Source organism: Camelus bactrianus, chromosome 26, assembly GCF_048773025.1.
Source record: "Camelus bactrianus isolate YW-2024 breed Bactrian camel chromosome 26, ASM4877302v1, whole genome shotgun sequence".
Lineage (NCBI taxonomy): Eukaryota > Metazoa > Chordata > Mammalia > Artiodactyla > Camelidae > Camelus > Camelus bactrianus.
This window is the reverse complement of record NC_133564.1, coordinates 29,492,900-29,632,014: the sequence shown is the minus strand read 5'-3', so window position 1 is coordinate 29,632,014 and position 139,115 is coordinate 29,492,900. Positions and strand designations below refer to the sequence as shown.

The 139,115-nt window shown below is 50.7% G+C and overlaps 7 protein-coding genes across 14 annotated transcripts in view; 4 read left to right on the top strand and 3 right to left on the bottom strand.

The window, feature by feature from the left end:
* Positions 1-8,644: 8,644 nt before the first annotated feature.
* Positions 8,645-12,680, top strand: ADRB3 (adrenoceptor beta 3). The gene is made up of 2 exons (XM_045510005.2): positions 8,645-11,272; positions 11,956-12,680. The coding sequence occupies exons 1-2, from the start codon at positions 10,077-10,079 to the stop codon at positions 11,975-11,977; spliced, it is 1,218 nt and encodes a 405-aa protein (XP_045365961.2). The 5' UTR covers positions 8,645-10,076; the 3' UTR covers positions 11,978-12,680.
* Positions 12,681-21,413: 8,733 nt separating this feature from the next.
* On the top strand, positions 21,414-26,966 carry GOT1L1 (glutamic-oxaloacetic transaminase 1 like 1). The gene is made up of 9 exons (XM_010946374.2): positions 21,414-21,528; positions 23,302-23,483; positions 24,248-24,359; positions 24,585-24,694; positions 24,912-25,004; positions 25,096-25,246; positions 25,749-25,914; positions 26,412-26,554; positions 26,815-26,966. The coding sequence occupies exons 1-9, from the start codon at positions 21,414-21,416 to the stop codon at positions 26,964-26,966; spliced, it is 1,224 nt and encodes a 407-aa protein (XP_010944676.2).
* Positions 26,967-41,703: 14,737 nt separating this feature from the next.
* RAB11FIP1 (RAB11 family interacting protein 1) lies at positions 41,704-69,190 on the top strand. Of its 4 annotated transcripts, none has more exons than XM_074353267.1 (6): positions 41,704-42,160; positions 55,588-56,027; positions 56,957-57,743; positions 58,732-60,543; positions 61,526-61,634; positions 65,972-69,190. In XM_074353267.1, the coding sequence occupies exons 1-6, from the start codon at positions 41,784-41,786 to the stop codon at positions 66,188-66,190; spliced, it is 3,744 nt and encodes a 1,247-aa protein (XP_074209368.1). In that variant the 5' UTR covers positions 41,704-41,783; the 3' UTR covers positions 66,191-69,190. The 4 variants fall into 4 exon arrangements, with proteins under 4 accessions (XP_074209368.1, XP_074209369.1, XP_045366776.2 ...); XM_074353268.1 differs by having other exon boundaries at positions 65,917-66,165; XM_045510820.2 differs by lacking the exon at positions 58,732-60,543 and having other exon boundaries at positions 41,705-42,160; positions 65,917-66,165.
* Positions 69,191-75,154: 5,964 nt separating this feature from the next.
* Positions 75,155-79,670, top strand: BRF2 (BRF2 general transcription factor IIIB subunit). The gene is made up of 4 exons (XM_010946990.3): positions 75,155-75,414; positions 76,110-76,169; positions 77,102-77,423; positions 78,351-79,670. Exons 1-4 carry the CDS (start codon positions 75,261-75,263, stop codon positions 79,078-79,080), a joined length of 1,266 nt encoding a protein of 421 aa, XP_010945292.2. The 5' UTR covers positions 75,155-75,260; the 3' UTR covers positions 79,081-79,670.
* ADGRA2 (adhesion G protein-coupled receptor A2) lies at positions 79,569-113,404 on the bottom strand. The gene is made up of 19 exons (XM_074353265.1): positions 112,716-113,404; positions 101,155-101,226; positions 91,185-91,256; positions 90,839-90,910; positions 90,626-90,697; positions 90,131-90,294; positions 89,494-89,707; positions 88,854-89,018; positions 88,069-88,267; positions 87,419-87,568; positions 87,146-87,307; positions 86,210-86,434; positions 85,806-86,022; positions 85,039-85,247; positions 84,273-84,400; positions 83,883-84,006; positions 83,286-83,431; positions 82,673-82,762; positions 79,569-82,486 (listed from the first exon to the last, which is right to left on the bottom strand). Exons 1-19 carry the CDS (start codon positions 112,976-112,978, stop codon positions 81,217-81,219), a joined length of 4,014 nt encoding a protein of 1,337 aa, XP_074209366.1. The 5' UTR covers positions 112,979-113,404; the 3' UTR covers positions 79,569-81,216.
* An 11,072-nt stretch (positions 113,405-124,476) lies between these two features.
* On the bottom strand, positions 124,477-133,303 carry PLPBP (pyridoxal phosphate binding protein). Its single transcript, XM_010948036.3, has 8 exons — positions 133,136-133,303; positions 131,075-131,182; positions 130,961-130,996; positions 130,391-130,466; positions 127,901-128,035; positions 127,296-127,438; positions 126,796-126,894; positions 124,477-125,873 (listed from the first exon to the last, which is right to left on the bottom strand). The coding sequence occupies exons 1-8, from the start codon at positions 133,232-133,234 to the stop codon at positions 125,751-125,753; spliced, it is 819 nt and encodes a 272-aa protein (XP_010946338.2). The 5' UTR covers positions 133,235-133,303; the 3' UTR covers positions 124,477-125,750.
* A 5,612-nt stretch (positions 133,304-138,915) lies between these two features.
* Positions 138,916-139,115, bottom strand: part of ERLIN2 (ER lipid raft associated 2) — a 16,313-nt gene continuing 16,113 nt past the window's right edge. For all 5 annotated transcript variants that reach the window (XM_010949146.3, XM_045512617.2, XM_045513339.2 and 2 more), the window contains exon 12: positions 138,916-139,115. This exon is cut by the window's right edge and continues 2,409 nt beyond it. The gene's annotated coding sequence lies outside the window, so the exon portion shown is untranslated.

The window sequence follows — 139,115 nt, the reverse complement described above, 5'->3', positions numbered from 1 at the left end:
CTTTCCACCCCCAGGCCGCCTCCTTCTCCCTCGGGGCAGCTGAGGGAACAGAGAGGAGGGATGGCCCCTGGGGAAGACCTCCCCAGTGATGCAGAGGTTGGACACAGTTGTCTGCCAGTGTGAAATTTGGGAAGTGAAGTGGGGACAGGCAGTGGGGCTGTCTGGGATGGGGAGGGGGATAGTTTCTGTTTCTTGATCTCTTTTTACAAAATGTACTTAGGACACTGGAAACAAAGAGGGAAGGGTGCAGACAGGAAGGAGGCAGGATTTGGAGGCAAGCTAGAAAACAGAATTAGCCATTTGACTTGCTGCATTCCTAAGGCTGGACTCATTCTAGTCTGCTCCCTGTATGACAGATGTAGGGCAGTGCTGGCTGCCTCAGAGACTCCAGATAGAGTCTTCAGAAGTGGGCCCCTGAGTCCCAGTTGTCCTGGTCCTAAGGAACCTGGGACAACTTGACTCATGACACAGAACCCAGACACTCCCCAACAGGTCCCCAGTTGCCCTGAATTTCCCTGGAGGGCTGGTCAACCCCAAACAGGTCTCCCGCTGGCCTGTGATGAGTTTGTCATATAAACACCTAAGCAGCTGTAAGAGGTTTAATATTCTGTAAAGAACCCTGGTTGAATTAGTCAATCTCCAAGCCTCACCAGGCTGTTTGGTGGTAAGCTCCTTTTTTGTCTCCACCACTGTTTTATTTTTTAATTATTTATCATATTTTAGAATTGAAGTATAGTTGATTTACAAAATTGTGCTATATTGTTTTAATTTAAACAGGGGCAGGGTTAGCTCAGTGGGAGAGTGTGTGCTTAGCATGTGTGAGATCTTGGGTTCAGTCCTTTGTACCTGCATTAAAATTAAAAAAAAAAAACAAAACCTAATTACCCTCTTCCCTCAAAAAAAACCCACCAAAACATGTAATCACCTTTGCGACTGGTCAGCCTGGATTTCAGGTTACCCAGCCCTTAGTTCCTTCTCCTTATTTTGCCAAAATGTTCCTTGTTTCAAAGTTTCACGGAAGAATCGTGATCCAATCCATTGCACTTTACTGGTTATGCTTTGAGCATGAGGTATCACCCCGCATAAGCTGTTCAAAGGGCCCATCCCTCCCCTTCATCAAAGGGCTCAGTCCCCCAAACCCTGCCCATGCTTGGGCTTGGACTGTCTGTCCAGAAAGAAATTTCCCCCTTCCTCCCCAAGAGCATCCAAGGTCCTCACACACTCTACCCCTTGGGCAAACTCTTCTCAGCAATGGAGCTTGTAAAGTCATTCACCCTTAGGTATAACTGCCCAAGAGATGTTCTTTCAGAGGTATTTCCATTTTAATAAGAAATAAAACCTTCAGTAAAGCGCATGCATTTGTAATGATGGAATTCTCAGGAGAATATGTTTTCCTTGGAGGAAGCCATCTTTCTGTCTTCAAGTCACATTCTGTGTCACCCTGAAAACTTGTTAACGCTTGTTAGCACTCATCTACAACTCCCATCTTCATCAGATTGTTTTCTGAACCCCCTCATCTGGAAGGGATTTCGTCTTCCTTGGAATCTGGTGATCACCGACGCTCACTGCCCTTCTGTTATTTTCTTGTGTTTAAGTCCTGCCTTCCGGGACTCTGAAGTTGGCCACCATGTCAGATACTCTCAGGGTCTCCCAGCACCTAGCTTGGTGCCCAGCTCCGGGTTGTATATGGTAAGTGTTGACTGATGAGTGAGTAATCAACACAAGAGGACAGGCATTCTTTCTCAGCCATCCTCTTCCAAAAAAAGGACTGGCCTGAGCAGTTTCCCTGGGATGAATGACAACGCACTGGGGAGAGCTGGGGAGCCAGTGACTTGTCCCCTCTGAGCAGGCAGGGCTGATGCTGGGTTTAATTTAGGCTGCTCTGCCTTTCATGCTTTAAAAGGACTTTCCCACGGCAGACTCGGGACCTGCAGTTCTGCGCCATTAGCACCACTACTGAGAGATGAGTGGTGAGAGATGCAGCCAAGTGTGCCGGCCTCTGACCTGGTTCCGCTGCTGCGCGGGGCTGAGCTTTCTGCGGCCTTGAGGTTTGCTGTTTCGTTCCCAGTGCAACAGCTGGAGCGTGCCCACGTGGAGCACAGGCTCGGGGCTTCGGTGCAGGGCTGGGGGCTTGCATCTAGGGCCAAGTGGGCCTGGGCTGGGTGTGCACGACTTTGCACATGCATGTGATGACTCTCTGGGCGGGGGTGGGTGTACGTCTGAGTCTCTGGTCGTGTGTATGCATCTCTGAGTTTGTGTGACTCTGATGATGAAATATCTGATCTGCATGTGTATGGGGTGTGAGGGGGACACTTGCGCCCGTCTGTGTGTGCGCCCCTAGGAGAGAGCTCTCCCTTCTGAGCTTCTGCCTTGCTGGGTGTGTATTTCGGCTCTGAAGATGGATGGCCAGTCAAAGAATGTGGGCAGTTCTCTAACTGGTTCCCCAAAACGATGGATCCTTCTTGTCCCCAGGCCCCTGGCACCTCCTGAAACTGATTCCAATTGCTTTACTGGCTCCTCCTTCTTCCTGAGAGGGAGTGAGGGAGTGGGAGGCCCACACTGCCCTTAACAAGGACTCTTTCCCTTCCTAATGCCATTTCTTTAGGATTCTGTGGTCCTGAAGGGGTCTTGGAATCCACAGGCACCCTGGGCCTTGAATGTCAAGGGCCTCATCTGGAATATTTTAATGGGGTCCAGATGCCAAAAAGGGAAAGATGTGTTTTAGAAATCTAGGGCTGTCTTCCACTGCCCCAACCTCCCAGGAGAGAGCCGGCATTCCCAGCACTGTTTATATCCTTCTCCTCCTTGTCTCCCTGTTCCCCACCCCTTCCAGGCCCTCCTCACTTTGGGCTTGCAGATAAACTGTGCCCCTCCAAACAAAGCCACCTTCCTGCTCTGGGGGAGCCCAGCCCCACCCTGACTTGCCCCAGCTCAGAACTCCGCCCTTCCTTCACCCATTCTTCTTCTGCACCCCCTGTTGTCACTGGCTTAAACTTTTTGTCTCTTTCAAGGAACCAGGGGACAATCCAAATTCCAGGAAGCAGAGGGGGTCACTGATAAAGACCTGCTTCCAGGCTCCAGCCCCCGCTGTACCTCCACCTCCCTGCCTGACACTTGCCCAAACCCCTGTCCAGCAGAGAAGGTAGAACAAGCTTCCAGCTGAGGCCAGAGGAGGACGTCTCAAGGCTGAGTGAAAGGTACAGCAGGCTGTCCTCGAAGGTGTCATCTTGGGGTCCCCAAGGGGTGCCCTTCCATGCTTTCCTTCTCTTCTCCACCACGGGACAAAGCTGTCCCGCCCGATGTCTGCACCCAAGGCTGCTGATTCAAGACTGGCAGCACTGCTCCCGCAGAACAGAGTGAACCCCAACTCCTTCTATGCGTTGGGAGCCCCCTGCCTGGGGGCAGGAGCTGGTCCTAGTCACCTCTGTATCAGGAGGCCTGATGTAGGGACTGGCACAGAGAGAAGTGCCCAGCAAGCCTGGGGCTGCCACGCCCCCACCAGCAAGGTCCTCCCGTGATGACTGCTGCATGACAGGCTCAAGGATGTCCCCTCCTCCTCCTCCTCCCCCTCCTGTTGAAGCAAAATCCCTTCCCTCCCCTTGGGATTAAAAGAAAATGGCATTTTCCCATCCATGACATCTTCAAAAACAGGAAACACTTTCCCCCGGGCACAGCCTCTCCGCTGCCATCTGCACTTTGACCACCCCCAGGCTGGATTCCTTCCTGATGGGCTTTGGCCATCCAAAAGGGTTTGCAGGGCTCAGCTTCCTTCCTCTTCCCAGACAGGAAAGCTCTCTGCTCCATCTTAACTGGAGAGGCTCATCATGCGAGGCCTAGGTGTCCCCGTCGGAGGAGAAACCATCTCATTGTTCTGCTGCTTCTCCTTCCAAGCACTGGGCCCCCTTTTCTCAGCACCTGTTTCTTGGGCGAAAGTTGGGCTGATGGGGCAGAAAGGCCAGAGAATGTGCAGCTTGAGTGCCAGTCTCCTTCTGAGCCTGAAAGGCTCTAGCTTGTTTGAGTTTCTCTCCCAGGGAGATGGCAGATCCAAGCAGCTCAGTGGATCCGCCCTCTCCCACGTTGCTCCTTCTCCAATCAAGGAAATGGGATATAAGGAAATGAGCCAAAAAAGCATCCAGGGTGACTCGGAAGGCACGATCTGGGGGCTGGTGGGCACCCTCTCCTGCTTGTCTCCCTCCCCAACTCTCCAGATCCCTCCCCCACCTCCCTTCCAGAACCCCAAGAAATTCCTGTCTGGTCTGCAGGGGGGCTGTGTGATCCTTCCCCGTCCTGGGGGAGCAGCCTCTCTACTGGTCAAGGATTTTAGTGATTATTCAGAGATTAGAACAAAGATTTCTCTTCCTACTATAGGAGAAAAAGAAATATTTCCTAGTCCTTTCTTCCATAATGACCAAGGACAAGAGAAAAGTCTCTGCTAGAAAATTCTAGATGCCCACCCATTTCTCTGCCCATTTAAGCCTCTTGTCCTAAGCCTTAGGCACCAGGGGACCTTGTTTCCTAAGAATGGAGGCCCCTTCTCTGCCTCCCTTTCAAGCTCCTTTCCTTGGGGAGCATCAGATGTAGGTTGAGTTGGCCATGCCATGTTGTAGAAGAAAAGGAAAGTCTTAGGCTGGGGGCTCCTTTTCAGTTCTAGGGGCTGGGCAAGGTCCTTTCTGAGTCCTAGAGGACAGGCTGGGAAATGGCACCGGCCACAGACTGGCAGGGAGCCAGGGGAGGTGCTAGTTCCTAGGATGCCCGAGCACCTGTCAGGGATGAACCTTTACTGTGTGGTTGTGGCCCCACCTCAGTTTCCTCTCCAGGCCTCAGCTTTTCTATTTTTTAATTTTTTAAAATTGAAGTATAGTTGACTTACAATGCTGTGTTAGTTTCTGGTATACAGCAAAGTGATTCAGTTATATATATACATAGATATATACACATATATATATATATATATATTCTTTTTCATTGTAGGTTATTACAAGATATGATATCCTGTGCTATACAGTAGAAATTTGTTGTCTATTTTATATAGTTTGTATCTGCTAATTCCAAACTCCTAATTTATCCCTCCCTTCCTCCCTTCCCCCTTTGGTAACCATAATGTTTGCTATGTCTATGAGTCTGTTTCTGTTTCATAAATAAGTCCATTTGTGTCATTGTTTTAGATTCCACATATAAATGATATCATATGATATTTGTCTTTCTCTGTCTGACTTCACTTAGTAGGATAATTTCTAGGCCCAACCATGTTGCTGCAAATGGCATTAGTTCATTCTTTTTTATGGCTGAGTAGTATTCCATTATATACATACCACATCTTTATGCAGTCATTTGTTGATGGACATTTAGGTTGCTTCCATGTCTTGGCTACTGTAAACAGTGCTGCTATGAACATTGGGTGCATGTATCTTTTCAAGTTAGGGTTTTCTCCAGATATATGCCTGGGAGTGGGATTGCTGGATCATATGGTAGGTCTATTCTTAGTCTTTTAATGAATCTCCATACTGTTCTCCATAGTGGCTGCACCAAACTACATTCCCACCAGCTTTTTAATTCGGTAAAATCTTGGTGTTGAATTTGATCTTTAAGACCCCTTTTAGCCCTTACTCTGTGTCATCACCATCTTATCCCCCAGACTAATTGTGACAAAAGGAGAAACAGCAGACACCAAACCATCAGTTTGGAAGTCCACATCTACACACAGCATTTCAAAAACTGAATGGATGGTTACAGTAGAAGAGAGACAGGAAACCGAGGGGAAAATTGGAACACATATAGTCTTGGATGAAGTCCAAGGCTCAGTCACCTGAAGTCCCCTAGGCTTCCTCCTACCCTGTCACATAAACACGCACATAGACACAGGCACACACAGTACCCGGCCACGATACTTACAGGATGGACCACAAGATACAACCAACAAGGGAAGGAGAGAACACCTGCCATTAGAACTTCTGTGCATCAGGCAGCTGCTGCCTCTTCTGGTTCTGCCGAAGCACGGACCATCACACAACTGGGCACCTGACACCACAGGATGACCTGCATCCTTGGAGCCCCTTACACATGAACAGCAGCAGCCTGGGGGCCTGACCTCAGTAGATTCAGAGGCCCACACTCACAGTCTGCTTCCAAGGGCGCAGAACAAAGGTTATCTGGGGACCCAGGGCCAGAGTAAAGCTCTCTCTGGGCAATGTTTGCTTCTATCCACAGTTGGCTGACCTCTACACACTGGGCAGCACCAGCTCCCCTGGAGCCAGTCATTAGGATGACTTCCCAGAGCAGGAGGCCACTTGCCTCCAGCCCTCGGCTGACCAGCAAAAATGATGGCAAGAGGGTATATGAGTACATTGCCTGGAAAAGGAAGTGGGGCAGTATCTCGTGAATTTGCAAACTATATACCTCACAAAAGAGCAATTCTTTTTATGGGGATTTATTCTCCAAATATACTCACACACGTGTAAAATCACACGATTACAATGTCATCTATTCGGAAAGATTGGAAGTAGATCAGATGCCTCTGAATAGCCGACTGGTTTCACAGATTATGGTACATCCGAACAGTGGAATACTAAAATGTCAGCTTTTGTGTTTTGGCATGGAGGGGTCAGAGATATATATTGTTAAAGTAAAATATGCAAGGTTCAGGACGGTGGTACATTTTATTGCTACTTGGGTAGAAAAGAAAGGACAAAGGCAAATGCATCTGGAATTGACTTGTTCATATATAAAATATTACTGGAAAGAGAAACAAGAGACTAATGGTGGTGACCTGCTAGGGAGTTGAAAACCAGGATGAAGGAAATTTTCTATCCCATGCATTTTTTTTTTTTTTAATGGAGGGACTGGGGATTGAACCCAGGACCTCGTGCATGCTAAGCTCGCACTCTACCACTGAGCTATAACCTCCCATACATTTTGTATGTTTTGATCGCTGAATAATGTGAATGCATTACCTATTCAAAAGATAAAATTAGGAAACACAAAAGCACACACAAAAAAAGAATAATCCCACAGACCAAGGCAGGGGTTGGGGACTGGGGGACTATGGGAGGGAGGAGGTCAGCCTGAGAATGGCTGTGGCAGCCGGGGTTGGAGGTAGGGGGGTGAGGGGGGACGGCGTGGCTGGAGCAGTGGGGCCCCTCGCCAGGTGCTGAAGCACTGCTCTCTGCAGGCTCATAAAAGCCTCCTCCAACAGGGGCCGGAATTCCTCTCCACATAATCTCCTTTGGTTATCAGCCTAATCATTCCCCAAATGCAGGCACACTCACATAGTTTGGGAAATCTTGTCTTTTTTGAAACATAAACATTTTTACACACTTCCTCAGAATAACAAGGTCACCCCTAAAGCAACGGCAGGCTTTGAACTCTGAAGTTGCTGGACTTCCTGGCACCCCTCTCCCTGCCTTGTCCCCTCCCCACACTCTGGTGTCCTGGGGGTGAGGGGAGTGGGGACTGCTGGATGACATGGATTTGTTTTAGAGATGACTGGTTGAGAATCTTATGACACCCCTTTGAGATAACTGGCAACACTCTGGGGTGTTGCAAAACCTGGCTTGGGAGTGACTGCCCTGATGGTCAACAGGAGGCCACAGTCAAGACTCCAGCCGAGTGGGGCCGTCACCACCAGGGCATGACTGGGGGTGGGGGGCAGAGGCTAGGCCCCTCCACTTCCACCCGCTAGGCCTGCTTGGGGTACTGCATGTAAAGACTAGGCATTTGCTTGGGAGCCACTGAACAGCCCTCTCGTGGGTGAGCTACTGGGTCCCCAGGAGACGAATTGGTTCTTTTTCCTTGGGGATAATTTTAGGTCCTCACTTCCCCTCCAGTCTAACTCCCAGCCCCTGGCCTCCCAGAGGGATTGGTTAGACCAGTGACTATACCGAGTTCTTTTGAAATACAGGGCTGTTCAAAAGAGACTCACTAAGGCATGGCCCTGGAGGCATTTTCCATTACAATTTTTTTTCCCTTTTGCCCCATTGTTTCAGAGGAGAAAGCAAGACAGCTCAAGGATCAGGTTCTGATAGGACTTAATAAAGGTATTATATCTTCCTGCCTGTCCTACAACTTGAACCCAGGGGCTTATTTTGCAGCCTCACCTCCCCACAACTAGTTTGAGAGGACCCGGCTTAGAGACTGGGAGAGCTTGGCTCAGGAACCAGCCTTCTGTCTGGGTGAGGGGAGCGAGTGAGGAAGGGGAGGAGGCTCTGGGCTTCTTCAGGCGAGGGGAACCTCCAACTGGACTGTAGGGGAGACTTCAAGAGGTGTTAAAATACCAGGCCTATGACTATGGAGGACAGTATGGAGTTTCCTTAAAAAACTAAAAATAAACTTACCATACAATCCAGCAATCCCACTCCTGGGCCTATACCTGGAGAAAACTATATTTGAAAAGACACATGCACCCCAATGTTCGCAGCAGCACTATGTACAATAGCCAAGAAGCAACCTAAATGTCCATCAACAGAAGACTGGATGAAGAAGTTGTGGTATATGTATACAATGGAATACTACTCAGCCATAAAAAAGAATAAAATAATGCCATTTGCAGCAACATGGATGGACCTGGAGATCATCATTCTAAGTGAAGTCAGAAAGAGAAGGAAAAATACCATATGATATCACTTATATGTGGAATATAAAAAAGAGACACAAATGAATTTATTTATGAAACAGAAACAGATTCACAGACATAGAAAACCAACTTGAGACTTGCAGAAACTAAGTACTATACATAAAATAGATAAACAACAAAGTCCTACTGTATAGCACAGGGAACTATATTCAATATCTTGCAGTAACCTATAATGAAAAAGAACATGAAAATGAATATATGCATGTATATGTATGACTGAAACAGGATGCTGTACACCAGAAATGACACAAAATTGTAAGCTGACTATACTGCAATAAAAAAGAATGCCCAAAAAAAAAAAAAAAAAGATAACAGAAGAAAAAACAGGTCCATGGTTTCACACACAAGGACACAACATGGGGATTCCTCAACTCAGTGTCTTCTAATTTTTAAAAGTTTATGAATAAAATCTTCCAGGAAGTAGAGGGAACACTTTGCCATCGTGATGGATGTGGAGAGCTGGGGGTGATGGTTGGATGAGCCTCAACCTGGGACCCATGTGGTCCTGTTTAGCACGTCTTGACAAAAGGAGCATTTTAAGAGAAGGGGACCAGCTAGAAGTTTTCTAGGTGGAAAAGTGTGCAGAGGGGGCACTGTGGAGTGGGGAAGATGGATAAAGGGAAACTCTCAGCCTCTCAGGCTACATGAGGCCAAATCCATATTAAAATGAGCAGACAATGATAAAGACTGCTGACAAATGGAAGATTTTTCTATCAGCTGAAAAGGAAACAAAACAAAACAAAACAAAACAGAAAACTAGAGTGACAGGGAAGGTAAATGAATAGAAGGGAAGGGGCCAGATCTCATTGGAAGGAGGTCTCAGGAGAAGAGGGAAGACGCTGGCTGCCCTATGTAAACTTAACTTACAATATCTTAAGGGAGGGCACCCCAGTAGATGGCGGGCTACTGTGGGGGCTTCCGCTTGCCTTGGGAGGGTTACCTTTTCCCCTGACAAAACGGTAAAGGAGCGGGGGTTCTTCATTCCCCTTTCCCTAGCGTTGCTGCTGGACCTTCCGGGGAAATTGGTGCAGAGTTCCAGAAAAACCAGTGCCGCGGGAGTACTGTGCTGAGCGCGTGGAGCTGGTCACCGCAGGAGCGTGCACGTCGTGGCAGGGAAGTCACAGCGGCCGTACTCCAGATTTGGCTAATAGAGACGTCGGGTATCCATTTCTCTTCCCTCCCCATCCCCCAATTCCCCTCCTGACGCCGAGCGTCGAGACTATTGGTCGCTGCTCCTTTAAGGGCCGCCACTCCTCCCCCACTCCCCAGCGGTGGCACCCAAGAGTGGGGGTGGGGGGTGGTGAGGCTGAGCATTCTCTCCTGGTCAACTGGGGAAGATGGCCCAGGCCGGGGGAATCGCTTCCACGCCCCGCTGCCCCCACCCCTGAGCCGGTTAAGCTGGGATATCCCTTCCCTCTTTCTCTCCCGCCCCACGCGCGACGCGGGAATGGCTCCGTGGCCTCATGGGAATAGCTCTCTGGCTCCGTGGCCAGATGTCCCCACCCTGGGGCCCAATACTGCCAACGCGAGTGGGCTGCCAGGGGTGCCGTGGGCGGTGGCACTGGCGGGGGCGCTGTTGGCGCTGGCGGTGCTGGCCACCGTAGGAGGCAACCTGCTGGTAATAGTGGCCATCGCCCGGACGCCAAGACTCCAGACCATGACCAACGTGTTCGTGACTTCGCTGGCCGCAGCCGATCTGGTGGTGGGACTACTGGTAGTGCCGCCGGGGGCCACGTTGGCACTGACCGGCCACTGGCCCTTGGGCGCCACTGGTTGCGAACTGTGGACCTCGGTAGACGTGCTGTGTGTGACCGCCAGCATTGAAACCCTGTGCGCCCTGGCTGTGGACCGCTACCTGGCGGTGACCAACCCGCTGCGCTACGGGGCGCTGGTCACCAAACGCCGCGCCCGGGCGGCCGTGGTCCTGGTGTGGATCGTGTCCGCCGCGGTGTCGTTTGCGCCCATCATGAGCAAATGGTGGCGCATGGGGGCCGACGCCGAGGCGCAGCGTTGCCACTCCAATCCGCGCTGCTGCGCCTTCGCCTCCAACATGCCCTACGCGCTGCTCTCCTCCTCGGTCTCCTTCTACTTTCCGCTCCTGGTGATGCTCTTCGTCTACGCGCGAGTTTTCGTCGTGGCTAGGCGCCAACTGAGCTTGCTGCGCCGGGAGCGGGGCCGCTTCCCGCCAGAAGAGTCTCCGCCGGCTCCGTCTCGCTCCGGGTCCCCCGGCCCCGCCCGGCCGTGCGCCTCGCCCGCGGGTGTCCCCTCCTGCGGCCGGCGGCCGGCTCGCCTTCTGCCCCTACGGGAGCACCGCGCCTTGCGCACCTTGGGTCTCATCATGGGAACCTTCACTCTCTGCTGGTTGCCCTTTTTTGTGGCCAACGTGGTGCGCGCCCTCGGCGGCCCCTCTCTGGTGCCCGGCCCGGCTTTCCTCGCCCTTAACTCTCTAGGCTATGCCAACTCTGCCTTTAACCCTCTCATCTACTGCCGCAGCCCTGACTTTCGCAGAGCCTTCCGCCGCCTGCTGTGCCGCTGCCGGAGGGGGGAGCACCAGGCCGCCGCCTCCCCACACGGTGCCCTCTCTGGCGTCCCCGTGGCCCTGACTACCCCGGAGGAGTCCAGGCAGCGCCCATCGCTCGACCGGTAGGTAGCCGAGGCAAAGGGGTTTGCGGCTCGGGATCAAAAAGCATTCGGTGTCTCCTTTGGTCAATTATTTGAGTTTGGTTTTTGGTATTAGACGATGGGGCTGGAGAGGGCCTCCGCACTGAGAGAAGGAAGGCACGGAGTAGGGAGCCAAAATGTAACCCAGGGCCCTTTCCTTTCCCGTATCCGACCCCCTCCGCCCTGGGGTTGAAGCAAAGGAGGGAGGGCAGGTTATTCTTCAGCCCGGGAGAACTGTGCCCGAGGGCTCTGAGCCGTCTGTCCGGCTCTACTTTGGGTTTTCTAGCTCAGTTCTCTCTCTGCCCAGATTTCTTGCCACCTCTTGGGCTGACTATGACTTGCAGAGAAGACTAGAGCCCCCACCCCCACCCCCCTTCCCAGTCCTGGGGCTCAGCTCTGGTTTCTTTGAAAGGTTTGATAGCTCTGAAGGTGAGAACCCACCTGAGGGCCAATGGAAGCGAGAAACCCGTGAGCACGAATTCTTCCTGGTGGGAACAGGGCAGGGTTGGAGTTCGGGGTGGCCCTTTGTGGTTGGGTGGAACCTGGAAGCTTTTGTGTAATTCCAGGTGCTTTCCCAGGTCCCTGACCTCCACTCCCTGCCCCCAGTGCCCTCCTCCCCATCCTCTGCCCTCTCATCCCAAGACATCTCCATTTTTTTTTTCCAGGGCTTCCTGGGGACTTTCTTAGGCCTTGAAGAAATAACTCCGTTGATCCAGAACCTTTGGAAAGCCTCTGGCCTCTGTTCAGAATGAGCCCTGTGGAGTTTCCCAGCTGGAAAACTCTGCCCTCCTGAACCTGATGACTGGGCCATGGGAGGGGGAGGGGGGCCTGGCTGGGGAGGGGGATTTCTTACCAAGTGGGTTTTCACCATCCTCTCTCTTTCTTGCTGAGAGAACGTTTCTAAAGCCCAGCCCTGAACTTCACCACTACCTCAGTAGCTGGAGTGTCCGGCTGCCTGTGCCCTGCTGCCCCTGCGGCAGGTGGGGTAGCTTTGGCCGGGCACACATCACCTTACTGACTTGTGTGCTGTGTGCTTAGGGCTAAGAGAGCCCCCCTCCCCCCCAGTTCCATTCCTCCTGCCACCTGGACCTCCGGAACCATTCAGTGTCCTGGAGGCCTGGAGACCCACGCTGAGAAGAGGATGCTAGGAAAAGTCAAATTTGGGGTTTTGTCCCTGGTTCTCTCATGCTGGCTGTCTAAGCACCAGCCTGGGTCACTTTAAGACACAGGATGGCTCTGATCTACCTCACAGCGGTGTCAGAAGGACTTCTCTAGGGTTGGGGTAGGGGAGGTTTCCTGGGTTCATAAGGAGGTGAACCATTAGGACGGATCTCTTCTTTTCCTTTTAAAATCAAATTAATAAATATTACTGAATGCAGTTTACCCGTTACCCTCTTTTTTCTCCACTTGTTTTCTTTTCATAATCCACTTACTCCCTTCTTGGAGCTAGCTTTTGACAGAGGCAATAAATTAGGACTAATCCTTGCTCCTTTCTTCCTAATCCTCATGAAACAAAAAGATGAATAGTCTGTTTGGGTGACGGGAACAGAGTTTGAGCCTTTGACACTTCTGCCTCCCCACCCTTTCCTATCTCCTGGAAGCCATCGTACTCCCAGGACTGAGCGGAGGGCCCACAGGAGGAAGTGTCACTCCTGTTCTGTAAGCCTATGGTGGATTCATGAGCTCCCGTTGCCATCAGGAGCCAGTTTTGCTCGGTGCTGGATGTGTATGGGTGTGTCTGGAGGCACAGAGCATTGTTTGTGTTGGGCAGACGTCTTGGGTTATAAATATATTCTGACATTTCCCATCCTTTCCCAAACTTCCACCTTCCCACTTCCTTTCCTGGGCTGCGGAAGTCTATATCATCCCTTTGAAGTCAAACTGAAGTTACTCGTTGATCATTCCCCCTCCCCCTTTATTCCAATTTTTAGCAACCTTATCAGGCAGTTTCCTATGGAAAGAAAATTTCTGTGGAAACCCCTGGGTCATTTTTGTGAGTTCTTATTTCAACTCCATGGGCAGAGTGCCAGTAAATCATCAGAAGTTTAACGTGTTGTATGACAGCAACTACAATGCCTCGGCTAAGTTCAGGGGCTCCGGAGTTATAAAACTTTGATCTGCCCTGAGGATAAGCTCAGTGGATTTCCACATATGGGTGTTCCCTGGAAACTGGACCTGGACTCGGCGGCTCTTTTGTCCAGGAGTCCAGGTTTTATTTCTTAGGATGTTTGCATACCACAGATGACTTTCTCCTTTTCCACCCAGAGCGGTGCGCGATCTCTGGTGTCTGAGGTGTGGAAGGTTTCTTGGCAAGGACTCAACTTCTGAACCCTTAGTGGAGAGGGAAGTCTTGCTTTAGCCTAGGAATAAGTAAGAGGGCCTCTCTCCACATCTCGGGATATTTTCCCAACATCTCTGAGCGAAGTTGCCAGGTCAGACCTAGGCAGGGGAGAAGAATGATTTGGGGGTGGCAGGAAGGGGGCTCTGGATTGTAGAATTGTCCTTGAACGCGATCCAGGAGCTCATACGGCTCGAGTCTTGCTCGACACGCACCCGTGTGCCAGCTGTCAGGCTCCTTGGGAGTGTTTAGACTTGCACCGGAGCTGCGGACTCCGTCTGTGAATTGTCATCAGTGCCTCTGACAGATGGAGAGGCAGCCAGCAACTCTGGTCATTTCTCCAGCAACTTGTGGCCAGGTGTCAGGCTGAGGGAGATTTACGTCCTTGGATGCCTGGCGGACTGCTCTTGCTAGCACAGGGCCCGAGCACTCAGCTGTGGAAGACAAACACCCATCCTCTGAGCCTAGAGATGTGAAGACTCACAGACCAATGAGGACAAAAGGGCCCTGGGAACCCCTGGCCCTGCCTGGGTGTGGGTAGAAGTGACTGGGAGAAGAGGGCTAAGCTGGAGGACTCAGAGCTGACATGCCTTCTGCATTGGGGAGGGTTGTGGGGAACTGCTAAGGAGAAGGCAGAATTAGGGTCAGCGGAGGGTGATGACAGACTTCTCTAGGACTCTCCCCCTGGAAGTTTCTGGGGAATGGTGGTAAATGCATGTTGGGGTCCCCATGGGCAGTCACAGGGCTATTATCCTACACCAGCGCATCCCCCAACCCTTACAGAGTGGAGAAGCTTCTCTTTCTTGTCCTCGGGGCCCAGGTGAAGACCGTGGAAAAGGTGCTTCTTTATGGTTCCGTCCCCAAAGCCAGAGATCCAGGCTCCCTCTCAGACCCCGTGGTGGAGGGAGTATGTCTGTGTTTGTGTGTCTGTCCGGGGGAGAAGTGGAGCCGGCAATGAGGGTCCAGTTCTGCTAACCCTCCCCCACCCTAGGGCCCAAAAGCCCTGGCCAAGTCTGCCTTAGGCTAATTAGGTATACCGCCCAACTCAGTTTAATTAGCACAAACTCCAGAAGGCCACTGAACATTTCGTAGCTCATCCTATCATGAGATTGAGGAAAATCAAAATGCTGTCCTCAGTTTCCTCATCTACAGAATAAACGGCGAATAAACCTTCCTCTCCTCTCTTGCCTTTAGAAGGGAAATGAGGGTGACAGGGATGGCTGGCTCTCATCTACCTCCGCGAGTCTCTAGGCAGAGATTTGCAGCTTCAGCGTTTATGCAGAGTAGGGGCGCTCCATCAAAGGGCTCACCGGTGCGAGGCGCGCCCCCTGATGGCGATGTGAGGTACAACATGTGTGGACTTCCCAAGTTGGCTGGAAGAGACCCTAGAAAAGGTTTAGCCCCATCCTTTGATAAAATGGGTGTAGAAACTGACTTCTAGAGAGGTGAATTGTGAGTAGCCATGATTACTCGTCAATGAAAGGCAACACTGTGGTTGGTAGTCTACACTGCATGGGATTTGGAGTTGGAAAAACAAGTAAGAAAAGAAGGAAGGAAATGAACCTTTAGTGAACACCAATAAATACGCCAACTCGGAAAGAGGTGCTCTTCAAGTTTTTTGCTGAAGTGACAAAAGAGTAAAAATACAGCACACAGAAGTCAGAGTTTGCTACCCCTGGCTACCAGACTCCGAAGTTCACTTTCTTTTCCCCACACACACTGCTCACAATCAGTCACACTGGGCATGTTACTGTAGCATCTCTGTTTGCCTGCGAGTCAAATGGAGATTATATTACTGCTCTCCTTAGTTCCTGCAGGCTGCTTTTGAAGTGGAAGTCGTGTCATCAGAGCACGGAGCTATGACTAGTCCCAGGTCTCCTGGTTTTGGTCCTTGTTTAGTTCTGCTTCCATAAACAGCCTGGTTCTTGGACCCACCTGTCTTTGGTCACCGTGGGTGTGTCCTCCTGGTCTTTCTTCTGCAGGTTCATCCCCACCTCGGACTGACTCCGCTGGTTTCACATTCGTGTCACTGAACACCTCCTCCTCCTGCTCTTGTTTCCCATTCAGACCCTGATCTGGCCTGTGCCTGACATTTCGGTCCTGGTTTGGCTCACCATATCATTGGGTTGCAACACGTACAATGAGCTAATTTTAAGGATGCACAGAAGGTTTAAGATTGAGGGCACTTCTGGACATCAGTGCTTTATGGTATCTTCATGAGAATGGAGCCCTAAGGAACCAGAAGAGGGAGATGATGTCGTAGTTTGCCAAGCCTTCCATAACACAGGACTGCAAAAAGAAAATTATTCTCTCACAGTTCTAGGGGCTAGAAGTCTAAAATCAAGGTGTTGACTGCAGGAGCATGCTCGCTCTGAAGGCTCCTGGGCAAGAGTCCTTTTTTGTCTCTGGCCATTCCTGGTGGTTGTCGGCCGACATTGGCGTTGCCTGGCTTGCAGCTGCATCACTGCAAGTTCTGCTTCCACCCTTGCATGCCTTCTTCTCCCTCAGTGTGTCTGTGTCCACATTTCCCTCCTTTTATCAGGACACCAGCCATTTGGATCAGCCCCCAGCTTACTTCAGAATGACTTCATTTTAACTTGATTACACATGCAAAGACTGCGGCAACGAATTACCACAAACTTCATGGCTTAAAACAACAGAAATGTGTCCTCTCACAGTTCTGGAGGCTGGGAGACCAAAATTGAGGCTTGGACAGGGCTGGTTCCCTCCAGAGGCTCTGGAGGAGAATCTGTTCCACGTCTCTTTCCCAGCTTTTGGTGGCTGTGGGAATTTTTGGCTTTCTTTGACTTAGAGACACATCAGTCCCATCTCTACCTCTGTCTTCACTTTCCCACTGTGTCCCTGAGGGTCATCTCCTTTTCTGCCCCTTATAAAGACACGTGTTTTTCTTTATAAGAGACATCAGATTTGGATTTGGGGCCTAATCCTAATCCAGGATGATCTCATCTCAAGATCCTGACCTTAATTATGTCTGCCATGACCCTTCTTCCAAGTGAGGTCACATTCTGAAGTTCCAGGTTGACATATCTTTGGGGCGTGGCTACTGTTCAACCCACTACACTTTCACTAAGAGTCCTGGTCTTGTAAGATTATCATCCACTCCAGTCCCTCCTCAGGGAAGTGCTGTTCTTGCCAGAAGCTCTTGGACTCTGTGGTAGGCAAAATTCTGAGATGACCTCCAAGGACGCTCTGCTTGAACGTGGGTGGGGCTTGTAATTTGCCTCTCACAAATAGAAATGGCAAAGGTGGTGGGATGTTACTCCTGTGGTCATGTTACATTATATGGCAGAGGTGAAGGGATATCGAAGATGTAATTAAGGTCCCTAATCTGTTGACTTAAGTAAAAAGGGAGGTTATCCTGGGTGGGCCTGACCTAATCAGGTGATCCCTTTAAAAGAAGGTCAGCGACAGAAGACAGATGCTGCCGCTAGCCTTGAAGGAGCTAACCACCATGCATTCTACAGCTGCAAGAGTCCATGTGAGCCTGGGAGAGGCTCCTGAGCCCCAGGTGAGACTGTGGTTCCAGCCAACAACATCATCATTGCAGCCAGGTGAGACCCTGAGCAGAAGACCCAGCTAACCGGTACCCGGACTCCTGACCCATGAAAACTGTGAGTAAGTGTTTGTGGCTCTGAGCTGCTTTGTGGTGATTTGTGACACAATAGAAAACGAATATAGACTTCCCTCATGATCCTGCCTCAGGCTCTGCTCTTTCTAACAGTCTTGCTCTGGTGCTGTTTTTAAAAAGTTCCTATCAGAAACCAAAATACAATGGGACCGGAGCTCAGGAAGTCCCCATGATCTGTCATGCTCTACTCTCCTCCAAAGGACTGTGGGAGACTCTTGCCTGCCTGTTCCAGGAATAGCATCTCAGCCTCTGTCCTTCACTAGTGAGGGAATGACCAGACATTCTGCAACTCCTTGCCCCTGCCCCCAACACCTTTTAAGAAAATTAGGAGCCAAAGGTCCAGAGCCCATTTAACTACAGTTTTCCTTTCTGTGTTGCTAGTGAGGAGTCTCACTGGATAACATAAAGGCACAGCAAACACAGTTCCGAAGTCTCTTTAGCAAGAAACGAGATGATGTTTTATTGCTTCCACTGTTCGTATTCTCAGAAGGGAGAGGGGATGGGTCACTTCTCCCCAGAGAAGGCAGAGCGGGGAATGGGAGAGCTTTGCATCAGCTCAGTGCCACCCACGGCTTCTCTGTCTCCTCTCCCAGTCACTGGATCATGTGATCGGGCCCCTCTGAGCGCTCCCCTTGGGTCCAAGTCTGAATCTAGTTGACATTGGGACATTCGTCCAGAGCCACAGGCAGTGGCTTTTCCGATGGGGAAATTCTTCTCATCTTGGGGAAAGGACAGCAACATGGGGCTGATGGCAAACATTACTGCTCCAGCAGCATCAAGACTCAGAGGGAAGAACTAATCTCAAGAGCAAACTCATTCTTTCTCCCTAACCCACTCTCACACCCCTCCCTGCCGTAGGGTTGCGGGCTTGCTGGTTTGACCTGTGTGTTCTGCTCACTTCCGATCTTACGTGAAACATTTTTTAAAAAACCTTGCCCTTGCTTTTGAACATTTCTTGCAAGCTGTTGTAATGAAAAAGCTCTGTTTATTATGTTTAAAAAAAGGTAGAAAATTTGGACAAAAGTAAGTGAACATTATTATTGATACGGAAGATATTGTTTACATTAGGCAGTTTCTTTTTCAGAACCAACATCTCCCTCCACGCTTGGTCTGGGGCCTGGTATTTTTATGGAGGACATCTGGCAAGTCTACCAATTAGCCACTGCCATATCCCAAGCCTTCATCACTTCTTAATCGAATTAACTAAAATAGCCTACACTTGGACTTCTTGCCTTGTTCTGGCTCTCTTCCAATTCATCATCCGCAAGCTCCCAGAGGGATTTTTCTAAAATATAGATCTGACAGTGTCATTCTCTTTCTTAAAATCACTCAGTGGTTTTCTGAATCATTTGGGAGTGAGATTCAGATCCCTGAACATAAGGACCTGGCATCAGATGGACAAGTGCCTACATTCCTAACCTGATTTCTCACCACTCCCTCCCCCATACACTTTTCTTCCAACCAGACTTAATTCACTAAAGAATTCATTTTTCTTGGTTTCTGTACCTTCACACAGACTGTACCCTCTGTCATTCATCTAAACACAGATTATACCCTCTGCTCATCCACCCAACCATCCCTCCCAGCAAAAACTTCTTATTGAGAGAACAGACTCTAGATATGTTACAAAGTAAAACCGACAGGGTTTGCTGATGGCTTGGATGTAGGGTGTAAGGGAAGAGAGAAGTTGGGGATGGGACCAAGAGTTCTGGCCTGAGCACCTGGCAGAATGAACTTGCCGTTTACTAAAATGGGGGGAAAATGATGGGAGGATGTGAAAACATGAGTTAGTTTTTGGACACAGTAAATCTGAAAAATCTATTAATGATTTATTGGAATATTAAAGAGGCATTTGGATTCCCACGTCTGAAGTTAGGAAAGAAGCTGGAGTTGGATCCGTAAGTGGACGATCGGCCCACTCAAGATGGCTGTTCTCTTGCTCTCTGTACATCCCCTGCTCCCCCAGCGCCTGCCTCATCTACATGCCCCTCACCTGACTGATCTTCCCTCTGATCATAGAGCCTAGTCAGTAAATGCCTCTGCACCAGTTAGTGATTGTTCTAATCTTCATCTCTGCTAAGATAGTTTATCGAAGGGGCGGTGAGGGGCGTGCCCTTCTGCTGGTTTCCCTGGTAACTGATGAGCCAACATGAGCCAGTTGGGGAAAGCCAATCCCCCCTATAACCGGCAAGCTCCCTGTTTCCCTGGGGAGCGAAGACTACTCGTATGTCTTGCCTGCTGTCTGCTGTGCACGGTGGGGTGTTGATCCAGGACCTTGCTTCAGACATTATGGTGGAAAGCAAGTCAGTGTTATTCCCTGTCCTGTCTACCAACCAGCCAGTTCCACTTTAAAGAGGCAATCGCAGTTACCTGCTTCTCAGGAATCCCTCCAGAGATTTTCTGTGGAGATACATGCAGACGTATCTTTTATTTCCCCCAAAATGTTCCCCACTTTGCTCTCTATTAGTACCTCCTTTGTTTTTACTTAATGATGTATCTTGGAGATTTTCCCACATTTGTACACGTAGGGCTGCCTTTCACAGCTGCAGAGAATTCCATTATATGGACATCCCATTATTAATGTAAACATTCCTTCAGTAATTGGCATTTAGCTGATTTGCAATACAGCTGCAATATAAATTCCTCAAATATGTATCCTTTTTTGCACATGTGCTACATTGGCTTTTGCTCCCACGCCCAGATTCAGCCCGAAGAGCAGAGCCAAGGGAACCACAGAAGATGAAGCTGGAACCCTGACGACACCTTACGCTCTAATCTGACCCACCCAGTGAAGTCAGAGACAGCCTGGCCTGCCCGGTTACAGGGCTGATCAATTCCATCTCTTGCTCGAGCTACTTTGGTTTGGGATTTTTATTACTTGCCCATAGAAAGTTCTCATTGGCACAGATGTTAAGATTCTCACAATGGAAATGTGAAGTGAAAAAAATATGGTGAAAAATGACACGGCCATTTTGATATCAATAATCTTAAAATAGAAGCATCTTAGAGAAGAAAACTGGAAGAGGGTACGTCAAAATGTTAGCTCTGGTTGTGGACTGATTGTTGGATATCTGTGTTCTTTGTTCTTTGAAGTTTTAAAGGTTTTTTTTGTTTGTTTGTTTGTTTTTACCATAATAGGGATAACTTTCACAGTCATTTGTCTCAAGGCAGTTTCCCTGGAAGCACAGGTGGAGTCGGAGTCAGGGATTTGGGAACGTGATTTGCAGAGGCTGTGCCCTGCAAAGAAGTTGGAGAAGCAGGAATGTGATGGGGAGGGGGCCGTGCAAGGACGGGGGCCCCAGGTCAAGTCTAACTTTGACCTGATTAGGGGGTGGATCCTGGAGTGCAGATTGAACCACACAGATTCCCCCGAGTGAAGAGGGCTGGCTCTTCGCAGGACACAATCAGGCAGTCATTGGCTGCCCCGGCTAGTGGGCTGTAACCTCAAACTTTAGAAGCCAACTCCTTCTGCCCTTGACATCTACCTTCTGCATCTGCGGCTCGGCCTCCACTGAAACAGTTCACAGTTGTAGAAGTGCTTGCTTCTAGATCACTGAGAAAAACAGGACTGACCAAGTTGCAAATTACTTTGTTTCTAACCATTGGACTCTTTATTAACATAACTGCAGGAGAAAACAGCGTTTTCTTTCTATTCCTTTGAACATCTGGAGGCCTGAGCAAAATGAAAGCAATAGTTCTTTAAACATTATCCCTCGACTCACACTGCTGCTGGGTCTGAGGTTCTCTCTGCTGCAGAAGTCCTGCCATGGCTCGTTGCCTGCCCGCGGTTCTCCATCTTCTAGGGGGCTGACCTGTTATTCTGATACGGTGACTAGAGAAGGCAGTGAGTTAAGGAGAAGCATCTGGGAATTCCTTCCTCTGCTCTCCCCCAACCCCTTCTCTCAGAGGATGCTCCCTAAGTGCCTTGGAATATTCCCACAGCCCTGAGGATGGCCACCACGGAGACTGCGTGGTGGGGTTCTGTTGCTCCGGTAACCGGTTGTCCGGAGTCTCTGCGTTGGAGCCACCAAGGTTCTGGGAAGAGGCAGGCCTGTCTGGTCCAGACTTGGAGGAAGGCTGCCGGGCAGAAGAGCTCAGGAGCGGAGGCATAGTCTTGGCTTCACTCTCGCTCAGCGATGCCCAGTCTGTCCGTGTTCACGGATGTGCCTCTAGCCCAGAAGCTGGAAGGCAGCTTGCTGAAGACCTACAAACAAGACGATCACCCTAACAAGATGTTCCTGGCCTACAGCGGTAGATGCGTGCGTGGTAGTTTAGTAGTGTGCAATGTAGTATACCGTAATTACCTCTAGGAGGGCAGAGTTCCACCGCGGCAGAGGAGTCCGGAGGTAGTCGGGAGCCTCCGCAGGCAGAGATCTGTCCTTGTTAACAGAATCGCCCAGTGGGAAAAAGAGCAGAAAATGTCCCGGGTCACTCTGTGTCCTCTGCCCTTCTCTCGGGGCTCCAGGGGTTTGGTAAGAGCTGTATCCTCCCGCAGCCCTTTACGCAGGACAGCAGGGACACTGCGCTTTCTTCAGCCTCTTCATTCTACCCGCCTCCCTCTCCTGCGCCTGAACATAGATTAGTTCCTGAAACGGACACTTTCAGTGTGCAGCCAGCCCTTGCCGCTGAGCAAGTCAGGGTCACCTTTGTTTGGTTTCATGCATCTATAACTCTCGCGTTGTCTTTTTTTTTAATTTTAATTTTTTATTGAAATATAGTTGATTTACAATGTTGTGTTAGTTTCAGGTGTACAGCAAAATGATTCAGTTACACATACACACATGTATATATTCTTTTTCAGATTCTTGTCCATTATAAGTGATTACAAGATATTGAATATTGTTCCCTGCACTGTATAGTAGGTCCTTGTTGCTCATCTGTTTTATATGTAGTAGTGTGCATGTGTTAATCCCAAACTCCTAATTTATCCCTCCTTCCTTTTCCATTTGGTAACTGTAGTTTGTTTTCTATGTCCATGAGTCCTTCTGGTTTGTAAATAAGTACATTTGTATCTTTTTTTTTCAGATTCCACATATAAGTGATAACATATGATATTGTCTTTCTCTGTCTGACTTACTTCACTTAGTATAATAATCTCTAGGTCCATCCATGTTGCTGCAAATGGCATTATTTCATTCTTTTTTATGGCTAAGTAGTATTCCATTATATATATATCACATCTTCTTTATCCACTTATCTGTCAACGGACATTCAGGTTATTTTCATGTCATGGCTATTGTAAATAGCGCTGCTATGAACATTGGGGTGCATGTATATTTTTGAATTACAGTGTTCATCTTTTCTAGATATCTGCCCAGGGGTGGAATTGCTGGATCATATGGGAACTCTATTTTTAATTAAAAAAATTTTTTTTTATTTTTTAATTATTTTTTTTTATTTTTGGGAGAGGAGGTAATTAGGTTTATTTATTTTTAGAGGAGGTGCTGGGGATCGAAACCAGGACCTTGTGTGTGCTAAGCATGCGCTCTACCACTTGAGCTATACCCTCCCCATCCCCACTATTTTTAATTTTTTAAAGCACCTCCATACTGTTCTCCATATTGGCTGCACTGGTCTACATTCCCACCAACAGTGTAGGAGGGCTCCTTTTTCTGCACACCCTCTTCAGCGTTTATTGTTCATGGACTTTTAAATGATGGCCATTCTGACTGGTGTGTGATGATAACTCGTTGTAATTTTGATTTGCATTTCTCTAATAATTAGCAATATTGAACATCTTTTCATGCACCTGTTGGCCACCTGGATGTCAGTCATTTTTGTCCTTTAAAATGGCAGAGGTTTCTGTTGTCTGTTTAAAAAAGGCAAAAATTATACACATTCGCTAACAACACATTCTTTTCATAAAGAGGGGAATAGAAAAGGAAAGTTGCGTTTTCCTAGGCAACTTTCCAAAGCTCTTAGAGAGCCAGGACAGGTGAATTTTTTGGTGGGCTGTCTGCAGAGCCCAAACTCAGAGGCACCAAGGCCTGGCGCCCAAAGTTCCCTCTGCTCTTCCCCTCACAGTCTGCATGACCAAGGAAGGCCAACCCTGGGTGTCCTCCATGGTGCGCAATATCCGACTGCAGATCGCACAGGATCCCTCCCTGAACTATGAGTACATGCCAGTGATGGGCATGAATTCATTCATCCAGGCCTCCTTGAGTCTCCTCTTTGGAAAGAACAGCCAAGTCATTATGGAGAACAGGGTGAGAAGCAGGGCTCTTCCTTCACTCACAGAGACACAAGGAGCGGAGATCAGAGATTGCACAATTTTAAATCTGAAAGAGACTTCGGAGGGCCCCCTCGAGGGTCAGAGAGTCCCGAGCGTAGTCATGGAAGGGCAGAGCCAGGATCGGAACCCAAAGCCGGGGCTCTCCTCACCAGCCCACACCACTGATGCGCGGGCTCTTTCGAGAAGGGAATGATCTTAGTCTGAAGTGGTGCTAGCATCGCCATTACCCTTTTAAAAATGGTTTTATGTTCTTTTCATCATTGAGCATGAAAAGAGGGTTATTATTTTGTGACACATGAAAATTACACGAAATTCAAATTTCAGTGTCCAGAAAATGTTATTGGAACTGATTAGTTTGTCTTGCCAAGAGCTGCTTTCTCTTATAAAGGCAGAATTGAGTAGTTATATGGCCCAAAAGCCTGAAATATTTACTGTTTGGCCCTTTGCAGACAAAGGCTGCCCACGATTGCTATGGACGTGAGCACCACAAGGGTGGGGGTCTTTGTTTTGTTCCCTGGTATATCCCAAGTGCCTACTACAGTGTCTGGCACATAGTAGGTGCTCAGTAAACCTGGTTAAATGAGTGGATGGAGGGAGATGTATGTATTGGAGCATGTGGCTTTGACCTCCTGGAGAAAGTGGTACCCCTTCCCAAGCGTTGTCTGGGAAATGTCACCACCTGGGGGAATTGGGGTCCCCATCACTCTTCTACTATTCCTGCTTAATTTTTGCTGGCAGGTAGGGGGTGTGCACACTGTGGGTGACAGTGGTGCTTTCCAACTTGGAGCCCAGTTTCTCAAAACCTGGTGTCGGGATTCTCAAATAGTTTACATCATTTCTTCTCAAAAAGGTGAGTGATGGGCAGGTGAGGGTGACAGCAGGTCCCCATCGCCCTGTTCCCGAGTCCCACCCCATGTGCAGTCTTCACTGTTATCCTCCTCGCTCTCTGTCATGAGAAAAATGATGGGTGGGCCAAAGCATGCTTTTCCTTTTCCTGCTATTTTCCTACCTTTGGCCACCGACCCCCAGGCCCGTTCTCTGATGTAGCAGCTAATAGGGAGCTGTGTTCCCACAGAATCGTATGGACTCATCTTCCAGGACTTGGGTTTTTCAGTTTATGAATACTCCTTCTGGGACTCCACGAAACTGTGCTTGGACCCCAGCATGCTCCTGGATGTGGTAGAGGTAAAGGTGCCCTGCTCAGAAACGTCTCCCCAGGCTTGATTTACACTTAATTTTCCTTTCCTTCCCTCCACCCCACTAATCATCCAAGGCCTTTTCGAGGCTTCGATTCCAAGCCCTTTAGTAGGAACCAACACGGAGGACCACGTCTCCTCCCAGTTTCGCGGGGCCACCACCACCTGGCAGGTGCTGTGCCTGACGGGACAGTCTCTACCTGCAGCAGGCCCCGCGCGGCTGTGTCTTTGTGATGGGGAACGTCACCAACTGCAAGCTGTCACAGAGTCAGTGGATAAAGTTGATGTCCACGATGAAGGTGCGCCTGCCCTCCCGCCTGACTCTCCCGTCTCTCACCGCACCCCCGTCTCCTCCATCAGTCCCTTGTCTCACTTTCTTTTCTCCTACAGAGCAAGCGGATATTTCCATTTTTTGACATTCCCTGTCAAGGTTTATCCACTGGTGATCTGGAAGAAGAGACTAGATTCTTAAAATATTTTGTGTCTCGAGGCTTTGAGTTCTTCTGCAGCCAGTCTCTGTCCAAAATTTTTGGCATTTACGGTATGGTGTGGGCAGGAGAAGGGAGGGCCTGGTGCTGAATTGGTGCCATGCCAGGGGCCCAAGCGATGTGCTTGACATGTCCTACCTGCCGGAGAGAGCCCAGGCTTCCAGAGGGGGCGTGGTGGAGGCAGAAGGGAGGGGCACTGAGCCCCAAGTCAGGTTCTGTGGTACAGTCTCAACTCAGCTACTAAAACTGACTCCAGTTTAGACATCTCATCCCCTACCTTAGGCAATGCTGTTTCCTCTAAGATGAGGGGGTGGGACTTAGTGATCTTTCAAGTCTTTCCCACCTTTAAGACTCTTACATGTGGCTACTACTTTTTTCTGGAAGAAGAGCCTCTGGCAACTTCCTGGGGCCTGGCTACCAGCTTGGCCGGGCTGGGCTGGGCTGAGGGCCCTGTAGCCCAGCTCTGTCTCCTGCCAGACTGGAGGCAGAGACCTAGGGGAAGGCCTTGGCAATGGTGGGGACGGCTGAGACAGGCTGTCCGTCCCAATGCCGCAGATGAAGGAGTCGGGATCCTTGTCGTGGTGGCCCTCAGCAACGAGCTCCTGCTGTGCGTCCTCTCCCAGCTGATGAACTATGCCCGGGCCCTGTGGCTGAGCCCTCCTTCCATGGGTGCTCGCATTATCACCTCCATCCTCTGTAACCCTGCTCTGCAGGGAGAATGGTAAGGGTGAGGGGTGAGCACAGGACGGGGGAAGGGCAGAGCCTCTGGATACCACAGACCTGCTGATCCGCAGGATGCAGTGGGTGCATCTCCTGCGCATGCTGCCTCTTTGTTACTGAGGAGCCAATGTACCAATGTCAGTGTCTAAACTGAGAGTGCCCAACCTTGAGGGAGTAGGTAATAGGACCTTATTTTTGGACACAGGACAAATTATTATTGAATTATTGGAACTCCTCAAGATTGCAGGTGGAGATGAAGAAGCATCAAAGGCTTGCTACTCTGGCAAAGTCTGCTTAACAGTCTGCTTTGCTTGCTTACATTACTATGGGCTGGAACCCCTCCCATTTATAACCATCCCAGATGCCCTGGCTCCACGAGTGTGACCTCAGGTGCTCTGGTTGGGGGCTTTTGAATGGAAAAGAGTGGAAAGGCAATGAGGAGGTTGAGAGCATGGGGCGATCTCACACTTTAATTTTTTGCTGCCTTTCCCTTGGCAGGAAGCAGAGTCTGGAAGGGGTTGTGGATAACATCATGCTCATCAAGGAAAAGGTGAAGGAGAAGCTCCGGCTCCTGGGAACCCCTGGCTCCTGGGATCACATCACTGAGCAGAAGGGGTCCCACAGCTATCTTGGACTCAGCTGTAAGTGTCTAGGAGGGGGAAGCTCCCCTCTTCCTGACCTTGAATTTGGGCTTGTATCTGAGCATAAAGTTCATGGACTAGATGCCAGTCCATAGCTTTACCCTACACCTTGATTCTTTCCTGAGGAAAGTGGAACTGCTTTAAAGACTCTTCTGGATCCCCAGAAATGCTGACACTCCCTATCTTCCGTAACCTGCCCTGGGCTAGAGAGGAGCTAGAGGTGGCCACCGCAGGATCTGAGACCCTGTGGTTATCACCAGCCCAACAGGTGGAATACCTGGTCAAGAAAAGGCATATCTACATCCCCAGGAATGGGAGGATCAATTTCACCTGTATCAATGCCTGTAACATAGATTACATCACTCAGAGCATCAGTGAGGCTGTCCTCTTCACAAAGGACTCCGAGAAATAACTTCCAAAAGTAAATGACTCCTGATGGGAATAAAAGATTCAGTCTTTGCAAAAATCCTGTGCTGATTGTTCATTGTTACAACTCATTTCTCTGCAAAGCACTCTTTGTTTATGGAGCACTGATCTGGCCTCAGCAAAGAAGGGGAAAAAGAGACCCAGAAAAGAAGGAGATGTCTCATATTTGTTGAGTACCTGCCATGTTAAGGCCCTAATCCGGTGTCTTAGTCCATTTGGGCCGCTATAACAAAATATCATAAACGGGTGGCTTATAAGCAACAGAAATTTATTTCTTAGAATCCTGGAAGCTGGAAAGTCCATGATAAGTTGCCAACAGATTCAGTGTCTGGTGAAAGGCCCACCTGCTGGTTGATAAACAGCACCTTCTGGCTGTAACCTCACATGGTGTCAGGAGTGAGGAGTCTCTTTCATAAAGCCACTAATCCCATGCACGGGGGGTCCACCTTCATGACCTAACCACAGCCAAATACCGTCACATCAGGGATTAGGTTTCAGCACAGGAATTTTGAGAGGACACAAACATTCAGACCATAGCATCTGGACATCAGAAGGTGTGCAAAAAAAGAAAAAAAAAAAAAACCCTCCAAAACAAAATGAAAACAAAAAACCAGAAACAGTATAGATCCTCTTCTCCAGAGGTTTTCAGTCGTGTTGGAAGATAACCTTAGTCACTGAAACAGAAGTGCCATTTCAAAGCTGAATGTAATAAAAAGTCACAATAGGTTGTCTAGACAGTAAATATGCCAGGAATTTAGAAAAGGAACACTTCGAGTGGGCCAGAATAGCTGTGGAAGATCTCATGCGGAGGCAGGACTTGGTTTGGCTTTTGATGCATGGCTAGGATCGGGATAATAGGTGAAGGGGAGCTGGAAGGATATCCCAGGGTTGAGAACCACCTGAGCAAGGGTCCCTGGCATATTAATAAGGAATGAATACTTACTAGGTATCTGCTAATACATGGAACTCTGCAAACCCCCAGGATACTAAAAGGTATAAGACACAGTGGCTGCTCTTATGGTGCCCTCCACTCTGGCTGGGGAAATACAACTCACATGGTAAAAAAAAAAAAAAAAAAAAGGGAGTTAATCATAAAAGGTGACATGTAATAAGTGCTAAGTGAGTTTCAGGAAAAGGTTAACTCAAGAGGACTTAGTTGCCCAAACTGTAGGTTCCGAAGGTCTTCAGGACTGGCCCCTGAAGTGGGGTCTTCAGTTGAGGAAATTGTCAGTGAACCCATCTGGCTCTTCGAAGGAGTCCAAACTGTAACAATAACCATTACTATTATAGCTAATGACTGTGGGATGCTGTCTCAAGCTGTCTTGTTCTAAGCACTTATTTAATACTCATAACAATTCAAAGAGGTAGGTGGTTATTATTACTATTGTTGTTGTTGTTGTTGTTATCATTATCAGCAGCAGCAGCATCACCATCATCACCCTCTTTTACTGTCTGGGCGAGCATCAGTAACCTGCCCCGCCCAGGTCGCACAGCTAGGAAGGTCTGCAAGAGTCCATATGCTTGGTGCTTTGACCCCTGCAGCGGATGCTGCCTTTCCCCACGCAGGCTGCTTCCATCAACCCATCATTCTTGCCCCTCAAGGGCTCTTGCCTCTAACCCCGAGCTGGTAATAAGCACCCAGAACGGGGCCCAGAAGGAGGCTGCTCAGGTCTGAGAGGAGCCTCCAGGGTCCGCACGCGCGGAGCCAACTCGACCTCTGGCGCCTCGCGGAGAAGCAAGAGTTGGAGACCCACGTCGGCTCGGAGCAGATGCGGTCCTCTGCGCTCTGCGCGGGGAAGGCGGGATGAGGGGGACTTGCCCACCGCAGGGCTGGTGCGGACAAGGAGATGAAGGCACAGGTAGGAGCAGGGGACTGTTCTACAGGCTTTCTTAGGACGGGGAAAGCGCTGTACCAGGACGTGGGCTCCACCAGCGAGAGCAGCCGCCGGCCGGCAAGGCTGCAGGGAGGCCAGGTTCCAGGCCCCGGCTCGGGCGGTTCTGCACCGACACGGCGGCTCGGTCTTTCCTGGAGCGGGGCAGGCTCCTCCCGGGCATCACTGACGGCGACGGGGACCTGGCTGGCCCAGGCTTCCTCAGGTACCTGATATGTGCATGTTCGGGAGGAGCGCGCCGAGGAGGACGTATTCCAAAGTGCAGACACCGCCGCCCCTTGACCTGCGGTCGGGGATCTTGTTGGTGCCCGGGGACCCCGAGGTTTTCCCCGCCGGGGCGCGCGGGGCTTCCAGGGGGTTCCAGGGGATCATGGAGACGCGTACCCACGCGTGCGGGCGCAGCACACCAGTTGTGGGTGCGCCCACTGAGCTTTCCCAGAGTTTCTGGGCTGCCTTTCCCCTCTTTTTCATCGGCTGTGAGACCCAGCAAGACCTAGTAGTAAAAGAAAATCGGGGAGAGGGGCCCGATTTTCACTGCTCTGCAAGTGGCTGCAGACACATCAGGAAACTCCGTTCTCCGCAGGCAGGGATGGCCCCAGGCTCGGCCCCAAATCCCGGGTGTGTGTGCGTTGAGGGGGACCAGGGTCCGGAGGACGCCCCACCTTGGGCTGAGGAAAGCCGACGATGTATTCTGTGGTGGGGCAAGCGCGCAGCCTCCCGGACAGAGCGGACCTAGGAGACCCGGGCGGTACCCGCGGCCGAGCATCCGACCGCGGGCGGGGGTTTTCAAGGGGCCAACGACCAGCCTGAGGGTAGGTGGGAGCCCAGGGGTGGGAGAAAGGCATTCTCTACCTAGGAATCGGCCTGGGACCCTGGGCAAAAAGACTGGAAGGCTGACCCGCGGTGGGATGGGGGTAGGGCATGGAGGATGGACCCCGAACTGCTCCTGAGCGCCCCCAGCAGGCCTCCTCTTTCTTCGCTCTAGGTTCCCTTTCTGCGGCAGCCAGATCTGTGCGCTCGCCTACTCCCCTCCCGTGGACACACAATACCTGACCCCGTGATTCAGGGTTTAAGCTCCACTCTCCCCCTTGTTCTCTCCCACACTCCAGCCACAGCAGCCTTCTTCCAGTTCCTCCAGTATAAACAGGGCTTCCTGTCTCAGGGCCTTTGCACAGTCTCTCCTGCCAGTAACGCCTTCTCTGCTTTTTGCAAGGTCAGGTATTTTTCATTGAGTGGGGCCCAGCTCTCAGCTTACAGGTCTCCCCCTGAAAGGCTTTTATGTAACCATCCTGCAAAGTAAGATCGTTCCTCCCCTCCAAATATATTTTTGTTTCCTTTATACTTCTTACCACACTTTGTATTTATTTTGTTTAATTCTCGGTGCCAGTTTAATGTAAAATAGCACAAGGGTCGAATCTGTCTTGTTGAATCTGTGACTGGCACATAGAAGGTTCTCAAATATTTGTGATAGCTCTTTTATTAATTAATTGGTTCCTTGCTCCATAGAACATGAGAACCAGATATGCCACCTCAGATAGGGCAATTCTGCAGAAATCTGGGCTATTTGCAGCAGCCTCAATCTGTCGAAGTATAGAGTTGGCCCCTGAGTGTGGTCTTCATTTCCTGAATTCTCCCTTGCAGACAAAGTCAGTACCTCTTTGGGGCAGTATTCCTGGGCCCTCACACGAGGCTTTATGGTGTCAACGGGAAAAAATGGATGGCTACCAAGAAGAACTTGAGCTATGAGACAGGAAGTAGAAAGAACTCAGGGAGAGTGGTGTTGAAAATGTGACTGGGATTAAGATGGAAAGAGTTCTGGAGGTGGGTTGCACGAGGATGTGAATACATTTAACAGGACTGAACTGTACAACTTAAAATATGTAAATTTCATATTATGTGTGTTTCATCAATATTGAAAAAAAAAAAAAAAAGGTACTAGCGAACAACACATCCTCCGTGAGAACTTTTAGGGGTCTACCCTTCCAGACCCTGAGCAGCTAACCACTCCTTCCTACCAGGAAGTGCAGTGCCGAATTTGGGCTTAGGATCTGTTTAATCAATGGTGAGTTGGTGTTGGAGAAATCATTGATGTGGTGCTGGGAGTGGAATTCACAGAAAGCTATGGGAAATTGGCAGGTTTTGATGGAGGAGGGGTTGAAGTGGAGGAGGCAGGCGCTGTGGAGGAGAGGGCTTTTCCTGAGAGTCTCATGGGCACAGAGGGAGGGAAACTCAAGTCCACTCTAAATGTGAATCTGCAAAGCTCACACGCATCCGCTCTCTCCTGTTTCCTGAGTTTTGAGACAGTAGGTGGTGCTGTTTAGCAAACTTGGGAGCCGGGAAGACGAAACCTGAATTTTTAACTTGAGATGTAGCACATCTACCCTGGTAATTCCCTCCTTCCATCTGCCAGAGCAGAGGAGGGTATGGGAGATCAGAATCTTCTTCCTCTTTGACCTCTAAAGAACTCCTTGGCTGGCCCTGCGGAGGAGGAGGCTGAGATCTGTTCTCATCTGTTTTCTCACATGTGTTGGTATCCGAAATGTTTTTGGAATGCTGTTCAGGTGAAGTCCTGGGTAGTGGCCACCTGCAGCTTGTCTGGGAGGGGTAAGGAAATTAGCAGGCATTCCCACACACCCTCCATCCCCTAGACTGACTCACCCTCTTCCCGGTTCAGGGTGGCTTCGAAGGCTTTGCCTGTGCCCTCTGGTTCTAGGAGTCCCCGTTTCCATAGAAAGCTAAACTGCTCTGAGAAGTCTGGGACTCCACAGTAAAACAGAGCAAATACTTGAAAAACCACCTCCTTAGACATATTTTTAAATTTCAGGAGTTCCTCCAGTGAGTGTGCATTCCAGAAAGCGTGGACTGCGTGGTCAACTGCGGAGGTTTCTGCGTTGGTTAGAGCATTGGATTAGGTAGGAGGTCTCCTTCTGTCCTAGGAATCCAGATTTGATTGTTTCACTGGGCTTTGTCCCCAACAATGACAGGATTCTGGGGAATGAAAACAACACTGGTTTGACAGCTTCAGCAAGTTTTTAAAAGCCCAACAGGCCAAAGCCCAGCGTGCCTCTGGGGCTCCATGGCACGCCGCTCACTCTTAGCACACTTTCATGCCCCTACCCTCGTTTTCCCTCTGCCTCACCTTTCCTGTGTTCTAATTATGTTGTTTATCTTCGCTTATGTGGTTTTGAAAGCAGCCTTAAATCTTTTTTGAAACAGGGCAGGACACAAATAAATAGAAAGAAAAATATGGTTCTAGAAGGTTAGATGTTCTGATATTGGCTGAACTTTGTGCTAATATAAGAAAATGACTCCGTCTCTTAGTCACCATAACATCCAGGATCTTTCGCGACTGACGGCAGAGAAAGGATCTCCTGTGGAAAAAGGAGGCAGAACCCAACAGCCTTGACTCTGACCCCCTCACTCCCTTACTGGATGAAAACTGAAATGATGAGAGAAAACAGGTGAAGTACTGTCCCACGCCACAACCTGGGTGAACCTGGAAAACATTAGGCTAAGTGAAAGGAGTTGGATACAAAAGGCCGCACATTGTATGAGTCCATTTGTAAGAAATGTCAAACTAGGCAAATCCATAGAGACAGAGAGCAGATTAGTGGTTGCCAGGGGATGGACGAGGAGGAACTGGCATTGGTTGCTAAGAGGTATGGGGTTTCTTTTTCAGGTGATGATAATGTTCAGGTGATGATAATGTTAAATAATGGTGGTGGCTGCCCAACATAGTGAAAATACTAAAACCCACCAAGTTACACACTTCAAATGGTGAATTTTATGTTATGTGAATTATATTTCAATAAAATAAATGAAAGAGGCTTGAGATTTAAAAAAAGAAGAAGAAACTGAGGTGAATGAGGAAGGCCTTAGGTTAAGAATTTAACATCATTTTCAAATGGTTATGTTTGTGTTCTCAAGGGAGCAGCCATTTAAAGATCTATAAGCCATATTTTTCACTCCTTGCAGGCCTGAAGGACCCCACTGGGGGGTGTATGTGTCAGAGAGGAAGAGGGAGATTGAAGAAGGACCAAGCGTTGCTCTGTGTTTTGTGACTGACTGACTTATCTTAGGCTATTATCAACTATCAATGGCTATTTTAAAAAATGGAAAATGTAAAGCCATACTATTTATAATAGCATCAAAAATATCAAATATTTAGGAATAAATCTAGCAAAAGACCTACAAGATCTATATAGAAAATGACAAATATTGAGAGAAGTTAAACTTCAAAAGGACATACCTTACTATTCAGCCATAAAAAACGACAACATAACGCCATTTGCAGCAACATGGATATCCCTGGAGAATGTCATACTAAATGAAGTAAGCCAGAAAGAGAAAGAAAAGTACCACATGAGATCGCTCATATGTGGAATCTTAAAAAAAGAAAGAAAGAAAGAAAAGAACATAAATACAAAACAGAAACAGACTTAGACATAGAATACAAACTTGTGGTTGCCAAGGGGGTGGGGGGTGGGAAGGGACAGACTGGGATTTCAAAATTTGTAGATACTGACAGGCATATGCAGAATAGATAAACAAGATTATACTGCATAGCACAGGGAAATGTATACAAGATCTTGTGGTAGCTCACAGAGAAAAAAATGTGACAATGAATATATGTATGTTCATGTATAACTGAAAAATTGTGCTCTACACTGGAATTTGACACAACATTGTAAAATGACTATAACTCAATTTAAAATGTTTAAAAAAAAAGGACATACCTTGTTCATTGTTTGGAAGATTCAATATTGTAAAGATGTCAAATTTCTCCAAATAAGTCTATAAACTCAATGCAATCTCAATCAAAATTGAGCAATTTTTTTAAAAGAAATGAACCATTGATTCTAAAATGTACATGAAAATGCAAAGGACCAAGAATAGCCAAGACATGTAGACAAAGGAAGGACAAAATTGAAGGCTTCATGTTACTAGATACCTATATGTATTATAAAGCTATAATAATTAAGACGGTGGGTGTGGCACTGGTTCAGGAATAGACATATTGCAGACACACACTACTATATATGAAATAGATAACAAGGTCGTGCTGTATAGCACAGGGAACTATATTCAATACCTTGTAAAAGCCTACAATGAAAAAATACAAAAAGGAATATATATCCATAGGTATAACTGAATCACTATGCTGCACACCAGAAATTAACACAACATTGTAAATCGGCTCTATTTCAGTAAAGAAAAAAAGAATAGACTAACAGACCAATGGAGTGGGATAGAGTTCAGAAGCCAATTCACACATAATGCTGACATTGAAGAGCTGGTGGGGAAAGCTGGGGTTTTTAATAAATGGCAGTGAGTCTAAGAGGGGAAAAAAAAAGAACCTTGACCCCTATTGTATTATATACTAGAGAAAATTTTGTGCTTCAAGGAAAACTGCATTTCCTGTGGCATAGCTTTGTGTTATCTGATTTTGATTTTATGGCAGCTGTTTTATAACTCTGTAACTTGTAGGTAATCGATAGCAATGCAAAACTTATGAAAATAAATTCTATCTGATGGATGGACACCACCCCCCATGGAAAAAACCAGTTTTGTGTCAATTTGCACATTCATTTCAGTATTCCTGACCTAAACACGTGTCTGTTCTTTGGATTCACCTTGAAACAGGTTGAAACACCTTGCTACTTTTCTTTCTTAATAAGTTAAATAAAAATTTAACATGTGTTCATTTTTATATCTGTATGAGTTATGGTTTAAGCTTCTTTGGGGGAAAATTATCTTTTAAAAATACACAAAAATTAATCCTAGATAGATTGCTAGCTTAAATGTGAAAGTAAGGCAATAGAGCTTTTAGAAGATTATAAAGGAGACTGTATTCATGACTTTGAGGCAGCAAAGATTTCTTTAAAAGAAAAAATAAAATTATTTATTTATTTATTTTCAATCTTTTTTCCCCCTAACGGAGGCACTGGGGATTGAACCCAGGATTTTGTGCACACCAAGCATGTGCTCTACCACTGAGCTGTACCCTTTACCCCCAGATTTCTTAAATGGGATACAAATGCATTAACCATAAAAGATTGGTAACTTGTATTTCATTAAATGTAGGAATTTCTTTTCACCCAAAAACACCACTAAGAGAGTGAAAAGGCAAGCCACAGAGTGGGAGAGGATATTTGCATTAGATTTTTTTTTTTGGCAAAGGTGGAATATACACACATATATTATATATAGCCTGTGAATCAATAAGGAAGAATCAATACGAAAAGAAAAATGGACAAGAGAAACGAATAGACACATCATGAAAGACCATGTCCAAATGGCCGATAAACAAGCACAAAGCCTCATCAGTCATCAGGGAAATACAAACGGAGACCACTGCACGTCCACCAGAGGGACAGACTAGGGAAGACTGACAATACCAACGCTGACAAAGACGTGGAGAAACTGGATCTCTCAGAAGTTGTGGATGGGAGTATAAACTGGTATCACTCCTTTGGAAAAGGGTTTGGCAATATCTCTTAGTGCTAAACGTATATCCACCCTGTGATCCAGCAATTCCATTCTTAGGAGTGTGTGTATGTTTATGCAGATGCACCAAAAGACATAGGAGAATCTATAGCAAATTTTTTCCTAATAGGCTTGTATTAATTTCCCGTGGTTGCTGTAGCAAATTACCACGCATGCTTGGCAGCTTAAAACAATAGTAATTTATTCTCTGTTAGTTCTGGAGGCCAGAAGTTCAACTGTAGAATGAAAAATAAACTGTGGTATAGTCACACTGTGGAAAACTACAGAACAATAAAGGTGAACAAATTACTGCTACGTGAACCCCACTGGTGAATTTCACAAACATAAAACGGAGTAAAAGAAGCCAGACCTCAAATAAACACCTAACGTATACAAGTCATTTACATAATGTTCAAAAAGAGCAAGACTGATCTATGTGGATAGAAGTCAGGATAGTGGTTACCTTTGGAAAGGAGCGAGCCTAGTGAGGGACTCCAGGGAGATTTCTGCAGGTGCTGACTCTAACCTAGTTCTGGATCTGGGTGGTGAAAATTCACCAGGCTGGACAATTTCGTGCACTTTTCTGTATATCATGTTTACAGCACATTTTCATTTTCCTCCTCTTTCCTTGCTTATACCTATGCTAAATGCTATAAGAAAATGTTTTAAGACATCTGTTCCTATGTCATATAAACATCTTTCTTCCATATTCTGAATATGTTAGATTTCAATACATATGTATATTAAAATCATGGATGCTGATGACAATATTTTCTTTCTCATTATGGGGTTTAGGTGGTACCCTCTCTCAGAAATGTTTGTTTTGGGGACACGTATATGTATTTTTTGGTCTGAAAGGTTTTGAAGAAAACTTGAATTGGAGGACCCAATCATGCCATGGAACAGGCCCTTTTGTTTCCCATGCTTTTCTAGAAAATTTAGTATCACTGGCCTTCTTTGCTGAAGGCATCCCCAAACTTGGAGCATGGGTCCCCGGGGTGGTGGTGGGGAAGAAGTTACCCCAGCGTGAATCATTCAGACTTGGGAGAGATATTACACATCTTAGGATGGGTAAGGGATGGGATTTCTCAAAGGTGGGCAGAGATTCATAAGAGGGGTGAAAGGGGCAGGTAAGAAGAGGGCCCTTAAGGAGAGAAGCTGGTTAGAACCTGGTGTGGCCCCTACAGGGAAACCCTAAGTAAAGGGCTGTATTCTGGTTCTCCGCTTCAGACCTCTCAAAGCATCAAGGGCTGGGCTTGGCTTTAAGCTTCCAGGTCTCCATTAGAATTCCTTAGGGTGTCAAAAGTCAGCGTAGCCATCAGCCCTGTGTCATGTGTTGTGGCTTGAGAGGGAAGAGGAGTAAAGGGATGGTGGGGCTGCTCACATTCCCCTCTTGGCTGGCTCTGCTGTGATGAGGTCTGTGTCCCAGGAAGTGGGGGGGGGGGGTCCCAGCGGTGGAGAAAGTAGAGGCTTGTGGCTTATACGGGAGAGGCCAGGAAGAGAACAAGACCCTGAGGGGCAGCTTCAATGAGACAATTCAAAGAGGAGTAAACACTCAAAACTTCTGCTTCCCCACCCCCGTATGCAGTGAAACTGATTCTGGAAAGGTGCAGTATGGCTCACATCTATGATGAACGCAGATTTCTTTTATAATTAGAAACAGTAAACCTTATATTTTAAAAAGATGGCTATCCAGGTGGTGGTAGAGGGGGAAGGAGGGGAATGGATTAATGCTGAAGGTTTAAGGGGTCCTTCATGTCTCCTCTACTTAACTGGGGCTGCTGTCCACTAGCATGGACTTGGGAGAACTAGAGATGGTTACGGCAAAGGTGAACACATCTCCCACCTTTGGGGTGCTTGCCAGGGAGTAAAACCAGTGCTGACTCAGAGTAGCAGCAACAGGCTGGGAGACAGGCAGCGGTTCTGCGTGGGAGCGGCAGAGGGAAAGCTTTGTGCAGCAGGTGGGAAGGTGAGGGCTGCACACTCTTTGGCCTTTCATTTGTGGGATTCAGGGCTCTTCCTGGAAGGGACCTGACAGGTTGGAAAGACAATACCTTTATGTTATCCGTGAGGGAAGCTTTGTTCAACAGAGTAATACTGTCGTTATCCGTGAGGGAAGCTTTGTTCAACAGAGTAATACTGTCGACAAGATTGTAGGGAAATGGTTGAGCCATTTGCCTGGTGAGACCCTTCCTCCTCTGTCCGCTGGGCCGTGGTTTCAGCCTCCTCATTGCCACAGCCCCCGGGGCAAAGGAAAGAGAACTTGGATCCTGTGGAGAAGCAGGATGCCCTTGCTCCTGCACCTGGAAAGAATCTCAGTCAACTTAAGAGGCAGGAAGGAGGCTGAGGCAGCTGGACCCTGAGAAGCCAGAGGGCTGTTTATGCAGCACCCCAGCAAATGAGTCACATGGATGGACGGTTGTCACCACACCCCAGTGTCTGAGGCGAAGAAGGACCAGCAGCCCCACCAGCCCCTTTCTGCTCCTCCCTCGGGAGGGCATGTCAGGCATCCATCCCCAGGGTGACTTTTGAGAACGGTCATGCTTTGGGGGATACTGAGGGGCCATGGGGAGGCCGGCCCTGCCTCCCACCTGGAGTGGCTGGACGTGATGTCTGCGGAGGGGAAACCTTCCAGCCGAGCCTAAAAGCAGATCCCCCTGAGACCTCACTGCAAAGCTCAGTGTTCCCAGGGAGAGGCCCAGGCCCAGGCTCTCTCTGCTCTGCTGCTTTGGGAGGAGGACAGGTCTAACCTGCCGGGCGGGCCCCTTGTCCACTGAAACTCTTTCCTCTCCCGGCCAGGGCTGGAGGCGGGGCAGGGCGAGAGAAGAGAGCAGTCATCTCTCCACACCCTGGCTGTGGGAGGTGTTTACAAAACCGCTGGAATTCAGGGAACCCGACAGGGGTCAGCAGGCCCAGGTGAATTCCTCCGAGGGCAGGTGGGGACCGGGCTGGCCCTCATCCTTGTCTTTGTTGCTGGGCCTGTGCACCCCCACCTGGACTGTGGCTCTATAAACCTGGGAGAAGACAGCCTCTTAGACTCTGGGCAGTCAGTAGGTGAGCCTTGAGGGACAAGGTGCTGTGGTGGTGGGAGGAGGGGAGGAAGCCACAAGAAGGCATTGTGGGAGGGCAGCAAGCCAGCTCCCAAGCACGCCCTGTACTGGACCTCCTGGCATCTCTCCTCTGACAAGTTTCCAATTCTCACCTCTGGTCAACTCCACTCCTTTCGTGTCTAGAGAGCAGGGTCTGGATTTCTCTGGGGAGGGTAGGGGTGAGGCAGCCCTGTTCTCCCCCAGCCTACCCCGTCTGCGTTCACACAGAGCCTGCTGGTGTCTGACAGAAACCCAGACACATGACGTCACCAGTGTTCCTGGTTCTTCCTCCCTCATCCCTCTCCCTCTGCCTTCTATTCCTTTCCACCAGTGGATAGGATGCTTTGCATCTTACTCAGCCCATGTCAGACCCAGCAGGCTGTCCTGCTACGCTTCATCCCTGTTCCTTTTTTTTACTGTGGGGGCATCACAAATGATGTGAGTGTGGGGGAAGGAAACCAGAGCTGAAAATCTTTGACTTGGTCCAGCTGGGGTGCAGAGGAGCAGAGGACAGGTAGGACAACCGTGGGCAGAGGGGAGTACGGTGGTGCCTTATTTAATGCAGTATCAACTTAGAATAGTCATGCCGATGGGTCATGGGTGGGGCAGAACGGGGCCAGAAGCAGACAGTCCCAGGTGGAAATGAGGACAGGCATCTGGCTGTGACCTGCCCTGCTATTGGCAACTTTTGCTCACACCTCCTTACCACCTGAAGTGCTCCCCTTAGCTTAGTGTTCATTATCTGCCTGATCTAGGCCCACCTACCTTGGCTGTTTTATCTCCCCCACCCAGCCCCAGCGTCCTCCCAAAGTATCCCACAATCCAGCTCCAGTGGAGTACTCGTAACTCCTAAACGTGCCCCCTGGCTTTGGCTGGTCTGCTCTCTCCTGAGATGCTCTTCCTCCACGTCCCCGTGTCTGCCTGTCAAATTTGGTATTGTTTAGGGCCTGGCTCAAGGCACTTCCTTCATAATCCACCTGCTTAGAGAAATCGCTCTCTCCTCGGAACATCCAAAGCATTTTATTAACACAGGACTTCCTTCACAGCATGGGTCATGGTGTGCCTCGGAACTGGGTGTGTGCCCTCCATCCGCAGCCCTTAGCCCATGCTGGGCGCCAAGCGCATTCTCAATAAATCTTCATGATAATGAACAGAGCCACGAGGTTGAATGAGGTTAACAGATCGTCAAGCAGGGGAAATGGCACAAACAACAGAGTTCTGTTAGGCTTTCCTGCCACTTACACGTCTGGTGCCTGCATCCTTTTCCCTTCCGATCACAGTTAAATATTTACAACCTACTAAATAGGCCTTTCCTTCGTGGTAGCCGCCCTCAGTTGCAAACCTGAGGCATAATGTCTGTCTTCTAATTTCTTACACCGTGAAAGGAAACACTATGTACTCCATGGTGGGTTGGGATAACCTGCAAACTCTCCAATTCCATAGCACTTCCTGAGGACCTACTGTGTGCCCAGGTTTCCTCTGGGGGCTATGGAGGAGACAAATAAGTCACCACCTGGTCCTGCCTTGAAGAGGGCTGTCAGAAACCAAATCTTGGAGAAATCTGAGTGAAGCCCTCTTGTGGGCAGGACGTGGATAGGCAGAGAGGTGGGCAGGGCAAACATGCGATGGAGTGATACCAAGTGAGTAAAGGCCTGAGGCAGGGAGATTATCTGGACTAGTTTGTTCAGGAGATGGAGGAGAGTGATTCAGGATGCGGCCCAGATAGGAATGCCTTGAAATCTTTGGTAGGTCTGAGGCTAATGTAGTTGGTGGTGAGGCAACCCTGCAAGATTTCGAGCAGGCGGTGTACAGTGTGGCTAGAAGGGAGATGAACCTAGAGGTCAGGTGGGAAACTAGAAGCAATCCAAGATTGGGGTTCTTTATATATTTTAATTGAAGTATATGGTCAGTTACAAATGTGTCAATTTCTCGTGGCCAGCATAATGTCCATCATACATATACATACATATATTTGTTTTCATATTCTTTTTCATTAAAGGTTATTACAAGATATTGAATATAGTTCCCTGTGCTATACAGAAGAAATTTGTTTTTTTAAGTCTATTTTTATATATTGTAGTTAATATTTGCAAATCTTGAATGCCCAAATGTATCCCTTCCCACTCCCTTCCCCTGGTAACCATAAAATTGTTTACGATGTATGAGAGTCTGTTTCTGTTTAGAGATGAGTTCATTAGAGTCTCAAGACTGGGGTTCTGAGGATCTGGAAGAAGCAAGGGATTAAGCGAAAACACTGGATGGGAGTTAGGACACCCAGGTTCTACTCTCGGCTCTGTTGTAGGGACTAGAACAAAACACTGCTCTGCTCTGAGCCTTTCCTTAACTGTAAAACCTAAAAAACCTTCAAAGTCACCCTTGCAATCTGATGATCAATATTTGACTCTTTGAAGTGGGATATTGGGAAGGAAGGGAATGGGCCAATCTAATAGAACAAGGAAATGTCTGACGGGGCGCCCAGAGGTAAAGGCCTAGGAGAGACTGAGGAGGGTCCAGCCAGGGAGAAATGAGGAACCGAGAGGGGAGGCCCGTTTGGCAATCCCATTTTCAGTTCCTCCTTTCCTCACCTTCCCCGACTTAGCCTCTGGGCCTCACCTTATTTGGTGAGGGTGGGGCAAAACAACACTCCCACACCACCTCCCGCCCCCCTTCTTTACCTTCCCCTTTCCAGGTTCTCAAATCACCCTTCTGGGTCCCCATCACCTGGCACCATCCCTGAACCCATTTTCCTCCAGAGTAACGGCCAAAGCAGGAAAAACAGTGAATTTAGGATCGCATCCCTTATCACCCTCATAGCTACCGTTTATTGAGCTCACCCTGTGCCAGGTGACATTATTATTTTTTATTTTTACAGCAATTCTATGGGGTGATTGTTAGCTCATTTTACAGACAAAGAAACTGTGACCCAAGGATGTTAAGTCATCTGTGCAAGGCCACACACCTGCCAGTTGGCAACGCCAGATTGGAAATGAAGTCTAACTGCCCAGTCGCTGCTCCGGCCAGTTCTGGTTGGACCACGCGATCTTTGGGAGTTGGGGACACCAGCCGTCACCTACCCACCCTCAGACTGGAATTCTCCAAGCCCCGCCCCCGCCCGCGCCCGCGCCGCGCCAGCCCCGCCCTCGGCACCCTGGAGCTCCCCTGGGCCTGAGCGTCGGAGGCGGGCCCGGCACTCGCAGGTGGGGCGGGTGGAGGGGCGTGGCCATGAGGGGGCGTGGCCGGAAGCCTTAAAGTGGCCGGGGCGGCGGGGCGGGCCGTAGACGCCGCGAGTCGCGGCGATCTCCTGTTTGCTTTCTGTTGGACCGCGGAGCCGTCACCATGTCCCTGGCGGCCTCGGCGGGCAGGGGCCTGGGGGCCGTGTGGTCCCCAACCCACGTGCAGGTGACGGTGCTGCAGGCGCGAGGCCTGAGGGCCAAGGGCCCCGGGGGCACTAGCGACGCGTACGCGGTGATCCAGGTGGGCAAGGAGAAGTACGCCACCTCGGTGTCGGAGCGCAGCCTGGGCGCGCCCGTGTGGCGGGAGGAGGCCACCTTCGAGCTGCCGCCACTGCTGTCGGCCGAGGCCGCGCCCGCCGCCGCCGCCACCCTGCAGCTCACCGTGCTGCACCGCGCGCTGCTCGGCCTCGACAAGTTCCTGGGCCGCGCCGAGGTGGACCTGAGGGAGCTGCACCGGGACCAGGGCCGCAGGAAGACCCAGTGAGTGCGGGCCGGGGGCGAGGACGCGTGACCTGGGCTGTGAGACCCTTTTTGAGTGTGTCTCCCCAAGGGGACGGACGGGGCGAGGGCTTTCGAGAGGGATCCCCTCGACCAGTAACAGTATTCTCACCTAGCTTCACCTTGGGCTATCCCACCCCAGCTCTCTCGGTATGTGGGCCCTTTGAAAGCGGGGTTAGGGGTACCGGGGGCGTTTTTAAATCTGCAGGACCGCACTCCCCGCCTGAAACTTAGTAATCATTTAATGAACTTTTGATGAGTTGAAAAATGCATGTGGGCTTATTAGTGTGGGTAGAGTGTATATTTGATATACGCATTAGCTTACGTGGAAAGCTTCCTGGGTATTTCACTGTACCGGACACTTGGAGAATGGCTCGGCCAGGGCTCAGGGAGGATTAACCGGAGCAGTGAAACCCACTGACACTATGGCCCTAGAGGCTCGCCCAGGGACAGCGCTGGGCGTTACAGTGCCTGGTGGGGGGTGGGGGGTGGGGGGTGCTGAGGAGTGGGGAATGCTGGCTGCCGGGTGAGGGCTGTCTTCCCCAGCCCCCACCTCACTGCCGCCTAAGGGGTTGGTCGAGAGAATTTGCCCCTCCCTCCCTCCTCTCCTCCCCCAGGAATACTAGAACAGCTTGGTCTTAACTTTCAGAGCGAGAAATACTAAGCTTGTTTGCCCTGGGCCGCGTATCAGTAAGGATTTCCCAGTGATGGCTGGAGCCCTTGGCCAAGCTGAACTGAAAAGTAGGCATTGTTTCTCTCTGGAGTTTGTCACGTTGTCTCCAGTCCTACTCGGGGTGGTTGGCTGCTCACCTGTGGCTCCCTTTTCAAGACTTCTGTGTTAGGGTATCACAATCCTGCTGGGAAATCACTCCAGCGTGTGACCGATTTATTGGTTCTCTCTTGCAGGTGTTTGGAATGGAACATTTGCTTATGCTCCTCTAGTATATCAAAAGCTAGCCTTGCTTAACTTAACTGGTTACTTTGCTGGACCTTAAATATGCAAGCCAGTCATGTTATCACCTAATTCCTGCAGTTTATGAAGCACTCTGATTCACACTGTGTTTTAGATATAAACAGTGTTTTAACTTTCTGTGGTGAAGGAGACAGGAAAAGCCAGATGATTTCAAGTGACTGGACTCCCTTTTCTGTAGGGTGCTTGCAACTGTAATACCTGCTTCCCTTATCTGGTCAGAGATGAATAGGTATTTCTGAACTCAAATCAGATAAAAATAGACAGCCTCAAGGTGAAGGTGGATGGGGTATCTTTGAGGCATCGATTTACAAGCCATGAGGTGAGCAGCTGTGTCTTTGCTGAGCAGGGCTGAAGCAGTGTTAATTTTCCGTTTGATTAAATGACATTTGGGGCCTTGGGTTGGCTTCCTTTCCAGCTTCAACTCGGCACTGTTGGCCATCTTTTGTCTTGTCCTATCCCAAGATGTGCAGATCTTATATCTCTGCCGTCTGTTTTTTACGTGAATGTTTTATTCCCTGAAAAGATAGATCACATCTACCTGCCAGAGATGGGGATTCCAGATTTCTGGGTCTGGTGTCCACTCTGGCCCTGACTCATTGTTGGGCTTCGGGCAGCTTGGTCTCCAAACACCCAAGTTTCCCTATTTATAGATGGAGCTTGTGGCCAGCCTTAATTGATGTTTATAAGATGTTTCCAGTTTCCTGTATTAATGGAGCCCAGTGTAGAGATTCAAAAGGGTCTGTTACTGCTTTGTGAGGAACGAAAACCTCCTCAAGCTCCTTATTGCAAGAAGGATGGTGGGGGGAGGGTATATATAGCTCAAGTGGTAGAGCGCATGCTTAGCATTTACAAGGTCCTGGTTTCAATCCCCATTCGCTCCTCCAAATAGAGATAAGTAAACCTAATTGCCTCCCCCTCATAAAGCAAAGAACAAAGAAGCGTTCAATCTCTGCATCTTCATTTTCCTCATCCTCTCCGATGTATTCCCAAACCTAGGTGATTACTCCCATCTCTATTAGACGAGCTTATGCCCACTTAGTATCAACTTGTGGGAAAATGGTGCTTAGTCGATGTTTTTTATTAATAACTGCAAAGGATGTCATCTTTGCTCCTCTAGCAGTAGATGAACTTGCAAGCTTTCTATCTGTCACTTCCTGGGACTTCCCAAAGTCCTGGGGGAACCCAGTTGAACTAAGCCTGTCTGGCGTCCTGGTACATCACCTGCGTGCTCAAGGTAGCTGAAATTTGGAGCACGAGATATACACTGAGAGGCAGAAGTTTAACAGAAAAAAACTGGTTGGGCTAGGAAAGTCATTTGAATTAGTTATTAATGGTTGTGACTCCACCTTAGACATTAAAAGCTAGAAACAAAATAAAAGCTCAAATCTTGGTCTATAGGTTGGTGTGGGTGTACATGTGCTTGTGTGTTAATCTCTGCAAAGAAGAGTTGCTGCTCTGGAGTATGACTTTTTCTTCTCCCGTGGGCCCCGGAGCTGAAACTTAAGGCGTTAAGAGCTAACTTACTAATATTTCCATTTGTTCTCTTGATAAGCCCCCGTCTATCACATATTTGGAGTCAAAAGACTATGCTTTTTGTAATGACTCAGGTTGTGGGGACCTTGTTTAGTGTGATGACACAGATCTTTAAAACACGAAACAGACTTTCATATGGATAGGATACATTTAACAGGGAAGTGTGTATGGCCCCTTTAGTTAAGAAGAAATTGATATGTATAAAATAGATAAATAACAAGTTTACACTGTAGAGCACAGGGAACTATATTCAATATCTTGTAGTGACCTATAGTGAAAAAGAAAATGAATGTGTGTATGAATATGTATGACTGAACTATGATGCTGTACGCTGGAAATTGACACAACATTGACTATACTTCAATAAAAATACAGAAATAAATAAAAAGAAGAGATTTAAATGAATTGGTTTTGCACTGATACAGTTGTTCCTCATATCAAGGGTGACTGGTTCCAGGACCTCCTCTACCCAGGGATACCAAAATCTGTGGACACTCAAGTGCCTTATGTAAAATGGCTTAATATTAGCATTTAGCCTCCGCAGTTCTCTTGTATGCTTTGTCATCTCTAGGTTCCTTGTAATGCCTAATAAGATGTAAATGCATTGTAAATATGATGTAAATGCCATAAATAGTAGCCAGTGCAGCAAATCCAAATTTTGCTTTTTGGAACTTTCTGGAATTCTTTTCCCCCAAAATATTTTCGATCCAAGGATGCAGAACCTGTGGGTACGGAGAGCCAGTTTGTGTGTACGTATCTGTTAAAGACCTGGGGTCTCATTCAGTTGGGCCTTAAATGAGGGTCAGTTAAGTCCCAAGATCATAAAACAGACATGAAGCTGAGAGGCAGAATCAGGTGACCAACATGTGAGATTCTCTGCTCTGCTCTCTGGTCTTGTGTAGTTTGGGGTCCTAGACTGATTTAAGAAACAAACAAAACCGTTTTAGGATACTAAGAGCAATAAAATTGGGGGAAATGCTCTCTTAAAGACAGATTAAAATATTCATTCAGGCTGCTGCCCAGAAGGCCATTGTGTAACTAAACAGCATGAAATATAATACTGTGATAGCCTTCCAGGTTGAAGAGTGAGTGAGTGATGAAGAGTCAGTTTCTTGTATCTCTTGAAGTATGAAGAGGGAATTTGGTTGCATACAAGAGGACTTGGATACTTATAAAGGCGAGACACTTGGGAGAACTCTAAGTATAGTAAGACGGTGTAGTAAGTTACCAAAGGAAATTCAGGTGATTAAAAAGAAGGTCCAGGTAGTTGTTTTTCTTGGAGATTTGGAGGCAGAGAAATAGATGAGCAGAGATCTAGAATTCACAAATTTGTGCATGTATCTTTGAGTTTCCTAAGCATGTTTAGCTTTTTTGTAGCAGACTGGAAAATCTGAGCAATGTTGTTACTAGTTAGGTTTTTCTTTGCTTGGGATTCCCCTTAAAGATGACACTGGGCCTCACTGGAAACCCTCCCACCTCTGACCCGGCACCGTCCCCTCCCACCTAGCATTGGAAACTGATAGCTCAGTGCCCAAGACCAGTGATCTGTGGGCTCTGGGATCCAGCAGGGGAACGAAATGACTAAGAAGGGGGAGGGTGCTTCAGAGTCACTGTTTCCTCATGTTTTTTGTGGTCTGATTTGATTATGATCATATTTGTAAGACAATAGCATGGGGAAAGTTCTAACTTTTTTTTTCCCCTTGTCTTTAAAGTTCATCCATACTTTTAGTAAATATTTTTTAATGTCTACTCTGTACTAGGCCCTGGGTATACATTGTAAACAATGATGAACAGAACAGACATGATCCCTGCTCTCAGGAAGCTCAGAGCCTTGTGGGGGATATAGACAGTCAACAAATGAACACATAAATAACTGTGTGTTATGATAAGTTTGGTGGAGGGAAAGAACAGGGTTATCGTAAGAGAAAAGAGCAAAAGGGACATAATGTAAAGCAGGAGATTGCAGACAGCCTCTCTGAGGTGGAGATCTGAAGGATAAAGAGGAATTTTTCTGGTGAAGGGTAGTGGTAGGGGGAGCAGCCTGTGCAAAGGCCCTGAGGGAGGAACTCCTAGGAGGCTGGAGAAGTTGTGTCGATTGAGGCTGAGGAGGAAGGCAGGAGCTTCATTTAATAGTGGTGGAAGCCACTGAGTTTTGAAAACAGAGGGGTGATGTGATCTAGTTTGTGAAAAATCACCGTGGCTATTGGGTGGAGAACAGATTTGGAGCAGGCCGCGCCTGGAATCAGACAGGCAAAATGGGAGGCTCTGGCAGTAATCTAGGCAACCATTGGTGGTTCGGGGACCAGGGTGACGGGTGTGGTGATGGATGGAGGTGGGTGGATTTCAGAAACACTTCAGAGGTTCCGTTGGCGTAATGGCGATGGAGTGGATGTGGGTGGGGATGAGTGAGAGGAAGTGATAAGAATGAACAAATAAAATAAGGAGAACTTGCTGTTGAAAACGAACCAGGAAATGGTGGCTGGTTTCTTTCTGTCACCGTGATATGAGAGTGAGGTCACCATTACAGAGGCAACATGGGCAGTGATGCCTGTGAGGTGAGTCTCATGTTGGAGTGAATGAGCAGGAAACACCACTGAAACCAGGGTGTGTATCTGTGTGTCTTCAGGTACTGGCAGTTTTAACACAGGCCAAGGCTTTGTTTTGTAATAGCATAGCCGGTGGGACCTCACCCTGTGTGCTCCACGGTGAGGTCACTGCTGCAAGGAATACAGGACGAAGAAAAGGAGAAAATAATACACAACATGAGGGAGGGTAAACCCATACATGAAAAATACAATTCTGGACGCCAGGAAGTCCACTATTTAGAAGTTCTTCACATCAGGGAAGGCGCGTGTGCGAAAGAGCCTTGTGCCCTTTTTGTTTTGCTTAAACTTCCTTTTGGTTACAAAGACTTTGGTTGTGTTTCTACAACTGCCATCAGAGGGAGGTTTTTATGAATAGCATCTGTGTCATTTTGATTGTAGTTATTAACTGAAAAAGTTTCTAATTACATTAAAAACAATACATGTGCTTATTAAAATGTCATCAACTCTGACATACTTGCTGACATCACTCTCCCTACCCCCCTTAAAAAAAAATTTTTTTTTAAATGGAGGTACTGGGGATTGAACCCAGCACCTCGTGTATGCTAAGTATGTGCTTTACCACTGAGCTGTACCTTTCCCCCTTCTTCCCCCTTAACAATAATCTTAGCTATCCATTAAACTGCTACAATTTTAAGTGCCATGTGCATCTCACCTTTTGGAGGGATGTGAGCTCTGGTTTAGCTCCAGGGGATTAAGACACCCTCGCCCCAGTGGAGGGAGTGATAGGAGTTCATTCAAGGCCTTATCTTCATCTCAGAGCAGTGCCTGGGTGGCCTTTGGTTCTGGATCTGGTGCGGATCTCTAAACCTCAGGGCCTTTGAATTCCAACAAAATTAACACTCAGATCCTTGTATCAGCCCTTGACGAAAACCAGCCTGCTGCCTACATCAACTGTCTTGGAATAAACTTGGTGAGTGGGTTCTGCTCCCCTTAAGGTGTCCTCGGGTCATGCCCCAGCTGGCTCAGGAGGAGACCAGGCTGGACGCTCACCCACTGTCCCCCTGGCCAGGGATCACTTCCATCTCGTTCTTTGCTGTGTGACCTGGCCCAGGGGCTCGGACATCTCTGGGTGAGTGGCTGCGGTCGTTTGCCCTGTGGACGTGGAGAACTGTTTAATCTCACATTAGGCCTTGGATTAAAGTCAAGGGGTGGCCGCAGTAGGAGGTCAGAGCCCTGCTTCTTTCTGTTTCCCGGTGTCCCAGTTTGGGGGATGGCTTGTTGTCAGCGCCCCTGCTCGGCACCAAAGAACCTGGTCATGTCACCTGCAGCTCACGGTGCCTTTGGCAAAGGAGCTGCTCTTAGCCACTAATGAGACGAGAAATTCCTTTCCTGCAGGGAGAGGTCTGTAGATAATCTGTTAGAGAAAAATCAAGGGCTTTGGTCTCCAGGGTGTCCCTGAGGGACACATTTAGGAATGTGCCCGCAGAGAGAAAAAAGGCAGCGGTAATTAAGTGTCTTTTCCTGGATGCCGGCCTCTGAATGGAGCAGAGGGAAGGCTTTTATAGGAAATCCCAAAGAAACATTTCTAGAGGTGTGACTGCTACACACTTCACTTCTAAAATTCTCTTCTGTTAAAAAGGACATGGCTAGCCTGGGGAGAACGAGTGAGGCTTCCAGAAAGCCTGGTGTGAAAAGGCCTCTTGTGATCATAAAAAAACAGGGCATCTGCTTGTGTGTGAGGGGCACCAGCGACAGGCGGGTCCTGGGCTGTTTCTTTAAGGGTGTCGCCTCCTACAGCCCCAGTCCTCTGGGGTTTTCCTTTTCCTTTTTACTAACCATTTATTGTTAGAACAGGATTTTAAAATGCTCTGGATGTGTGGTTTTCCCCTCCTCTTTGGGACTTACCTTGATTACAAGCTAAAATCATGGATGCTTTGCTGCCAGAACTCTCACAGAAAGGAGCATAAGTCTGTCTTTGGGTAGAGAGTGGACTGAATGTTCTTTGATGTCTGTCCTGCTGAAGTTTGTATTCCTTGATCCTGACCAAGAGGTGGTGGACCAAACCACTGCATATTCTTTTTCCTTCCTTAATGTCTCTTTGCAGGAGTCACAGAGGACCCCCTGGCTGCCGCGAGACTGTTCTTTGGCAGACCTCAGAGAATACGCCAGTGGCATTTGTATTTGGGCAAGAGGCGAGATACCTGATCTGATGGTAGACTATTATTAACATTTGTGGCTTTTTGAGATATGATCAACTGAAAAATTGTACTAGGTGATTGGAGGAGCAGTGGACATTTATGGGCATTTTTCTCATTCTTACAGAATCTTAAAAGACCGATGCCTTTCCTTTAGTCTTCACCTACAAGGAGTTTGGGATTGCTTTCAACTTGGGAAATATGTCTTTTGATCCTTATACTTTACCCAGTTATGTCGTCTTGGCCTATGTCTGAAATAGCTTGGGGACCCTCTATTTCTTGTCTCTCCCATCTACAAAGAAACCCTGTAGAATTCTATCTGATGGTCATGAAATCTTGTGATCAGTTCCAGAAAGTGTATGCTGATCATGGTATTTTAAAAAATCGTGTGTACTTTTTACTTCTGGAAATTGTGTCCTACAAACTGATTTTACAATTGAGTCTTCTCCTACTCCCTTCAAATGCAGATCATTGGTCTTTGTGTTTGCTGGCCTAAGTGTGGATCCTTAGGAATACAGTCAGTCTGAACTGTTGATATTTTAAATTCCCTTTGAGAGCCATGTGCACGGGTGAACTGTGGCATAAACGCACCTCACAGAATCCCATACAGCCATTAAAAATGGTGAGTGTGAAGACTGTGAGACAATTATATTTAACACACTACGACGGAATTGCATGTGTCTTACTAAGTCATAATCATAGCTAACACTTATGGAGTGTTTAAGTGCCAGACACTCTTCTAAGCTCTTTACATATATTTATTATGCCATTTAATCTTCGTAACATCCTTTTTTTTTGAAATAAACTCATGTTTATTTCTATTTACACAAAGTTCCAAATGTAGTTTAAATAAAGGTAGATCTTAGTATTGTCTACCACTTCCACTAAGGAGGTGGGTGCTTTTAACCCTGTTTCAGAAGAGGAGCTGGAGCCACAGAGAAGTTAAGTAAATTGTCTAAAGTCTCTCGGCTAGTTATTAAAACGTACAGCAAAAAGACTTCAAGAAAATACATCAAAAGGGAATGAGTGGTTGGATTAACACATGTGTCAGTTTTTTTAAACATATTAAAAAAGTTTTTCTGTAACCTGTTTTAAATTCTTTCTAAGGGAATTTCTGTAGAGCAAATAGTATAGAAAGATCAAAAGTCTTTTCAACCTGCTTTTTCTGTCATCTCTTCTTTACCATTGTCATTTACCAGCCTTTTAGGATCAAATTTGGTGGCTACAAATAGCCTTTCAGTGCTGTCAGAATGGCTGTTTTAGGGATTAGGGTGAAAAAGGAGCCATTTGCAACCCTCAAGGTCTACCAGCAAGTAGCTGACAGTGGGCAGAGGAGACGGTCCACCTCAGGAGGCAAGGCTGGCTGATTGGTGATTCTGTATTCAGAGTTAGATAATGAGGACCAGCTACCTGGGTCAATAACAAAACTCGTTAGACTGCTTAGCTTCTGCAGGGTGCACACCATGAACATTTTATAGGTCATAAGCACCTCAGTTCCTGTTTGCTACGCATTGCTTCTAGGCTACCAGGAGAAGAGGCTGGGCCTTTTCCCCATGTGGAATCACTCCCTTTCAGAACCCCTTGTACATGTTCTCATCTGCCAACCCCACATGACTTGCAGCCTTATTTTTATTCCCCGGGGAAAACAATGAACTGGTTTTTTAAATTTCTCCGTCTAAGAAAGATCGAGTGCGTCCTCCATCTCAAACACTGCACTCAGGTGCTGCTCTGTTCTTCCTGCTTCCTTCCTCACCTGAGGCCATCATCCCTTGGGCCACGAAGCTTGGTTACCGTGGGGCTGACTCATGCGACAAGTCATTGTTGAGATTTTGCACAGTAAGGGAAAGAGGCAGTCCACCAGTGACCTTGGACCCATGGACGAGGATCCCTTGAAATGAACACTAACACGTAAAGATGAAGTGACTCGTAGAGCTGATGGTCTTCCTTTGCCGTGTCTTTCCTGGAGCCTCCTGTGTCCAGTGGGAGGGTGCAGTGTTAATTCATTTTACTGAGTCCCCAAGTAAGTGGTTCTTAGAGCCCCTGGGGATTTAAATTAGCTGAGAACCTTCTTTGTGTGTGAGTCCGTATTTGTGATGAAACTGTATGATTTAGCAGGAGTTTCTTTTCATGTCTAATTATTTTCTCACGCTTCGTAGTCAGGAAGAAAAAGCAGCAGTTGTTTCAATGTGGCAAACCCTCTGGGATGTTTGGTGAGCCTGCTCCCCATCCCACTGGTGGGTAAGCTCTTCAGGGCAGAATCTGGCCTCTTCATTTTTTGTTTCTTCCTTTTTTTTTTCCGTAAAAAAAATTTTTTTTTCTTTAAAAAAAAAATTCTGACCTCTTCATTTTTATTAACAGTGCCTACCATGTAAAAAACATTTGAACCAAATCTTTGAAGCCATCATTTCTCTGTGTCTGGAATCTTTGAAGCCATCATTTTTTCTGTCTGCGTCTACCCTCTGGAATGTTTCAAAGGGAAAACATGTTTGTTTCAGCTGCAGGCGTACCAGTCAGTCCTTCACAAGTGTAATCCCGCGTGTCCGCAGGGATGCACTGTGAGACCTTTCATTTCCCAGTGGCAGGAACCACACGGCCCTGACTGTCACATTCTGATGGAAGGCCCCCGGAATCAGCTTCCTCGTGCTGAGAAACAGACATTCAGAGGCAAACCAGCCCTGAGCATGGGGCACGCTTGGGTGGTTTTAGCTGTTCTCAAAATGACTGTTTAAAAGTGCAGATTTGACAGCGTAGTTCCAGGCACTGGTTCTCCAGCCGGGGCCACTCGGGAGGCAGATCCCGTGTTCTGTGTCCTGCGTGGCTTCCTTCCCGTACCCAGCTCGTTCTTTATTACATCCCCTTGCTGCTCTTAATAAGACACCTTTCTGAAAATGTGGAAGACTTAAATGAATTTTCCTATATTTTTAGCAGTTGCCGTCTTGTGTTTGACCAAGAAAACCAAAACCCAAAAAACTCCCAAACAGTAAGGCAGCCTGTTTGGATAATATGCATTTTGACTTGTACGTATATTCCCAAGATCCTCACTTGACTGAGGGACATGGAGGGGTCTGAAGACAAGTTTTCCTTCTGAATCATTTTGTATGATTTGAATTTTTACCCTTTGCCTGTTATGACTTTCAAACACAGTTGGTATACGTTTCCTGTCACTTTCTATGTATTCAGAGATCCTTTTTTCGTTTTGGAAGAACTGAGTTTTAACTCTAAGTACAAATGATTATTTGCTTATAGAAGGGGTCATTTTATTTTTTCCTTTTTTTGAAAGGTTGCAGGAATTTTCTTTTTAAAATATGGGCTTAAAAATCAACTTGCTCCATTGGGATTATGGCTTGCTTTCTGTACTCTGCCCTTTGTACTGAAAAACCCAGCCCTGATTTCTGAGATAATGCAAGCTTTCTGGGTAGAGATGGGACACACCCACCCCTGCCATCACATGCTGTGTGTCTGTACCTGGGACCTGATTATTTATAAACTACTTCCGTGAGGCACACTGAAAGTCTAATGGACAGAAACACTTAAAATTTGAACCAGTGCTTAAATGTTGAAACCCACAAATATGTTCTGGTTTGGAATTTCTTAGGGTGAGATATTTACGGATCGTGGCTTTCACAGATTATCAAGTTATGCTTGTGTCAAAGCCTCCTTGCTTACGCTGTTTGAATTTAATGATCAGGATAGTATTGCTGGAAGAATTCCTGCCTTCCTTTCCAGCTTTAATAAATCCAGCACAGATTCACATGGGCTGCTTACCTGCCTGTGATTCCGTCTGCTGTTCACATCCTTAAACAGCCCTGTGGCCACCTGGTCTTTGGTTTTAGGTTTGCTTGTGAAAATAAGCAACAGGAACAGTCCAAAGTGCCTGTTTACACCTCCTAGTGGTGTTAGAAGTTTCCAAAACAAATCCCCCTCTGCTGCCCAGGGATTGAACTGGTACATCAGGTGGTAACAGGCCTCCAGGAGGATCCAGGAGTTGGTTACAGCTTTGTTCAAAATAAACAGACTTTGGTGCCGAAACTTTGGGGAAGGCGGCCCTTCCGGGAACTGGCAAGTGGCATTCTTTGAAGGTCTTTTCGTCCCCTGGGAGGGCAAACAGAGAGGCTGTGTGGAAGAGCTGGGAGAAGGCCGTGACCGATGCCCCACCCCTGGGTAGAGAGGTGAGGCTCTCTGCTTGTGGCTAGTGTGGTCATCTGAGCCTCCGCATTCAGCTTTCAGCAACTTCCCCCTTTCAGATACTTACCATTGGTATTTACAGAAGCGAACCACCCCTCATCACCAAGGCTACCGTTCAGCACATGACTGTCAGAAGAGAAAGATACAAATAATCCTCTCAACATCTAAGTGACAAATATGCAAACTGTTCCAGGCCAGGCCACGGGAAATGTATTGGAAAGACCCTCGGCTGGGCTGGCTGGCGGGGTGAGTCTGTCTGCATCTTCCCCGCCTCCAGCTGTGGATGGTAGTTTTAAAAATCATAAAAGATTTCTCCTAGAGGTCCAAAATCGTAGCTCACATCATTTTTTCAGATCTTGGCTGTATTTTGTTAATCCAATTCAAGTCCTTCTTGATGACTTTGTATGCTGGACTTTACGTGTAACCTTAAGAGTTACGGTGGATGCCAGCTACAGTGGGCTTTCCGCCCATCTGTTATTTTAGGGCACAACTTTGAAGCTTAAACCTTCCTTAGAAAGAATTTAAATTTCAGACCTCTTTCCTGTGTGTTGTAAAGGGGGTGGTCAGCAAAGGTGAGTTAGGAGGGAACACAGGGCAGGAGTCTCGGTGTGAGGGAAGGGACCTTTGGAGAAGCTGCAGAGCTGGTGCAGAACCCTGGCTGTGTGCCCTTAACAGTGGCAAGACCTTGTACTAGATCCCTGACTTGTGAGCCTCGATTACCTCATCTGCAGAGTGGGTGTAACAGCGACTTCAAGTCATTCTTGTGAGCCTTGAAGGAGGGTACTTCCCAGTGTGCTTCTGCTCCCCTTTAAGTGTAGGGCGAGCTCAGATAGTGGGGGCAGCGATCTGCCCTGTGAGCAAGACAGGCTGGAGGTGAAAGAGGAAATCCTGCTTCTTTGGGCAAAACCATCATTTCCTTAAAGTTCACGGCCCTCAGCTCTAAACTAGGTCTCTGAAAAGAGCATCAGAATGTGGGTTCTCAGTGTGAGGGTGACCCTGGGGTGGCCGTGGGTAGACTGTATGCTTGGACTTGTTGGCTCTCTGGAGGCTGGGCAACTCACAGGCTCATCCTTGCAGGCCACCGGGTGGAAATAACATGGGAAGATTTCCTTTCTCTGGTTTGTCTTTCAGTGCATTTGGGCCGGTATATTATCATTTGCCTTGTTGTCACATGGTTTGCAAATGACCAAGAGAAGTACTTGAATAATGCTTGAAATATTCTTTTTGCTGATTATTATTATTATTATTGCTGTCAGTTTCTCATTTTTTCTTATTGTGTTAAAACACATATAACAAAATTGGCCATTCTGACCATTTTTAAGCATACAATTCTGTGCATTAGGTACACTCACATTGCTGTGTAACCGTCACCACCGTCTATCTTCAAAACTTTTCTTTTCCCAACTGAAACCCTATGACCTTTAAGCACTGACTCCCCACCCCACCCCAGCAACCACCATTCTCTTTTCTGTCTCTTGACTGCTCCAGGCACCTCGCATGAGTGGAATCATACAACGCTTGTCACTTTGTGACTGGCTTATTTCACTTCTTTTACTTTAATAAATATTTTTAACTCTGTCTTATATTTTCCATCACTCCCTGGCAGGGACTGTTCAACTCTCACTTTCCTCTGAGATGCCGTTGTAGACTTGCATTGTACCTTAACTGTGTGTTGATCTTTGCATTTTTCCTACATTGAAGGAAAAAACCAGTCATAGGAAGTGATCTGATGGAATGTTTATTTTGTTCTTAGAAATACCTCTTTATTGAATCAAGATTTTAGGTGACTACACACTAAGTAGAGGGTCAGATCCCATCTTTGCCCAGGGGGTGTCTTCTCAGAAGTAAAGCTGTAAGTTCTGTCCTCCCCACCAAAGAAGAGAGGCTGGGCTGCGTCTGTATGGGGGAGGGGGGTGGCTGTGAACATTGTGGCAGCCCTTCAGTTCAAAGGTGACCTCTCAGCCTTTCTCCTTGTAGGTGGTATACCTTGAAATCCAAACCAGGAAAGAAGGATAAAGAGCGAGGAGAAATTGAGGTTGACATCCAGTTTATGAGAAACAACATGACCGCTAGCATGTTTGACCTCTCCGTGAAAGACAAGTCTCGGAATCCGTTTGGGAAACTGAAGGACAAAATCAAGGTGAAGAACAAGGACAGCGCATCAGATACCGCATCAGCCATCGTCCCCAGCGTGGCACCCGCGGCGGACAGTGATGACGAGTCTCCTTCCAAAGACAAGAAGAAGAAGTCAAAGATCAAGACCTTGTTTTCCAAGTCCAACCTGCAGAAAACGCCACTCTCCCAGTCCATGTCTGTCCTGCCCACTTCAAAGTCAGACAGAGTGCTGCTTCGTCCTGGAGACTTTCAGTCCCGGTGGGAGGATGATGACGAGGATGAGTCGTCCTCTGCCTCAGATGGTGAGTTTCCTCCTCCTTCCTCTTACGTGGCCTCTCTCTCTCAGCTTAGCTAACTTTGCTTTGGGAGAGAAGAAACAAACAAATCTTAAGAGAAAGATGCTAATTCAGCTCTTCAGTTATTAAAATGATGATGGTGGTGATGGTGGTGATGTGGTGGTGATGTGGTGGTGATGATGGTAGTGGTGGTGGTGGTGGTGGTAGTGGTGATGGTGATGGTTGATGGTGGTGGTGCTGGTGATGGTTGATGATAATGATGATGGTGGTGGTGATGATGGTGGTGATGGTAGTGGTGGTGGTGGTGGTGGTGGTGTTGGTGGTGGTGGTGATGGGTAATCCTGGTTAGGAAGCCTTCTCTATATAACTCTGGTTTCTGTGTAAATGCCTTTTCCATAATGTTGGGCTCTATGACTGACGTGCACTAGTACAAGCTTTTGGAGCTAGCAGAATGAATCCATTCAGGAGTATTTTTATTATTAAAGGTGAAACCATGGAACCTGACGGTAATTCTGATATTTCATTAATTCATCGGGTATTTATATTGAGCATCCATGGGATGCATCCCTAATGAAAGCTGAGGAATCCAGTTCCCTTAACTCTGAACTGTGTATTTTAAACTTCAGTTTCAACCACCAAATCCCTGCTATTGGCCAGGTTCTGTGCCTCTACCAAGAGCGCTGCCCTTTTCCTTGGCCCCACGCGGGGTTTCTCAGCCTCAGCACATTGACAGTTTGGGTGGATAACTCTTTGTCGTGGGAGCCACCCTGTACACCATAGGATCTTTAGCAGCACCCTGGCCTCCTCCACCTGCTGATGCCCGTAGCACCCCCCCCCACCCAGCTGTGACAGCCAAAAATGTTCTCAGATGTAGGCAAAAGCCTCTCCCTCTCCAGTTGTGACCCATCCCCCTGACTTTTCACTTCTCCCCACAGTCTTGTCTCACAAGAGAACAGCCAGCGAGGATCCTAAGCAGCTGAACCAGATCAACTTCAGCCTCCCCAAGAAGGAAGGGCTCTCCTTCCTGGGCGGCCTTCGGTCAAAGAATGACGTCCTTTCCCGCTCTAACGTCTGTATCAACGGGAACCACGTCTACGTGGAGCAGCCTGAAGCCAAGAGCGAGACCAAGGACAGCTCTCCGTCCTCCTCCCCGTCCCCCCAGGGCTTCAGGAAGAAGCGTTTGTTCTCCTCTACGGAAAACCTGGCCACTCAGCCTTGGAAAGAGCCTGGGGAGGGAGGTGCTGTGTCTTCTGAGTCTTCCACAAAGGACTCTTTCAAGTCCATGACTCTGCCGTCCTACCAGCCAAGGGGCAGCGGGGACCTTCGGGAGAACACTGCTCCGGCGACCTTGGAGGCTGCGAAAGAAACCAAAGAGAGCAAGAAACAGGAGAACAAGAAGTCCTCTCTGCTCTCCCTGGTGACGGGGAGGAAGGACGTAGCCAAGGGCAGTGAGGGCGAAAGCCCGTCTGCTGCCCCCAGGAAGGAGCGGGAAGGCCCGCCCTCGGGGGCGAAACCCCGGGAGGACAGGCTGGGGCCAGCTGAAGACCTTGGGAGGAGGTCAGAGAAAGAGCCGGCGGCTGTTGTCTCCGAACGAGGTAGATCCCTGAACCCCTTTGAAGGTGTGCAGATCCCAGAACCTGAAGCTGACCCACAGCCCAAGTCTCCACCTGCACCACCAGTTGCCTTGCCAAGGGCTCCCCAGACCAGAGCTGTGAAACCCCGGTAAGTCTCGGCCCCTCCCTCTGGCCTCGCAGCCTGGCCTACATTAGGGCAGGCCTTGCTTGTTGGTCCATGGTGGTCCGGGTAGAAGTCTGAGTTGTTTCTCAGCCAGTCCCTGCTGCCAGCCGGGCCCACCCGCACGGACTGCAGTGACGTGTCCCCGCCCCGAGCCACTGCAGGTGTGGTCTGTCCCCAGTCCGGCATCTCCCGCGTGTAATCATCTTTGCCGCAAGCATTTTCTCGGCAAACATTTTTGCTTCTGGCAAAAGTACCTGGGACTGGTTTGTCCATCTCAGTGAGATAATCAGGCCGCAGTGGAATGCCTGGGTCTTGTAGCCGTTGGGGAAGACCAGGTTTCGGCGGTGGTATGTGCGGAACCTGGTTTATTAAGCTCTTACCGTCCCTCCGGGGCAGATGTAGACTTTCCTCCTGGCACTTTGGCGTGGGTTTGCTGGCCTGAGAGACCCTTGAGAGTTCTCAGTGTGTGTTTACTCTGCGCCTTGTCACAAGAGCCTCGGAGGTTCTGTTTCTCAGCATGACTCACATTCACACGATATTCCTGTGGTCTAGGGTGGGAGAGGCTTTTTTTTGAGATTCTGCCTACTTCGATTTCACACACACACACACACACGCGCTCACACACACACACGGTTTATCTTCAAAGTCTGCCTGTTGCCTTGTGGTGTGCCTTGTATGGCTTTGCACTTTTTAGATGCTTTTTGTTTATCACCAGACAAGACTGTAGACTGTTGCTTTGCCTGGATCTTCTTGTTTCTGTTGCCACAGACCTTTCTGTGGCAGCCGTGCTTGGTGATAAAAGTGTGCCTTTCGTGGGTTAAGCACTGATGTTCCTCTAGCTTCTCAAGGTACTGCCCCCAGTATAAAAAAAAAAAGTTCTCGCCTTTCGAAAGCCTTTATTTTTACATGTTCTTTTTGCCTCTCACGTTGCGTCTGCAACTGACCTGCAGGTTTTATTTTGTCCTTTTTGCAGACTGGACGTGTCTCCAGAGGGTCAGCCCACACCCCGCCCCCGCCTCCTTCCCCGCCCCGGCCCTGCTCTGTCTTTCTCTGCTCTCTCCTCCAGTTCTGATCAGACACCTGTCCCGTCTAAACCGGGGCATGATTCAGAGAGCCAGTCCCCTGAGTCTCCTTCTGTCTCCTCCTCTTTCTCATCCCCCATAGTAGCCCCCATCTCCACGTCCACTCCGATTGAAAACTGGCTGTCCACAGACACGGGCCAAGCCAGTTCTGAAGAACCACCTTCGCTTCTTAAAGCAGAGCTGCAAAAGGAGAGCTTAATACAAGTTCCAGATACTGCTTCTTGGACCAAGGGCTCACTTCCCAAACAGCCCCCCGTTCCGGTGGGTAAAGGAATGGAAGCTTCTCCCATGGGGAAGACCAGCCGGAATGACCCAGAACAGTCTTTCCTGACACTGCCTGATATGGGGCAAGAAGAAGAGCTTCTGGGGTTTCCCCCCCAAAAACGAGGTGACATCCCTTCATCTGAAGAGGCTGGAGAAGTAACATCTGCCCTTTCTCTTGGAAGAGGCAGGACTGAAAGCCTTACAGGGGAGCCTCTGATGGGGAAGGACACAGACTCGGAGGGTCCGTCTAGGTCACCTGTGGGGGACACCGCCGGAGATGGCGGGGTGAGTCCTGCAGTTAAAGAAGCAGCAGCCGCCCTTCCCCTGGGAGAGTTGGTCCCCTCACTCGACTCGGAGATGCAGAGATGGGAAGAGATGGGTCTGGATGCTAGCGAGGGTGGAGAGAAGATCCAGAAGTGGGTATCGTTTTCCGAGAAGCTCTTTATGGAAGAGGAGGTGGAGGAGGCCCCTGCGCTCATCCACAGGGACAGAGGGGACCCCCAGGGGCCAATTCGAGAAGGGGCTGTCCCTGGAAATATGTGGGATGCAGGAGAGTCACAGGAGAGGGAGCCTGGGCCCGCTTCCCTGGCGGGTCGCCCTCCCCTCCTATCCTCCCAGGGGGCTTTCTCAGAGGGCCCCACACGCTCGGCCAGCTCGGGGAGAGACAGTCCCCTCTTTAGGACTGAGAGAGACGACACTTGGATGGCTCGAAACCAGAGCAAAGCCAGTGACCATGAAGGTCTGCTGCCTGATCCCCCGTGCAGCCTCCAGTCAACCTGCGAGATGAAGCCCCCAGTTATGGCCCATCTGGACCTGACCCTGCCTTCCATCCCCGAAGTCGCATCGGATGATGAGAGAGTGGATCAGGATGAAGACAACAGGGGTCCAGCCAAGGTGGCGGCTCTGGGAGGAGGGGCTTCTTCCCCAAGCACCTTGCCCACTCGCCCTGAGATGGAGAAAGGCCCCAGCGGAGAGGCCAGCAGGTCAGCAGAGAGCCTGCAGGACCCCAGGTGGGCAGCGCCCAGGGCACCTGCCCCAGCTTCCCCAGAGCAGACTCCAGCCCCAGCAGTTCATGAGCCCCGTCTTGGCGAGAGCTCTCACTTGGATGAACAGCCGCGGGGCCCTGGTGATGGCGAGGAGGCAAAACCCGTGGGAAATGGGAGGCCAGGTCAGCCTCCTGCCACCCTGGCTCCCCCTGGGGCCAGCACCCCTTTTCCTGAGCCCTTTCCTGCCACACACCCTCCCCCCAGCTCTCCACACTCTGACACCCACCACACCAATACAGCAGAATCTCAAAAAAAAGCAACAGCAGAGGGCTCCGCAGGTAAAGTGGAAAATTCTGGCAAGAGGAAGCCGCTTCTTCAGGCCTGGGTCTCACCCTCAGAGACACAGCCGGTCTCAGCTCAGCCAAACGCTGGATCGGGGTCAGCCAAGCACAGGTGAGAGTCGGGGAGACCGTCCTCCTGAATGTTACCAGCACCCTCCCCTTTGCTTCTTGTCTGCAGCTGTTCTGATGGTCCATCCCCCCCGTTTCGCTGGAAGGGCTGTCCCCTGGGCTGGGGACAACACAAGATACCCCTGCGTTTGCAGCAGGAACTTTGTAGCAAGAACACAGTAGCAGTCATCTTCAAAGATAGATTAGGGCTCGTTCTACATGGTCTGATTTGGAGCTCTCATCGCAGAGAAGCACCGTGACCACTCGTTTATTTTAGAGTCTCAGAAACCAGATGACATTGGGTGGGAGAGCCCAGCAGTGCTGAAATCTTGCTCTAACCACCGCCCAGTAGAAAGCAGGCATGTTTGTTATGAACTCTTTCTTCTTCCTTTGTTTCTTTGTTTTTCCCAGTTTGAATGAGGTATAGAAAGTTGATAAGTTTAACGTGTATGATGTAATGATTTGATAAATGTACGTATTGTGAAACGATCACAAGTTCAGTTAACATCCACTGCCTCACAGAGTCACAGATTTTTTTTTTCCTTGTAATGAGAACTTCTAAGACTCACTCTGAGCAACTTTGAAAAACTAATTCAGTATTTTAATCATAGCCATCGTGCTTTTACATTATATCCCAGAACTTACTTATAACTGGACGTTTGTACCTTTTGACCCACCTTCACCGATCCCTACGTCCCTGCCTCTGGCAACCACCACTGTTCTCCTGACGTTGAGAATAAGACCACGGGTCTTGTGAGAAGGTCAGGACACCCGGCTGTAAGGCATGCCTTGGCTTGCGTGTGGCTGCTTGGTGCTGATGGCTCTCACTTCTGAAGGAATGGTGGCGTGTGAGGGACCAGAGATGCCAGTGCGGCATGTCCCTACGCCCCCCGGCCACCGCTCCTGCTGGCTGCCTCCAGGAGCTGGGCCGTCTCTGGGCTCTGCCGTTACAGACATGTCTAAAGCTTCTGTCCCCTTCTCTTTAGACCTCATCCTGTGAGGCCGATGAACACGACAGCCACCAAGGTTGCGAACTCCAGCTTGGGAACTGCCACCATCATCAGTGAGAACTTGATCAACGAAGCCATAATGAAGGTACGTCTTCTGCAGAAAGAGGTGTGTTAGTTAGGGATCGACAGAACACACTGTCAGACCCACCGTTACACACACCTCCTGGGGCAGCAGGTCATGCTGGGAGTGACTTAACCATATGCCTCTTGTCTCTGAATCATCTCTGGAAGCCCCTGCACTTTACACTGGATGCTTACTTTTCCCCTTGTAGTTATTTGGCAGCAGCTGAATTTTTTTTGAGTCTCAAGCAACATGATTGACACCAGGACTTCTTTTTAACAAGAGGAAAGCATCACCACCACTACCACCCCCGGCCCATTCATATCAGATACGTTCATTTTCCCACGCGTTTTTTTCTCCTCTTGGCAAGAAAGTAAAATTCTTATATTGTAAACATTGCATAGATAGACTTTTTTGTAACTTTAAGAATGTTGCAAGGATAGTACAAAGAACTCCTGTGTGCTTCTCACCCCAATTCACCAACTGTTGACATTTCAACAGATTTGTTTTCTCACCTTCTCCCTCTCCATTCTCTTTGTATCTATGTACATATTTTTTTCTGAATTACTTGAGAGTAAGCTGCATACATCATGCTCCTTTTAAACCTAAATATGAAGTGTCTTATGTCTCCTTGTGGTTTGGTCAAGGCTGCGCATTCTTGGCAGGAATTAACCATAGAAATAATGTTCTCAGCGCGCCGTGTGAAGAGGCCCCTGACACCAGCCTGTCCCATTAGTGGGGTGTTAACTCTGATGCCTTGGTTCAGGCGGTGTCCGCTAGTTTCTTCAGGGCAAAGTTGCTATTTCTTCCCTCGACGATGAGTGAGAAGTGTGTGGGGAATTAATTTCAGCCCATGTAAATATCCTGCTCCTCATCAGCCTTTCTCCATTGCTGTCTGCTGGTGAATATGCTAGTTGCAAAATGGTGATTTTCCAGCTCCATCACCTGCATGTAAACACTCTGAGATTCCTTTTCACTTAGTATTAGATCGGAAACATGTCTGCATGTTGCTACTTAATTATTCTTAGAAATGGTTATGCCATCACCCACTCCCCAGTTGTTGTTAGCTTGTTCTCTGTTTTTCAATATGAATAACACTGTAGTCAACAATTGCTTGCATAGATCTTTTCCCTTCTTGTAGATTATTTCCTTAAGCTAGATTTCCAGGAAGAATATTGCTCAGTTAGAGGATTCCTTCTCTTTAAAAGGCTTGAATGATGAACATTAACAAAACCAACCCCCCAGGTGCTCTCTGCTGTGGCGTGTCTTCATCCTGCCCTTTCTGGTTCTAAAATCAGAGGGATTTAGAGTTGTGCCTTGTTGCACACCTCTGGTCTTTGACTCGTTGTCACATGGATGGAGGAGAATGATTTACTGAGTAACTGGGGACCATTAACGAGCAAAGATGTGTTTCAAACACGCGGAGAGGAATTTCCTAACTGACGGCTGGGTACTGCAGTTGGTAGACATAAACTTTATTTCTGTTATAGTGCTGGGCATCTGAAAGTTTCATTCAATCAGATTTTACAGTTCCGTGGATTCTAGGATGTCACAGAGTTTTTGTGTTTTTAAAGTGAAACTTTTCTCACGTCTCCTTCATTCCTACAAGCATTTTTTTTTTCTTTTTTAATGGAGGGACTGAGGATTGAACCCAGGACCTTGTGCATGCTAAGCAGGCACTTTTATCACTGAGCTATTTCCCTCCGCAACTCCCTCCAAGCATTTTTTAACTGTTGGGTGGTGGTTAATGCCTCTGGCTCCGTTCCACCTTTGCCTCCAGGAGCTGGGGTGAAGGTTCACTAAAAGCCGGAGATCTGAGTTTCGGAGACCTGAGTTTCGGGTGGAGAGGCTGAGTCATGCTAACAAACTGTTGCTGAAAACAAGTTAGCGTCTTCTGGCAGCCTTGCCCTCTCTTCCCTTGTGGTGCCTACTGACAGGGCATCGTTGATCAGCATCATTCTCAAAATGATGATCAGCTGTAGCCAGAACTGTGTACCTACTATATTTTAGCCCAAGCTGAAAAATGGACTGTGACTGCATCAGCTCGGCTTGGCTGGCTTCTGTGGTTGTGTGGAACAGGCAGCTTTTGCCTTCCCGGGGTTAACGATATTTACCAGGAAACTGGGTAGAACAGCATGGAAAGGACAATACTGAAAACTGGAGTCACTCGGCAGCCTCCTCTGCCCTCTTCCTTTTACTGTGGAATGCAGCTTGGCTCCAAAGAGAAACAAACACCTAGCTTTCGGGAAGTGAGCAAGAAGGCCCTTGGTTCCCATTCTGTTTACTCTTCAGAGCTCATTTAACCAGGGGCTTATCTCCCAGCCCTGACCAAGACAGCAACTGGCCTTAAAACAAAGGCCACTGCTGCTTATTTTGCTCACAGTTTCCGTGCCCGCCTGCTGCCCCTCTGCCTGGCTGCAGCAAAGCGGGTGGTTGGTCCTGGACCATGGCTAGTAAATATTCTGAGTCAAAGTGCAAAGGTTTCTGGAGATCGCTATTGGCCGGCCATAGAATAGAGTCTTTGTACTAAGACACAAACAGTGTTTATAAAAATAACTACCCTTTGGAATGTCGCGAAGTAAGAGAGAGGTTCGGAAAAGAAATTGCATAGCTGAAGTTATGAAAAGCTAGCTGAATCACTGCTATAATGGCTTTTTTTTTGGGGGGGTTATTGTTTCAGGGCCGCCATCCTTTATAGATGATTAATAACTAGGAATGTATTATTTATTCAGGTGGCTTCAGCACTTCCATTTGAAAATAATACAGCCAACTAGATCCAAAAATCATCTGTCATATTATATGGGAGAAGTTGGATACAAATTTGAATATACGTCATTATTAGGACAACTATGGGGGAAAAATCCAGTGTGAAAATCCTGGAAGGAAATATGTGACAATGGGCCCTGTTGTTTCTTGATTTAATGGGTATTTTCTGTGCACCTCTTCCTCTCCACGGCCACTGCTCACTTTCTGTAATTGTTGGATTGCCTTTTAATTTTTTTAGTCGTCATCACAAAAATAGGAACTACCAATGATTTCAAAGTCCTACATACTTTCCTCTTTAGATTACAGAATCCAAATTGAATAGCTGTTTGACAGTTTGTAGGAAGTTCCTTAAGTGTACAAGCCTTTTCAATTCTGTGCATTTGCCTTAAGAGGATATTTAGGGATATGACCAAAAGTTTATGTTCATGCATTTAAATAAATATGTTATTATGTAATTATGAAAATTGAAACCAACCTAAATATCCAGCAACAGAGAGACGGTTAAAATATAATGGAATTTTACACGTCCATTTAAAAGGCAATTTTTCTAAAATTGAATAGTGGGAAAATGCTCACAAAATAATAATTTTAAAAAAGCTATAAAACTTGATTCTGTATGATGGTAAAGTTATAAAAAATATCCTAAAGAAACTCAGGAAAAATAAGAAAGAGACCCAAATGTTAGGTGTTGGAGTTATGGGTAATAATATTTTCCGTCTTCTGGATTTGAGATTTTTCTATGATGAGTAATTACTCCTTTTATAATTAAAAACAAAATCCTGTTACTTGGAGGGGAAGATTAATTTTAGTTCATCTCCAGTGTCTAGCTCAGATGCCACTCCATCTTTGGGGGTTGTCCCAAGCACCTGGGTAGCCGTGGTCTCTTGGTTGTCCAGCACCGGGGGCATGTCATCCCCTCTCTGGACCCCAACCCCTGGAACCTCAGGTGAAGCCCCAGGTGTGGCGGGCACTGTGGGGACCTGGCCTCGCCTCTCGAGGACCACCTGCCTGCCCTCCCTCCAGGTGACAACTGCTTCTTCCCATCTCCCAAACTCTCCTGCAGACCATCTTATGTAATCAACATTTCTGAATAAATAAAATCTTTTGATAACAGGTATAATCTGAAAACCCCTGAGGACAAATTCTTGACTATTGTTTATGGAGCTTTTTTTCTTGATAGGCTATGCAAACAGGCAGCTTTAAAAAATAATTGTGATAAAATAAACAACACAAAATGTACCCTCTTAGCCATCTTTAAGTGTCCATTTCAGCCGTGTTAAGTACATTCTTACTGTTGTTCAACCAGTCTCCAGAGTGCTTTCCCAGACATGCAACTTTTTGGTTGAAGACTGGGAAATCACCAGTAGAATCATGGAGGTCTAGAAGGGGGACCCCATGAATGTCTGCCTTCAGCAAGTCTAAAGGAATAAAAGGCCCTTTACAGAAAACTTCATCAGCCAACAACCTGTTTTCCACCCAGATCAAAAACGAATTCCCAGGAGACTTAGTCACTAAGAAACCTCTTTCATATTTCTTTCAGATGTTTGACTTTGCTGACTTTATCACTTTCCTCCCTGCTTCTCCCCTCTCCAAAGAAATACAAGCCCTCGGACCCTGCCTTTGCTTACGCACAGCTGACCCACGATGAGCTGATCCAGCTGGTCCTCAGGCAGAAAGAAACAATCAGCAAAAAGGAGTCTCAGGTTCGCCAGCTGGAAGACTACATCGACAACCTGCTGGTCCGGGTCATGGAGGAGACCCCCAACATCCTACGGGTCCCCTCGCAGGTCGGCAAAAAAGCAGGAAAGATGTGAGTCGTCAGCCTCCGGCACCGAGACATTTTTGTGAGTCTGTTTCTGCCCGCTCCCGAGGCCGAGGACTCGGCGTGCCTGAGAGCTTGCGCCCAGGCTCCGAATCCCCCGTCTCCCTTGCCTGTTATCTGGCAAGAGTCCATCCTGCCTGGGGAAGTCAGGTTAATGATTACAATGAATCTTTTATTGTACATTCCCAGGGTTTTCTTTTCAAATGCCACTGTGCCTTTAGCCATGTTGTAAATATTTTATGCCCTGACCAGAGACGTCACAAGATCTGATCCTGGTCCAGAGGGTTCAGATGGCGCTGGGGTATTAATGTATTTTAACGTTGGGATTTTCCTTGTTTGATGTTGAGATTTTTAAAGTACGTCTCTCCCAGTCATTAAAGCTTGAGGGGAGATGCCAAGGACCATGCGATGGGGGCTGTGTTACACAGAACTTTCTTGGCTTTTGAGTAGCTCAGGTGTGGCTTTTTGGCTGCAGATGTGAAATTTTGCCACCAGGTAAACCTGCCTGGTTTCTTAGACATGGTCTTTTTGTTTTGACTGGAGCAGAGGCATTTAGGGAGCGCCTCTGATGTGCCTTTTAAATTTGGAACAAGCTGCCTTTTGCAAACATCAGCTGCCACTACTCTGTAGCCTTAAAACCCATTCTCTGTCAATCCAGAGGGCCTGTCTGTGGAGGTACAGAAGGGAGACCAGGGGAGTTAGAGTCACTTTGCAGCTGGGGAAGGCGCTCAGAGTCCCTCTTTTTGCAATAGCAGGGTCCCTGCTGGCCGGGGTGGCCAGGCCAGTGCCTTGATAAGGGACCGGGTGACCCAAGCAGTTACTAAAGTGGTTCCACCTGATTTCAGCAGGACCCCTGTGGCCCTTCCCTCCCGGTGCCTTCACTGGAATCCCTGGTTTCCTTAGCAGCTCTTCCCAGCATTTCCCTGCCTTGTTATAAAATCGTGAAGAGCAAGAAGATACTTATTTTCAGACCGCTATATTTTGAAAACTAGATTAGCACATATATATATATATATACATTATATATATTTAATTAGGACACTTGCCCTTCTTAACTAATAGCATCTGTGCAGACTCTTCAGGTAATCTCACTGTTAGTAACCTGATACTGATTAGTAACCTGAAAATACCATGTTTCTGCATTACTCATTTTTTCCCTCCCAGTTTTGACAGAATCTCATCAACTCTCAACATCCCCCATGGGGGACAGGTATCACTGGCCAAGGGGGCGGGCAGGGCTGAGATAACAGCAGTAATTCAACTGGGACTCTCTTCCGTGTTCGTTCTTGTTATACTGAAGTTAAGAAGCAAGATTATTGGCAGCGGAATCCCTTTTCAGGGTCCCATTGGCTGCCACGTGAGTTAGTATCAGAGCACTTTAATCTGAAGGATGATACTGAACTTGATTTACCTGATTAGCTTTTAAGTAGCTTTTAATATGGCTGTTTTATTTAATACTCTCCTCCAGTCCTGGGGACCACTGTAAACTTCTCAGATGACTTGTTTTTTTTTGTAGTGCTATGAAATTTATTTACATCTCTATAAAGAAAGCCGTGTATTCTCTTGAATTCTGAAAATGTATGTGTATATATCTGCTCTGCAATGTGTTTTTTACTTGATGTAAATGTATTTTGACTGTGATAACCCAAGGGCACTGGGGGGGGGGGCAGGTGTGCTGAGCGGTTTCTCTTGGGAAGAGCTGGTGTGAAGGCCCAAGTTCTTCCCAAGAGGTGGTGGCTGTGGAGAGATGTGCTGCTAGGACCTCGGGTGTGGGACTCAGTCCAGGTTTGAGAGGGACATCCAGGTGGAGGCAAACTTCTCTGCTCTGAGATACCACTTGAGAACTGGAGAATGAAGGACAATTTACTTCGAGGGTGTTTGGTTTCTACCACTGCTGGAAAAAAAAATTCAACATGTAGCATTCTGACACCTCTCAGAGCGGGTCACCTGGAGGCCACTGGCTAACAGCTGTCCTTGAGAACTCTACTGTGAGGGAGAACTCACCTGGGAAAGCTGGAGCCTGCTCGGAGCCGGTAGCACAGGCTGGGGGGTTGGAGGGCTGGAGCTCCTGCAGCTGGCGCGGGGCTGAGGGCTTACACCCATCTGTCTGCACAGAGAGAGCCCAGATTTGCCTCTAGCTGCTGTTAGTGCTCATGGAACTGACGGGCCCTGGGAGCGGGCCATGCTCTGGAGAAGCAGGAGCAGCTTGCTCTCGGCCTTGCCTGGCTGCCCTCCGGGAAGAGCAGTCAGAACTTCAGGGACATATCTGATGAAATACCGAACACCTTGCAGCGAACTTCAGTTAGAGGCCAGCTTGCTGAAAACATGTCAATCCTTTGCCCGGTTGTTTTCATATCATCTCAGTCCTTGGACTTTGGCAGATGTCCCGCCCACCCCTTTTATTTCCTGAATGTCAGCCTCCTTGGGTAGCAGAATGGAGGCGCACGGAAGTCTGCCATTTGCCATACAGACAGGTGAACAGTCATGACCCCGGGTGGAGGGGTGTGTGCATGGTGAATGGGATACGTGTGTGGGTTCCAGCTTTGCTAACAGTGGGGGCTCAGAAGGGCACAGAGGGAGGAGGAGCCATGACACTCAGCCACAGGCTGGATTGAAGACCAAAGGCAATTTAATGTTAAATGATACAGATCTTCCTTCCCTGGGCGCCTTCTCCCCATCAGCCTTTTTTCCTTTTTTAGAACTACTCAGCAATGATCCCTCAAGGCTGTGAAAGGTCTGTTGCCTTAGGTGGAGCGCTTAACCTGCTAGTATTCATATCAACCTCAATCCTGTGGTTGCGCCTGTCTATTATGTGAGCTACTAACTTGACCTCTTCCTCCTTCTGATTGAAAGCCCACCCAGCATTTTTGGATTATAGAATTATTATTTCCTGCTTTGTTACTTGGGGAATTTTGAATTTCTTTGGTTTTGTCTTTAAGAAGTAACCTAAAATTTCCTACAACACTAAATAAAATGGTACTACCTTTCAGAAGTTTGTGTCTGTAGTTTCATAATGGGTGCACTAAAAATTTCCTGTCTTCCTGGAAAACCTCTCGCTGGGAGACCAGTGTTTGTCCCCTCACGAGGGTCTCTCGCCTGGATTCCTGCTGCTGCCACCTTGCCTGGCACCCAGGAGTCCTGGTGCCCCTTCTCCTGTAGAGGATGGGACACCTCTGATTCCTTCACCCTGAAACTCCCGTATTTTGGAGGGACCATGGCATTTACCCAAAGAACATTATCTGAATTTCCTGTCCCTAGTGCTAAAAGCTGCCACCTTTGCCTTGGCAGCGGTCATCTTCAGCTGAGCATATGAACAAGGCCACTTCCTTGATTCCCTCCCCTCCATGCCACCTCCCACCTCCCCAGCCCTGCCCCACTGATCTCCCAGAGGGTGAAGTCTTCACTTCTGGAGCATGATGTGAATTCACACTGGGTTCAGGACTGCCCAGATCAGTACCTTTAAAAATTGTATTACGATTTTTTTTAATTAACTAAAACAAATTAGGTCAAACAACAAACAAAAACCCTCCCAGCCTTCCGGGTTTGATTCAAACAAAAAGCCTTCTGGAAGGAGAGACTCTAAGAGAAAGTTCACATAAATGACCCCCAGTGTTCCCTCCCAAGGTTCATTTCCCTTGTTTTTGGAGGGGTACCCTGCGCACCTCCCCATGGAAAATGTCACTCACAGGGTACAGTTACCTGTCTTTAACCACGGCCGAAGCGTCAGCAGCATGTGCTCTTCTAGCCCTTGGGCCCCATCTCTAAGTGGACAGGGCTGGGCTTCTGTTGTGGGCTGGCATCACCTTTTGGGCTCTGCCCTCTTCCCCTCCCGGGAAGACAGGAGCAAACGTTTCACATTCAAGTTCAAAACTGGCTTAGCTGAGCTGTGTGAGGCCAGCTATCCCAAAGCCACCAAATCTCCTGAAGGAGAATGTCCTCACTTCACCATTCGATGTTTGACTAGTTTACACAGACGCCTGTATCCTGAGCCCTGGAAATAGTCACCACGGTGATGCTGAGAGAAAGCTGCTTCTGTCCTTGCGTGTCAATTGCCCACTTCAGGCTGAACCTGGACCACAAAAAGAAGGCCCATTTATTGAGTTTCTGCTTTTTGCTAAGCACTGCTGAGTACGATTTCTATTCTCATCAAGACAGAGAATAGTTCCATCATGCAGATGATGCCACCTCCAGAGGCATCAGAACTTGAGTTTGCTTGGGGTCCCACTGCAGGTTGTTAAGAAAGGATTTGCACTCCTTACCTCTCCCACCTGGAGTTCTAGAGCAGCTGTCAGCAAGCTATGGCTTCTCTCTTGTTATGAAGACCTCAAGCCGAGGATGCACTTCCCCTTTTCTTTTTTTTTTTTAATGTGGGCTGAATAAGTCTAGACTTGGAATGGCCAGAATGATGACAACAGTCAACACCACCACACTGAATAGTGGAGATTTTTACATGTGTTAACAATTAAAAAAACCAAAATGGTGGGGAGGACATAGCTCAGTGGTAGAGTGTGTGCTTAGCATGCATGAGGCCCTGGGTTCAATCCCCAGTACCTTCATCAAAAAAACCCTAAAAATATGCATTTAATTATCTCCCCCTGCAAAAAACTTTTTTTTAAAGAAAAAAATCAAAATAATAATATTTCATGACACAGATGACATGAAATTCAAATTTTAGTGTCCACCAAATTTATTGGAATACAGCCATGCTCTTTTAAGTAAGTGTCTACAGCTATTTCCATGTTGCAAGCGCTGACTTGAGTGATGGAGACAAAGACCTTATCATCCACCAAGCCTACATATTTGCCACCTGGCCCTTTACAGAAAAGGTTCGCCAGCCCCTGGTTTAGGATCATCTTGGGGGCCAAGGAGATCACGTTCTGAGTGACCTGGAATCCCGGAGGGTTGGAGCAGGCAGGGAAAGTGGAGCCCACGTGGCCCAATGCCCCGTCAAGACACAGCCGGATGAGCCACAGCTCCCCGGGGAGGGAAGTGCCAGGTGAGGTGACTGCTCATGCTCCAGGCCTGTGCAGCTCGGGGCCTGCGACCACCCTCTCAGAGTTCCCAGATGCCTTTGTTCGTAGGAGTCAAGAAATTGAACACAGTGACTGACCCTCAGTCCAGAGGAGGGAAAGTCTGTCGGGGTCACAGAATAAACAACTCAAAAGGGGAAAGTGAAAGAGGGAAGGCTTTTGCCACCAGGGTTTAGGAAGTCCTGGCCACGTCCTGTCCCGAGGCCGTGTCACCGGAAGTACTGGAAAAGAAACAGTGTCCACCAAAGAGGTGAGGAGACCGGGAGGAAATCCAGTCAGAAAGTCTCCAAGGCCCAGTGTGAACAGGATACTGTCCTCTGGGCTCAGAGTGAAACTGGGTTAAGGTCATTTGAGCCTGAAGGAGCCCAGGGGTGAGGCCCTGACAGCAGCCCAACTTCCCCTGGTTACCTTCTCCAGATTAGAAATGATCCTACCTCAGGAATTTGGTGTCTCTGCTGCTTCTGACAGTCCCACCAGGTGCTCATGGGAGCTGAACAGGTACAGGAGGTGCTCCGGGGACACAGGGATGACAAAGCCAGATCATCCCCACAGAGACTTGTAACAAAGGGGAAGTCGGACAGACAAACAACTAATCAGAATACACTCATCTAGCCGAGGGCTTCTTTCAGGCCACACCCACAGTGCCCTCCTCCTCTGTCTCCTCTCTAGAAAGAACTCTGGCCTTATGATCCGGATTTCACATCTGGACCGTAGCAGATGCCAGCAGCTTTCTGCTCTAATCCAGCCCAGCCCGGGCACTCAGCATTCCAACAGCCTGCGTGCCAGGTACCATGTGGACTCCGGGGATACAGACGAGAAACACAGTTCCAGTTTCACAGGCTGGGGGAGGGGAGGGGACAGGGTTGCAAGAAGTGTCTGTTAAACAGATAATCACTGTCGTTGAATGATGGCAACCTTAGTAGAGTTCATAGCAGCAGGAAAGGCACTAAGGATGATGCATCTGTTCCGATTTCCTGAAGGAAGGCAAATAAATTTCCTAAATAAACACATTTCTTCCTGAGAACATGAACCCCAGACTTGGCATGTCTTAGTAGAGTGCGCCATCTTCTGGCCTGGGTCCTGCCCACCTCCCAGCCTGTTTATGTCTGAGGGCAAGGCTGTCTTACTTCATCACATAGTTACATAGTTGTGGCTGGAAAAGAGAATTCCTTCCGTCTACCCCTAGGATTAGAGGATCATAAAACCGCTTTTCCATTTTGCTATGTGTGTGTTGGGAAAAGCAGAATTTCCAGGCTCAGGTATGGGTAGATAACTCTGTAACAAAATCCCACTTTAAAAAAATAGTTAGTTTCCAGATCTGCACAAAATTGGGGATGAGAGGAGTCTGATGCTGTTCCATATGAAAACATAAAGAACTATGCCCAATGCTAATTATGCTGCTTCTAAGGACATCTTTCCCCTTCCCAGTGCGGATGTCCACCGCACTGTCTAAAACTAGTGGATGTCCCCGAGAGCTGTGTGCACACACGTGAGCATGCAAGTGTGTATCAGTGTTGATCTGCTGGACAACCAGAAATAAATCTTCAGCCATACCTCACACTGGCAGGGAAGCCTAGAGGAGAGGGGACTTGGAATGCCAAAGCCCACCCACAGCCATCGTGCTGAAGCCCTCGCGTGGTATAGGTCTGGAAGGAGCAACTCGCATGTCAGGGAATGGACTGTTGGGGATTACTGCTTCCCTTGGTTTGGGGAGGGGTGGATCCTCCAGTCTGATCAAAGCCTGTGGTCGTGAATGGGACTTCTCTAAAAAGGAGGGTAGTCCTCACATTCTGAGAATACAGTCTCTTGGGGGAAGGGATGGTATCCTTAGATGTGGCTATCAAAGAGAGAGACTGAGTGTGGAAAAGAAGGGACTGACACCTTTTGAAGGTTTTTTTTTTTTTTGGTTTATTTGGTTTTTAATGCTTTCCACTTGACCTGTGAGGAGAGCCTGATGAAAGTTCCCATTTCACAAAAAAATTTTTCCTTTATACTATAATAACATTAAGTTCTTCAACCTTTCAGTAAAGTCCATTAACTGTTCCATGTGATGCTTGTGTGTAAAAAGAAACAAATAGAAGTTTAGCTGCTTTGTGTTCACTGGCCAACTAACACCTGGAATCCTGTCCACTCACTGAGGCCCAAGATGCAGAGAGTTCTGTTGTGCAGTAGGGAGGGAGGGGAGACTTTGAAATAGCTGTGAGAAGAGGTGAGGGACTTGTGACCCAGAGGGGCTGCATGGACAATTCTTGTAAGGCACAGCATATCCTTCTCAATTTATACTGGAGGAAAGTGACACCTGCAGCAGAGAAGGCTGGTGCTTGGATTATAGGCAAAATGCAATCTTTTTTTGTCAGAGATGCTCTTGTTCTGTACCATGGTCCGGGGAACTCACAGTCTCTTAAGGCATAGAGAGTCCTCTGTACCTGATGGCTAACTGTAGCTCTTTCAAAAGTAGCTATAGCTCTGTCTGATCAGAATGCTTTATGTTTGAAGCTCAAATCCTGTTTGAGAACTCACTGGGTACATGGTCATTGTGTTGCCTTGTCTCTTCAGACTAATAAGCGTGATTTTTATTTTGAAAAAATTTCAGCTCCAGGGCACATAATTTATTGGTCTTCTAAGGAAGGCAGCTGTAACCTGTATTTAATTCCTCAAGGGAGTATCTCTATTTGTTAAGGGGTTGACAAGACACTCTTGTCCCTGAATTCAGTCTGCATGGGAGCTGTCCAGTCGTTTTCTGTTCTCAGTGGGAAGTCCTGATCTCACCCTCTACCCCAACCCCCAAAGCAAGGTTGAAATTGAGCCCACAACAACTTCTAAAATCTGATAATTTCAAGGCCCTCCTGATATTCTCCATTATCAGCCTGAGAAACAGAAATTCTCCACATACCTTCAGCACTTGCTATGATGACTCCCATCTATTTTCTTGGAGTCAGAAGGGACTGACCTCTGGTTGTCTTTGTCATTTAACTCAACTTTCTTTCTTTTTTTTTTTCCAGACAGAACCGATTCTAAAACTTTCAAGTGTTAAAATCTTTATTCTTAATGAGTGCTATTAGGATTTATTTATGAAAAAACACACTCTCTTTAGTGACTTTTAATTTGTGTTCAAACATGACATACAAAAATCTCTAATTTGTAAGCTTGGTTTCTCATTGTAAAAAAAAACATTGCTAGGGCACATTTTTGCTCAAGCTTCTTTGAACTATACCATGCTAGGAACTTTGAAGCTAGGATCTTCTAGCATCTTAAAGCTCAATGTTTCAAAAACATTCAAATCTGCTTGAATCTTCAGTTTGTCAAAGGCCTGACTGCCGTATAGTCTTTCTCACCAACTCCTTTAGACATTCCTTGCCTCGCCTCTGAAAGCATTTGAGGTTGCCACTCTGGATTTTAACTCAACATCCTTGTTCTCCCGCCACCCCCCACCCCCCATTTTATCTTATAATGCTCTCATTCTACAGCGGAGAAAAATGGAGTGCAAAGACAGCAAACAATTTGCTCGAGGGGAAGCTGCTGTGTAAAGAACACAATTTCCTGCTCTCTCACTACGCTATTCTCCCTTTTAGACACAAATTTTGTACTATGGCAAAAGTAAACATTCGTTACGAAAGAGAAGCGGAGAATCTGCGATTCTCTTAGCGCTTTCGAAAGGAGAGACGTTTGTGAACGGCCATAATTTCTTCTCCGTTATGCGAGTACACGTAGGTGGTAACCGCACCCACATGCAACCCTTTGTCTGGCCCACTTGGAACTAATTACAGGTTGCGTCCTGAAGACGCAGTCCAGGCCAGGAACCTCATCGCTTAGCTCACGTTTCTACCCGAGTCCGAAGGAGAACGGGACCGGAAGTGGCGCGCCGCCGCAGGCGCGGAGGGAACTACCTATGGTAATGCCGTCGCCCTGACCGGAAGAGAAAGGTGCAGAGCTTAGAAAGCTCCCCTCCTACTTCCTGTTTCTGCACTGTGGCTGTTGTTGACGTGAGAGGCGGTTGCCTTGAAGCTTCCTCGGCTCTGGACGGGTTGTGAGATGCCAGGCGGAGGCCGCTGCCCCGACTGCGGCTCCACTGAGCTCGTGGAAGACTCGCACTATTCGCAGAGCCAGCTGGTGTGCTCCGAATGCGGCTGCGTGGTCACCGAGGGAGTCCTTACGACCACCTTCAGTGACGAAGGCAACCTCCGAGGTACCTGTGCCGGCTTTTCCAGGGCCTTGGGTACAGCCTGGGGCGGTGGAGGGATTGACGTTAGATTCTGCTTATCTCCTGTCCTCTGCTTGTCATGTACACACTTAAATATGGGAGAAAACGGTCGAAAGTGAACGAGTGAGCTACAGAAAGTCAGGAACTGCCGTTCACGTGTTTCCCTAGCACCGTATCTGGTATATGTAGTAGGTATTAATAAACTTAGAATAAGTAAAGCAAAGAGAGAAACAAAGTTCCACTCAATTTACTTAATCTGGACATGATGGGAGGACTGTGGGTCAGTTCCTTGTGAATACAGGAAATACTATTACTCTGAAGTAATTTTGAACACTGATTGGCAAAAGCATCGTTTTTTCTTTGCTTTCCAAGTCCCTGACCAACGCAGCCCTCAAAATCTGCAGGCAGGAAAATTGCCTGTATTGGATGTACAGGAGGGACAAGTAGAATTTTAGAACATTTGGAACTGCTTTCCTGAGTCCTGATCTTCCTCAGTCTCTAGTACTGCTTGTGGTCATAGACATCTTTACACTTTAAGGTGTAAAGATGGGCACCTTTTGTGAGACAGGGAGCAGATTACCTGATGATTTGGGTTCTGCTCCTCGGGTTTTGTGTGGCAGGAGGGCAGGGATTTGGTGAATAAAATCTAAACAAGCTATTTTTTGTCCACTATATTACAGAAGTAACCTATTCCCGAAGCACAGGGGAAAACGAACAAGTTAGTCGCAGCCAGCAACGAGGTAAGAATCAACCTTTTCTGATACAGTGGCTTTAAAGAAAGTCCTCCTGATGGTCCAGCCCATCTGCTTGCCTTTCCTGTTTTCAGCATTACCGTGTGATGCAGCATAGAAGAGAATGGTAATTAGAAATAAAGGATGGAGATGTTTCTAAGAGAGGTAGCAAATCAGTAGAAGGTTTAGATTTTCTTGAGGATATGTGTGAAATTGACTCAAAGAGCCCAGATCAAACTTTGGCTTGGCCCGGCCCCAAATCAAACCAGCCTCCAAAAGATGGGCGCTGAAATGTGACTTCTTTGCACAGATGTCTTTATGCCTTTAGAATGACCTCACCAAGTGTCACTTTTATTGTAGAAAGGCCCATTATTTGTGCATCTGCTATCTGAGGCAAGTTTAGCAGAAATTGCTGGGAGCTGCATGGTGGCTCCTTTCAGCTCTCTCTGTGTAGTATCATGTCACCTGCAAACAGTGACAGTTTCACTTTTTCCTTTTTAATTTAGATTCCTTTTATTTCTTTTTGTTGTCTGAATGCTGTGGCTAAGACTTCCAAAACTATGTTGAATAAAAACGGGCAGAGTGGGCATCCTTGTCTTGTTCCTGATCTCAAAGAAAATGCTTTCAGCTTTTCACCATGTTAGCTGTGAGTTTGTCATATATGGCCTTTTATTGTGTTGAAGTATGTTCCCTCTGTGCCCACTTTCTGGAGAGTTTTTATTTTAAATGGATGTTAAGTTTTATAAAAAGGTTTTTCTGCATCAACTGAGACGATCATATGGCTTTTCTTCTTCAGTCTGTTAATATGGTGTGTCACATTGATTGATGGATGGATATTGAAAACTCCTTGTATCTCTGGGATAAATCCCACTTGGTCATGGTGTATGATCCTTTTAATGTACTTTTGGGACCCCTCACACTCCTGCTGCGGGTTTTCTTAGGTCTCCGCCGAGTGAGAGACCTCTGTCGAGTTCTGCAGCTGCCACCAACATTTGAAGACACAGCAGTTGCCTACTACCAACAGGCCTACCGGCACTCTGGCATCCGAGCTGCCAGGCTGCAGAAGAAGGAGGTGTTGGTGGGGTGCTGTGTCTTAATTACCTGCCGGCAGCGTAACTGGCCCCTGACCATGGGAACCATCTGCACCCTGCTCTATGCAGATTTGGATGTATTTTCTGGCACCTACATGCAGATAGTGAAACTCCTGGGACTGGATGTGCCGTCTCTGTGCTTGGTAGACCTGGTGAAGACCTACTGTAGCAGGTACCTGCCTAGTGGGAGACACTGGGATGGGATGGGTTTAGACCTGAATCCTTTTACCTCTGACCATCTCCTTTGGACCAAAGCTCATCTACAAGGGTGCGGGAGAAAAATCTCTTCTTCTCCGGTGCCTAGTACTAACCAGATTAATCCCATTTTACATTTCCTGAATGCTAGAATTTTCAAATCCCTTTGCTCTCACAGGAACCTAATGATGTAGGAATGTAGGTATTGGCCTTGGCACAGGGCTCCTGCGTTCCACCTGTCATATTGTACACGGCCTACTTGGCTGAATACAACCCTGTCTCAGAAGGATCATCTGCAGTTAGTGTTGAAGGGATGCTAAGAAATGACAGAGCTGGAGTTAGAAGTGTTTTTTTTTTTGTTTTTTTTTTTTTGTTTTTTTTTTGTAAGTAGCTGTGTTCTTTTCTTTTTGCCTGACAAATATTTGGAAGAGCAGTTCCCCATAGGTATTGAGACCAGACCCTCAGTTTGCTTATTTCAGCTTCACACTGTTTCAAGCCCTGCCATCTGTGCCAGCCAAGTATGTGGAAGACAAAGGCTATTGGTGTCAAATAGTCTGGGGTTTGAAGCTTGGTTACTTTCTAGCTGGGTGACTAGGGGCAAGTTTTTCAACTATAAATGCACAGAATGGAGTGTGGAGTAGATGAGAGGAGAACGTTTGTAAAGCATTCAGAACAATGGCTGATGGGGGGTGGCAGTCAACAAATGTTAGCTCCCTTCTGCATCCTCCTGCCCTTCCCCTCTCCATCAGGAAACTCACCCTATCTTCCCTTGGTACCGGGATAAACTTGTGCCCAGCAAGCTTGAGTGTTCCCAGGAGAATAGACTAGCTTGCCCATCTTCCTCACCTTGGAAGAGCAGTTCCCCATAGGTATTGAGACCAGACCCTCATTTTGCTTATTGCAGCTTCAAACTGTTTCAAGCCTCCCCATCTGTGCCAGCCAAGTACGTGGAAGACAAAGAGAAGATGCTGTCTCGAACGCTGCAGTTGGTGGAGCTGGCGGATGAGACGTGGCTGGTGACCGGGCGGCATCCCTTGCCTGTCATCACCGCCGCTACTTTCCTGGCTTGGCAGTCGCTGCAGCCTTCAGATCGGCTGACGTGTTCCCTTGCCCGGTTTTGTAAATTGGCGAACGTGGACCTGCCCTACCCTGCTTCCTCCCGCCTGCAGGAGCTGCTGGCCGTGCTGCTGCGGATGGCGGAGCAGCTGGCCTGGTTGCAGGTTCTGAAGCTTGACAAACGGTCTGTGGTGAAGCACATTGGTGACCTTCTCCAGCATCGCCACACATTGGTCCGGAAGGCTTTTCGAGATGGAACGGCAGGGACAGACATTGGGGAGAAGGAGCTACAGGGCCGGGGCCAGGGGCAGGGACAGGGAACAGAGGCGGTGGAGGGTAGCTCCTTAGATTTGCCTGAGGGGAAGCGGCCAGCAAGCCCTGCTCTCCTCCTCCCACCCTGCATGTTGAAGCCCCCAAAGTGGATCTGTCCCACCCCGCCTGTGTCCACAGTCACCGGAGATGAGAACATTTCTGATAGTGAAATCGAACAGTATTTGCGTACCCCTCAGGAAGTCAGGGACTTCCAGAGAGCCCAAGCTGCTAGGCAGGCTGCCACGAGTGTTCCTAACCCTCCCTGATGCACATCCGGGGTGATGGGCGCATCACCCTTCTGATAGCAGCCTGATAACAGGCCCAACATGTCTAGAGAAATCAGTGTATACAAGTCCTTAAGTATTGCTGTTCTTGTTTAAAGGACCCCAGAGAGGCTCTGCAGTTACTGGGAGCCCAGGTGCTGGAGTAGAAGTCAGAAGGAAGGCAGGGACGCTGGGTCAGAGAGAGTCCCATCCCCTGGTCCCAGAAAGTGGGTTGTCTGTGTTCCTATTCTGTGGGCTGGCTTTCCTCTGGGACTGTTAGGAGACTGTCAGGCGCTCTCCTACTCCTGGTTCGAATTGGATACACTACTGCAGGGCTGATGGGGCCGAGCAGTTGGCATTCTCAACGTGTCAGCCCTCAGAGGACAAGAACTGGGCAGCCCTCTGCCCTGCGTCCATCAGAGGCTTTGGTGAGTTCATGTGTGTGGTGTCAAGAGATCCTCTCCCACATAATGAAAGGGCCGTGGGTGGAGTAAGGTCATGGCTCAAAGGGCTTTGCAAAATTTTAATATATTAAAACAAGAGGCATCTGCTAGAAAACATTCTATTGTATAAAACCCGAGCTTTTAAAAACATGTTTTCTTTGGCACTTTTCCTCCCTCCCTCCCTCCCCTCTCCCCAGCGTATTGCAAAAAGCTCTCCAGTGCTAAGGCGTCGGCAGGGTATGGAAACAGCAGCCAGCATATGTGGACGAATAATACGAAGCTTTTTTTTTTTTTCGCTTTTTGCTTTGTTTTCTAATATTGTCTGTGCAGCAAGCATAAATAACAGGATCCATCCCGTCACGTGTGGGTTTTCTCCCAACCCCTGCGTCTTCTCGCGCCTTAGTGGTCAGGCTATGGTGACGTGGAGCCTGGGTGGGGGTGTGGACCAGGCCTGGTTCTCCTGTGGCTTTACAAGGCCCAAGGTTCCCTCCGCTTTCGCTGGGTCCTGTGATCAAAGGCTGGTGGTGGCTTTTTAGGTTGGGGCAAAATGTGAGTGCTGGTGTTTAAATAAAAGTAGTGAGGGTGGAGGCCCCAGGTGAGCTGCAGGGGCCCTACCCCTGCCTCGGGGATTTGGCTCAGGCTTCTATAAGGCCGGAAGCTGGTTTGATGTTTTGGAAGTTTCTCCTTAATATAGAGCTGGAGATCCAATGATTGGAACGCCTCTCCCATGGGGCCTCATGGAGGGAGGGAGGGAGGGAGGGACGTGCTCTTCCTCGGTCCCTTGGTGGGATGCGAGTTCTGTAACTGAACAGTAAGTGCTCCTCCCGGGCCGCAGCCTAGCCCTGGAGCCCCTCTTAAGGGCATGGTTTGTAGAACTGGGTTTAAGGCATGACTAGCTTTGGCCCCAGATCTAAGCACTAGCTCTCTCGACTTCCCTCAGATCATCCTCAGGCATCAGGTAGTCAGCTTCTTAGTTGTCAGGCCTTGGCTTTGTCCTGAAGGCCACCTCTGAGCCCTGCTGTATGGTTTGCCAGTCCTGTGGGAATGGTGTCTAGTCCTAATTGTGCAGCCTTCCACCTGCCCCTCTTCCATGGAACTAGTTGATTCCCCCACTGCCGCCTTTCACCCTGCCCCACCTTCTCTTGTTAATCTGAAAAGCAGCACCTTGTTCCCTCCCATTGGCCCTGGTTGCCTGACTCATCTAGTTGGCTGGCTCCCTTGTAAGCCAAAAACTGGATCTGGGCACAGATGGGTGACTTCAGAGGAGGGCAGTGAGGACAGAAGTGTTCTCAGGCTCCCATCATCTATGTTTGCATGATAGGGCTGATGGTGGCCAGTGAGACGGTGTGGACAGGTGTGGGGAGTACCTTAGGAGGAATCCATCTGACCTGTGCTGTCCCTTCCACTCTTGGTCACTCCACAGGCTGATAGGACCTCCCCTCCCACCCCTGGACGGCAGGTGCTGCCGAAACTAGCCTGGGCTGGGACGGAACTGTATCCTGCCTGAGGTTCAGGGATTGTCTGTCGCTACTCCGCAGGGATGGCCCCTCGGCAGTGGCAGCCTCTGCCTCTCCTTTCCCCAGGGTCCAGGACTAAAGCTGGTGAGCCCGGGCGCAGCAAGGCACTCCTGCCTCAAACCTGGGGACGTACCGATAGACGTCTTTGAGGGCCCCCATGTGGGCAGCCCGCCTCCATCCTAGACTGTGGTCTCGCTTTTCCAGAGGCCTGTCTTCATGCAGCCGCCCCCGGCAGCCTCCGCGCCCGTCAAGGTGATGTCGTCGTACTTGCCGCCCTTGGGGGCGCCGTTCAGGCTGGCGGTGTTGAGCGGGTACGAGCGGCGCTTGCTCTCCTTCTCCAGCGCGCCACCCCCGCCGCCCTTGAGGTTGTCGCGGCTGGCACTGCGGCGCTGGCCCGGCCGGCCGGCCTCGGGGAGCGGCGCGGCGCTCGTGTCGCTGCCCTCCGACGGCGTGAGCATGGGCTCGCCCTCCAGCCGGTGGCCGGCGCCCGGGCTGTTGCGGCTGCTGCCCGGGTAGCTGTCGGACGGGCTGTTGTGCAGGCTGCCGCTCTCGCTGGACAGCAGCTCGGCCGCCCCGGCCGCGCCCCCGCGCAGCGCCTTGAGCCGGTTCTTGCCGCCCCCTTCCCCCGCGCGGTGCCCCTTGGCTCGGCCCTTGTGGCCCCGGCGGCCGTGGTGCACGTTGTTGGGGTGGCGCGGGCCGAGTCCCCCCCGGGAGCCCGTGAAGTCGGGCTCCCCCTCCCCGCGGGCCGCCGCCCCCGCCTCGCACGTCTGGCTCTGCGCCAGCTGCAGGTTGGTGAGCTTGCAGGGGCCCGGGGGCGGCACGTGGCCGCTGCTAGCGCTCGGGGACGACTTGAGGGACGGGGTCCCCTCTCCGAACACCGGGGACCCGTCCTCGGGGGCGGCAGGCACAGCTCGCGGGGAGGCGCGGGAGGCCGAGGCAGGGGGACAGCAGGTGCGCCAGGACGCCCGGACGTCCCTGCGCCTGGCACAGTGGTGGGTGAAGACGAAGAGGCCCAGGGCCGAGGCCGCCACCCCATACAAACAGCTGCACACTACCCGGGGCAGCCAGCGCTGGGACACGGTAAGAGCCCCGCAGGCCCACATGGCCAGGTACAGGAAATGCGTGGTCACCAGCGCCCCCAGCTGTACTCCCGGGGAATAGAGGCCGTCAGCATCCTCTGGAGGCCCGGGCGTCATGGCCCCTGCACTCCCAGCAGCGAGAAGAGAACCTGAGTCACTCAGGAGGGGGCCGCTGCTCCTGAGCCTGGTGGGACCCCTCAGCTCTTCCCCTGGCTCCAGGGAGACCCTGCTGGCGCCCCCCTTTGGGCTCTGTGCCAGTGGACCCCGCAAGCGCAGCCCGGCGCACAGGAAATAGATCCAGGTGATGAGCAGAATCAAAGCCACCGGGATGTAGAAGGCTCCCAGGCTTGGACGCCACACGAGCCAGCAGCTGAGGGGAGACATGGACAGCTTGTCTGAGGTGGGGCCCCGAGGCCGGGTGGGTGGGGAGGCAGACTAGTCAACATGCAGGGGCTGGGGGTGGGTGGCTGGGGAGGGGGGAGGCAGTTGCCCCTGCCGGTGAAGGAGGCAGCAGGGCGGGGCTGGTAGGTGTGGGGCGGGCAGGCAGCACGCTCACTAGGGGCCGTGGTCCCGGTAGTTGTGGATGTTGACCGCAGCTGTGATGCCACAGATGATGAGTGGGATCCCTCCGGCGATCAGATAGAACCTGGAGAGGAACGGGGTTTGGGCGTCAAGAGATGGGGATCGAGGGCGGACGGGTTCTCAGAGCCCTCAACTTAGGGTCTCTGTCTCACCTCTTTTTTCCCTAGAAATTATGTCTTTTTTTTTTTTTTTCTTTTTGTCAGAGATGCAAGGCCCCCTACAGGGCAGGGTCAGTAGATCCCTAGGGGACTTGGCCAAGACTGTTCTAAGGGATAGAGGCCAGAATTGCTGTCATCCTAAGCGGTGCAGAAACCAGGCGTGCCACTCAGGTTCTCAGGATCCCTGCTTATGTTCTCTGGAGTCACTTCTCTCCTGGCCTCGTCAGGCCTGAAACCCCAAGGATGCTCCCCTTCCAAGGGGTTGGGCAACCTGGCACCATCTAGGGCTTTGCCTCTTCTGTCTTTGGAGTGTGACCTCCCAGGACCTTGGACCCACCCTGCATCCACCCTGCGAGAACCAATTTTGGTGTCGTATCCCCCAACCCGGAGCCTTTTCCCTCCACAAGGCTGACAGATGGAGGCACACACCGGAGCATGGGTCGGGGGGCAGGCGGCGCAGCGTCCCCTTCCTGTGGAGGGGGCGCCCTCCACGTGAGCTCCTTGTGGAGGACGCGGGCCTTCACACCCATCCAGAGCAGCGTGGACAGCGAAGAGTAGTGCAGGGTGATGCCCACCTGGGGAGTCAAAGCACTGAGGCTGGGGGACCGGACCGGCCATCCCAGAACCTCAGCCCTGCAGTGACCTTCCACACCTCCCACGTGCCCAGCCCCCAGCTCCACCCAGATCCTCCCCAAGGTTCTGTCCCTGCTGTTACCCTCTCTCCTTCCAGCCCCAGCTTCTCTCCCACACCGGGGACTCTCCATTACCCTGCCATTGCTACCTGGCTTGTCCCCAACCTCTCTTCCATTGCAAACCCCCACTCTCCACTTTGAAGTCCTGTCTCCTAGTTTCTCTGCTTCCTTCCGCCCCCTACTCTCATGCCCACCTTCCCCACAGGGCTGGACACAGAACAGTGGAGCTGGAGCCTCTTAGCACAAGCACCCCTTTCTTCCCATGTGCCTCCCTACTGTATGCCTGGGCTGCCATCAGTCTTGGGGCCCCCACCCCAGCCCCTCTCCTGCTTACCGCCTGGCAGACCATCTGGTAGTTGGTGAGTGTGATGCCTCCAGCAAAGACGGCGGAGGTCATGGCCATGTGGAAGCACAGGTTCAGCAGCATGTGCCAGCCCTTCCGGGACACCTGGATGGAGCTGCCTCAGAAACAGTCTTTAATTAATGGGCCACCCAAGTCAGGCCCATAGGTTCTCAGGGTCACTGGCAGAGCCAAAGGGGGAAAGGCAGATATCCATGTACGTGCATGGGTGTGAATGTGACAGACCCCTTAACCCCTGTGTTTTCCAGCCCCAGAACCTTCAAGTAAAAGACTAGGCAGGAGCCCAGGAAAGGAACACTTGCCAGTACTTAGTGACCCCCGTGGCCTTCCCACCGCACCCTCCCTCCCTGCAGGAGCCCCCACCTGTGGTTGAGGATGTAGGTGATGATGGTGGAGAAGAGGCAGAGCAGCAGCAGGGCTGTGCAGGGGTACACGACGGGGTGCAGCCCTGCCCCTGGGCCCCCCACCTCCCGGGGGAAGGCACTCAGCTCCTGGGAGGGCAGGGGAGAGGAGATGAGTATTAGGAAGCCCAGGGTAGAGAGGCCGCCCCGTGGAGTCCTGGCCAGTCCCCCAGGCCAGTTTCCCTCTTCCCAAGCCCAGTCAGCTTTGGGCCTCAGGCCATCCAGGCGGCAAAGATGTAAGCACCCCAACATCTACTCTTAGGAAGGAAAGTCAGTCTCAGTAGTGTTAATGACCTGCGTTTCTGGGACTTTTCAGGTTCCCAGCCTACAAATCAGTGTTGAGGAAGGAGGGGGAAGGTTCTGTGGTAGAGCTGCATGCCCGCTCGGCATCTGGGGAGGCGGGCTGTGAGCTGTGCCGGGGGTGAGGGAGCTGGACAGGGCTGAGCGGGGAGGGGGACTAGAAAGAAGAAAGGATCTCAGATTTTTTTTTTCACTTTAACCATCTGGGTGTCGGAGAGGACAGGCTGTGAAGACCAGGCTGGGGGGTTCCTGGTCCCTCTCTCTCCATGTCGGGATGTGGGAGTGGAGGCAGGACCTCCCTGTCTCCTGAAAGGTGAACAGGTGTGGGGAAGACCAGAGGGTTATTTCCCCGTGAGTCCTGACTGCCCCGAGGCCCATTTCTCTGTGGCCTCAGTGATCAGAGTGCCCCCGGCCCCCACTACACTCACCATGAGCACAGCCACATTGCCCAGGTGCTGGCAGTGCAGGGAGCTGACGTTGGGCTGGCTGGAGCGGAGCTGGCAGCCCTCAGAGCTCCAGCCTCCGGGTCCCCCCGGCCCCTCCTGGCTCCACCAAGCTGCCACAGGCTCAGCGCCCTCAGCCCAGTGCCTCAGGGAAACGGCCACCGGCTCTGTCAGGTTTCCCACACCACAGCCACCTGTGGGGGAGGGAGGGGTCCGCTCAGGGGCACACAGGCCCGGGAGGCAGGAGGCGGGCTCATGCACTGAACACTGATGCCTGCTCTAGGCTTGGGAGATATATGCCAGATGCAGGCCTGCCCCCCAGGTCCTTGCCTAACTGGGGAGACACAAGGATGAGTCAAAATCAAAAGTGCCGGGAGGTGGCCCACCCTAAGTGACAAGTGAGTGGTGGCAACATGCCCAGGAAGGGAGGACTCTGGGGCTGTGGTCGGTCGGGGACAAGACGGAGGAAGATTTGTGGTGGAGGATTTGTGCCTACAGCCCTTTTGAAATCTGGCAAATCTGGGATATGAAATCCAGTGTCTTCTGAGCCTTTTCTCCACCAATACCTTCCTTTAAAGGATGTCTCTGCCCCACATCATCCTTCAAAATGGTGCGGGGCTACCATCCTCATCGCCTCCACCAGGGTGTCGAGAGTGCAGGCGAGGTAAGGGCAGGACAGGGGCACAGGGCACACAGTGGGAGGGAACCCCGGGCGGTGCGATGGTGGGTAAGTGGGGGTTTCAAGCCCTTACTGGTTCCTGCAAAGATGACCGGGGTGGCCACACCACGCCTCTTGCCAGGCCCGGCGGCTCCAGGGCGGGAAGCATTGCCATGGCTGCGGAAGAGGCGGCCGTTTCGGAAGACAAGCAGCTGCAGGGTGCAGTCTGGGGGTGCTGGGGGGGCCAGGGCAGCCGGAAGGGATGAGAACAGACTGGGCGGCAGCTGAATGGAGGCCAGGGCCACGCTGTTCTGGGGGGGACACAGGAGTTCCTCAGAGACATCTGGGGTCCCCTGGGGCACTGGTGTCCTCCAGCCCCTCCTCCCACCTCTCCTGGCCCCCCTTTCTGAGCCCTGCTTCCCCTCACACCGCCCCCCCCCGCCCCTAGGCACCTGCATCTGATGCCTGCATCAGCAGCCTCCCTGCCCCGGTGCCCACCTTGATATGGAAGGACGACAGAGAAACATTGGGCCTCCCGGTGGTGCAGCGGAAGCGGAGCTGCTGGTCAGTCAGGGGCTCTGGCTCAGGCGAGGGATGCTGGCTGGAGCCTGCAGGCCGGGCGCCGAGCACTCCTGCCTCCCTCCTCTGGAAGGCTGTGCACGTCAGGCCCACGTAGCTGTGCGGCTTGATGAGGTAGGCCTCCAGTGCCACATTCCTCGAATTCTGGGGACAGGGACCTGGTCACCCCTCTCTCGGCCTTCTCTTGCCCGAGACCACAGATCTGCTCAGGCCGACGCCCTCCCCTTGCTTCCTCTCTGTCTCTCAAGCCAGGCAGTCTGCGGTGGTCTCCCCAAGCCTGGCCACAGCACCTTCTTCCCACTCTGCAGTCCCGTCCTCCCACCCACTCACACCCACCTTGTATCCGGCTCACCTCTTAACCTGTCCTAGCTCTGCCCCAACTGGGCCGGAGGGCAGGGTCCACGTCCCACCTCCTCGTGTCTCCCAAACTGCCCAGCACAACCTCACATGTGCGGAAGATGCTATGCCCGGCTCTGCTCAGGCCCACCATTGAAAATACCCCTCTTCCCAGGGAACAGAAGTCTCCGTCACCCCTCACTCCCTCCTGGTACTGTTGCCCTGCTCCCAAGCCTTCCTCCTGTCTCTCCTCCTCCTCCCCTTCCTCCTGTGCATTCCCTGCCCACCCGTAAGGCCATGCATAACTGGTGTCACTGGCCTCCCTCTCCCTTGCACTGCCCCTGATGACTCGGGATTTGATTGTGCACAACTGTGTTCAGTGTTCTTGCTCAGTGGGCGCACAGCAGGTGCACATTTGGAGGACTTGCTCCCGGATAATGAGGGCTGGTCCCAGTTGCTTCTAAGGTCCCTCCCTGTGCCAGACCCCTGAGGAGGGTCCACCCAGCTGACCCACAGTACCACAGAGATGTGCTGGGCGTGGGGGCTCAGGGCAGCCCCCCCGATGCGCTCCAGGGCACCCACGATGCCGCTGCAGGCCTTGTCCTCGCGCTGGGCCAGCCACAGCAGGTGCTCGTCCACCAGCATTAGGTTGCTGGCCATGTCCACCATCACCTCTACCAGCTGGGCGGGGAGGGCACAGGGAGTCACTGAGGGCTGGGACCCAGGGCCAGGGTGCCAGAGGCTTGAGCAGATGGGGGGCGGGGGGTTTCCACAGGCTGGACTGAATCTCACCTCTTTGATCTGGTCGACATAACCCAGAAACTTCTGGATCATCTGAGCCACATATACTACATCCATCATGTCAGAGAAGCTGGCAGCCTCGGCCGTGTACACTCGCAGCTGGTGGGCCAGGGTCAGCGCGTTGGAAGCGTTGATGGGCATCTAGGGTGTGGGGAAGAAAGGGCATCGTCCAGTCTTGCTCTTTTTACCCTAGAACGGCCCCGGGGGCCCCTTCCTCTGTGCTAATGCTCAGGGTGACAGGGCCGCGGAGTGGGGTCTAGTCCAGGTGGGATGTAAGGAGCATGTAAGGAGCGAGCTCTCCTTGACTCAAGGCCACCCACTGCTCTTGCCACCGGCCTAAGGACAATGGGACGACATCACGCTGTCCTTGTTTTCCCCCTTAAGGCTGCCCTTGCTGTGCTGGGGGACAGATGCTTGAGAGGGGCTCACATGTCCCTAGTGTGGCCCTGGGAGTTCTGAATCCCCTGGCAGAGGGGCTAGAGGAGGGAGCACCACACGATGTGCCGGCCCCCTGACCCCTGGCTACATCCTGAGGAGGGTGGAGCAGCCACGAGGGTGGCCTCCCCGGACCCCGTGGGCCCAGCAGTCTTCTCTCCTTCCCATTCCCCACGCCCCCAGCTCCCCTCCTCTCCCGGCCTCACCAGCACGAAGGTGTAGAGCACACGGGTGATGTCGTTGGTGTACAGACAGTGGGAGTAGTCCCCCGGCTCCCAGCGGCCAGCACGGTCACAGCGGCGGGAGGCCCGGGTACCAGGGGCGCCCCCGCTCAGGGGCACCGAGGTGAAGGGGTACTGCAGGCAGGACTGGTAGGCTGTGATGCCAGCCAGAGTTCGAGGCCACCTGGGGACAGAGATGGGAAGTTTCCGATTACCCAGGCTCCTCAGGGCGAGGGTCCCTCCCCTGCCCTTAGAACTGTGAGGCCAGACCCCTTGGGACCTGGGGGAGGGGTCCAGAAGACTGTCTTCGGACTGGCAATCAAGGGCTTCCCAAGTTCCACCTTCTTTCTAAGGCTGCGTTTGTTGAGACAGGGCTGGCACTGGTGTTGGAGGGGCTGGACTTGGAGTCCTGAGTTCAAGTCACTTATCCTTTCTGGGCTTTAGTATTCTCAGCTGTACGATGGGGAGATCACCTGCCCTGCCTCACTGAAGGGGCCACTGGGATATTAAAATGTGATATTCGTAGTGGGAAAACTTTGTAAAATATTCGTGTAAGGAAGCAAAAAACAAAAACAAAAACAAAAACCCTTTGTTGTGCACAGTACATCTCGGAGGATGGTTTTATACAAAAAGATATGGTCTCTAAATACAACAGTGGGACTTAGAGTTGAGTGACAGAAGGAGGTGTTTTCTCCACCTTAGAGCAGTCAGGGAGAAGGGTCACCTGCGGTCCCAGAGGCAGGAGAAGGGGGTGAGGGGGGTTCTCGAACCTGAAGTCCCCGCGGTTATTGGCGACGCGCTCAGCAGGGCAGTAGGAGGCCGAGGTCTCCAGCACCACAATCTCCACCTTCTTGCTGGCGTTTCCCTGGACCGTGGACACCGAGCACTCCCATTCGCCTGAGGCCCACACGCCGATGTGAGACAGGGTCAGCTCACTGCGGGCGGGCGGAGGGCTGGCTGGAGGCGCTCCCAGCGCCCACGCCGCCCTCCCGGAGCACCCAGGCACAGCCCTGAGGTGCACAGGGCACCAGCTTCAGGCTCTTTTTCTTTAATCCAGCCAGGGATAGAAGTACCTACCCCTTTAAGTCTGACTGGCCTTATGATAGTGTTTTTCTGAGCTTCAATTTCCCCATCTCTATCAGGAAGATAAATAATACCTCTTGCAAGACTTTTGGAGCGATCAGGTCCCATGATCTAGGTGAGAGCCGCTCTAGCATTGGAAAGGCACTGAAGACGTGGCCTTGCAATCATTTTTTTCTATCAAGCATTTAATTTTGATCCTTTTTCCAGACCGTTTATGACTTAGTCCTGGGTCCCCATAAACACACGCACACATTTTTCCAGGAACCAGCTCCTTGGGGCAGGGGGTGAGGGGTGCCGTGGGCTGAGAAGGGGCCGCAGGGCCTGTACCTGGTGATGAAGGTGCAATCGTGGATGAGGCTGGCTGCCAGGAGGATGCCTGCCTGTTCGTCACCCTCCACGGGGGCCCGGTTGTGGTACCAGCGGATGTGGGTGTCGTTGCCCAGGTAGCTGGCAGAGCACTGGAAGGGCAGCCGGTCGCCCTGGAACACCACTTGGCGGAGGGATGGGATGAGGTGGTGTGTGTGCAGCTCCAGGGCCCCCTCTGTGGGAGGGGACACCAGCAGTGAGGCCCGAGTGTGCCGGCAGGGGGCCCCAGTAGGGGCAGGGCCAGGCCCCTCTGTCAGGAGCCCGCTCCGGCTGGGAATGAGAAGGGGGCAGGAGAGTCTCCAGAGATAAGAGAACGGGAGAAGAGCAGGCGGGCTGTGGACGAATAAAAGAGCCCCCTTTCACAGCACACTTGTCACCCCAAGAGGTGGGACCAGATGAAAACATAAACAGACAGCAGCCCCAAAGGAAGTTCAGAAAAGTTGATGGCGGACTGGCCCCCAGTGGGATCCGAGGGAGAGGATGCCCTGGAGACCAAGACCACCGCACCACGACTCTGCAGACACAGGGAGCCGTGAGCCAGCATGGCCCTTCAGGAAGGAGCCTAGGACCTGAGGCCTGCGGTGGGGGTTCTGCTCACCACATCGCAGCTGGGCCTCCTGGAGGCTGCGCAGGGCCTGGGCATGTAGGGCGCTGGGGTAGGCACAGAGCGTGCGCTCCGACAGCTGCAGGGAGCGATTCCGGGCCCAGGGCAGCAGCCAGCGCAGGTGGCAGTCACACGTCAGGAACTCGGTGCCGAAGTCCCTGCAGAGCGGGTGGAGGGGCCTCAGGGTAAAGCAGAGGGAGTGGGGGCTTATGGGGGTGAGGATGGAGCCCCAGGGAGGGACTGAGGCTGGAGGGGGCCGGGGAGGGCAGAGGTTTGTGTGTGTGTGTGTGTGTGTCTGTGCGCAGACACACACACACACACCACCTCCACACCACCCCTGCACAAGAAGGTGCGCATGGTGGAGCTGCAGCCATTGTCGGTACTGCCTCCTCAGAGGCTGCCCACATGGTCACGGTGCTTATGTGTCTCCCTCCCGGGCAGAGGAAGGAAGCAAAGGCCTGTGTCCTGGGGCTGGGGAAGGATACTCACACCACGTTAAGGGCTGGCAGTTCATCAAAGACCCCAGGTTGCAGGCTGGAGAAGATGTTTCCAGATATGTTTCTGCAGGGGGCAGGGAGCAGGAGACGAGGTCTCAGGCTCTTCTGGGCCCGAGGAGGGAGGGGTGAGGGGAGAGATCACAGGCTCCCGTGAGGGTGTCGGGGAGCCTTCCCTCTGCCCACCCCTCCACCGCCCCTCACTCACAGCCGGAGAAGCCGGGGGAGGCCTTGGAAGGTCTCAGAAGTGAGACAGCCAATCCGGTTGTTGGAGAGATCTCTGGGGAGACACACACAACCTCAGCAAGTCGGCCACGTGGCAGCACACGGATCTACTTGTGAGGGACACACACATTTTAAAAAGTGTGCTGGGGCTTGTGTGGGGAGTGGAGAAAAAAGGAGATGGGACCGGGGTTCTGAATGTCTGCTGGTCTGTCCCCAGCCCATGTGCTGTGGAGGGGGCAGTGAGGGAGGCCGAGAAGGGGGACAGTGGGCCCATGGGACTTTCTCAGGGATGAGAAGGGCCGGGGGCGGGGGTGGGACAGGCCACTCACAAGCGCTTCAGCTCCCCCAGACCCAGGAAGGCGCCGGGCTGCACTGTGCTGATGATGTTGTTCCTCAGGTCCCTGTGGGAGGCAAGTGGGGTCCTCTCACTTCTCCTGCTCACTCAGGGGGGCCACATGGCTCCCCTGGGGGTGGGCAGCCTCCCTGCCTCCAGAAGTGCTGGGTTCTTGGTTTCCCTCTCGATCCCTGCTCTCCTCAGTGCTGGCTGGGAGGTTGGTGAAGGACCCAGCCCCTCAGATGGGTCCCCTCAGCCTCCCTGGCTACCGTAAGGGGTACTGGTCACACGCATCGGGGAGGATGCAGAGGCCAAGAGATGGGTGGGATGAGGAGGTGGAACACGGTGGAAACAGAGGAGGCCTCGGTTCCCACGTGCTTTACCTCTGAGCTGCCCTGAGTTTCTCGGTCTCTCAAGGCTGCTGTGGGAGTCATTGACAAGGGGTGTTCCGGTCTTTTGTAAATTGCTACATGAAGGTAAAGGGACAGGTACTTTCATCACCAGCCTGCAGATCTCTCCGTCTGGCAGGTGAGGAAAAGGTCACAGGACTGCTTGGTGACCACATGGATGCTGACCCAAGTCTCTGACTCCAGGCAGGGCAGTTCATCCCCAGGCTGGCCCCTCAGTCCTCAGATGAGGAAGCTGAGGCCAAAGGGGCGAAGGCTTGTTTGTGGTCACCTGCTGCATTCCCCCAGGTCTCCTAGGACCCACAGTGAGGAGAGAAGGCGACAGGGGAACAGGGGAAGTGTCACCTCAGGCTCAGCTCCAGCAAGTCACAGACTGGACGGAAGAGGGTGGTCCTCCCCTTCCCCCGGGCTCCACAGGGCCGAGGGTCACCCACCAGGAGGCGCAGACTGCAGGTGAATCGTCAGTCACTTCTGTCCCAGGGTCCAGTGGCTCCAACTCAACCTCCCCTTTGTCACGTCCCCCAGGGGCAGTAGAGGCAGGGCTGAAGGGACACTTTCTGCCCACAGGGGACTGGCCAGTGCCCCCCTGGCCCCAGCCCCCCACCAACCCCGTTAGCCCTCTGGGACCACTGAGGTCCAAGGTGAGGGTTGGCCCCCTGGCCTGCCTCAGCACTCCATCCTCTGCATGGGCACAGCCACAGGGAGAGGTGCCTAGATGACCAGCCACTCGCCCACCTACCCAAGGGCCACCTGGGTCTTTCCTACCCAAATCAGAACAGGCCCACAGAGACCTTACCAGGAGGCCTCACTGCCTGCCAGCCTCCCCTCCTGGCACCTGGCAGGGGGCTATAGCCTCCCAGCTTGCTCCTGGCTTTCTGACATCCTCCCGGCCCCACCCAAGGACCAGGAGGGCAAGGACAGGGGATTCCTAGAATAAGCAACTTAGGTTGGCCACTGGAGTCAACCTGCTTTCCAAGGCCCTGCCACCCCCAGTCCAGACTGAGGCAGGGGCTCTTGGCTCTGCCTGTCAAAGCTCAGGGGCACCTCTGGGTTATGGGCAGGAGGGGGTTAACCGAGTTGGCTCCCTGCTGGGGGAGAGGAAATGGGTGTCCAGGATGGGGAGGTGCCGTCCCACCAGGGGGCCTGTTTTCACACAGGCAGTCCCAGCTGGGGACGTAAACACCCCCAGAGAGAGACAGAAACAGAACCATAGAGACAGAGACAGAGAGAAATGAAATGGATCCCCTGCTGATCCCTGCCACAGCCCATGGGTCCTCATACCTCAGCCCCCTCTCCACAACCCTGTCCCCCCTTGAGAAAGAAGAGAAAGCCACCAGAAGGGCCCGGCTTCCTGGAGGCGGGATGACTTCCACAGCCAGCGTGCTGGGAGGCGGCCAGTGCTGGGTGCAGACAGGGAACATTCGAGAACACAGCCCCTAGAACGCTCATGCAGGGTGGAGGCTGGAGACAGCGGACTAAGCGCCCTTCCTGCCGGTCACCCCCCTTCTTGCTGCCCAGACCCCCGCCCTCACAGCCCCGTCCTCCAATGCTGCTCCAGCCTGTGCCCCCCGGCCCCTGTTGGGGTCTGGCCATTCTCAGGGCTCTGCCTCCCACCCCGTGCGGGGGACGGGCAGAGGGAAACACATTCCTCATTGTGTCACTTCCCTTCATGGGCTGCCAAGGGGCCCAGGCCACAGCCCCCCGCCCCTTCCCTCTCCGCTTACTGTGTTTATTCTCATTTCCTCCCCAGCCCCCCTCCAGAACCCCCACCCGGCTGCCCCACTGATGCTCTGCAGATGGGAGCAAGGCAGCCCGCTTGGGCCCAGCCCCTTCCTGCCCTGGGTTTCCTGCAGCCTGTGGCCAGGCTGGGGCCTTCTGAGACGGGAGCTTCCAGCAAGTGTCAGTGGTTCTGACCCCTGGCCTCATGCCCTCAGAGTGGCTTCCAGGGTGACCAAAGCAGCCCTTGGACAGAGTACCCTCAGAGTTGGCCTGCTGGCCCTGACCAACCAGTCCTGGGTCCTCTCCCAAGGGGGCACAGGACAGGGGCGGCTCCCTGAGCTGAGCTGATAGCCTGATGGGGTTTGGGGTCTGGCCCCTGGGCAGCTGAGGCAGGGAATGCAGCTCTGGGGCCATGCTCCCCTGGCAGTAGGAGGAAATGCTACTATAGAGCTCAGATTCTGGGGGGACCTGCAAGGTGCCTATAGGTTGGTGGCTCTGCACCCTTCTTGGCTGAGAACATCCTTTTGAAAATCTGATGATGGCTGTGGATTCCCGCCCCAGAAGAATGCACTACCCTCAACATTGTGCACATGATTTTGTTAGGTAGTCTAGATAGAAATGAGCACTGGGCAGGGGGAGAGGAAGAGGAAAGGATCAACCCACAAAACGGCAGTGTGTCTGCATTCAGGGACAGGGACTCCAGACATTTTTACTTTCTCTAAAAGAGGGCCAGTAAAAGAAGCCAGTTAAAACCAAAGCGCTGCAGCTGCGCAGGGGAGGGGGACCTGGTATAATTTGACCCAATGAACCTGCCCAAAAGGGGATGGGCGGGCCAGAGCGCAGGGAACCTGAGTTGTCAATCAATCAATCAATCAATCATGAAACAGGATATAAAAACAGGTAAAACAAAGCGCCATTTTTCGTCTCTTGGGTTGGCCCGCTCCCAGGTCTTGGGAGTATACTGTCTTTTACTGTCTTCCTACTTCACTAATAAAAATTTCGCTTATATCACGCTTTCTGTCTCTTGTTAGAAATTCTTTTTTTTCGGGTGACTAAGAACTGAGGTAATTCTTATTTCCCTTTTTCCGGTAACAATTTCAGGGGCTTGTGGAACCAAGGTGACGAACCCCTGCTCTAGACTTTCTAATCGGATCCCTTCATTTCTTGGGCAAGGTCACGAGCATACACAGATGTTTCTGTGATGTGGAGTCTCCCGCCCCCCGTCAGCTTCCACAGAGCCCTGGTCTTGGAAGCTGGAGAAAGTGCAGCCTATGGGTGGAGCCTCCCTCTCTACCCACCTTGCCCAACCTAGACGGGCCAGACCCCAGACACACCCCTTTCCTTGTGTCTATGTCCACATGAGGAGAAGGACACCTTATGGCAGAAGCTGGGGGCGGGGTGTTCCTGGGAGCAAATCTTGTCCTATGCCCTTCATGGGAAAGAGAAGAGCTCAGGAAGCTGAGTATGTAAGAGTGAGTGTGTGAGCCCAAGCAATAAAAGAGCAGATTGATAAGCTGGACTTAATAAAAAGTGAAAGCTTTTGCTCTTTAAAGGATATCATTAAAAAATGAAAGACAGCCCACGGGATGAGAGAAAATGTCTGGGGATAAGGGGCTTCTATGCAGAAGACATAAAGAACGCTTGTAACTTAATAATAAAAAGGCAAATAACCCAGCTGAAAAAAAAGTGGGCAAAGGATTTGAATAGACATTTCTTCAAAGAGGATATACAAATGACCAATTAATGCGTGAGAAGGCGCTCAATGCTGTTAGGGAAATGCAGATCTGACCCACAGTGAGATTCCACTGCACATCTATTAAGGTGGCTAGAATTAAAAAAACAGAGATTGGAATCCTTATGCATTGTTGGTGGGAGTGTAAAATGGTGCAGCCTCTTTGGAAAACAGCTGGGCAGTTAAAGTGACCGTATGACTGAGTAATTCCACTCCTCGTATATATCCAAGAGAAGTGAACATACATGCACACAAGAACATATACAGGAATGTTCATAGCAGCATTATTCATAAGCCAAGAAGTGGAGACACCCCAAATGTCCATCAACTAAGGAATGAATAAACAAAATGCGGTATCTTCGTACAATGGAAAACTATTTGGCCATAATAAGCAGTGACGTGTTGATACTTGCTATAATATGGATGAACCTTGAAAATATAACGCTCCATGAAAGAATCCAGTTACAAAAGATTATATAGTGTATGATCCCATTTCTATGAACTGTCCAGAATAGGCAAGTCTATTGAGACAAGATAGAGTAGTGGTTGTTTAGGACTGGGAAACGGGGTGGAGGAATGGGGAGTGATTGCTAATGATTCAAAGCTTTAGGGGATGATGAAAATGTTCTAAAATTAGATGATGATGATGATTGCACAACTGTGTAAATATACTCCAAGTCCTGGGATCATATGCTTTAATCGCATGAACTTTATGGTATGTAAATTATGTCTCAAGAAAGCTGTTAAGAGTGTCTGAGTTTGTATGATGGTGTGTGTGTGTGTGTGTGCGCGCGCATGCATGTACCCACATTTTGGACAGGGTGGGGCTCCCTTTGGCCCCAACAGACCTCCCTGCTTGTGGGTTTGAAAACCAAATTATAGGTTTGGAGGCCACAAAGCCGCTCTCCGGGGCCCTCCAGGACTTCCAGGGTTCATTAGAAAGCTGGGGGTGGGGTGGGGGAGGGCTGGCAGAGGAGAGGGCAGAACACCCCTGCAGGTATGGAGGTTGTCTGTGGGGAGGAGAGGGAGGGAGTTTCTGGTGGCCAGGCCGAAACCCCAGATGGTCTCAGCTTCCCTCCCACCTCCTTGCCCCAGCCCCTCTTGTCTCTGATCTCATCCAATAGGTATTTATTGAGCACATACCCTGTGCCAGGCATGGGGCCTACATCAGCGACCAAGAGGGCTGTCCCCAAACCCTACAGCCTCCCTTCCTGGGCCCTCAGCTGCGCCAGAGCCGGGGCAGCCTCTCGGCTGCGGCTGCATTCCTCTCCTGCGTGAGTGCCGACGGAGGGGGAGGAAGGACAGAGCCCGCTGGCCTTACCCTTGGCTCCGCCCACAGATTAATGGAAACCACCTGGCGGGTGAGCCGCACGCCGCCCCTCCAGGCCCCCCCATCGTTCCCGTGAGCATCTGCGTCTAATGAGCGCCCCAGCATCGCTGCATACCAGCCCCCGGGGCTCATTAATCTCATTAGGCAATGACAAATCATCCTGGGGCTGCCCAGGCTCCCCGCCCCAGACCCTTTCTCCCAGGCGTGCACAGGCCTTGAGGGGCGTGTGTCCACACAGACCCACACACAGGCGTGCACGCCCAGTCCCCTGCTCCCTGGGCCTCTCCTGGGGGCTGTCTGCCGTGGGGCCGGCTCGGTCCCGGGTCTGGGGGCTTCTCGCTGTGACTGGAGCATCCAGAGCCTAGGAAAGTCTTCTGGTGGCCTGCTCCCTGCTGAATGTGGGGGATCTGGGCAGAGATGCGAAGGACCAAAGGAATCCCCGAGTGTACACCTCAACCCCATGACTGCCCCCCCAAGGGCTGGGGGCTCTGGACAAGTCTAAGTGGTGAGGGGCAGCCAGTATGACAGCTTGCCACTTGGAACTTTCTGAGTAAAAGGGGACAGCCGTGTACTGAGAGGCGAGCTGTCCCCGGCCCTCTTCCCGGGTGATCTGCCAGGTTGCTGCGCCCTGCCCCATGGGCCAGGTGAGAAGTCTGGGGCTTGAACAGGCACCCAGAAGGCAAATGACTGAGGTGGCATTCAATCCCAGCCTCTTTTTGCTCCAGGGAGGAGTTTCATCACCTCCCCCTCCACCCAAAAAGTCTTTCCTCTGGGCAACATGAGGCCAGTCCATGCAGAGGGCAGCAGGTCACAAAGAAGAGGGCTTGGAGACAGGGCTTCACATGTCTGGGCCCTTCTGTACACTCCTGGGCTGGCCATGAGCTCTGCTGGACTGTTTCATGTCCTCTTGTCCAGCCTGCCTGGCTGACAAAGGTATGTCCTCCTATCCCACCCCCACTGCTCTGGAGCACGGATCCTCCCACGGGATCTTCTCAGGCACATCCCCTCCTCGCCCTCTCTGTGTCCCCTCTCCAGCCTCAGGGCCCTGCGCTGCCAAACGGGGTCCATGCAGATCTGCTCCCCCCACACTTAGACCAGACCCGTTTGCAGAGGCCAAAGGGGTGCTCAGCACGGGCTGGCAGACTCCAGTCTGGAGCAGCCCAGACCTACTGTTTCAGTTCTCAGACAGGCCTCAATCCTCCCACAGGACTTGCTGCATGGACTGTGGGATGTGAGACTGCCATGGGTTCAGCTGCCCTGGCCTGGACAGTAGAGCCCGACAGGACAGAGAGATCAGTGTTTCCTGGCACCAACTGCATGCCAGGCCACGGCGTCTCATTTGTGATGAATGGGCCCACAGTGCAGGGGTCATCTGGTCCACTGGTTCCCAACCCCAGTGACCATGAGAATCGCCCTGCATACCTTGTTAACAATTCCCAGGCCCCTGCCGACCTGATGAATTAGCATCTCTAGGACCTCTCCCTAGCCCTGGGGTAGCGGGTAGGGATTGTGATGGTTAATTTCATGTGCCAGACAACAGCACCAAGTGACTTAGTCAAACACTAATCTAGGTGCTGCTCTGTAGGTATTTAGTAGATGTGATAAACATCTACAATCAGTTGACTTTAACTAAAGGAGCTGACTTTGCTAATATGGGTGGGCCTCATCCAATCAGTTGAAGGCCCTAAGAGAAAACGCTGATTTTTCCCAGAGAAGTTCTGCCTGAAGACTGTAGCTTCAGTTCCTGCCTGACTTTCCAGCCTGCTGGCTGGCCCTGCAGATTTTGGATTTGCCAGCTCCCACAATCACATGAACCATTTCCTTAAAATAAATTTCTTTATAAAGAAAGAAAAGAATTTCTTCGTATATTTATATAAGGACATACACACATACACACACACACACACACATGCGCGCGCGCACACACACACACACACACACACACACATCTCCTATTGGTCCTACCTCTCTGGAGAAGCCTGCCTGATACAGTGGTGACCAGCCAGGCTGGATACCCTGGGGTCCTCCAGCCTCTGCACTACCTCTCCATCCCTGGGAGGCACGGGCACATGCTGAACCTGGCATCCCCTCTGCCCAGAGGCCTCCCCTCCTCTGCAATCCTGGTTGCATCACTGGGTTTTCTGCTCTTTTTCTTCTCCTGCAGGACTGTGGGTCTCTCTCTCTCACACTCACACACGCACACACACACATCCAAGGATCATGGAATTTTAAGTCCATAATGTGCTTTACAAATCACCCTGTCCCCTGACTTTTTACAGATGAAGAAACTGAGGCCCCAAAGTGAGGCATCCCTCTGACTCCATCTCCCATCACCCCCCGTCTTGCCGCCCTTCTTCTGTGCCTCAAACTCACCAGGCAGACTGGCCCCCAGGGTCTTCCCAACGGCTCCCCGTCCTGCCAGGTTCCTCCCTCCCTGGGGCTTGGGCTCTGTCACCTTCAGCGAGGCCTTCCTTAACCTCACTACATAAAGCAGCACCCCCACCCATTGCTCTCTGTCCCCCTTACCCTTCCACTTTGGTTTTCTTTGCAGCATTTATGGTCTGTTGACCTATTATGCATTTATTTGCTATTTTCTGGGTCCCGTCAGTGGAGGGTAAGTTCCACGGGGGCGGGCACTCGCTCTGCCTGTTCACACACACGGAGCTCACACTTGGTCTGCCTGTTCAGCACACATGGAGCTCAGGAAACATCTCTGCAGCACATTACCAGACGATTCCTACCTACCAGGTCAGGGGCTCCAACTCACGACTTTGAACTCTCACTCCAGTGCCCTTTCTAAGCACTTAGTCATTGTTCCCGGCTCGCCTCTCACTTTTCTCTGCTTGCTTCCCATGGTCTGAATGCACCTGCTGGGCGGTGACCCGGGTCCCAGTGCTGCAGACAGAAGTCCGGGTGGGTAGGTTTGCAGGGGTGGGAAGGAAAGGGCCTTCTCCTCATCATCGTGGGAAAATCTACCCTCAAGAGATTGAAGGACGAGGACAAGAGGGCAGAATTAGCAGGTCCCTCGCTGATGAGGTGAAAGGGCAAAGATGGGAAGATGCCTGCGAGGCCTCAAGAGGCTCCCGGCAGCTCTCGCTTGTGCTAAGGTTTCGGGAGACGGACTCTGGCCGGTGACTGGCCCTGGTCGGCTGGGGCAAAGGGCAGCAGGCAGCTGTGGTTTGTCTTTCTCCAAAACATCCCTGGAAGGAGCGTCTGGTTTCCGGCCATTCGGCCCTGTAAGACCAAGCCTGGGCTAAGTGTAGGAATCACAGCTCCCGGATGCTTAGCTGCTCGTGGGAGATAAAATCTTTCCCTATTTCTTGGTACCAAAGGGGCCTTAAATAGCAGCTTGGTGGCAGCCCTTTCTCCCTGTCTGAGCAGACGGGCAGAGGGACCTGGCCGCGGCTGTACATACGCCACGGACAACAAACTGGACGCCTCCCACCCTCAACACGCCCCGATCACACAGAGCCCACTCTGCCTTTCCATCCCAAGTGCGGGTTGGGCCCTTTCCACCCCCACTAACCCAGCCAGGCCATCAAGCTTTCCTCACAGCCCCAGGGGAGGGGGGAGAGGCCTTCCCTTCCCCTGTGAAGTAGGTGTGGTAGAGCCGAACTCATAAGCTTGTTGTCCTGGCTAAAGATCTACACTCCATGTCTGACAGAGTGTGGACAGTGCATCCCTATTGCTCTTGGACGGTCCAGCCTTTGCTGATCCCTCCTTTGGACTTTACGGAAACCCCAACCTGCTTCATTCTAATCCACACGGTGGAGTGTGTGGTCTCACTGACTGCAATTTCTTTGGCTCTTCGAGAGCGCGCTTCTGCCTTGTTCTTTACTATCCTCCATTGCTCTGATCCAAGACTTTTAGGCAAAATGGCACTAGAGGCGGCAGGGCCCTGTTGGAGGCCTTGTGAACACCCAGCAGGGTGGGAGCCCAGGGAGGAGAGAGGGGCTTGGAGGTGGGGGAGAGGGCAAGGATCGGGCTCCAGGAGGGGCAGGAGGCCCAGGTGCTCCACGGAGGAGACAAGACCCAAAGCTTTTGTAACAGGCTGTGGATCTGGGAGCCGCCAGCTGGACCGGGAATTGCAACAAGGGTTTATTCAAACCCCTCATTTGGCACGGACTTGCCCATGACCAGGGCAGGTCCCTAACTCTGAGAAGGAAGTTCTCTCGGGCCAGCAGAGCCCTTGCAGCCCTGAATCCCACGCCAGCCTGCCGGGCCCCACAGGGCAGCCCGAAGATGCTGTTCTGATGCAGCTGTAAACCAGGGCAGTGGTGGGGCGGGGTGGGGGGTGGAGAATCAGATATGATCCACTCTCCCCACCCTCAGCCCAGGGCTCTGGCCCTTTGGAGCTTTGTTTGTTGATTGTGTTTAGGGAAGGAGGAAAGAGGCCTCAGTCCCACTAAATCCTCTCTCTGCCCTTTATGCTGGGCCCCCAGCTGGGAGGGGGAGGCGGCTTCTGGCCAGTTAAGGGGCTCAACCCTCCGAGCTAATTCCTCATTAAAAAGCGTTAATGAGCTTCCCTTAGCCCCATCCCGCCTGGACCAGCGAGGTGTCCCTACTTCTCTCTGCCTTCCCTTGTGAGGGAGCTGGTCGCTCTCTCCCAGACCAGCCCCTCTGCCCTCCTCTTGGTGATCAAGTCTGACTCTGGGCCCTCCTTAGCCAGCAGGCTCTGGGTTGCGGGGAGGGGTGTCCCTCAGCAGCCAATATTCCTCATCCTCCCTGGATCGAACTCTTGCCCATGACCTCTGCCCCAACTTGCCCAAGCACTTACAATTTCTCCAGCAGGGACAGTCCCAGGAAGGATCCATTCCGGAGCCCAGTGATCTTGTTGTTGCTCAAGAGCCTGAAGGAACAGGGAGAACACAGATGGGAGAATGTTGCCTTCTGTATAAGTGGCGCCCCCTGAAGTTGTGCAAAGAACAACCCCACCATCTGCTCCAAGAGATCACAGGGAGGAGCCAGTGAATGTTTGGACAGGCTGGCCGGCTCACTGAGCCCCGGTTCAGGCATTTCACTGCCCTGGGCCTCCCCCCAGCCTGGGTCTGACTCAGGGCTCTGTACGCAGGTGCGCTGAGCAGGTGTGAAGATGAAATGCTCCCTTTGCACCTTGGAACCACGGGGCCGAGCCCACAGCGCCGAGCCCACAGCGCCCCCCTCCTGCCCCCACTACTCTGTTTTGCTCAAGCCGTCAGCCTAGCATCCTGAGGACAGTAGTGGGGAGAATGATCTGAATTGGTCAGGACCCTGGCAGGTGGAACAAGCAGCCCGGCAGGTGTGGGGGCAGGTGTGGGAGCATGTGGGAGGAGCTGCCCTTCCTCGGGGTCTCCAACACTCTGTGAGCTCAAGGACCTCACCAGAAAGGGACCCCCCACCCATAGGCCGCCAGCTCAGAGGGACTGAGTGCCCGGGCCTCTCCAGCCTGGCTGCAGCCTTGACCAGAAACTGATGGAGTCCTGGGCCCCCCCGGGAGAGGGGACGGGAGGAAGCCCAGGCCTCAGCCTCTGCCCACTTGGAGTCCTGTTTATTTATTCATTTGTTTTGGGGGTGCGGAAAGGGGCCCCAAGCTCCTGACTGAACCCCCTCTGCCCACCCATTCAGCCTTTCTCTGCCAGGCTACCTGCTGGGAGGAAAGCGTTCAGACCAGCCAAAGGGCTCATCCCATGAGTTAATTGCTTATTAAAAAGCTTTAATGAGCCTCCCAGCCCAACCTCTTGCCTGCCCCAGGCTGAGGCAAAGGGGTTCCCTTCTTTGCTCTGAGTGGTGGAAAACGGACGGGGAAGGACAGAGGTGCAGGCCTCAGGCCTTCTCTCCGGTGGGCAGCCTCCGGGCTGGACAGGAAGGGAGAGGGCAGGGCTGGGGACAGGGCACGAGAGGGCTTAGCTCAGAGCTCACTGGGAGTGGGGCTGCACATGCCAAGACAGGCAGTGAGAGGACCCCAGACATATGAGGCCCCAGCTCCTCCACGGTCAGGAGGCACATGGAAAATAGACCGTGGCCCGGAAGGAGGCAAGGGTGGAAGGGGCTTTCTGGGTCAGTGGGAAGAGGTAGACCCCTCATCTCTTTCCTCCCGTCTCCCTTCTCCACAGACACCCCTCCTCCCCTTCTGGTCTCCACCTAACCCATCCCTTCAGTAGTGACACTTCCCAGTGAGGACTGAAGGGTGACTGTGTGGAGGAATTCGGGGTGGGTCCAAAGTGCTTCACACACACACACACACACACACACACACACACACACACACAACGTCATCTTGATATTTCAGAAAGTATATCACAGTAGTCGTCACACAAACACTTAGAACTTTCACGAACCTCTGTTCTCATTTTATGGGTTCGGATAGTTTTATTTTGCATTATATAGAGTGGCCAATCATAAATAATCTTGTCAGTTCTTAGGGCGCCGAACAGTCTCATCCAGGCCCTGGTGGCGCTGGGGTGGCCCCCTCGGTGCTGACAGCCTCTGGATGGTGAGACTTTTAAGTCAAAGCCGGCCCAGCTCATCTGCAGCTCATGCCCTCACACATCCTCAGAGTCTGAGGTTCAGAAGTTGCATTAAATGTCAGCGAGGCATGAGGACCTCTTAGTATCCTTAGGCATGTTGGGGCGGGTCCTGAAATGTCAGGAAGAAGGGTGGGGAAGAGGCATCTGTTTCAGCCTCCCCCAACCCCCAGGGTTTCCCCCAGGGGCTGCCCCTCCCTGGGTCCTGGGGAGGAAAAAAGATGAGGGCACAGGGGAGAGGTAAGTGGTATGGAAGGACAGAGGAATGGGAGGCCAGATTATCACAAATCCCCGTGCATGAAGGGGAACCCCGAGAACATTCTCAAACTTGAGGAGAGTATGGACTGTTAAAGGGAGGGGAAAAGGTTCTTATTTCCTGCCAATATCATCTGAGGATTCTAGTTTGAGAAACGCTGACTTTAGAAAGGAGAACCTTACACTTTGAAAATACCTTAGAACAAAAAGTTATCTCAAAATCATCTGCCAAAGACTTTTCTTTAAAGATCATTGAATTGAAAACAGAAAATTTAAAAAATTCTCCAACTGCCTGATCCCCAAGATTACATCCAGGGATCCTAGTTGGAGAACCCTGTCCAGACTAGTCCAGAGGTGGTGCGGGGTCAGGGGGATAGGTACCCCACATTCTCCAGACTCTTTGGCCTTTAACCTTTGAACACATTTCACACCCCCCAAATTCTTTCACCCAGCACCAGCCAACAGAAGTACAATGTGAGATGCATATGGAATTTAGAATGTTCTAGTAGCCACATTTTGTAAAAAGTTTAAAAATTAAATTAATTTTAATAATATGTTTTGTGTAGCCCAATGTATCCAAAATGTTATCATTTCAACATGTAATCGATATAGAAAGTTATCAGTGAGATATTTTCCTTTTTTGGGGAAATATCAGTATCTGGTGTGGATTCTCAATCCAGCACATTTCAATTCAGACCAGCCACACTGCAAGTACTCAGGAGCCACAAGGGGCTGGTGGCTTTAACCCTTATCCCTGATCAGTCTCCTTGTAGCCAGCACCGACCCAGGAGGAAGTCTGGGCTGCCGGAGAGATACTGAGGCAACCAGGGTGGTGCGTGTGCATGTACGCGTGGGAGCAGAGTAAAGGATGGGGACAAGCCCCCAGGGCAAGTGGGGACCAGCCTCTGGTCCAGAACAACTCATCTTCCGGCTCCCACCCCAGGGCCCAAGCTCTCTAAGGCAGCCTCTGTTGGGCTGGGGAGGAGAGGGCACAGCGGGGCGGGGGTGGGGGTCAGCAGCAGCCCATGTTTCCGGCTTTGCTAGCCCAGTGCAACCTCCAGCCTGGAAAACCTTGAAATGAGGGCTTTTTTTCCTCATGGCTGAGAAGCTGTTCCCGACCCCCCACCCTCTAAGCTACTCACAGAAGCAGGGGCAGCCAGGCAGACAGCGCTGCATCCTTCTCCTCCAATGACCCCCTTCTTGCCATGTTTCCAGCTCTCGGACAGACTTCAGCAGGTGTCGGTATGGTTTAAGTCCTCAAACACCCAGAATTGGGCCTTTTGGCCTTAATAAGCTAGACTGGGCTGAGCTGGTTTTACTTCAGACCCAGATTATCGGCAGAATGGCCTCACTGGTGCCCAATAGCTTCATTCTCTGGAGGTGCCCCTTGTAGGTTTGGTCAGGGAGAGGGGTACTGACTTGGGACAGAGAATATTTGGGGGTATGCAGGGAGCTGGCAGTTACGGGGCTGCTAATGGGGTAAATGAAATACACACACGCACATGCACGCACACCTACACGCACATACACACACATGCGCACAGCCTCATCCAGTAGGAAGAAAAGTGTTCCCACCACACTAGGCTGTCTTGGGAGGAAAACAGGCAGGGCGGCCACACGCTTCTGTCCAGAGTTTCAGACACGACGAGTCTTTACCCCATCCCGACGCTCCCACCCAACCCGGACAGGCTCAGCCTCCCTGGCCCCCCACCACCCCGCACCAGCACAGGGAGCCTGCCAGGTACATCGCCTTCCCAACCATGCCTCTCAGGCCCCAGGCTCGCCCAGCCCGGCAGCGGCAGCCTCAGCCTCTTCCTCCCGCCCTCCCCCCGCACCCGCAGTCTGCTACCCTAACATCACGTTTTCACAGGAAGGGGGGCCAGTCCCTGGGGTGCCCTGTTCTCTACCCTAGAATCTGAAATCCGGCCAAGGAGAGGGGGCACACTGAGTCCATTTCAGAACTCTCTCCCGGCTAGGGTCCTATTTTAGGGAAGAGAAGCCAGCAGAGTTACCGCTAATGAGGCTGGAGGCCAAGGGAGTGAGTGGCTGGCATCTGCAGAGGCCTTGTGGCCTCTGGGCAGCCACAGGGACTCACCAGGTCCCAGCCCAACATCAAAGATGACCCTGGAGGGGTCATGTGGGCACTGCTTCGTGGGGTGTGGGGCCAGCACAGGCCTGAACCAAAGGTTCTCACATGTGCAGGAAGAGTCATGTATGTCATCCCCCCAGCCTCCCCCGCCGCAACACACAGATGCAAGGATCACAGGCCTGGACTCTGGGGCTCGGTGCTCTCCAGGGAGCCTGAGACTGGAATCCAGCCATCGCCAAGGACCTCTGTGCTGGGAAGGCTCCGTCTCCAACACCTGCAGCTGGTACCCTAACAGTGTCTTCAGGGGACCCTCAGTGGGGGGCAGAGGGTGGTCTGCTTGCTGACACCAAAAAGGCCTCAGTCCCATCACCAGCTGCACCTTAAGGTGAAACAACATTCCAGCATTTCCCCTCACCCCCGCCGGCACAGCACCCAGGGCCCACGAGGACATCTGAAACCTAAAAAAAAAAGTCACTCCTGAAATATAAATGCTACAAAATTAAATTAATGAATGCTTAACGATATAACTACCAAATGTCACGTTATACCAATTGGCAATACTTGGTTCTGTTTTGGGTACATTTTAGCACGGCTGATACAATGATGGGGCCTCCAAACAGGAGACCGCCTCTAGTCCACGGGCCCTGCTGTGACCCACCTCAGGCTAAAGGCTGCCCAACGACTACTGAGTCCGACTGCAGGGGACAGAAATGCTGGAGGGGACGCACAGTACGCCAGCACCTCCGGCCAGCTCTCCCTTGGCTGGAAGTCTGTCCAGGCGACCCTGGACAGCTACTGGTTAGGCAGACACCCAGGTAGGGCCTCCCTTCCCCAGGCTTTAGAGGGCCATGTCCTGAGATGGCCTCTGACCTTGGCCTCGAAGCCAGCAGTCCAGGCAGGGCCTGAGGTGAAGGTCAAGAGGGACACTGTCTTGCAACGGCTCCTACACATGGGCCTTCCTGCCTCCTTGTCTCGAACCTACTCTCTGTGCAACAGCACCGCATCCTGATGGTCAGTGGGCAGAACCAAGAAATTGGGGCAGGGATGGGAGGACTAACCCGTCATGGTGGTGGCGGGTGGTCATGTTGGGGATTTGGGGGCCCCTAGCACTGGGGCTTGAGCGCATACAATTGCATCTGCTGTAATCATTCACCCCTGGGCGTTCATTCATTCTCCAAATCTACACTAACACCTACTGTGCGCTAGGCTTGGCCCTGTGGGACACTCGGGTCCACAGACATTCATGGAAGGTGGAGGGCGATGTCACACAGGATGGACTATTTGTGTGTGGGTGTCCACCCAGTTTGAGGAAGCTGGGAATTTACTCCCAAACGACCTTAAACCCTTCCTGCACACATAGCCTAACATCACCACCAAGCTTCTAGGTGAAGAAAATGGGTTTCTTTTTAAATACACAAAAACCTGAAAGGCTCGGTCTGTTATCAGTCTTTAATATCTAAGTGTAAATTAGTCCTTTAATCCTTCCACCCCAGAGGAGGCCCTGCTCCTGTCCTGCTCCAGGAAGACTGCAAGGCCCCCGAGGGCAGAGACAAGGTTTCTCAACTCCGGGGGGGGCGCAGGACACTCAGCAGGGGCTGGTGGAGTGAATGGATGGGTATGTGGAGGGGCAGAGCTCCAGGGAAGGTGGAGGTGGTCCGTGAATCCCAGTCTTCCCGTCAGAGGCGGATTCCTCTTGCCTCCACTTCCCCAGCCAAGTCCACAGTGATGTCTTACAGGGGTCTCCTCAGTACACGTGTTAGGCCATCACTGGGGGTGGGCGCCCCTTTCCCAAGGCTCGCACATCCTCATGGAGGAAGCAGATTAGTGGACCTCCCAGCCCTGTCCCCAGGGAGGACGTCTGGGACTGGTCTGTGTGGGAACCGGCTGACCGGCGGGAGGCCTGGGGTCTGGCTAGGAGCTGTGTGACCTTGAGCAGGTCAGCTGCTCCCTGGGGGTCTTCTCAGTAACAGAAGGGTCTGGACTGAAGACTCCCACTCCTTACATTTGATGGCTTTTCCCATCCTGGATACTGAGTCTCCTGGAGACTGAAGTCTAGAGTTTCTGCTCCAACATGGTTCCCAGCAGGCAGAGCCCTGCGGGAGTGGGGGCGGGGAGAGGGGAGGGAAGAGGGGGCCCTCACACCTCCCCTTAGCTTTCCAGCTGGGAGCTGTCTGGCCCCTCAAGTTCAGGCGGGAACTCCCTCCTCGGCTGCTCTCTCCAGCCGGTTCCCTGCTCCTCCATGACAGGTTGGTCCCCTGCCCCTCACCTGGCCCCATCCATCTTACCAGCCTGTCTCTCTCCACTCCCAAGGCTGGGAAAACTGGGTCCTAGGAGACTGTCCGAGTTAGCTACACTCCACATGTCTGCTCCCCCACCCCCATCACCCAGTCCTAAAAGCAGAGGAATGTTCTGGAGTTTGGGAAGGATGGCGGCCCCCGGAGAAGGGAGGAAGGGGAGGAGGCAGCTTTGTCCTGTCAGTGTCTGAGCTCTAAATAGAACAGAGCGGCTGGGCTGGGGGAATGAAAATAAACAGCCCCTCTGAACAGCCCCTTCCTAGCAGTTACCGGATTTTCCTTCTGGTTCCTCAGCCCAGGGCTCTTTCCCTCCTCTCTCCTCCCTTGCTCTCTGTCCAGTCCTATGGAGAAGGAGGGCCAGCTCTATCTCAGGGTGGTGGGGGAGTGAGGGGTCCTCGTCTAGGCTGTGTGGCATTGGGGAACTCGCCTCCCCTCTCTGGGCTTCAGTGAGGAGAGTTCGTTGAATGGGAGGACAGGGATCAACTCCAAGGTGGCTGGAACTTTTTCTCCTTCAGGAAAGTGTTCTTATCCCAATGGCTCCCATGTGGCAGAAATTTAGAAACACTCGCTCCCTTTCAAAACATGACCCCAAATTTAAGGGTCAATTTATGGCGAGGTTCGAATTACACTGGTTTGCCTGTGTCTTTGGGGGAAATTCTCAGACTCACCACGAGTAGGGATTGCCTCTCCCTGCAACCCGAACACAGAGGGGCGATCTGTGTGGGTGTCAGGAAAGGTCTTCCTTGGGGGTCAGGAGCGGCTGGGTCCTTGTATGGCTTCTGAATAATTCAGGCCAAATAACCCATCCTGGGTCCTGGTCCCCCTGGGAGGCTGAATTATAGCTGTTGTCTTTGGGGCTCGGCACCTCTGGTCTCTTGGGTGTGCTGAGGACTCAACCAGAAAGCGAGGCGGGCTCTGTTCTCTGCCTGGTGCGGGGGTTCCTCCAGGAAGACCTCCAGGAAGGGGCTGATGAATCCTGGAGCTGGGCTGGCTCCTCCAGTGGGTAGTCAAGAAAGGTCAGGGAAGGGGGCGACGTGGGCTTCTTCTGGGGCCCTCACTTCAGAGAAGCAGGGGTCCCAGAGCCCACGTCATCGGGGGGCTACAGCTGAGACCTTGCACCCTCCTACCTCTTCCCTCTCTCCTTTCTCTTCGCTCCCTCCCCCTCCTCTCCCGCACAAAAGCTCTCTGTACACAGCCACTTCCTCTGGCTGCTGTCTCTGAGCCCAGACCTTATGAGAACCATATGGGGGAAAGAGGGTGGAATGGAAGGGGGTGGGGAAGCCGCATGGGCCCGCCCCTCCAGCCAGTGTCTCTCCCCTCCCCTCAGGCTCTGTGCAAACGGTTGGCACACTTTGCCCCAGAGTCCCCCCTCCCAAACTGGATCCTGGTGGCTGGAGTGAGGGGTCCTGAGGGGAGGGCCCTGTCTGGAGCTGGAGGTCCAGAGGGAGATCTGTGTTCAAGAACTGCTTCCCTGAGGCTGGGACCAGCACAGGGGCCGTGCAGGGGGCTCCCCTCCCCTCCATGAAGACCACCAAACTCACAGCAAAAGGTCCCAGCCACTGCCAGGCACATCTGTCGGGCAAATACCCTTTCTCCCCTAGGAGGTTGGCCTAAGTGATGGGCAGTCCCCCGAAAGGGGAGGCCGAGTGGATGAGGGCTTGTCGGCTCTGGGAGAATCTGGAGTGAGTGACCCGTCCCATGCCCGCTCCCCCTCCCCACCCAGCCTTGGAATGTTCCCAGGTCAAAGGGCCTGGGTCCTGCTGGGAAGGAACTGGGTTTTTTAAAGCAGCCTTTGAGTCCATTGGGTCCCAAGTCCAGCCAGGTGAACAGGGAGTCTCTTACCTGAGAGGAAAAGTAAGCAAATCCAAGCAGCTAATCCTGATGCTGGTGACAGCTAAGCCCTGCAACCGCTGGCAAGACCTGACCCCCTCCGCATCTGGCCTCAGTGTGCTCAGCTGTCAGATGCGGCAGTAGGGCCTGGACCTGCTGATCCCTAAGGCCCTTTCCAGCCCAGGGGCCCAGGAATTTATGACACTGCTTGGTATCCTCCGAGAGGCTGCTCAGAGGTCCTGGGAGGTCCTCACAGCAGATTTCCTTCTAGAGTTATCCATTATCAGTCCTTTCCTGGAATTCCTTATTATCCCTCCTCCCCCTCACTCTAACTCCCAGAACCCAGAACCAGAGGGCTGCCCAGGGGTGGGTGTGGGGGGTCACAGTGGTCTGCATCTTCCTCCCCTACCCAGGTTTGCCTTGTGATAACCCATCCCCCACGAGACCTTTCCCATCCAGGGAGACCCATCAAGCCTCCTGCTCTGGACGGCAGGGAACACTCGTGCCCACAGCTGCCCCGCGGACTGGGCCGTAAGCCTGGGGGGGTGCGGAGGGACAGATGGATTGGGAAGGAAGCCAAGAGTTCTGCTTTCCTGGAAAAGTGCGAATGAAAATCCATTAGAGAGGGGGAAAAAGCCAAGGATGGGGAGAGGGGGCCTGCAGTCTACAAAAACAGAAGGCAGAAGTTGAGATAACAGGGTGGAGGTAGAAGGGGCTGCAGTGAGATGAACAGGACGGTTCACAGGATTGCCCTTGAACAGCTTGGCAGCTGAACAGAGACGGCAGGCTGCTTGCAGACAGGCGCCTTATCTGGCACTTTCTCTGCCTGAACAGTCTCCCAAGGTGGGGGCCCGAGACCCCCGGAGGACCCATGCGGCCAGGGTGCTGTGTGAAGGGGACTGAGAGCTGGTGGCCCTTTCTGAAGGAAAACAGGAGAGGCAGAGGGAAGGCAAAGTCAAAATGCAGACTATTGGCTCAAGTCCTGTTGTTTGCACCAGGTGATGGGCAAAGAGGTGAAAGGGGAAATGTGTGTGGAAAAAAAGAATTTCAAAAGAGTAAGGAGGAGGAGTCTGGGAGGTGGGAAGGTTCTGGTGCTCGCAGCCTCTCTTGGCTGCCAGGCTGGAGCAGTGGAATCCCCTTCCCAGCCCTCCTCTTCCTCTTCCCTCGAGATGCACGAGATGGACGCTGGGTAGGGATTGGTGTGCTGGAGGCGCTGAGCCCCCAGCAGAGAATCCTTGCCCACCTTCTGCTGAAGAAGAACGTGGGCTCTTTTCCCTTCAGAAGCCAGCCTGGGGGAAGGGTTGCAATCAGGATGGGATTATGTGGAGCCTGTGGGGAGAGCCTAAGGGATGTGTCTGTGGCTGGTGTTAGTCGCCCCCGGGGCTGATGGGTCAGTGGGCTATCAGGGGCCGCTCCAACTTGCCCTGTCTGTTGTCCTTGGGGATGTCTGGCTAGGCGCAGGGGGGCTGTTCCTTTGGAAGGTACCATAAGCCAGGTAGGTCAGTGGCCTGGGAAAACGGGGCAGGAGGAGGCCTTCTGGGGATGGTCTGGGATGGCAAGGTGAGCTAGCTGAGCTGTTGGCTGCCACCCTGTCCCAGCAAATTCTCACCAAGTGTTGGCCCTGCTTTCTGCTCAGAGTGGGTCGATGGGAATTAGCTATGGCTGGAAAACATTAGCTGCCAAATCATTCTAAGATGTACTGCAAAACCACCTTTTTTTAAGGTTCCCCCCCTTCTTTCTGCCTTCAGTATGTTAGTATTCCCTAATCCCAGCACATGTGTGTGAGCCTAGCCACAAGATCCAGTACGCACCACCCCCACCCCACCCCAGAACCCAACTATCACTGCCTAGCGGGGACTCACACAGACACCCGCCCAGCCATTCCACACAGCAAGCATTTTTCTCCTCCAGAACTGAGTGGGCTGGGGAATGCCCAGGCCTGTCTGGACACTTCAACACCAGTGGACCCTCTGAGGGACCTGAATCGGCTGCCACAGCTGCCTTCCCAGGCCATGACCATATGCCTGAGCTGCTGGGACGTGGGAGAGAGCAGACACCCGGCTTCCACCTCCCCAAATGCACACATACACACACCCACCCCAGCTGGGAAAATGCAGGCCAGGCGGTCAACGTCAGAGGCTGACCAGTTGTGTCCTGTCAGGAAGCGGGCAGCCTCTGAACTCACCCAACCAGAGGCGTTACTGTATTGTTCTGGACACAATCGGACAGACTGTGAGCCAGCTCCAACTCCGGGCAAGGGGCGGTAGGGAAACGGTTGCCACTGGGGTCAGGAGGACAGGGAAGGGGAAGCGGCTTGGAGTTTGGATCCATGACAGGAAAGGAAGGGGCCGCCGCTAGGGCCGGACCCTCCACTCCACGGCACGCGTGGGGCTCCGAGCACGTGGTCTGCGCAGGAAATCCTTGCGGTGGGGAGGGGTCGCTAACTGCGGTTGCGGAGACTTCGGACCCCCCATTGGGGCGGCTTGCGGTGGGGTTGCGGCGCAAAGAGCCAAGCTGGTTGCCAGCAAAGTGAGGGCTTAATAAGGCCCTGGCTGAGAAGGGAAACGGGATGACGGAAGGACGGTTCCTTCCCCTCAGCCAGCTTGCTTTCTTCGCAATCTTTGCGCTAAGAAGTCAATCGTGAAACAGCCAAAGCTCATGTTATATCCGGGGAGGGAAAGAAGTGGGAGGGATGCAGGGCCCAGAGCAAAGCTCACTTCACAGATGCCCGTGGCGGGACAGGGGCCCAAGAGGAATCAGGACGCCAGAGTCTCATTTAGACCAGAAGCGCCTGCACCCCAAGGACAGAGCGTTTCGAGCCCACCCTCCCGCCTGTCCTATATAGGCTGGCAGGCTTCGGGGTCGGCTGGAGCGTCCCCCACCTGGAGGAGCCAGGCCCGCGGGGTGAACCCAGGAGACTCCTCCAGTGCGGTCAGGGACGCGTCCGCGGTGGTAATGACCACAGCCACCTACTCGGCCGCGGGCGTTCATCTTTTCTGAGCCTTCCCCCATGCCACCCACATCAGGTCCCCGAAGTCCGCAACATCAGCCCAAGTTGGAAACTCAAGGGGCGTGGGCGTCCCGCCAGCGCGTAGTCCCCTTCACCTGTGCAGGTGAGTGGGCGCTCGCGGTGCCTCTCTTTGGGGCGCACCCGGCCCCCTAAGCTCCTTCCTCCCTCTACACCCTTGGAACTTTACTCTTTCCCCTACTTCTCCAATTCTCCCTTCTCAGCTTCTGGACTCAGGCCTGTCCTAGAGTCTCGGAAGTGGCGGCATCGTCCCTGACCCTCTTTTCCCACCCCTCCCATCTGGTCTCCATTCGCCCCCTCGTCGGGGATCGGGCCGGGCCGGCGGAGCAGGGTACTCACAGGGTAACAGTGCTGTTAGGCAGAAGGCCGGGCTCAGGAGGCTCCGGGAGGTCCCCGCCGCCGCACACCACCCTCCTGCGCGCCGGGTTGGGGGCGCCGCCACTTAGCCCCTTGGGCCGCTCCCCTGAGCACTTGCAGCTGCGGATGGGGACAGGGCAGCCGGGCGCACCCCGGGTCTCGGGCGCCAGGAGCAGCAGCCACGGCAGCAGCGGCAGCAGCAGGCGCGCGGGCGCCCCCCGCATCCTGCGTCCCGCGGCGCCCATCAGCCCATCGCCCCGCGGGTACCGACAGCGCTGGGGCCCGTCTGCGCGCTGGCCAGAGGGACCCGGGCGTGCGGGAGGCGTGCTCAGCGAGGGCCCGGGGCGCCCGAGGGCGGGGCGGGGGGCCCTGGGCGGAGGCAAGCCCCGGGGTCCCCGCCGCCGCGCCCCGGGGGCATGTCCGGCGAGCGCCCCGGCGGGGAGGACGCGGGCGCGGCTGTCAGCGCAAAGCAGGCGGCCCCCGGCGGCGCGGCCCGAGTCTCTGCGAGGCGCTCCCGGGCGGGTTGAGGCCGGGCCCCTCCGCGTCGCCTGCTTGCTCGGCGCAGGGCTGAGATCTAGCGGATCGCGCCGGGCTCCTGCCGCCGCCGCCGCCGCTCCGTGCCATGGATGGAGGCAGCTCGGCGCGGCGCCGCTCCCGCCGCCGCCAGCCCCCGCCCGCCCTCCCGAGAGGGCGCCCTCCCCTCGCCAGCGCGTCCGTCCGCGAGGCCCTAGCGCCTCCCGATACGCAGAAAGGCCGCTGCCCTTCTCGGAGCCAAGGCGGCCCAGCCGGCTGGAGGCCCAGTGTGTCCCCTGCACACGACTGGCCCTGGACCTAGTCTCCTTCTCCCTCCCGCCCCTCTCCCCCCGAGCCAGGAATCTTCCTCTCCACAACCCATCTCAGACCTCAGAGCCAACCGCCATCACTTTCCCCTAACCCCCCCCCGCCCCGCCCCGACTCATGCCCGTTCAGCTGGAACCCCGACGTTTCTGGGGGCTTTCATTGACCTGTAGGCTTGACCAGAGATGTCTGGTGGTCCGTGTTTTGGTTTGAACTTTGTTCACCGCTCTGGGGTTGCTGAGGCTGGGTATCTCTTGGCCCTTGACCTGATGGGCCGGTCTGGAAGCCCCGCTCCCTCTCACAGCCCTGCTGCAACCACTGCAGGATTCAAGCCACAGACCATGGAGGTGCAGACCCTCCTCGCTGCCGGGTGACCTCGCCCAGCGGGGGGTGCATGTCAATTGGCCAAGGAGGGGGTCAAAGGCCAAGGCAGACAGGCCAGATCTGGCTGCCTACCTTTTCCACATCCCTATGTGTGCGTGTGTACGTGTGTGTGTGTTTGTGTTTGGGGTGGGGGCGGTGGGAATGAGGGGAACAGAGAAGAGAAAAGCAGGGATCTGTGCTGGGTGTGGGAAGGACACGGCACTGAGTCAGGAGGACCCGTTCTAGGACTGACATGGCCCCTAACATCCTGGGGTATCTCATCTCTGGGGTCAAAATGGGGCCCTGCCTGCCCCCTGGTTTGTGAATGTATGAGAATGAGTGGGGGGGTGGGGTGCCTCAGGGCACTCAGTTTCCGGGTCCTCAGCTCTGACTTTGACAACTGCAGATGGAGATGAAAATTGCCTTGGGTCTTGGATGGACTGTAATGCAAGCTGGGAACAGGGCTAGGGACAGAAGGAAAACTGAACTGTGGCCCTGCATGTTCGATTCCTCAGTTTCCCCACAAAGACTGCCTTTTCTGCCACTTAACAGCACCTTTGCTGTGGAGATGCAGGCTGCCTCAGTTGGGGGACCCCTGGGCAGGATCACCAAAGGGTGACCATCACCGTCCTTCTGTGCCCTTGGCCTTGCTGGCGTGTGGCACCTTTCCGAGCATGGTGGCCTTTCAGCCGAGCCCCCACCCCCTTTGCAGGGAAGTGGGTTCTTTCCCTGGCGTGGGTGGCAGACGCTGGCTGCTTTGCTTTCCCTCTCTGGCTCCACAAGTCTCTCCCAGTTGCCTGCTCTGGTTCCTTCAACTTCCAAAGATAAATAAATAGTGATTGCAAATGGAGGTGGGGAGAAGGGGACTGGCCTCCCACAGCAGGAGCCTGAAGCAGGGCAGGCCGCAGGGGCTGGGCCTGCATTCCCAGGAAGGGGTGTCACAGAGCCACGGCCCACAGGCAGGTCTGCCACCCAGCCCTCCTGCTCACAGGCCAGGGGGCTTCTCAGAGACAAGAGCAGAGGAGGCCTCTGGCTTGGGTTACACAGCTTTTCTGTCATTCCTTTTTTTGCAAAAGGAAGACACTTTAAATCCAGAAAGGAATTCCATTTAAACACCCGCTGTCTGAGGCTGAATCGAAGCCAAATGACATTTAATGAGGCGATGCTTGTCTACAGGTAAGAATGAGGTATGAGGTGGAGACATTTACAAAACCCTGTCCCATCCTATTGATCATCACTTTTGGCCTCTATCCCACCCAGGAAAGTGAGTGGGGTTACTTCCCCGTTTTATAAGTAGGGATGACAAGAACGAATCATTGAGTGGTGAAGAGCCAGGGGTGGAAACTCACCCTCCAATTCGTCTTTAATGCTCTCTTTTCCTGAGCAACTCCAAGCTTCGTCCATACAAAGCTTCCTGGTTATCAGTCCTCAGAGGCGTGGGGTGGAATGGATGAGTTGCCTCCACGAGATCTTTTTGTTTTGAAGTTTGTCTGAGATAGAAGGATGACTCAAATTTATTTCCCAACCTCAGGGTATCTGATTAGGAAGCTTCACCCTGATAGCGTGTGATCGGCTCTTACTACAGTAGGGATAAGGCACCGTGGTTAATAGGGACTGAATAATCCTGATTGAAGCGAGGTGGGGGCGCTTACCAAAAGTGTAGTTCAGTCTAGGGCAGAAGTGTAACCACCTGATTCTCCTAGACCGTAATTATCCCCTTGCGAGGCTGGGGTTTCACATCCTCTAAGCCCCTCGCTAAAGAAGCCTGCCTTTGCCAGGTGCTGGCTGCTAGTCAACCTCTCACCTCCAACCTCAAAGCCCATTCCCCTTTGTCAAGGAGTATTTGGGGTCTCTTACCCTGTGCTCGACCAGACCCTCCGCTCCGGGGGCAGCTGAGAGTGGAAGATGGGGTCAAGGTCACCGTCCCCGCCCTCTGGTTACCAGAGTGAGCACAGGAGAGTGTGCACATCAGGACAGCCAGTATCTACTTGAGTGCTTGTTACGTGCTGGGCACGTGTGACTACATGTTACAAGAATTAGCTCATTTTGTCCTCATAACAGGGTGAGGATGCCTGTTTTAATAGACAGGGAATTGAGGGGAAGAGGCATCTTCATAGTAACTTGCCCAAGGATACACAGCTCGGCAGTGCTAGAACCAGGATTTGAAGCAGGCACTCCGGACTCCAGAGTTCAAAGTTTTAACTGCCACACTTTATAATTTCCAGGGGAGGAGAGGGCTTTCAACGATTACCCCAAGAAATTCCCTTACCTCCCCTTGAGGCCCCATGGATTCGGGGGGACAGAGCATTGCACGCAGAGGCCACAGCACGTGGAAGCAAAGTGGGAGAGCGGTGGCTGTGTTCAGTCCAGGGAGGGTTAGGGACCAGAGTGGCTGGAGCGTAATGAGCCAGGGGGAGACAAGAGCAGCGGTCACGGGGCCTCTGACCTCATCACGTGGGGTACTGTGGGCCACAGGCAGGACTTCGGATTTTATTCTCAATGAGAACAGAAGCCTAGGGGGTTTGAAAAGGGAATGATCTGATCTGAATTCGCCTTTTAAATCTCCTCCCTGACGACTCCAGTGGGAGGAGCACAGGGAGCAGGACACCAGTCCAGTGGCCACGTTGTGGCATCTCGGATGAGGGAGGTGGTGGGGGAGGCGAAGGGAGGCTGGACCTGGGATCTGAGCGGGCGGAGCCTGAGTCCCATGGGATCCCTGAAACAACCAGAGGGGAGTGAGAAAAATGTGTCCAGAGCCACCCCTAGGTGTCTGGCTTAGGCTGAGAGTGGCATCACCTTTTGCTAAGCTGGTGAAGACTCAGGAAGGGTGTGATTTGGGGAAAGAATCAAGAGTCTGGCCCACCGCGATGCTCGGAGCTGAGGACCCAGCTTTCTGCTGTCACGGGGTTGGCAGTCCAGGAGGAGGGGCCGGGATGGCACAAACCAGGACACAGATGAGTCTATAACAACACTTTGTGCTGCACGTTGTGAAGGGAAGACGGCCATTTTAGAGAGAGTAATGGGGGTGGGCAGCACTTGGTTTCCACTGGGGATCAATTGGGAGAGGAAGTAAGGGCTAAGCTGTCTGGAGGATAAGCAGCCTGGCCAGGCCAGGAGGGAGGCTGGGAGCTTCCCTCCCCCTGTGCAGGGAGGAGCCTGAACACAGGACGGACCCCAGCTGTCAGAGGGAGTAAGGGAGAGGGTGGGAGGGTGCACCCTCCCCTCCCAGCTCCGGACTCTCCCCGGCCAACCCTTAGGCCCCTCTGAGCTCAGGGACAACGCACACCTCTCTTGCCTCGGGTCTCCCAGGTGGATCAGGACCCAGGAGGCCTCTTGTCAGGTCTTTCTGTGGCCGAGGCACCTAGCTTCCCACCTGGTCCTAAGGCTCCTTAGGGTCTATGCCCTGTTCTAGGAAACCGCCCACCCCTCCATCCAGGGGCTGTTCCACCTACAGCCTGTTCTCCCCAGAGGCAGCCGAGAGGGTGAGGCCCAGTTGCAGGCCAGCACCCCTCTCCCTGAGCCCCACTGGGGTCAGAGGATTCAGGCCCGGGACAGAAGAGAAGCAGGAAGCAGGAAGCAGTTCTGGCCAAAAGAAGGGTGTGTGTGTGTGTGTGTGTGTGTGTGTGTGTGTGTGTGTGTGTGTGTGTGTGTGTGTGTGTGTGTGTGTGTGTGTGTGTGTGTGTGTGTGTGTGTGTGTGTGTGTCTGGGGGTGGGCTGGGGGGAGGGGGCAGTGGAGGGGAGAGATGGTGGCGGGATGCCAGCATTTTACACAGGTGTGTGGGCGTGTGGCTTCAAGGTTGTAGAAAAGAAAATACGGGCAAGAACAGGGTGCCATTTATCGAGGCCCTTGGGCACTGAGCACTCTGTGTGCAGCGTTTTTCTTCCACCCTCACCACTGCCCCAGATGTCTGTGTACTTCTCTCTCACCGATGAGGACGTTGGCACTCAGGTTAAGTAACGTGTGTGTGTGCACGTGAGTGTGTGTGTGAGTGCGTGTTGTGTGAGTGCGTGGCTGGGAGGGCCCTCTCGGCCTCCCTCCCTTCTGCGCTGTAACAGGGGTGCTCAGTGGAGCAGCTGGGTGGCCCCAGCTCTCCGGACGCCCTCCCACTCCACCTGCCATCTTGCACTGTGGTGGGCCAGTCAGGCAGGTGCCCCCCTCTGATCTCCCTGACCCCCCTGACCCAGGGCCGAGGAGCACTCCTGGGCCCCTCCCACCCTGGGGAGGCCTGAAGCAGCACTGAAGATGACAAGAGGAGCAAAAAAGCCGGTGGAGGAAGTTGTGGGAGTTATTCTGGGCAGGTGGAGAGGTGGAGGACCATCCAGACTAGCCTGCAGGGTTTGCTGGGCTGGGGTGGGGAAGGGCTGTCCCTCTGCAAATTGTGCAGCAGGGAACCCGAGGTTGAGGCCGACCTCACAGGTTTGTCTAGAGCTAAGCCAGCCCCCAGCCCTCACCACTATTTACAAAAATTATTTTTATCAAAGGAATACCGCATATGGTGAAAAAATGAAATAGCGTGGAAGAATTTATGATGAAAAGCCACAGCCTCCTTCCAGTCCTGCTGGCAGAGGCGGCTGTTACCCAGTCCTGCTTTTAGAAACAGGACACTACTCTTTGTAGAAACAGCCCCGGAAGGAGGCCTCGGACCTGAGGGAGAGTCCCTACCTGGGAGTGGGTTTGCAAATCCAGCTTTCAAGAGCTTCCCCTCCCGGTGGCTCTCCTGAGATGCTCAAGCCTGATTCTCTGGTCGCTGTCACTGTCTCCGGGTACCACCGTCCTGTTCCCATGGGTCACTACCCACCGCCTGGAGTGGATGGGCAGCCCCTCCAGTCACGGGAGGTTGAGGGGCGCCTCAGAGAAACGCTCTCACAGCTGAGGCCAAGCAGTGGCCTGGCAGGGTGGATTTCTGATTTGCTGGAAAAGTCTGTCTTTGTCTGGAACCCAGACCCCTGGTGGCAGCTGTCCTGCTGATGCCTGTCTGGCCAGGGGCTCCCTCTGCTTCTTTTCCCTTCTCTCTGCTTTTCCTTCCCCTTCTCCTGCCCTCTTTGAGCATCCCCCTCTCCCTCTCTCCATCTCTCTCTGGATGGTCAAGGTCAGGCTTCTGTGCAAGAGGTGGGCTCTAGTCCCTAAGACCTGTTGGGCTGCCTTTGGGCCCTGGGAGGCCGTGGAGCTGGAGGGGAGGCTGGGAGAAGCGCAGCAGAGGGGCCCTGGCTCTGGGCCTCCCGTCCCGGGGCTGCACTTGGAGAGGGAGGGTGTGTCCCTGGAGTCTCGACGCCCAGGGTGTGTGAGCCAGTGTCTAGTTTTGGTTTCACTCTGGGCTGATTTTGCTGTTTTTATGCCCCAGTCTCAAGCGAGGTTTTTAGTTTCAAGCTAGGGGGACCAGAAGAGGAGGCTTGGGTGTCCATGTTCGGCCAGCGTGTGAAGGGGCAGCTGGCCTTTCCCCCGCCCCACGTCCAGCCTCCTCCTGTCAGCTGTACCCGGTGAGAGACCCCGGAGCTTGTCAGACACTGAGAGCTCTAATCGCCTCTTGGAGGGTTCCCTTCCTCCTCGGCCTCCTCCGGGAATCATGTTTCGTTTATGAAGGCAGACAGTCCTTATCTGCTCCATCCATCAGAGCTCCGCCCCATTCCTCCATGGAGATTCAAACTGACCACAAAGCCCAGCCTGCCGGGTCCAGCCCGTGCTCCCCAACGGTCCTGAGCGTTCCCCGTGTGCTGGTTCCGTGCACACTTCACGTGCTGTATCTCGTTTAAATGTCACAAGGACCCCGTGAGACAGATGCTCTCATTATCACCCGTATTTACAGATGAGGGAACCAAGGCAGGGAACTGCTGTCAGATCCTGGAGCAAGCCTCACAGCTGTGTGTGCGTGTGTGTACGAGTGTGTGTGTGCGCGTGCACACAGCTCCCCGCCCTCAGCGCAGTCCCTCTCCATCTATTTCTACAGCTCCTCTCCCTGCGAGTATGTTCCCCAACCCACTGCACAAAGTCCTTTTGATGCCTGGGTTCCCTGAAGTGGACACAGTGAGAGGCCTGTTCCCCGTTCCCCACCCCCGGCCCCCGCGAGGCCCTGGGACTCAAGCTCTCAGTGCCAAACGGCACAGTGGCTGCCAAAGGGGACCTGGGCCTCGCAGGTGAGCAAAGCCTGGCCGGGTACAGCCCACACCGCGGCCAGGGAGCCTGCCTGCTCGGCTTAGGAGACAGGCCGGCAATCCATCACCCAGGCACACGCGGCCGGCTGTGAGGCCTGGGGAGAGGAGGAAGGTGGCTCTCCCGTGGACCTTCTGGTCAGAAACCTGGAAATGGGAAGAGGACCACACCCAGGCCACATCATCTTCCTGCCAGTGGGGCTGCCCTGTACCAACAGCGCCCGCCTCCGAGGTCCCGCACTGACAGCAAACTCCCACCCGCCGACGGGCCCAACAGTAAAGCAAGGACACCTGGAGCCCTCAGGTTCGGGGCCCTTCCTGTCACCAGTGGTTTGTGGGGGAAGAGTGATGGGGGGGGTCACAGGGAAAGACAGAAACAGGATGCAGAGAGGAGAAAAGGGAGAGGCTGAGACAGCTGGGCTCACCCAGAAGCCAGGGAGGGACACCCCTCTTTCTCCCGCAGAGGAGATGCTCCCGCTTCGGAAATAAGTAGGAGGCAGGGAGGCTGAGGCAGAGGGTGAGATCAGGCTGGCTGGGGCTTCAGACCCCAAACAGCTGCTGTCTGGGCACGAAGGTGTCTGTGGGGAGCCCTGGGGGCCGGGTGGCAGCCACTGGAGCCTGTGGCCCAGCTGGTACCCCCTCCCCAGGGCCCCTGGCCCAGCTGAGGGGTGCCGCGGGCAGAGCTGACCTGCCTTTATCTTCCTCACACATTGAAACCATCAGGCCCGGCCCCGTGAGCAGCGCGCCGAGCTCTGTCAACTAGACACACTGTGCTTTTCATCCAAACCAGACCTTCCCTCCTTCAGGCCCCCACTCAGGGGAGAGGGGGGCAGAGAGCACAGCCCTGGAGCCAATTTCAGAACTTTTTAAACGCCTGTCCCCTATTCTGCTATCCTCTCTGAAATGTTCACCAGGCCACCTTTCACTCTGGGCCCCGCCCTCCACCCTCATCCTCCAGAGGGCTTTTTAGCTGCTGCTGCAGAATCGGAGTTCGGGGGGCCCCAAAGTACAGAGCTGCTCCATCAAAGCAGAGAGGACGCCTCTGTACCTCTCGTTCTGGGGAAGCCAAATCAAAGGCAAACCCTGAATTCCTCTTGCTCCCGGCCAATAAAAACCTTGCTTCGGTGCCGGCTTCCTCTGCTGAAATCAGATATCCTGGCAATAAACAAGTCCGAAAGGCAGGGAAAAGCTCTTACTTTTTTCTTCTGATGAGTTTTGCTTCCTTTCAAAAAAGCTCTCTTCTATAACAAAGAGCAGAACTGCGCCCTCTCCCGCCCTGCACCCTGACTCCAGAATCCTAACCCCCCGGGGCTCCTGCAGGCAAGGGTGGGGCCTGGCCTCTGGAACACTTGATGGCTTTGCTTAAAGGCGGGTGGAGGAGAACAGGCTTACAGTGATGGCTGGGCTCTCAGCCTGTGGCTGCTGGGGACCGTCAGAAAACGGGGAGTGGAGTTAGGACAAACTGGGACCACTTTTTTCTAAGATCATCCTTCTGAAGTCCCCTCAGTGCACCGCAGGCTGTAAAACGCCCAGTGACCTTGGGGTTTTGTGTTGAGTGCACAGTTGAGAAAGCCAGACAAGTTAGATCTCGAGGCCTCAGAGGGGCTGGGAGGGCAGAGGAGCTGGGATTCTGCTTCCTAGCCTGGCTCCCCAGTCACCTCCCCGGCTCCCCCTCCTGTCCCTGTCCAGTCCTGGGGTAAGTGGTCCTCCTACGTGGCCTGCTGGGAGGAGCGCTCTCCCCAACGTGCAGACATTGCTCCCTCCCAACCCCATCCCCAAAATAGGTTTTTAAGTGACTTTGCTGTCAGAGATGCTATTCTGTTTGTTTTTCCTTTTGACACTATCTCTCTGGAGAGTTTCTGGTCAAGAGAATTATGTCGAGCCTGCAGATTGCAAGAGAATTGCGCCTAATGGGGAACAGACAGACAAGACACCTTTCATGTCCAGCCAAGTTTTTTTTTCACCCCTCCTCTTTCTCCCTCTCCCAACTTCTCATCTTCCCTTTTTGGCTTCAAAGTTGGCCCTAGTCTGTGCTAGTTTCTTCGGTACAGCTGGTGAATAAGGTCACACATTGATTTTATTTTGGAGATTGGCAGCTGGGTCAAGCTTAGCTCTGCTGGCGTGTGGGTGGGGGGAACACCAGCAGGAGCGTGGCCAGCCGGCGGAAAGAACCTCCGAGAAGGCGATCGGGACTCAGAGGGTGGCTTCTACTCCTTCGTGAGCTCAAAGCTCAGGAAACTTGAGCTTGTAAAATTCATTTTAAATCCAAAGAAGGTGCCGAAAGTACCCCCCACCTCTGTCTCCACTTCATACCGTTTCAGCGCCTCTCTGCTGGACTTCAGAGGAAAGACAGCGCTAGCTCTGAGGTCCCTTGAGACCTCGACGTGATCACAGGAGAGGAACTTAAGTTTAAGGGCCCTTGACCTTGTAAATAGCTACTCAACCTCACGCAGCCCGAGCATATACATACTGGGTGCCAACTGGGTGCAACTGGGTGTTGTTGATGCAAAGTGGGTGGAAAGAAAAGCCCCTTTCTTTACCTTTGCGCTTCTTGGAATGGGGGATGCAGATTAGTAAAACGTCCTGGTGGACAGCTGGATTCTTTCACCCTTAGTCACAAGGCTGATGTAATAGCATTCAACTGATTTCATGGTAAAGACAGTCAGTTCCCAGAGCAAATCATTTCAAGTGCACTACTGCACATCCACGCTAATCGCAGCCCTTCAGGAACTGGTGGGTGAGTCCTTCCTCCTGAATTCAGTGCTTCTATGGGAAGACCAGGGCCACCTTGTCTGAAGGACAAGGATGTCCTGAATTTTCAGAATGTCCCATTTGGTCTCCTTCCTCGTTGCCCAGCCTTGGGGAACAGACTTCACCGGCTGTCTAGCTCTGGGGACAGGAGGGGACAGTTCTGCTGGCTCTGAGGACTGCAGCCTAGGGCATCATTTGAGTCTGTGTTAGGGAAGGCAAGGGGAAGGCGGATTCCACTCTGGCTGGGTTTAATTCTCTCCTTCCTCCTCATCCTTTCTGCTTGTAGTTTCCAAGTTTGTTCTGCCTGAAGATGTATCAGTTCTCCACAATGACTACAGGCTGAAAACATACATTTCTTTTACCATAATAAGGCTTTCTTAAATTAAGCTTATAAATCTAAGAATACGCTGCTTACTAATTATTAAAGCCTGAGACAACAAAAGATACCAGTGTGGTGTGGGGACCAAGCTCTGGACCAGGAATCAAAGGTCTTGAATTTATTTCTTGTCCTGCCACCAACCCACTCTGAACTCAGGCAAGGAGCGCACTGAACCTTCTCTGGGCCTCGGGGCCCCGTCCACAAAGGGACGCTGCCCAGTAGCCTAAATCACTCTACCAGCCGCTACAAGCGTAAAATGAGACGTCACAGGGGATGGTGATTTAGGGGCTGTGCGCTGGTCTGACCCGGGAAGGCGTGATGTTGTCACTCAGGAAACTCGCTGGGGATACTGTCACGGCCTTGATGAAGATCTGGGGGTACTCACGCCCGGTCCGTGTGACAAAAGACAAAGTCAGATAAACAAACAAGGACCTATTGTATAGCACAGGGAACTATATTCAATATCTTGTAATAACCTTGTAATGAAAAAGAATATGAAAAGGAATATATATATGTACATGTGTGTAACTGAATCACTATGCTGTACACCAGAAATTAACACAACATTGTAAACTCACTACACTTCCAAAAAAAAAAAGGCCAAGTTACAATTTTGCTCGGTTTTCTTTCTGCCAAAGGTCCCTCCAGCCTGCAGCGGGCACATGGGACCAACGTACTTTGGTCTCCCTTCCTGATCTGGGTTTGAGTCAGCCTCCTGGGGCTCTCCGCCTTCTTGGCTTTCGATGTCCAGGCACGAGCCAGACAGCTCTCTGTTGCTAAGACGAGACCATTTTCTCCCAAAAGGTTCCACAGCCAATCTCAGAACCCTCAGCCAAGTTTGCAAAGAAATGAGGTGTGTGAGAGAACCTCGTGGCTCTGTGAGAATCAGCCGTATCACCTGGGAAACACTGCGTCCTCTCCAGCCTGTTTCTGCCTTAAGAGAAAGGGGTGAAGCCTCTTCAGAGGTAATTCGCAGACAGGGGAGCGCCAGCGCTCGCCCCGCGTTAGCCAACGGTGCCATCTAGCGGCGATTTAAAAGAGTTCCTCGCAGCAAGGGATAACCTTTAGTTTTGTAATTCCTGAAATGTCAACACTTCATTGTCTTGCCCTCAAAACGCAGAATCCCTCTTTCGTCCACGGTGTGGCTTTGGATGCATCTGTGACCCGAGGGAAGCCCTTCTCCAAAGGCAGCTGGTATGATGCCAGTGACGCGGCAGCTTCCTGTGGCTCCCCACTTCCCCCTCTATACTCACTCACTCCACCAGATCACAGAAAATAAATCTTTTACTTGCTTTGCAATTGGCACAGATGGCATCATTCAAACTCACATTTTTATTTAATAGGCTCTGAAATATCGCACTGTAGCTCTGACTGAAACAGTCCAGGAATTGTCACGGGTTAGGTTTTACAAAATTACATTCGGCAGCAGCATTGTGTTCTGGAAGTTATTTCATAAAATTAAAGCCTGGGGATTGAATAAATAAGAAAACCTCATCTAGAAAACAAACAACGACCCAGACTAAAGTCATCTGTTGTGACTATCTGAGAATTGCGCTTTCTGGTTTTTGAAGAGCTTGCTACTCAATTTAACAGTCAGAAAGAGTTGCAAAATTCTGGCTTATAAATCTGGTCGGGAGAGGAGGCTATAAATGTGCCTAAAAAGTGCTCCTCAGGAACAGGGACCTCAAAGCCAGGCCTTGTTGAAACTGTGACCCCGAACTGGCTTTGAAGGACCCTTTCATTTCTGGGATTCACTGGTCTTTGATAAGAGGCCGCTGTAACGGGAACTGCGGTGGAGGAGAAAGCGCATCACTCAATTCTCATCACTGTCAGGACCAGGGAGAAAAGCTCAAAGTCCTGTCTCTTGAGGAGGAGGTCAGAAAGGCCCAAGGCCCGCTTGTGTTAGCTGCCCTGTAATTTTCAGGGTCCACACCACAGGCTGGCCGATGACACAAGTCTCATCAGTACTATGTGGGTTTGGAGGATTAACTTCAGGCACTTCCTGAAGTTACCTGTACTGCTATTCCGCAGTAGAGATGTTCACTGGGTGGGGTGGAACCTGGGGGCTGAAACCGCACTGCTGTTATGCCTACTTCGAGGTGGTTCGTATGGACTTGCTAACAGGGCATTTCCTGTTAAAGTGGATGACAGATTCCCATCCCTCTGACTCTGGGAGGGTTATAGGTATCCATGATGGAGTTTGAACCTGGGAAGGGCATTCGTGGGTTGGGTGGTGCCTCTGGGCAGAGTTCAAGGCTGAACTCAACTCCTGGCTGTGGATCTGGTATCCGTTCTGCAGACATGTCTGGATTTCTCAAATCCAATCCATAGCCACCACTTGAAGCAAGCTTCCTGAGTCAGACACTCAGTGAGATGGTTTCCATCAATGCACACAGTCCACACAGTCGTCAGTGTGCTCTCTCCAGGTGGCCAGGAGGGTGTGGCTGTGCTGTAACGTAGGGGACATCGACCATCGATGTGGAAACCCAGGTGAGTGCATAGCTTGCCTCTGTGGACCCAGCCCACGGGCTGAGCCCCGCTCAAGGCGTGTGCGCTGGGGCCTTCAGCTCTGCTGTGGGCTTGTCCAGGGCGGCTTTCTTTGAGTAATCTCGCTCTCCAAAAATGGTGCTTCCTATGCGGACATTTGTAGATCCTACTTCGATCTGTGGAAATGAGTACCGAGGGCTGAGTTGAAAAGACTGAAATGCAGCAGATGCCTCATTCGAGAGGCTTCTGGAAAAAGAATGAAGACGCAGCAAGGACGAGGGGGCACTGGTTCTCCCTGGCGGCAGTATGACCCCCGACACGGTGTGTAAGAAATAAGTAAGGATTTCTTTGGGTTTCGCAGAGACTGGGGACTGTGACTGGCACTTAGCAGGGAAGGGACAGGGACAGCAGACGGGGACAGAGTTGCACCACGAGGAGCTGTCTTCCAGCCCATTCCCTTTTCTCATGAGTCGTGGCCACGTAGATGGAAAAACCTCCACGTAATTGAGCACTGATTTAATACATTTAATACATTCTCCTATTCCAGAGTAGGGACCAACGTTTACTGGGTGGAGTGCAAACTAGGGACTGAAACCACCTCTGTATACCCAGAGGGAAGTTTAAACTCTGACCTGGGGGACTTTATCAAGTTATTTAGTGCTCCGGGAGACTGCGGATTTGCGCTGCCAACACAGCACACGTACATCAGTATATATTTACAGCTGCTGCCTTCACGGTGAACCTACATGAGCCTTCAAGCATCAGCAGACTTCATCGTGACTGACTGACACATAACCAAGCCCAAGCATGTACATCGTGAAATGTCCTTTTAAAAACCTGTCGTTTAATTTCTTCTTATTTTCCTTTAGATTCCACTGTGTTTTAAAGAATTATGTGTCAGGCTAGAATTTCTATACATTTTCATTTCAAAAGAGAAGGGGCTGGGGGACATTAGAGTGGGGGGTGGGGAACCATAGCTACTGGGCGCCCTGTTGCTACAGTGAAGCATTTCAGAGGTTTCTCCAGCAAAAACGGACTCTTGCTGTGGCCTTTGGGACCCGATGTTGAGGCCCCCGCGGGCGCCCAGGAGGAACTTACCGCGTGCTGGAAGTCGGCGGACATGCCCATGCTCAGCTCAACCTGGTCAGCAGGGACACTCAGCCTTCCACACAGCTCCTCCCGGAGGGACAGTAACACCTGCCAGAAAGACAAGCGCGATGCCCATTTTATCCGTCTCCTCTGAGGACGCCTGAGAGTGGCTGGATCTGAATATCTCTGACAAAGATGACTTCTTGATTCCTCATGGTCTCAAGGCCCATCAAAATCACCAGAAGTTATGGAAAGGGTTTTTAGCGAATTCTCTGACTTTCAAGGAAATGGGTAGTCATTGGAGAGGAGGCTGGAAACCCCCTTCTCTAAAGACTGTGTCAGGCAGGTTCAGCCCAGCTGAGAAAGATCTGCGGGGGCTTGGGACCTGCTCCGTTCTCCACACGAGAAGGGCTCAGGAGAGGGTGGTAATGTCTGGGATGTCTGTGGCGTGTGCAGCCAGCCCTGCTGCAGCACCTCACTGGATGCTTCCCCATCCCAGCCCCGACTACCTGGAAGTCTGGATTCGGTCCTTGACTGAGATCGTGCCCAAAGCTTCCTATGGTCATCAGCCCCACGAACTCCAGGCTGGGGCACTTGGCGTTGATGTGTTCCACCATGGCCACCGTCTCTGAAGGGAGCAGGCCGTGCTTGCCTTCACAAAAAGAAACAGAAGACACGCCCACAAGATGTTTTAAGAAGCCAGACGCAAGTTCTCTTCCTGCCCCCTCCTATGAGCAAGGAGGCGACTCTCAGACAAGGGGACCTCCGTTTAAAAAAAAAAACAAAACTCAAAAAACCCCCCACAAAAACCCAAACTCCACCAAAACAAACACACACAAAAAAACAAACAAAAATCCAAAGCACACAGTCCCCTTCTTGATTCCCCTTACCTCCCTCCTCAAAAATTAAGAAGTAACAAATCATGACGTGTTAAAGAATTACACGCGGACTGGCTGGGACGTCACCATGCCACCGAGACCCTACATACGACAGCTAACTTAAATGTCTGTGGTTTCCTCCTGTGATCGGAGCTCAAATGCTTCCACCCACCATTCTTCCTGAGCCCCGACCATCCTAGGGGAAGAAAACCCTCAGTCCAGGTCTGGTCACTTACTCTCCTCTCCACTGGTGTTAATTTGGACCATAACCTTTAACCTTTCGAGAGCACCTTTCTTCTGCCATGAACTGTTCACTCTGTCTGCCAGCTTCACAGAATCCACTGTTTCCAGCATGAAGAGATTGGGGACAGCTGTGACGAGAAAGAGGCAAGGTCATTCTTCATTCACCCACTCACGACAAGCAACACCCCACCAATCTTTTCTTGGTGGATGGAAAAGTGATTTCCCAGGAAGAAAAAAGTTAAGTCTCAGTTCTACTAAGAATACTGATGGTACCGGTTTGCTAGACATGTGCTCGAATGTTGCAATGCTGTCTAACTGCAAAAGACAAACGAAGACAGGGAAGCAATGACACACCGCCGTCAACAGGCACACGTATCCGTCCACATACTTCAAGAAGCTGGTAATTCAGAGAAATACAAATCAAAACTACCATGAGGTGTCACCTCACACCAGTCAAATGGTCATCATTTAAAAGTCCACAAACGATAAATGCTGGAGAGGGGTGGAGAAAAGGAAACCCTCCTACACTGCTGGTGGGAATGTAAATTGGTGCAGCCACTGTGGGAAACAGTATGGAGATTCCTTAAAAAACTAAAAATAAAGATACTGTATGATCCAGCAATCCCATTCCTGGGCATGTATCCGGAGGGAACTCTTAATTTGAAAAGACACCTGCACCCCAATGTTCACAGCAGCACTATTTACAACAGCCAAGACATGGAAGCAACCTAAATGTCCATCCACAGATGACTGGATAAAGAAGTTGTGGTATATTTATACAATGGAATACTACTCAAAAAAGAATAAAATAATGCTATTTGTAGCAACATGGATGGACCTAAGTGAAGTGAGACAGAAAGAGAAAGAAAAATACCATACGATATCACTTATATGTGGAATCTAAAAAAATGACATAAATGAACTTATTTACAAAACAGAAACAGACTCACAGACTTAGAGAACAAACTTATAGTTACCAGGTAGGGGAAGTGGAGGGATAAATTAGGAGTTTGGGATTAGCAGATACACACTACTATATATAAAACAGATAAACAACAAGGTCCTACTGTACAGCACAGGGAACCATATTCAATACCTTGTAATAACCTATAATGAAAAGAATATGAAAAGGCATCTATGTATGTCCACGTAAGACCGAAACATGATGCTGTACGGCAGAAATTGACACAGCATTGTAAACTGACTAGACTTCAGTAAAAAAAAAAAGAAGCTGATAACCATAGAGATTACACATGGCAGGCCTGATCTGGTTAAATCTCGGTTCAAACTGAAACAGGCCAAGGTGACAATAAGGAAGGGATAAACAGGGAAAGCCGAAGTGCCCCCCTGGCATGACATCCCCACGTTCTCCAGCTTCCTGGGATGGGGGTGCTCTTACTCAACAAGAACATCAGAACCACCCGCCCCCTGACAGCTCAGGGAGATGCTGAAGTCATCAAAACCACCTTCTTTCCCAAAGATGCATGTGACATGAAGTATTGGTCTTGCCTCAGATTAAAAAACAACAAAACAGAAGCAACATTAGCAGCTTACTTTTAATAAACACTGAAATCCTCCAGGCAATATGTTAATCACCTTATACGTATTATTTCTTTTTTTTTTTTTTTTTTCAAATAAGTAGAGTTGATTTACAACACTGTCAGTTTCAGGGGTACAGCAAAGTGTTTTCCACAATGGCTGCACCAAACTTCAATCCCCCACCAACAGTGTAGGAGGTTCCTTTTTCTCCACACCCTCTCCAGTATTTATTATTTGTAGACTTTTTGATGATGGCCATTCTGATTTTGATTGTTGTGATGGTTTCGCAAGTACAAACAGATGCCAAAACTTATCAAACTGCATACTTTGAATATATGCAATTTATTGTAAGTCAATTACACTTCAATAAAGCTGTTTCAAAAAATAAATACAGGTTACTTTAATTTTGACACCTTGAGAGAAATAAGTATTCAGTTACTTAAGCTCTCCACCTGTGCCATGCAGTTAAGTTTTCCTATAGTTAATTCTTATTTTTACATTATTTACTGTATTTCACTGTATACTGTATTGTACTATTATATATTATACTTGCAGTAGGTTGCATTTGTACTACTGTATATTATTATATTTTATTTACTGTGGCCTTTTATTTAAAGGGAAAAGGACAAAAAATGTTTTCTTTGCCAGCCGAAAAATTTTAAGGGCTTCAATTCCTTATAATTTATTTCAAAGACCACCAAAAACTACCTAACGTGAGGTAGGGTAGGTTTCCAAGTTTATATTACCCAGTCAGTTGTGAGTTCACTCTCTTCCTGTCATGATGTTTTCTCCTTATACTAAGAACTAAGATTTCTTTCCTACAAGAAACTGCAAAGCACAAATGGTGAATTAGGATTACTCTAAAATCTGTTCTCTCTTCCACAGAAGGTACTGTGATACATTGATGAGGAAATTTTGTCTTCATATTTAGGGTTTCATCTTACCCATCAATTTGTTGACATTTTGTTTCTGTAGATGGCCAATGAAGTGCCATTTGATCTCAGGACACGAAGACAGAATCTGAAAGAGGTAAACATGTTTGACTCCAACACGTGTGGGGGCCTTGTTGGCTCAGATACTTTGCACATTCCTTTCTGACCTTTCCTGTCTATGCAATAAACCACCATCACCATCTTCCGGCAGGTTCCTGAGGATACTGACAGAAAAACCCAAGGCTTCTTCTGTTCATTTCTCTTCCATGTTCCCCTCAGCGTCCTCTTTCCTCCAGATATTTCCCATTAAGAATGAACCGATTAAAGCTTTCAAATCTCAAAAGGATCCACGATTAAAGCAAGCTCCTAAAATCACCCTTTTCAAATAGCCACAAAGGAGAAAAATATGGTCTCAATAAAGAAAGAAAATCTAGATGAGAAATATCTGGGGCTCAGAAGAATGTAGACATTTCTACCTTCAGCCTGACCTCCAGCTCTGAAACTCAGCCACCAACGTGGGTCTCATTTTCAACTGAAGAGCCAAGATTTAGGTACAAACTAAAGAATTCAGATTCCACTTACTTTAGGATTGGATGCTTTTTCGAGCAGTTCCTGAACCTAAAGGGTAAAAACAGAATGAGTCAGAAGCCAGGCAAACATGACTCTTCCAAGGGCAGTTTGGAAAAGGGCTCTTACGTAGTTCTCCCCAAAAGTGCGCTGGCCATGATTGTAGGCCTCAATCACCATGTCTGCAGGTTTGGTTTTGCTGACCGCTACTACCCGGGGCTGGATGGCTGGAAGTTCCTGCCAAGAGGGAAAGAGCCAGATGAGTGAACGTCTGGGAATATTATCCCAATGAGTCTTAGAGGCTAACTTGGTAGAGGAGATCTGCACAGGTCTTTAACTTGGCATTTGGTAAGATCCATTTTTCTCCAACTGCAAGGAGATCAGTATCAAATAATGTTGATCAAATGTCTACCGTATGCACGGCGTCTAAATCTAATGTTAGCCACCTTAATATCTAGCGAGAGACCTTTCTCTCTCAGGAGAGCTGGGCCAGCAGGTAAAAGAGCAGTTCCTTAAAGTGTGGCCTTGGACTGACTGCGGCAGCACCATCTGGGTCCCACTCCAGACCCACTGGATCTGCATCTCTGGCTGGAGTCTCAGAATCTCCTTTAAAACAAACTCTCCAGATGATTCTCTTGCGTAACAAGGTTGGAGGTTTAAGAATCACGTCATTAAGGGAGGGCATCACTCTCTGACCAGAAAGGAGGCCATCTCTGGCTTCTGAAACCCCAAGATTAACCGTTTTGGGAAACTCACCCCAGTCCTGGTGTAACGATTCATATTGCCCACATACCCTCTCAAAAGCAACCCACCTAGTGTAACTCTAATTTACTGCTCAGTCTGATCGAGAACCAGTGGCAGAGTTGAGGCAGGGACACCGAAGATGCTGGACTCAGGATTAGGCCTCTTGACCCCCTTGCTCATGGCCATTAAGTAAAAAGCAGGGCTTCCCTGCATTCTACTGCAACCAAATTGAGATGGAGAAGAGACTCACCCATCCCCATCTAGCTCAGTGTTCATGCACCCCATCACCCTCTGGGATTTTTACGAAATCACAGGGCACTCAGAGGGCCTGAGGAGTTCAATCAATCAGCAAAGAGTTTCCCCTTCCTTCTGAGGGCTGCTGCCAACCTTTCATGGGGCATGTCAGAACTCTTAGGATTATGCTGATGCACGGACAGTTTCCAGAGGAAAATGGTGGAACAGGCAGCCCGTCTGCCTGAGAGCTACACTGGGAGAACCCCCTAGTGTGATGTTTACTAGGCGAATCTCTAGCTTTTTCTTGGGGAATCACAAACATTAATGCCAGAAGGGAGCTTAGAGCTTTCTGAGCTTTCCACTGCCAGTACAGGTGAGGAAACTGAGGGCCCGAGTAGTTAAGTGACTTGTTCCAGGTAATTAACAGCCTAATTACTTAATTAACAGCCTAATTAATCTAATTAACAGCCAAGGAAAGGCTGTACTAATACAGGTCTTCTGTCTCCAGGCAAGCATTCTGAGCTCTGATGCCATAAATCCTCGGCCAGGGAAACCTTTGACCTCTATTCAAGTCTGTCTCACTCCACACCGTTCACCTTAAACTTGCACCGAGGAGGGGCAGATATTGATCTCTGGTCTAATTAAATTCCAAGAGGAGACAAAATACACATATGAAGGAAAAAAAAACTCCCCTTAAACTAGTTGAGATTGGATGTCAGTTCCCTCCTGCCCCAAACGAGCAAGTGCAGCTCTGGTGCTTCCAAAAATCTGGTCAATCCACCCTCTCCGCCTGCAGGTGAAACTGACATTTAGTGACTACTAGCTAAGGCGCTGCCACACACGTGATCTCCGGCTGATCTGGCCTCTTCTGGGCGCTTCCTTAGTGGACGTCGTCTCTTGCAGCCTCTGGGCACAGGCATGGGACGGGGAAGGGTCTTGATACCTGGAGACTGGTCATTTTCCCGGGGCAGCAATACCTTCTGTTTCAACTGAGCCTACCTCCAGAAAACCTGACAGACTCGACGCGAGGTCGCTGAGGAAGTCCTTTCCTAGCCTTCTGGGGGCTCTGCAACCTGCGCCAATGCCAAGGCGGCGGGCAGATCCCGCCCCTCCGGGAGACCGCTCTGCGTCACCGTGACGACCCATTCCCATGCAGGTGTCCCCCTTCCTCAAAGCGGCCGCCCAACGTCCCCACGCGGTCCCCTTCCTCACCCGCGGCCGCCGCGCCACAGCCTGCTGCACGCGCTCGTTCACTGCCCGCAGAGCCAACCCGATTCCCAGCTCCGCCGACATACTGCCAGCTCTCCACATCCCCCAGGGACCAAGGTCCAGCCCCGGACCCTCAGCACCCTAGGCTGAGACCCCTTCCGGTCCCGCCCAGCTCACGTCTCCGAGTGGCCCAATCACCGCTCACCACCAAGTCGTCTCAGCCAATTGTCGGCGCAGAGGCGGGACTTTGGCCGTGTGGCAAGCGGCCCCGCCCCCCTCGGCAGCGCCATCTTGGGGAGGTCACCGCGGAAAGCAACGGGCTCGAGTGCGTGGGCGCTCTTTTTGTCATTCCGGGGCCGCCCCGCGGGTCTTCTACGTCAGCCGCCCGCGCCGTTTGTGCCGCCCCCGCCGCCCTCAAGGATTGCAGAAAACGCTGCCTATTTCCGAGATCCTCTTCCCGGGGTCCTTTGCCGGGAGACCAGGATGAGAAGCTGCTGGGGCGGGAGAGCAGGCTTTTATCTCAGATGATTCTCGGGAGGAACCTTTAAGAGGTATAAAAGAAGACTGTTTCTAAAGAACATGGTATTTTCCTCTGGTCATCCTTTAGACCAGTGCTGCCCAATAGAAGTATGATGCGATCCATATATGTAATTTAACATTTCCTAATAGGCATATAAAGAGTGAAAAAAAATTAATGAATACATTTTATATAGCCCAGTATATCCAGAGTAAGGTTTCAATATGTAACCAATAGAAAAACAATGATATATTTTAATTCTTTTTTAATTGTGCTTAATTTCCAAAACCCGGTGTGTAGTTTGGACTTACAGCAAGCCTCAGTTGGACTGTCCACGTACCAGCTGGTCAGTCCCGCTGGTGGCTGGTGCTGCCTGCCTTCCCAGTGAGGAAACCTGCAGGGAGGAGAGCTTTAGACAGACCAGCCTGAGCTCAGCACACAGCCCGGTTCCTGAGTCTCCTGCGTGTCCAGCTCTGAGCGTTATGGAGGTCACAAACACGATGAGGAGCCAAACCATACAATGGCCAACACAGGAAAACGCTAAACTTCATAGTCAGATGGTGAAGTAGGTGCCAGGCGCAAGTAGAAATCAGTTTTGTTAACGAAAGCCCTTTTGGCTGTACTATTGAAAGATTCTTAAACATTAATTCAGCTTAATAAATGAGATGCTATTATGTTGGAGAAAGGTTAAAGGTTGTTCTCCAGGTTATCTTGAGGTGACTGGGCTTACTTCCAGCCTTCTGGAAAGAAAGGGCAATATTCGTACTTTTTTCTCTCACCGTCTTCCCAGACCCCAGGAACTGAGACAGAATTTCACATGTCTGCTCTGGGAAAACCACTTTGAGCAGAACTTCTCAAGGAGTTCTTTTTGGGAAGTCTCCATTTACCAGGTACACAAAACTGGGTTATCTGTAGACTAGGGTTGCCAACGACATTAACAGTAATTGTGTTCTAATCAAATGTCTCTGGACTTGATAATTTCTACTTCTTGTCAGAGTAATAAAGATTTAAAAATGACCAAAATAGCCCTTCATGGTGTGAATAGATGCCTGTTGTAGAAATACAAGGTTGGAAGGTGCTAGCCAGCAGTCAGCAGTGGGAGGAACAGAGGGGTGAAGGTGATGGGGATGAGGAAGGACTGGGTGAGCATGACGTACTTAAATTGATACACTGTTTGGAAAACATTTTAAAAACCGTAAATACTTCATGGACCTCTAGGGGATGCCTAATCCAGGTGATAGGTCACTATGACAACATGTAGGAGTGTCTTTATTTAATAGATCAGGTCTTTGAATTACAAGATCAACCCCCCACCCCAATGCTGTGTGTGAGTGTGGCTGCCAGAAAAGTATCAGAAGAGTGATTTAAGCTTTCAAGTTAATAAGGATAGCTGTGGTATGGGATTGATACAAGTTGAATCTTGGTTTCATCACTAAACCGTGATCTTGGACAAGTTACTGAACTTTTCAGTTTTTTTAATCAAATGGAGTCAACACCTCCTTCAGAGTTGCAGTAAGAATCAATCGAGGTAATGTGACACACACTTAGCAGAGTGCTCCCCCAAAGCAAGTGTTCAATGAATGTTAGGCCCCTCACCCCTGCTTATATGTTCAGTCAACATTTATTGAGGCATTTTTCTCTATAAAGGAGCCAGGGGGAGACCAAGATGAGTAGGACCGGCTTTATTGTGGATTCATTTCTAAGATATTTTCATCTCTAACCATCTATGACCTTATGAAAGGAAGTAAAGACAAGAAGATCATGAGACCCCATTTTTATTATCACTTCACATTTTCCAATTTCTTTACTTTTTTTTTTAATGCCTTAGCTGTGCTTTCGAGTTAATTTTATCCCACTTTTCCCTCCTTATTTTCTTTTTCAGTTTCTTCTCTTCCTCTTCGTGGGACATCAACCATCTAATTGAACCTTTCATCCTTCCCTACCACTTAACCCTTGAAAAATGCAAGTCTAGTCACTTCATCATCAGTAATTGTCTTTAAATCATGCCAACAGTCTGCTAGGACAAAGGGGAAAAGAAAGATTTAGCAAGCCAAATACCCAGAGGAACAGATTTTATAAACAGTTTAATAAAAATCTAGTATACTTCCCACAAATGCCATCAAGCTTGTAAAACATTGGCCTCTGTAGTCTAAGGCCTTGAATCATGAGAAAAACATTTGTGGATTTTAAAATTGTTTCCTTCTGAGTTTACTGTGATTCTTTCAGGGAATGAAAAACAAAGATAAAATAATAGAAAATCACTGTTGCCAGGTTACCTGGCTCTGAAGAGAAACGGAAAAATAGTGCCCACGTCCCAGTTTAAATGAATTCAGGTAGGGAAGCCATGACAGCAATCCTTCTGCAAACATGCTGTCATATTTGGCTTTTGAAATGTCAATATGGCGTCTAGAACCCTAGACCTGGGGAGGACCTTTAGAGATCATCTGATCTTTCATATGGAGAGAATGACATTTAAACCATCCCAAACAGCATAGAGGCTCCCCAATTTCTGAAGCCCGTCAGAGAAGAAAATGTTATCTGTGCTAATCCCTGGATTTATTTATTTTCTCTTTGCAGATAACCACTTCTCCCTGTTTCAAATTTTAGCCAGTCTTATTTTAAGTAAAATCTTTTTAAATGCTCTGTTCTGCGAGCTGATTTCCTCTTCTTTGGTCTCTGAGCAGCTAGACAATATCTAGCTGACCATGATGCAACTTTTTTTTCCTTTTAAACCTAAGTACAATGTTATATGTCACAGGTGTACAATATAGTGATTCACAGTTTTTAAAGGTTATACTCCGTTTACAGTTATTTTAAAATATTGGCTATATTCCCTGTGTTGTATAATGATGCAACTTTTATGAACATAAAGTCGCTAAACTCCTGCCTTTTCTGGGGTCCCATAAGCCTTAATTTTTAACTACTTTTTTTCTTTTGGGTTTAACATTTTCTTTCTAGCCTCTTCAAATCTTTTTTTTTTCCTTTTTTTTTTTTTAATTGGAGCCCAGAAATGGGCAATTCCTTTCAACAGAGCCAAACTGGCTAATTTTTCACCTACTACATTGCTACATATTCTCAATACTGTTTGCTGCATTGCAGTGTTGCCCCTTCCTTTCTCTATGTGCTAGCCTACCTGTAATCTTCGTCTATGTTGATCATATCTGCTTGATTTCCCACTTAGTGGTACCCACTTTATACCTGCGTGCTTTCTAGCCTGTTTTTCCAGATGCCTGAAAATAAGTTACTTTTGAACACTTGTGCGTGCTAGGCAGAGTTCTAACCCCCTTCACATCTGTTACTTCATTTCATCCATTCAACCCATTTTATAGAGGAAGAAACTGAGTCTCAGAGAGGGTAAAGAATTTATTCAAGACCATACATCTAAGAAGTGGTAGAGTAGGGATTTGAATCTTGGCAGTTTAACTCTAGTAAATACATTCTTAACTTACCTATTCAATTGTAGAGTCATAATATTTCTGTTATAGCTCTCAAACCAATAGAGAACAGTTTGGGAGCACCATTAAAAAAACCCCTGAGAAATCATGGGCTACGATTGCCAGATTTAGCAAATAAAAAGACAGTTGACCCTTGCACGACACAGGAGTTAGAGGCACTGGCCCCGGCACCGAGGAAAATCCTAGCATAACTTTGTAGCAGGCCCTCGGATATGTGGTTCTGTATCTCTGGTTTCAACCAACCGCAGATTGTATAGTCCTGTAGTACATGTTTACTGAACAAAATCCATGTAAAAGTGGACCCAGGTTGTTCAAGGGTCAACTGTTCAGGATACTCAGTTAAATGCGAATTTCATATAAACAACAAATAATGTTTTAGTTTAAGTATGTCTCATGCAACATTTGGGACATACTTATACTAAAAGTTATTCATTGTTTATATGAACATCACATTTAACTAGGCATCTTGTATTTTATTCGGCAACTCTAGGCTGGGCAGCTTTCCCAAACAGAGACCGGGACTTTCTCATTGAATTGATATCAAAATGAGTTTTGGGCCAATTGAAAGTATCTCTGCTCTTTGGAGCAGAATTGCAACAGTATATGGATTCTTTTGCGGGGGGGAGTTAGGTTTTTTATTTAAAAAAAATTTCTAAGGGGGTGGGTACCAGGTATTGAACCCAGGACCTCGTGTATGCTAAGCACGCACTCTACCACTGAGTATGCCCTCCCCCCCCAGCATATGGATTCTTTATGATAAATCTCTCTAGCACATACCAGGAATTATGCTATGTTCACAAATTAGCTGTTCATTGTTTCCAAGTTAATAATGCAGATAGATATTCATCTGAGTATACTCTGGAGGCAGTCTTGACTTAACTCTACTAGGCAAGGATGTTTTATCTCTTTATATCACTTAGCCTAATATTAGCTATTGCTAAATTTCACTTTAATAAAAAAATATAAAGACTCATTTTATTTAGCAAGACTGAAAATAAAACTGAGACATAAAATCACACCTTTAGTGTTGTTCAAAACAGTTCCTCCATCTATCAACCCAAGGCAGTTAATCCAGCATATCATTTGTAGAGTGATGAACAAGAATCATTTCTCAGTGACAAAGGCGGTCATTAAGCCCTCAGGCCTCTCTGAAAGTAGAATTAGTTTTGACTGTTCAATCACCAGCTTGCACAAAAGCAGAAATAAAGAGGAATGGGAAACAAACACAAAATGATTGGCTATTATCTCTTTTAAAAAAAAACAACGGAAACAGTGGCTAAAACTCCACTCAGTAGAAAGTGGTTAAGTTCCCAGACACAGAGTAGCCACTAGTCAGGATACACTTTTATCCTTGAACTTAAATAAGCCAGTTAATTATGACGATCTCACCTTCACTATTCGCTCTCTATAAATGGTAATGCTGTCCATATTGAAAGATACATAGACCCATACATAGAAACTGCAACAGATCCTTTATAAACATCTACCTTTTTTTGATTCATACAGTCAGCCCACTGTAGCCATGGATACAGAACCTGTGGATACTGAGGGCAATGGTGCACTATTTTATATAAGGGACTTGAGCATCCCAGGATTTTGGTATCTGCAGGGGTCCTGGAACCAACCCCCTGCAGATACTGAGATAATTGTATTGCTAATGTTCTTTCACAATTTTTTTCCTCCCTCAACTTAATATGATCAGAGAGTCTCCCAAATTTATTTTAGTCACACAAAAGTTATTAGCGCACTTTGGATTCCTTTCAAACATTCTGTCCTGATATTAAAAAAGTGATTAAAAACAGTACTGAATATGAATCACTTCTGCAAAGTTTAATGAGTGAGAAACATTCAACCAAGGTGACTTTTCCTTGGAAAAATCCTACAAAAACTGAATTTTATAAACAATTACTTATTTTGATAGAAGTTCCATTTATAAATAGCAGCCATGACTTTACTGCCTACAAAACTGCAGGCGATCACATTTTCCATGTTTAGAATTTAAAGGTTTTCA

Coding starts and splice junctions, on each gene's coding strand:
- ADGRA2 (XM_074353265.1), bottom strand. CDS start 112,978: ATGGGCGCCGCGGGACGCAGGATGCGGGGGGCGCCCGCGCGCCTGCTG. Junction 90,698..90,838: donor CTCCCCCGGCTTCTCCGGCT/GTGAGTGAGGGG, acceptor TGCCCCCTGCAG/AAACATATCTGGAAACATCT. Junction 82,763..83,285: donor GCCCCCCGACCCATGCTCCG/GTGTGTGCCTCC, acceptor GTTCCTCTCCAG/GTTCTATCTGATCGCCGGAG.
- PLPBP (XM_010948036.3), bottom strand. CDS start 133,234: ATGTGGAGAGCTGGCAGTATGTCGGCGGAGCTGGGAATCGGGTTGGCT. Junction 126,895..127,295: donor GACCGAATCCAGACTTCCAG/GTAGTCGGGGCT, acceptor TCTTTCTGGCAG/GTGTTACTGTCCCTCCGGGA. Junction 125,874..126,795: donor CCGCCGACTTCCAGCACGCG/GTAAGTTCCTCC, acceptor TCATTTCCACAG/ATCGAAGTAGGATCTACAAA.
- BRF2 (XM_010946990.3), top strand. CDS start 75,261: ATGCCAGGCGGAGGCCGCTGCCCCGACTGCGGCTCCACTGAGCTCGTG. Junction 76,170..77,101: donor TAGTCGCAGCCAGCAACGAG/GTAAGAATCAAC, acceptor GGGTTTTCTTAG/GTCTCCGCCGAGTGAGAGAC. Junction 77,424..78,350: donor GTGAAGACCTACTGTAGCAG/GTACCTGCCTAG, acceptor TGCTTATTGCAG/CTTCAAACTGTTTCAAGCCT.
- ADRB3 (XM_045510005.2), top strand. CDS start 10,077: ATGGCTCCGTGGCCTCATGGGAATAGCTCTCTGGCTCCGTGGCCAGAT. Junction 11,273..11,955: donor CAGCGCCCATCGCTCGACCG/GTAGGTAGCCGA, acceptor TTTTTTTTCCAG/GGCTTCCTGGGGACTTTCTT.
- GOT1L1 (XM_010946374.2), top strand. CDS start 21,414: ATGCCCAGTCTGTCCGTGTTCACGGATGTGCCTCTAGCCCAGAAGCTG. Junction 24,695..24,911: donor TGCTCCTGGATGTGGTAGAG/GTAAAGGTGCCC, acceptor CTCTACCTGCAG/CAGGCCCCGCGCGGCTGTGT. Junction 25,247..25,748: donor CAAAATTTTTGGCATTTACG/GTATGGTGTGGG, acceptor CCAATGCCGCAG/ATGAAGGAGTCGGGATCCTT.
- RAB11FIP1 (XM_074353267.1), top strand. CDS start 41,784: ATGTCCCTGGCGGCCTCGGCGGGCAGGGGCCTGGGGGCCGTGTGGTCC. Junction 42,161..55,587: donor CAGGGCCGCAGGAAGACCCA/GTGAGTGCGGGC, acceptor TTCTCCTTGTAG/GTGGTATACCTTGAAATCCA. Junction 61,635..65,971: donor TCAACGAAGCCATAATGAAG/GTACGTCTTCTG, acceptor CCCTCTCCAAAG/AAATACAAGCCCTCGGACCC.